The sequence below is a fragment of the Carcharodon carcharias genome, chromosome 21, assembly GCF_017639515.1.
Source record: "Carcharodon carcharias isolate sCarCar2 chromosome 21, sCarCar2.pri, whole genome shotgun sequence".
Classification (NCBI taxonomy): domain Eukaryota; kingdom Metazoa; phylum Chordata; class Chondrichthyes; order Lamniformes; family Lamnidae; genus Carcharodon; species Carcharodon carcharias.
The window spans coordinates 45,565,023-45,666,901 of NC_054487.1; the positions used below are offsets into that span (position 1 = coordinate 45,565,023).

General features: G+C 43.7%; 1 protein-coding gene across 1 annotated transcript; it reads left to right on the forward strand.

Moving 5' to 3' along the window:
- Positions 1-4,008: 4,008 nt before the first annotated feature.
- On the forward strand, positions 4,009-84,406 carry LOC121292975 (protein FAM180A). The gene is made up of 3 exons (XM_041215484.1): positions 4,009-4,250; positions 70,557-70,660; positions 81,927-84,406. The coding sequence occupies exons 1-3, from the start codon at positions 4,175-4,177 to the stop codon at positions 82,245-82,247; spliced, it is 501 nt and encodes a 166-aa protein (XP_041071418.1). The 5' UTR covers positions 4,009-4,174; the 3' UTR covers positions 82,248-84,406.
- The last annotated feature ends 17,473 nt before the right edge of the window (positions 84,407-101,879 follow it).

Sequence of the window (101,879 nt, forward strand, 5' to 3'; positions counted from 1 at the left end):
CAAAGTGCGAGTTGCAGCATGAGCTTCATTGTACCTTCTCTCTGCTGAAGTCTGAGGCTGCACGGGCGCCATCAGTCATGCCCTCTGCGGGTAGCCCTTGTCCCCGAGAGGCCAACCCTGCAGCCTTTCTGGACCCTAGTAGACGTCAGAGATCTGAGACCTGCTAAGAACATAGGAGTCATAGACGATCCCTGGGAATTGTGCGCAGACCTGCAGGATGTGTTTGTGGTGGTCACACACCAACTGAACATTCAGCAAGTGAAAACCCTTGCGGTTAATGTAGTTGTTCACCTCGCCAGGTGCACACCTTTTAAATGCTGTTGTGAAATAAGCCGGCATAATTGCCCAGATCATTCAGTGTTGTGGTATGATTCTGGTAAGCAAGACTTATAATGAGATGCTAAAATATTGAAATTAGATTCCCGATGTAAGACAGCCCACCATTGATGGGCAGAGCGGATAATCGCAAACTGGTTTCGCAACGGCGTAAAGCAGATTTTTGGCCTTTCCACCATATTGTCCCCCACCTACCTGCAATAACACCCAATGCCAACATGACACCCACTGCCAACAGGGACGGAAGATTCCAGCCATGGGCTCCTGGCTCCTCACCTTCAGGACACATGCAGTCCCAGCAGTGGCCACAGCTCCTAGTGATGCTGTTGGAACAAGACAGCTGCTGGACATTTGTTGGTTGGTAGCTCTCGGAGGTGGTACTACCTCTTCAGTCAGGGTGGAAGTCCTGCCTCAAGCCAGTTAACAGCCCCACAGCTGTAAAATGGCCAATGATGTGACTTGTGCATGAATGGTATTAATCTTTAATTTCACTGGCTGATCAAGCATATATTGAACTGTTTAAAAAGGATTTTAAACACACAAGCAAAGACACTGACTTAATATGGCTGCCACAAGTCACCTGATGTCTTTATTACAAGTCGACCAGTTTTTTTGGAAGGTTACAATATGAATTACAATTTGAACATGCCATGACACCCTCATGGAATTTCACACCCACTGATATCAAGAACTCCTTCAAAGGATTTACAGAAAACTGCACTGGGCCTCACATTTGCATATAAGGCAAAAACCACAGTTGGTTCAGGCATCAGCTATGCAAACGCAATCTGAAATCATTATGGGGAGAGAAGTCATGTGACTGAAGAAACCATTTTTGAAATCCCTTTAATCCATCACACAAGCTACTAAAACAATAGTTTAGAAAAACCTCCCAGTGGGCCAGTAATATTCTTCCCCTCCCTTTCTCCCTCAAATCAAGGCCCTTTCTCTATTAAAGTTAAAAAATCCAGCACAGGGCTAGAGAATTTTTCATCAAAATGAACCTCAGGTGCAAAAGTCTTCACTTTTTTGGAAAAGATGGGCTAAGTTTTAAAAAGAAATTGCCTCCGGCAATTGTAGTTTTACATGGACTTCAACTCCACTCCTGGAACTTCAAGATTACTGTGACAAATTTCTACCGCAGCCACAAATACCAGCAAAGGACTCATAAACAGTGAACTCGCAGTAACTTTTACCTTTCAGCATTGAACTTTAATTTAGCTGAGAAAGTAACTACCAACAGTATGACTTGTATATTTTCCACGTTTGTGTGTGTGTGAACGTGGGTAATGAATGTCGAGACACAGGCTTACTTTTAAAAATATTTTTATATCTTTATCTGGATGGGTTTTTAACATGATAAAAATTAACCCCTCTTTGTTTTAAGCTCAAGAAATCCTGCCTGACTCATTTATTTGCAAACAGCACATAAATTGTTAAGAACAAACATTGTGTGAATACCTTCAACCTTCTAAATTCAAAAATAACCTGTTACAGTCAGACTTGGAGGGGTAAACTAGAGAGTAATTTTTACCTTTCCTCATGTGGCTGTAACAGGGTATTTTGTGGAGGGCAGAGACTGCACCCCTTCCCAACACCCCCACCCTCACCCACCAATGTAACATACAGCTCCTGTATCTAAAAATGCTTTGAGTTGAAACCATGTCAATATGGCTGCCCCGGATTTAAGAAACCAAGATTATTTCTCAAAACTTCCTAGAGCCATAGGGCAGAGTCTTCAGGCGGGTGGTGGAGTCTGCACACCAGCGATTAAAATGTCGCGTGAGCGTCCTGAGGTCAGCGCGCGGCATCACGATATTTCGGTCGGTGGGCGCGCTATGCAGCGGGACATGCGCCCGCCATTAACTAAAGGCCTTGTTAAGGCCATTAACTCTCCAATCGACTAGGATTTTGAGGGGCCTGTGCAAACTTCGGGTCCGCGCACGGGCCCAACGGGCTGGCAGGTGAGTGATTTTTTACAAACCTCATCCAGTGGTGGGATGAGTTTGATTGGGTTTAAAAACTTTTAATAAAGTGATTGTGTTCTTCACTAACGTCCTATCTCATGTGACATTTTCACATAAGAGGGACATGTTAATGATTTTTAAATTTTTCTATTTTTAGACTTTCGCAGAGTTTCAGCGCTCTCCCTGAGGCAGCACTTTGCCTCAGGGAGATGTGTGCTCTTTCGTGCGCACGCTCAAAAGAACGCACTCTGGCGTTGGGGAATCCCACCCCCCCACTGCCCACATAGCGCTTCCTGTCAGGCGACACACTGGGCGGGCCTTAATTCGCCCACCCACTTAAAATGACGGTGGGGCCCATTTCGGCGGTGGCGATCAGCTGCCTGCCCACCGCCGAGTTGGTCTGGCCCGCCCGCCCATCACGGGAAAAATTCTGCCCATAGGATTTTTGCCATTTTGTTATGCTCACTCTCCTGATCACAGGGATGAAGTTTACAAATCTTTAAAAAGTCCCAAAAAATTGGAAGCTTTTGTTCCAGAGGCTTGTCATTCAGGTTGCTCCTTGTAACTGTCAGCTTTTGTATGGTTGAATTGTGTGAGAAATTAAGATGTGGTGAGGAACTGTGCTTAATCCAATGGATTTCTGAGACCTACTGCCTGATTTCAAAGTGAGATCTTTTTTGTAAAGTTGCTTGTTCCCAGAATATGCTCAGTAAATTAAATACTTAAATTTTTCCCTTCTTTACTGAAGGCACTAACTCTCAGTGGGATCAGAAGTAGTAATCTGGAATAATTTATTTCTCTGTCCCTATTCTAGGTTAATATTCATGTCAGCTGAGGTAATTTAACTCAGCAAAGTCCAGTTCAAAACTGGATCTCACAGTACTCACTTTTCTGGTGATAAACAAGCACTGAAAGGTCCCAGATAACATGTGGCATACAGTGCTTATTCCATGGCTGGGGAGCGCAATACGCCAAATTGGTTCAACCAACTGAGAGTTATCCATATAACATTCCTGGAAGAGCATTTGTCTATTTCCTATGTAAATCCAGCGACTAATGCCAGTTTCAGGTCAGTTTCCCACCTTTGATCACAGAATTCCTGGACAAGTAGAGATTGTGCACTATGGTCATAGTCAGATAGAACCTGCATCCATGTCTTTAGTTAGGGCTGTTTCAGTGCTGTAGGAAGGATGGAAGCTGAGTGTAAAGATTTCAGGATGGAGTTGCCAGAAAGGTGGAGTGCCACAGAGCCACTGTGGCAATTTGGGCAAAAGGGAAGGGGAGAAGATTAAAAATTCAAGCAACAAATGAGAGCTAGAAAATCCAAGTGAGGTTAAAGAAGTTGGTTTCAAAGGAGGCTTTTCAAGGTGGGAAGAAACACTGCAAGGTTGAAAAGACATTTATAAGAAACTCACACATATGGTTTATCAGAAATTGAAGCATCCATTGCCAGGATCTGGAATGCAAAGTTGCAGATCTATCTACACTCATAGTATGAAATGCTATATTATAAATTGCCTGAAAAAATTAATGTAATAGTCTGCTAAATATCTGCTTGGCTGCATGTTGGATTGTGTATAAAAGTAACTGTGTAGGTGTGACTGCATTGTATGAAAGTGTCTGTGTGTGAGAGAGGAAGTGATGGAGAGCAGCTAGTTGACTGAGTGTCAACATGCATACGTATTGCAGCTTGCTGATGTGTACCAGATGTGTTTGAGGGACTAGGCATGCTAACAGAGATCCACTGCAGTCGATCCACAAGGAGCTTCTAAGATACTTGCAGACTCACCAGAGCTGTATCGTATTCTCATATATTACTACCAAGAAGTTACTTTGATTCAAACTCGTACACTAATTGATCCCTTGGGAAAATGCAGAGAAAAGCTTTGATTCTGCTGATATTTTCCACCAATGTTTGTGCAAGTGCACTTCCCAAGAAGAATAAAGGTAAGAGCAGTGGGGATATATTTAAAAAAAAACTTGATTTGAATGACAAAAGAAAAGGTTTTTAAAAGTCATGTGATTATACTGTGGGAAAACATGTCCAAACGGGATGTATCAGGAGTGGAATTTGTCTTGGGCAATAGACTAAAATGAGAAATAACGAATTATGTTTTACATTCTACCCAATGTTTGTCAACAATTGGCAGACAAATTGTAAACCAGGATGTCAATGGTCTATCTCCTACCATTCAAGATAAATTTCACTCTCAATGTATCTGCTTCGTTTTGTGCGTGAGAACTGGTGCGTGTGTTCTTTATGTCTGTGCACAAAAATCTATATCTACTTGTATGTAATTGTGTTGATTTATGAGTTTGTGTTGGTGTCTTTCTTTTTTGTGCTGGTGTGTCTGTGTTTATGTTTGTGCTGGTGTGTGTATTTGTGTCAGTATGTGTATGCTGCTTGTGTCCATATCTGTTGAGTAGATTTTGACTCTGTGCAATAGTGTAAAACTGATGATAGCGAGTTTTATATCTCTCCCAATTTTTATTTCATTTTGAAGGAAGAGGAAAACATTTTAGGAAAGTCTGATCTATTAAATCTTTAATCAGATTTTAGTGCCAGGTCACTGAATGTGCTGCTTAGCATTAAGAGGTAGTTTGTTCATTGTATTCTGTGAAGAATATCACACGGTTAACAATGGACTGGAATAGTGCTTCAAATGCAGCAAAGAACTGTAATTAAAAATATCTGGAAAAACTCAGCAGGTCTGGCAGCATCTGCGGAGAGGAACACAGTTAATGTTTCGAGTCTGTATGACTCTTCAACAGAAAATATATTTCACCTCTTTTCTATTTTTACTTAGTTCTGTTGAAGAGTCATACGGACTCGAAACATTAACTGTGTTCCTCTCTGCAGATGCTGCCAGACCTGCTGAGTTTTTCCAGGTATTTTTATTTTTGTTTTGGATTTCCAGCATCCGCAGTTTTTTGCTTTTATTAAAGAACTGTAATTACTATTCTGAGGTCCTTCTGCATGTGAAAATAAAGCAGTGACACACCATTTGTGCGTAGTAAATGTTTTCTATCCAACTGTAGGATAAGAATACCACATCAATGAACCATCATTAATTTTTGAAAGGATATAGCAACCTTCTTAAGTTTCCTTTCAAGGCACAACAGTCATTGCTCCTGCTGTGAAGAATTTCATCAGCTTTTTTCTTCTTGGCTCTAAATACAGCAGCAAGATGCCTCTCTGTGAGAGCACCTTATTGCATAGCACATGCATGAGCAGACACAGGGAAGTGTGTAGGCAATATGTGATGGGTATTTGCACACAGATACCCTTTGTTTATTTTTCACCAACTGTGGTTTCAGTGAAAGATGTCAGGCATGTGACAGTGAGTCACTGTTATGAAATGCCTTGGAGTACAGTCTTGGATTGCACTACTGCTGGACTGAATCAGCTGAGTGGAGAAGCTTGTGTAAGTTCTGTTTCTCAGAAGAGGATCACTTGCACGGGTTTGCTTTGTGAGTTTAATGAAAAGGTTTCTTTTGTTTTTAGTTGGATAATACCAAATGTTAGGGCCCACCTTTAATTTTCTTTGTACCCCTTTCATTAAACTTTCATTTAGTCAGGAGTTCCAGTGTTTTGAATCCATTTAACTACTGCCTGTTTGCAAGAGCTCCTTCTGGGAACAGATACTGTTGCATAATCCTGGTCCAAGAATTCTTAAGAAAAACAAGTCATGGTGTAGTATTTGCCAGCTGGGTCTTTATGTCATCATATGGAAAGTCCATTGACATCTCCTCCCATCCAAACAACTTTAAATCCCGTGGGAAGCTGGTAACAGCAGACAGTAATCTCATGCAGGAATGTGAATCAGAGGCCAAAAATTTATCCAATAAGTTGCCACATTTTAAAAAATTATTCTTTTAAACCTTTATAGAATGTGAACATTACAGGCAAGGCAAGCATTTGTTGCCCATCCCTAATTGCACTTCAGAAGGTGGTAATGAACCACCTGCTGTTAGGAAGGGAGTTCCAGGTTTTGGATCCAGTGACATCGAAGGAACAGTGATATAGTTTCAAGTCAGGACGGTGTGTGGCTTGGAGAGGAACTTGCAGGTGGTGGTGTTCCCATGCAACTGCTGCCTTTGTCCTTCTAGGTGGTAGAGGTTGTGGATTTGGAAGGTGCTATCAAAGTAGGCTTGGAGAGTTGCTGCAGTGCATTTTGTAAATGGTGCACACTGCTGCCATTGTGCACTGGTGGTGGAGGGAGTGAATGTTTAAGATGGTAGATGGACTGCTGATCAAGCAGGCTTCTTTCGTCCTGGATGGTGTCATACTTCTTGAGTATCCTTGGAGCTGCACTCATCCAGGCAAGTAGATAGTATTCCATTACATTCCTACCTTGAGACTTGTAGATGGTGGACAGGGTTTGGGGAGTCATGGAATGAGTTACTCACCACAAAATTCCCAGTCTCTGCTCTGCCCTTGTAGTCAGTGTTCATATGGCTGGTGCAAAGGAAAGCCCCAGGATGTTGATGGTGGGGATTCAGTGATAGTAATGCCTTTGAATGTCAAGGGGGACTGATTAGATTCTCTCTTGTTGGAGATGGTCATTGTCTGATACTTGTGTGGCATGAATGTAACTTGCAGTTTATCAGTACAAGACTGAATGTTGTCCAGGTGTTGTTGCATTTGGGCATGGACTGCTTCAGTATCTAAGGAGTCGTGAATGGGGCTGAACATTGTGCAATCATCAGTGAATATCCCCACTTCTGACCTTATGATGGAAGGAAGGTCATTGATGAAGCAGCTGAAGATGGTTGGGCCTAGGACACTACCCTGAGGGACTCCTGCAGTGATGTCCTGGGACTGAGATAATTGACCTCCAACAACCACAGCCATTTTTCATTGTGCTAGGTATTAGTCCAACCTGTGGAGAGTTTACCCCTGACACTCATTGACTTCAATTTTCCTAGGACTCCTTGATGGCACTCTCGGTCAAATGCTGCCTTTATGTCAAGGGCAGTCATTTTCACCTCACCTCTGGAATTTAACTGTTTTGTCCATGTTTGTACTAAGGCTGTGATGAGGTCTGAAGTTGAGTTCTCCTGGCAGAACACATATTGAGCATTGATGACCAGGTTATTGTTGGGTAAATGCCAATTGATAGCACTGTTGATGACACCTTCCTTTACTTTGCTGATGATTGAGAGTAGATGGATGGCATGGTAAATGGCTGGATTGGATTTGTCCTACTTTTTGTGGACAGGACATATATTGGCAATTTTCCACATTGTTGGGTAGATGCCAGTGTTTTACTGGAGAGGGGCAGAAATCTTCAGTATTACAGCTGGGACGTTTGCTGGGACCATAGTCTTTGTTGTATCCAGTGTCTTCAGCCATTTCTTGATATCACGTTGAGTGAATAGAATTGGCTGAAGACTGGTGTCTGTGATGGTGAAAGAATGCTGAGATGGATCATCCGTTGTCATTTTTGGCTGAAGGTAGTTGCAAATACTTCTGCCTTGTCCTTTGCACAGAAATGCAGGTCCCCCCATTCGCTGAGGATGGAGATGCTTGTGGAGCCTCCACCCCCAGTTAGTTGTTTAATTGTCCATCACCATCCACAACTTCAGAGCTTAGATCTGATCTGCTGGTTTTGTGATCACTAAAAGGTTACTGCATAAGACGGTGTTGTGGGTAATATATGAGCATGGGTAGTGGATTGCCTAACTAACAGGAAACAGAGTCAGGATGAATGGGTCATTTTCAGATTGACAAACTGTAAATAGTGGGGTGCCACAGGGTTCAATGCTGGAACCTCAACTATTTGCAATCTATATTAATGATTTGGATGAAAGTACCAAGTGTATTATAACCAAACTTGTTGACAATACAAAGATAAATGTGAAAGTTAGTTATGAGGAGGATACAAAGAGTTTGCAAAGGGATATAGATAGATCAAGTGAGTGCACAAAAGAAAGAGGAATTTATTTTTTGTCTCATTTGACCAAAACAGTGAAAAGTTAAATATAATGGGTCTGAATTTGCTGCCAAAATAGCAATATTATATAAGCATAAATGATACATCAACTTCAGGGTGCCAGTAGATGCATGGCTAAATGTGAATATCTAAAAGGTGCTGTCCAAGATGTGCTGCTCCACCATTTGCTTTGCTGTCTACCTCACCATTCAAATCATTGATGTTTGCATATCTCATGAATGGAAGCTATCTTATCACTGCTACCACATAATAATACTGGCAGCCTGGCAGATATGTGATTTATTGCATTCAATTGGTTCTTTAAGCTATATTTCCAAGGATTGCATACATTGTTTATCATCAGTTTTAGCAACAGCAGTTGGGGCTGGGAGCATTGCAACTGGTTCATGCTTCTGCTCAGAGAAGCAATTAAGAACAAAGGTTATCACATGTTATTCCTTGACCTTGCATGTTTTGGTAGTAGGACATACTTTTTCTGTATGATCAAACAGATGTCCTCTGAAGTTTGAAAATTACTTCCATCATCTTCCTTTTCTGAGTTGCACTTAATTCCTCTTGGGGCCCTAAAAGTCACTGGGATGCTGAAAATGTTGTTTATGTTTGTGTAAAATCTCCTTAAACAAAACCTTGAGCTATAAACATAACTAACACCTTCATAGTCTTAAGAAAGGGTGGTTTTCAAAAACAGAGACCAATCTAAAGTTAATGGTTTGCCACCAGTCAAACCAAGTGATGGTAAGGCTATGAATAATTATTTGTTTTATTAATAGATTTATTAGCTTAATAGATAAACTTTTGAAGATAATTTAGTGACCATTTGAATTTCTAATAAAGTGTAAGTATATTATAAGGGAAGTTGTTTTATTACATTACACTAGATACTAGTGAATCTGAGGGACACAGGAATGGGTCTGATCAGGCCATTCAACTCCTCAGTTAGCCCATTCAACCAGATCATGGATAATTTGCATCTGAGTTCCATTTATTCAGCTTTGATCCATCTCCCTTGATACCCTTACCTGATCTATGAATGCTTTGTCAATGAAGCAAAGAATGGTAACAATGTTACCATGAAATCTGAAGATGGAACTTGGTGCTGCCGAGAAATATCTTAAATTTGCAATCCAATTTGTCATTATCTTTCAAACCCTTGCTTAAAAATGCTCAACACATAATTATTTTTTGGTTGTCTGCGGGATAATCATTCCATATGTTCTAGCTAAACTGAAGAGCTCATTTGGAGCTTTTGGCAGACATAAAATTTATAACATTATCAAGGACATAGCTTGTGGTTTATAGTGAATGGCAGACGTAAACTATTTATTACAGTACAGTAAGGAATAACTAGAAGCATTCTATTACAGTAGATGAATGTTTAACAACCCTTTTCTCTCTCTTATGTTTGATAATTTGTTATTTGTTTGGGAAAACTTGTATTTTGAGAAGTAATTAACAGATCGTTCATCAAATGCTTGGTCCTGAGCAATAAGGTTTGTCATTGTGGTGCATTTGAAATCAAAAAATATGTTCCTCACTTGTAAATTTTTACAAGTATATTCAAAAGTTTTTGCGTCAAATGTCAGAATATATTAACAGTTTTTTATAAGTGGATAAGTAATGCAAAGTTATTCGAGTGATCAAAATCAAAATTAATGAAGCAAACATTTATCCATTGGTGGTGTCATTTATGATTCATTGCTATGCTTTCTGCAGCATGTTCTATTAAAAAAGCAGGAAATCTTGGAATTTTTTGGAGGAATGAGATTGGCATGGAGCATGGTGAATTTCATGGTGCGTGTTGCCAATCTCACCATTACAGGTAATTTTGGGTTAGTGCTTCAGATTATGGATTAACCTTTCCATTCCACTTAGGTTTTAGCATCTTACACTTTTTTATGGTTCTGTCTCATTCACCATCTTTTGTGACTGTAGAGGCACCAGCCTCATTATCACTAAGCTAGTAAGCTGCAAGCAGATGCTAAATGGATTGAGGCCTACCAACATGTTATAGTTTTAGCATAGTTGTCTCAGATACATAGAGGTCATGAATGTGTTTTTAGCTGCACAATACCAGGACTACTGTACATAGGCCATTTTTACAGAGCTAAGAACTGACCTATGATTCGCAGAGATCAACTTGGTTAAATAAATTCTATGCAGCCCTGTCACCGACTGGGCTTGAAGCACTTGAAGTACAGTGGATTCTGGCAGGAGGGCATAATGAAAGGCAACACATCAAATATTAAGGGTCACTGGGAAAAATTAAAGGAACACATGCACTTAAAGGTAAAATGTAAAATGGTTGCAAGGGGAGAATTTTAGATTTTTAATTTTTAAAAAATGTTTTTTTTTCTTTGAACATTTTTTGTATCTTTAAGACTCACTGAGGGGTGGGGGGGACAAAAAGTGACTTGCCAAAGGCAACTGATGTCAAAACTTGAAATAGAATTTGCAGGCAAGTGTTGGGCAGGTCTCAACCCCCTAGTTAATGGTTGGTAAAATGGACCTCCTGCTGCACGAACAGTGAACTCGAAACCACCCACCATACAAGATGACATTGTACCATGCCTGGCAGAAATAGGTAGGCAGGGAGAACACCAAGTATACTATCTAGTGGATCCAGGAACAAATTCAGGAGATGATGGCATTCTATGAAGAATCAAACATTTGTCAGGCTAATGATGATATGCGATTAAGTTTTCTCCAACCCACTTGCACTGTGAGTAATCTGGGGAGGCGGGGGAGGGAGTGGCCCTCCCTAATTCATCCTTGGCCCCTCCACCAGCTTCCTCCTCAGTGCTCCTCCGTAGCTGGCTTTGGGTTCTCCCACGGCCCGCTCCCGGCTTCTTCCACAGCTCCCCTACTTCTTCTGTGGCTTCACCCTGGCATCCTCCATGGCAACCCCACACACCCCCACCATCCCAGCCCCTTCCAGGCTCCTTGCACATCCCTCCTGGCTCCATCAACCCCAACTCTCCCGAGCTGCATTGGCAGCACTCTGCAGAACAGAGAAATCAGCCCCTGCAAACTGTCAGGCTCTGGAGATAGAGAGACAGAAACAGAGTGGGAAAGCAGAGAGAGAGAGAAAGAGAGTGGGAAAGGAGAGAAACAGTGGGAAAGAAGAGAGAGAAAGAGAGAGAGAGAGAGTGGGAAAGGAGAGAGAGAAAGAAACAGTGGGAAAGAAGAGGGAGACAGAGAGAGAGAGAGAGAGAGAATAGGAAAGGCGAAAGAGAGAGAAACAGATTGGGAAAGGAAAGAGAGGGAGAGAAACAGAGTTGGAAAGCAAAGCAAGCAAAAAGGTGAGCTGAGTTTCAGGAGTGCTGTGGGTGAGATACAGAAGCTGTGCTACTCAGGGCTTGTTTGGGTGATTTAGTGTTATCTAATTTCAATGTATATAATATTTCTGTTAGATTCAGTGATTTATTTTATTTTGCAAGGTATTCCGCTTAGGAATGCACAGAGCTGCACTCATATGGTATTGTTTTTTCCAACAAGAAATATTTGTAGGAATCTAACTCCAGTTTTAACATTGATTCCTGGGAATCCATGATTCACATAGGGCAGGATTTTCCCCCTGTCGGGGGCGAAGTTGAAGTGCGGGCGCTGGGAGGCGCTCCTCCGATCGGCGTCCCTGATTGGGGGTGCACCGCCATTTTATGTGGGCAGGTTAATTAAGGCCCACCCAGTGTGACGTCCGCACTATGTGCTCCAAGTGCAGGCGGGGAGAGTCCCTAATCCCGAGAGGACGCTTTTTTGCGCATGTGCACGAGAGAGCGCACTCATCTCCCTGCTGCCTCAGGGAGATCGCCTCTACTGTCAAAAATATTAAAAATAGAAAAAAAAGTTCCCTGACATGAGTTGGGACATGTCCATAATATTTTGAAAAACTTCAATTAAATTTTTAAAAAGCTCCATGAAATCTCATTCCGCCCGTAGATGAGGTTTCATTCTTTTTATAATGCCCGCCAGGGCTCCCAGCCTGCCCGCCAACCTTAAGGCTGGACAGGCAGGTCCATTAAGTACTTTAATGGCTCTGTCAATGGCCTCAATTGGCTATTGACAGGTGGGCGGGCGCACTGCTGATTTCGCTGTGCCGTGCCTACTGGAAAATTTAAATGGGGCGCGGTGACATCGGGAGCTCCCCCCATGTCACCGCGCATCATTTTACATGTTGGCGAGCGGGGAATGGGGCCCGCTCACTGACGGGAAAACCCTGCCCATAAAGTTGTTTCACTTAAAGTCGCAGTTTCCAGGAACGCACCCTCAACTTTGAGTGAGGTCTTACTGTACTTCATTCATTATATCTCATGCTCATCCATACAAGGTATAGCAACAGATTGTTAGGCAAAGAGGAGTGAGGCACAAGAAGCTGGAATCAGGGTGATAGAGTTGGGAAAGTTGTAGTGCTGGACCAAGTAAAAGAGAAAGGAAAGGGTGAACCCAGGAAGGATCCTAATAGAAGGATGATTTTAAACTTGAAAGAATCAAGAGCCAATGTAGGTCAGTGAGAATAGGGGTGATGAGTGAGCTGAAGTTGATGTGTAATAGAATATGGACAACAAAGTTTTGGATGAGTAGAGGTTTATAGAAGGTGTAAGATGGCAGGTTGGACAGCCAGCATTGTAATAGTTGAGTCTGGAGGTGAAAAGGGCATTGATGAGGGTTTCAGCAGTAGAAAGTTAAAGTGTGGTAGTGGTGGACAATGTTATGGAGAGGATATGGAGTTGAAAGCTCAGCTCGATGGGAGAACAAGGCTAAAAACTGTCTGGTTTTGCCTGAGCTAATGGCTGGCGTGATGATTGGAGTTTGTAGCAAGGTTTTGGATTTTTTGGTGGCAGCTAAAAACCAATGGCTTAAGCAATGTCATAGATTGGTAAGTGTTACAAGGTTGGTCCATTTATTCTTTGGCATCCTTTCTCCCTGTATCACTTAAAAACAACGTAGTATATTTGTTTCCCCAAATCTTTTTGAAATAAATGAGGTTTGAAATACCCTAAAATGGAATAAATCTGCAATAACAGTAACATTGCACTAAAACAAATGGCTATGTATTTAATTTCCGCAGTAAGGTTGGAGCACTTTCACCTGTCCTTTATTTGACATGTGTTCACTTTCTAGGGCCAGCACATTCCATAATTTTGGGTAGGTTTTCCAGATATTTCCATCATGCGTGGAGGTGTCTCATTGCCAGACTCTGCTATAGCATTGTGCTGGGGCTGAATGAGGAATTTTTAAAATGCCCATACAGGCCAGTTTCCACACTGCAATTGATCATTCTGCGATGGCATTGTGAGCTAAGACAGTACCCTTGAGCAAGGTACTCAGGTGTTAAAGGTTGCTCACTGTAGAGGGAAGTTTTGCCTGCCACGCTGGTGCTGAGAGAGAGAAAGAGGAAAGGTAGTATCTGGCTTCCAAGCCACCCTACGTAGATAAGAAGGGCTCTGGGAGGACAATTTGGCAGGTTAGGAGTAGTTTCGCCTTGGGAGGTGTTAGGAGTGACTTTCTGCAAACCTGCCAAAAGGAGGCAAATCCGGACTTTGAGCCAATTATCACTACCAAGTCTATCAGCCTCACCTGAACAGTTTAGCATCATTCATTCAATGTGTGTAATGTACAGTAGCAGGCAGTGCAGTACATGGAAGGCTCAATTCAGGCTATCTTCTCTTTAAAGGAATTGATCTTTATTGTAACACTTCCAGAGTTAAATTGGATAAGACCTGACAATGGGCACAGGGGTCACAGTGCACGATTAACCCGGGCCTGTTCATTGTGCTGCAGGCAATGTGAAATTCATGCTACCTGTTGAGTTCCATTATTGCGGCAGGCAGTGCTACCCTTGCTGTTCATTGGCTGCACACATCAGCTGGGGGCCCAATACCATTAGTGTTGTCAACCATGGCATGCAAGAGGACAAACGTGCCTGCTCAGTTTAATCACAATAGAGAAGACAGTGCTAACCATCAAAGGAACAACATCTTTGAGGCATAGCTGCTCTCGGGTTGGAGGGATTGATGATGAAGGTATGTGCATACCCAATCCTCCTGCTCGCCTCTGTTTCCCCCTCACCCATAATCTCTTCTAACTCACAAACTGTGTGTATTGTAAGCACACAATTCTTACTTTCTTCTGTCCCCTCATGACAACCCAATTCTTGTTCATGTTTCATTTCAGATACTCAAAAACCAGAACCTTCCTAGTCAGAGTAAAAATACACCAATCTCTAAAAGTTGTGCCACAGGTTAGCAAGGTTATAAAAAGAGCAAACCAATTGGCACTAGGCTCTATTTCTAGAGGGATAGAATTGAACAGTAGGGAAGTTATGCTAAACTTGTTTTGAACCTTGGTTAAGCCATACTTAGAGTATTGCATGCAGGTCTGGTCGCCACATTATAAAAAGGATATGGAGGCACTGGAGAGGGTGCAGAGAAGATTTAGAAGGATGATACATATAAGGAGAGGATCGGCAGGGTGGGTCTATTTTCTCTCGAAAAAAGAAGGCTGAGGGATGACCTAATAGACATCTTTAAAATTATGGAAGGTTTTGGTGGATACAGGGAGAATTATTCCTCTTGTAGAGAAGAGCATGATCAGTGGCCATCAGTATAAGATAGTCACCAAGAAATCCAATATGGAATTCAAAAGAAACGTCTTCACCCCAAGAGTGGTAAGAATGTGGAACTCGCTACTACAGGAAATAGTTGAAGCAAATTGTACAGATATGTCTAAGGGAAACTATACAAGCATTTGAGGAAGTAGGGAAAAGATGTTTACCATGGTAGATTTAGATGGAAAGACAAGAGGGGGCTCGAGTGGAGCATGGACTGAATGGCCTGTTTTTCTGCTGTATATCTGAGGTCTGTATGAAATCCTATAGAGGAGGAAGAAGTCAGTGAAGATGAAGAGGCACCATCACTTCATCTTACACTCACAGCCACCAACTCAGAGTCTGATCTGTACTTATTTTAGCATTTTATTCAGAGCAGGAATCCGCATGTGATGAAATACCTGGCTCAAGTGTGCAGGATCAAGGGTGGGGGAAATGGATAGTGCAAATACCGGTTTACCGGAGGGTACGGTCACACACCTGTTCCACTGCAGACGAGTTACATGAGGATTTTGATGCACCAGGCTATAGAAGAAGGCTGGTGCATGTACATAACTAAATTCTTGGTGCATTGGGAAGCTGACGGAAAGCCTGTAGTCAAGGAGCATGGAGATGTCCAGCACCAACTTGGCACAGTGCTTTGAGGAGGTCTTATTTCCAACAGGAAATAGGTGGTTACCTCCATCAGCACATCAAGATGGAGCATCAAATGGTCAAAATCTCAGCTTCCATTACTGCACGAACAGCTTCCACCAAAAGTCTGAGTGCTGCAGTGGAAGCTCAGGCTACTACGATTGCAGCTGTGGATTACAATGTGCAAGGGACTTGTAGGGATTCATAATCAGCCATCAACCTGTTGTCTAACAGGTCAGAAGGTTTGTTGAGGCATTGTCCTGGGAGAGTTGCAGTGGCTCAAAGGAACAGGAACCAGCTGTCCTTTCTCAGAATGAAGCCATTCATTCCCCCACCTCAGCCATTCCACCTTGCTGCTGCTTGTCAGTCAGCCAATCCAGTTTAGTGCAGTGCAGGCCCTGATATGAAACCTCTCCATCCACAGTTGTTTGATGTCTTCCACCAAGGCTATCTGCATTCTCCTCAATTGGAGGTAACAGCCTTCCACCTTCCATACAGCAGCCATGGGTGAAGCATCTTATGAGTACCAAGAAAGATACAAAAGATAGATACTAAAGGAATGCATAAGGGTGATTTGTTCCATTTTGTTTACATTATTTAATGACTGAATTTATAAGATTGGATTTGAATTTGCATTTCCTGGTGTATTGTTTTTTGTGTTGTCAGATGAAGGACAACATGATGATCAGTGAAAGAGGAAAGGTAAGGAGTGTGGGACTGTGCTGAATGGGCAAGTGTAATTGAAGTTACTGGTATCACTCCTGAATAATCTAATCACATAGATCTCAGATAGCAAGGGGCTGTTCCCTCTTCCTTTTATACTTGCTTTTCCTCTTCTTCCACTTTCTCTTCCTCCCTCTTCTAGCAGTTTGTCCTGCTCTATGTGGTCTCTTTTCTTTCACTGATACATGTACAATTTCCAGGGGAAACACTTCCAGGCCACCCATGTCTGGAAGCAATTTGTTTCAACAAAGTACTTTATATGACAAAACAAAAAGTCCTGCTGAACCACTCCTGATAGAGTACTCAACCTAAGGAAATCTCTAAAAGCAGGTACAATTTCACCAGCGGCCAGAATAAGTATTCTAGAAGCTAACATGAATCTACTTCATGATCCTTTGAATAGCATTGGTAGGGCAGGGGGATGAAGGTGTTCTCCACTCTGTTCATGTTCAGCTGTCCAAGGTTGAGACAAGAAATTAGCTTGGGAAATGGTGGTGGTGCCCTCAAATTAATGTTGTACACTGATTTGTATTGTGATCTTGCAGCTGATGGTCATTAGGTGCACGTCTACAAACCCCTTAACTAAGGTGGCGTATTTACAATAGGAAGCTTGCACATGCATCTAAGATCCCGTTTCAAGTCTTCATTGGTGCTTAACATCTAAAAACATGGGTAGTAATAATGTTGGGTGAAGATCCTCCTGCAGTTGAAGCCTGATAACAGAATCAGTCCAGAGAAATATTTGTTCCAATTCTTTTATCACAGCCATTTCCACCATTTTTCCAGAATTGTTTCCCTGGGGCTCAAGTCAAGCCAATATACTGAATTTATGCTAACTATAGGACAGTGGTTATTGTAAAGATATAGTCTCCATAGTAAAAAGGAAATAATTTATTCTTTTACTGGCATGGATGTTTGGAATTTTCTATGATGACTTACCCTTGTTTCTTAATGATTTGCGCTAGATGCTTCCTGTTTGTAGTCACTGTGAATTAATCATGCAGTATATTGCCATGTTCATGTTGATTACCTTGAGGGATATTCTACAGTTGAAAATTCATTAAACCAGAGAGAAAGGATATTAGTCAAAGACGCAACTTCTGTCTTTCGTTTTCACAAAATATTCAACCTCTGAGAATTAGACAAAAGAAGGTATACAGACAACACTTCTCTGCATTTTGTGTTTAATAATGATACTGAACCGTGGAAATCATTAAAAACGCTTGGTGACTGAAGTCATGTGATGTGTGTATCTGAGTAAATTATTCTCACTTGTTTTATTTCAGCCCTCTTGCAAGCCTTACATTCCCAGTATTTCATAAGTTATTTTTTTGACTCATGATGGAAGGCAGGACCATAGGTACAGGCAGTCTTTTTCAAGTAGCATTTTTCATGCTTAAGCCCAGATAGTGAGGCCTCACTATTGATCCTGATATTTTTCTTGCCCTATATCCACATGTGCACTATTTTCCAGAATCACTGTATAATATGTGCATGAATACTGGCTAAGATTTCCCTCCCTGAAAACACCAAGGCATTAAACAGAGTTTTAAGTTTTGGAATTACTCACAGCAGGGCAGTTTGGTAGCAGATCGAAAACCTGAAAGTTAGTGCAGCAGGTTTTTCAATGGCTCTTTAACTCGTTCATGGCATTAGCATTGCATTTCTGGGTTTCCTGATGGATTAGAGCTGACTGGCATGATCACGAGCCCCGCTGACTGTGTTTCACATGACTTGGCTCTGTCAGAATCTCAAATGGAAAGTGTGTAGTGACAAAGCCATTTCAAATAAAGAACTTTAAAGCACTGGTGAAGGGAAGGGAGTAGACGCAAAATATAATTGGGGTCAGGAGATCGTTTGAATAGTTTAAAAGCCTAAAACCATGGGTTGAGGTTTTTTCAGCTCCTTCCCTGCTCAGGTCTCCCCTAGCGGCTGAGTAAGCTATTCCATTTGAAAGCTAAGCCATAAAAGCTAGGGTGGGTCCCCATTTCAATGTTTAGTCTGTGTGGAATTTGGCGCATTTTCTTTCTTTTCCCTCTTTTTCCGCTCTTTACTTTTCCTTCTTCAGCAGTGAACAGCTTGCACTTTATCAACATGTGGCTGATCTAGCTTCCTCTCATGAGTCACAACAACACAGCACCTTCCTTATAACATTTTATGACATTAATATAATGTGAGCAAAGAATGGAAGTTAAAATAAGTTCAGCCTGGTCCACATTACAAGGAAATACCCTAATGAAAATACCAGCAAAACTTTATTGATTTTATTTGTCCCACATAAGAATTTGTGTAACTATCACAAGGTCCAGCAGAACTGCTGAGGTTTAATTGCCTCTTTTGTTTGGAATTTACTATGATGACTTATCCTTGTTTCTTAATGATTTGCGCTAGATGCTTCCTGTTTTTAGTCACTGTGGATTAATCATGCAGTATATTGCCATATTCATGTTGATTACCTTGAGGGACCATAGGTACAGGCAGTCTTTTTCAGGTAGCATTTTCCATGCTTGAGCCCAGATAGTGAGGTTTGACAGGCCTCACTATTGATCCTGATCTTTTTTTTGCCCTATATCCACATGTGCACAATTTTCCAGAGTCACTGTATGACATGTGCGTGAATACCGGCTAAGATTTCCCTCCCTGAAAACACCAAGACATTAAACAGAGTTTTAAGTTTTGGAATTGCTCACAGCAGGGCAGTCTTTTCTGAACTTTATTGGAACAATCTTAACATGATACGAAAAGTGTGAAACCACAATATTTTATTAAAATCAATATTGAGCACTTAAATAATTATTAAACATGCATCTTTTAACGCATTACATTTTAATAAATATTATAGGGCAGAAATTTCCTCTCGTTGGGGAGGCTGTGCGGGGGTCAGCGGGAGCAGGCGCCAACCTGATCTGGTGTGCGCTGCCATTTTACGTGGGTGGGCCGATTAAGGCCCATCCAGCATGACGCACACCCGGAAGCACTGAGCACCCCCTATGCGGGTGGGATTCCTTGAGCGGGGCCTGTGCTCTTTAAAAACCTTCATGAAACCTCATGAAATTTGGCTAGGGGAATCAGAGGCCTGGTGGAGATGTGGGAGGAATTGGAGGGTGGGTGGGGACGTCAGGTGATGTGGCTGTCATAGTTGAATAGCTAGCAGCGTGTGCAAGCTGTGAGATGTGGGTGTGAGGTTTGTAGATGAGGTTCTGTGAAAAATGTGAAGGCCGCCTAGGCTCTTCGCCTGCTGCCAACCTTAAGGTTGGATGGGCAGCTCATTTTATTAGTTCAATTAGTTTCTAACAGGCCTTAATAGGCCTTTGACATTTCGGTGGGCATGCAGCCAAACTGAAAATCTACATGATTCGTGGTGACATCAGGATGCCCGCCTGACATCACCACGCATCATTTTACGCATCAGTGAGTGGGCCCTGTCCCCGCTCGCCGACTCAAAAATTCTTCCCCTAAATACATTTTTAAGTGTATAACATGATTAAATTGAAAACAGTTTCAAATTCCTAACTCATTATTTAAAATATAAAGTACACAGTTGAACTCCACTACCATCTTTAGATACATTCTACCAATTATTCTTTGAGCAATCTTCTTTAGATAACTTGTTTAGTAACTAGAGTTTCTAACCATTCACTGCGAACAATTGAATTTTGATGTGTGACATTCTCCTCATTGAGGATTTGCAATTTTTTCCTTTTAAGTTAGCTGAACAAAGTGGAGAAAGACTGCAGAGAGAGGAGAAGAGAGAGAGAGGGAAGAGCTGTCGCTGAAGGCTACAGGTCCAGGCAAGTCTGTGCCGGGGATGGGGAATGCTTAGTGGTGGGGGTGAAAGAAGTCAATCTTGAGGAGGGGGCAATTGAGGGGTTAAGGGGGGGTCGGATGGACTGTTGAAATTTGGCTAGGGGAATCAGAGGCCTGGTGGAGATGTGGGAGGAATTGGAGGGTGGGTGGGGACGTCAGGTGATGTGGCTGTCATAGTTGAATAGCTAGCAGCGTGTGCAAGCTGTGAGATGTGGGTGTGAGGTTTGCAGAAATGCTAAAGGAGGAAGTGAAGCTATGAATGTTAAGAATAAGTTGTGATTGAGAGAAATAGTTGATAGGTAAGTGATGGGGTGTGATGTATTGACCAGTGTGTGAATCTAGTGGTGCAGTTGGTGGAATGTAGCATTTGAAGATACCACTGAGCTTCAAAACTCGAGCGAGCTTGTTGAACTTTTTTTGCAGCACTACATCCAGGTTCTCAGAGTTACGCAGGTGGCATAGACCTCAAAGTTATTTGCTTCCACTGCCTTCATGATTTGTCTGGAGGGTCTGTGGATAGATCACATTGCTCTCCTCTCCACCATCACCCCACCATCCACCCCCCCAACTTCATCATGCCCCCCCCACCCCTCACCCCCTCCATCCCCCATCTGCCACCAAGGATTCCAGTGGAAAAACCTGAGAAAGACAAGCTCTTCCTACTATTGCACCATCATTCACTCATCTTCCCTCTCAGACTCTTTTAATAATACCTGCTCCAGTTCCTACTCCAGCCAGAATACACCTTGCCTTTAGAGGTGGCTTTGAATAGTGCAACCTATAGTGGTAGTAATCTTGCATGAACTTGGGCTCCCAGTCTAGGCGTGCCGCCAATCAACAGCTCATTTAGAGATGACTGCATGCAGCAATCATTGGCAGCCATATGATGTTTCCGTGCTGTCTGCATTGGATGAAATGGGCATGGGTTAATCGCAAATCACAACTCTGCTCATGTTTTTTGGAGCTATTCAGTTTTGCTCCCAAACCCTTGTATTAACAAACCTGTCACCCTAACACACTCCTTTTAGTTTGGCCAAGGTCCCACAGCCTCCCTCCTGCTGCAGGTGTATGGTTTGTGATTGGTGTTCAGTTATGATTCTCAATCAAATGGCTGAAACAACCTGCCCACAAATGAAGAATGGGCTATTCTACCGGAAGAAGCCCATTTTGAAGCTCAGAGAGTGAATCGTTACGACTGGTCCCCGGACGAGTTCCCCCAATTTGTTATTCTCCAGGTAAGGAGGGATGAATTGGCTCCCCTTGTTTATTCAACCCTCTCAGTTGGTCACAATAAAGTTAATTTACAAAGGATCCCTTCCCTTGTGGATACTTTTTTACAGTCCAGATGTATTTATGTTTTAAAAGGAGCCAATTTAACCAGGTTGCCTTGAGTCAAACAAAAAGTGAGTTACTAAATGCAAGAAAAAATAATGAAAATGCAACACACATACACACAGATTAGAAATAAGAAATTGAGTCCAAAAATATAAGTTTAACAGATATATGAATGAGTCCTTTGGCTTGTCCGTGAGGAGTAGATGGTGAAATGTTGCGGCTGTTAAGTTGGGGTGATTATGGCAGCGCTGACTTTGGCAGCTGAGCAGTTGGGTTGGAGATTCTTGGTTCTGTAGGTTAACTAAAATGAGTTGCCCTGTTTTCTTTTTGACTGTGGCTTTGCTGACTTGTGACTTGCTTCCAGCAATCAGAGAGAAAGATTTTTTTTTACAAACGCAGGATGCCTAGTTGGTGTTCTTTAGCTGTGACCTTCACAGCACACACTCACCAGATCAGAACACCAGACTAGCACACTGAACAAGGGGTGCAGTTGGCTTTTTCAAACCCCTTTCCTTATGTATCCCTGGAAGGGAAAAAATCCCAACTATGTCTTTCGTCCAGATCTGTTTTCTTTTCAACTCAAGTCACGTTTACAGTCTGGGATATAACTCAGGAGGTGGTTTCAGCTGAGATGGTAATCATTTTCCGTTGCCTCCATAACTTCAGGAGATTACCGTTCAGTTAGCATTGTATCTTTTCTTTTGAAGTGCACTGTCTGAAGTAGACTATGTCACATCATGTGACATTCTGTTCTCTCTGAACTAGCTGGTCAACTAATCCACATAGGAATTGTCTAGCAATGGCTACCTTGCAGTCTCAGGCAGCTTTTGCTTGTATGTTCTTTTTTAAAAAACACAGGTCTTACTTAAAAGTTCGATATATCCATAAGTAATTCAGGGATAGGATCCGTGGTCATGACAGAATCAAATTATGGAGTATACACCCATCTGTGGTTATTGTTATGGCAGGAAATTTAGGTGTCTCCAGAGTTTGGAGATGAATGTTAGTGAATCTTATTGCAGGTTTATGTTGGTTTCATACTGAAAGTTAGAATGTATGCTACTGAAGCACTGATCTATATTTATCTTGAAACATAAAGGGTAACCTTGACTTTGTACAATAGTGTAAAACAGATTTGCATCTCTCCCAGTGTTTACTTTCCTTGACTTCAATGGAAATAGAAATCAGGAAAGGTGTAATCTGATTTGTTATTTCCTCTTATACACAATCACAAAAAGTCAAAATTATCCCTAATATGTAAAGGATCTACACTGATTGAAGCAATGGAAAATTTGGAGTATATTCTGGATCCAACTGTGTGGGGAGAGAAGCTGTGTGCATATTTAAAATAACATTTTGAAAGACATTAAATGTGTTCACAATTTAATGCAATTAGCCTAGACATTTGCAAAAGGGTGTATGTCATCAAAACTTCCAATAGGTAAAGCCTGGTACATAACACCAAATGGACTGGCTTCCCTGTTAAGTCAATATACATTATGACTAACGAATAATCTAGTATTTAAATAAGTTGACGTTGATCGCTTTATAAAACATTATAGATAGCATAAGATCATTCCACAAACGTTAAACCGTTCAGGTTAGCTGCTACTAATTCAGAATAATTTCATGGCTACGCTCCCAAATGAGGGTGTGCCTGGCAATAAGAGGCTCTGGTACAGAGTCCGGTAGTTATAGAAGTGATACGAATTTCAGTGTGAAGTGTCCTGCTGTAACATTACTGTTCAATGAATCTTTTGTCCAACTTCTATTTCGTTGGATTTATTGCTTGCTGTCACTTTAAGAACATTTGTGTCCAAGTCTTCAAAGCAAATAATTCTGAGGCTGCTTTTAAGCTATAAGTTAAACTATTGTACTTAGCATTACAAGGGACCCAGAGACATTTCCCAAACATACTGGTTGATGACATATTTGCTTGGTCTGACCTGCTGTCTAAAATGATGCAACATCTTAACTTTATATATGTTGTAGAAGGACTAGGAGATATTTGAGCTTTGTTCCAAAAATAGCCCTAAGAATGACTTATAGGGCTCGATTTTACAGGAGGGAGGGGGTGGGGCGCATCCTCACTTCCTGCATTAGAGAAGTTAGTTGCAAATCGACTAACTTTAAAAAAAAGCTGCCCCACAGTGTTATTACACTGTGGGCAGCCTGTCAGAGAGTAGCACCTCTGTCCCTTAGTGGGAGGAAGTCCCACCCTCGAGAACTTCTGGCCATCTGATTGGCCAGCAATGTTAGAACTTGGTAGTGGCTGCTGCTGGAATTAGAAGCAGGTCCACAATGAAGACAGCAAGGGATCCCAAGCCCAGGTCCCGGACTTTTGGGCATGGGAGGGTTCATGCACTCTTGGGAGGGGAGCAAGGAGGCATATGAGGGGTTGGGCCTCAGACACCAGGCACAAAGTGGGGAGTATCAACTTTGGTGGGGGGTGCACCCAATGCGCATAGGGCACCCCTCAAAGAATGTACCACACTTTCCTCCCTGCTTTTTCAACTCATATGGTGAAAAAGTGGACTCCACTCTTGCCCGCCTGCCCGTGCCAATCACATTATGGCAAAATATTTGGGTCAATTGGCTTATTAAAAAGCTCAATTGCCCATTAATTATTTTTTTTAAATGGCTGGCAGGCTGTCAATTTTGGTGCCTACCTGTCTTCCATATTATGGGAAACCAGCATATTGATGTCGGGTTCACGAGCTGATGTCATCACGCCAGATTTTGTGCATGCACGGGATAGCAGCAGTCCTGATTTGCAAACAAAAATTCCCAGTCACAGTGTAAGGCATCGAGTAAGCAGAACATCTGAGCTTCTGCAAGAAGCAAAGAGGATTATGAATCCATTGAACACTCTGTTCTTCTAGGTGCCGGAGCCTTAGAAAGTACATAGTCTATTAAAAGGACTAAAGTAATGTGCAGTCTCTGGAAAGGTTTCTAGTCCATAAGATTCATTATAGAATCACTCATTGATTCTGTTCATGAAGGACTTGCTCAGGAATGTAAACTGGGGATGTTTAAAGGGATATTATTATGCAGCTGTGGCCAGAGGTGACAGAATGCTGCAATAATTGTGACAGTCCTTGGAATCAGCACACTTTCAGCAGGTGCTTGGATGCCTCCTTGAGGACAAGAGCCAAATTCTGTCTATATTGCTCTAACATCACTTTGATATACGCACTATAATTCCATCCTATGTTAAACATCTAAGATTGTTAAAAAAAAACCGTTCTGTTGAATGGTCATGAGGACTCGAAACATCAAATCTTTTCTTCTCCGCTGATGCTGCCAGACCTGCTGAGTTTTTCCAGGTAATTCTGTTTTTGTTTTGGATTTCCAGCATCCGCAGTTTTTTGTTTTTATCTTAAGATTGTTAAATTTCATGCAAAATTGATGCATTGTCTTGGGAATGAGGCCAACATCACTAATCTGTTCCAAGATGTCCTTCCAGGTCTGCTGCAGGGTCCACCTGGTATTGTAAGGTTTTTTCTGAGGGGAACAGGAGCTACACTAAAATATCCAAGGCTATATCTGAGAATCAATATGTTCTTCCTTGGGAAATTACTAATGTTCAGTATGAATTTCCTTTGCTGCAATGCTAAACTGACATTGTTGCTTGAAGAGATGCTGCCCCTCTCTTTATGATATTGGGCCTACCCCCATTACTGGTGCCCTGTCTGCTAACGTCGGAAAACTCACAGGCAGCTTGCCAGTGATTGGAGAATAAAGCCTCAAAGTGAAAATTGGCTTCAGTGTGTGAAGAAACACTTTGATATCCTTTGCATTTTACTAGTTCTAGATTTACTGCTTCACATCCTCTAACCTGTACTGACTGATTTGCCCACATAGTTCAACAGTCTGTTTGCCTTGTTTAATTTCTCATCTTGGACCTGTAATTCCCTACTCACCAGCCAAACTTGATCCATGTTATTTTAATGGAGTTTGATAAACAAAGCAGCTGGGCAGCTTTCCAGAAATGCCAATGCATCTACCCTGTCTTTCCTTGGTGTTTTTGTCTCCTCTTTTGTCCTGTTGTCATTATTCTCAAACCCTATCTGTTTCAAAACATGGATTTAATTTTTATTTTAATGTCAATACCCTTTCATTAAAGTTGAATCAACAATCATTGCATGTGCAAATTGACTGCAATTTTATACAAAAACACTTACCGCCAAGGTTTCTAATGTATTTCCAGTATTGGCTCTGGGTCAGAAAAAGTCAGCTCAATAAGAGAGAAGGAAAACAAAATTTATCCTTTCCATTTCTCTCATTAGATGCAGAACAGACCAGTCCCTGTCTGGAGTCAGAGTCTCTGCACAAGCTTAGAATCTATCTGGTACAACTGAATCCTAGACACAAGACCTAGAAATCGGCTTGCACAGGCAGTCTGGGATGAACTGAACACAGAGAGTGATTCCTCACTGAAATGGTTAGGCCCAATATCAATGGGGTTTGGGCATCATTTAAATGAGATGGAATCAGGGGGGTCATAACAATCAGCGGTGGGAGGGGCAATCTCAAGAGGGGTAAACGATTGATAGAAAATGAGAAAGTGAGCAGGAGAGGGCAGAGCAGGAATCACCAATGGTCTTTGGCACTACACCTCCTGGTTCCACATTCAGGTAAGCATTTTTCTAAAAAAAAAACTTACCTTTTTGGTATTTCCTTCCAGTCCCTTTAAGGGCCTTTGGTGAAGTCACATGAAGACTATGGAAAAGTAGAGTGTTATGTACCTTTAAGAGAATGTAGTTATTTGACCATGTGACTTTATTGACCAATTGCTACACAGCATGGGCTTCTTGGGTAACTATAAGTCTAGAACTGGAGGTAATTGAAGAAGCGCACATGGTGTTAATGCTCCGTTCTTAGTTCCAATAAACCACTAGTGTTTGTTCAGTTAATCGGTCTCTCTGCCGATATTGTTTCAAGCATCAACTAATCTGTTAATATCAAGGGCACAGCTACCATTTGCCAGAAAAAATGAACCTGATAACCTAAACCATAAAACTGGCGACGAGGATAAACTGGATCAATTGACGGCAATCAAGAAAGCTGCGGTAAGCCAGTTACGTTACTTCGCCACTACCTTGAAAGCTGTTTGGAAACGCAGTCTCCTTAGCCATCAAGTATGTCGTGGGTTGGGCAGCTTGAACCATTCAAACCCGTTTCTGATGACTGGTCTCATTACATCGAACACCTAGCATTCTTCTTTACCGCTATTGACATCGCGGGGGAGGACAAGAGGAGGGCGATTCTTCTGTCCACACACAGGAGCAAAACACGTTGGCTGATCTCACATCACCTAACACCCTGATACAAAGACTTTCGACGAGTTAGTAAATATTGTCAAAAACCACTGAAGCCGAAGCCCTCAGTCACTGTGCAGTGTTTTAAATTCAATTCGAGGCATATGCTTCCAGGAGAGACAATCGCTGGCTATGTAGCTCTTTTAAAGGAATTATGGAATATTGTGATTTTGGAACTTCAATTAATGACATGTTGAGAGACTGATGGATATGCAGAATCGGGGACGATGCTATCCAAAAGCGATTGCCCTCTGAAACTAATCTAGACTTCAGTAAGGCATTCGAATTGGCAACCACCATGGAGAGTATTGTTAGAGACTCGGAGGCAATAAAAGATACACACAATGTGCCGTCCATCTTGTAGAGCGAGAAGGGCCGGTAATAAAAGGCACGAAAACGTCGGACTCGGCAGAAAGGTGGGAAACGCCCACTATGTACAGACCATTGGAGAACAACAGCACTACAGTGAAAATCCACGACATTAATGAGAGAAATGCATCTAGGCAGCCTGCAGGTGATCAAATGCTTTTTCTGCCATCGCAATGGTCACATAATGTGGCACTGTAAAGATAGACTGAGACAGCATTTTAAAATCAAAGGTAGAAATCACGAAATCTGTCCCACTGAAGAACCAGAGGAAGCAGAATCTGACATCTATTCATTATACAACATGAAAGTGGGTAGAACTGAGCCAATCCAGGTAGTCATTAAAGTCAATGAACAACCCATCAAGATGGAGGTCGATACTGGGGCATCAATATCTTTCATAGGAGAACATACATTCAGAAACTTAAATAAAGGAGTCCACCCTTTAAGTTTGGAACAATTGGACACTAAGTTAAAAACATATATGGGCAAATAAATAAGAGTGAAAGGGATATGTCAAGTCCTGGTGCAGTATGGGGATCATTTACCCCTTATAGTAGTAGCGTGGCAGGCCCCAGTTTAAGTGGTTGCAACTGGCTCAAAAAGATTAAATTACAATGGGCTGATATTTTTCAAATCAGAACGAGAAACTTACAGGCATTGTTACAAAAGTACACATCCATTTTCAGTGAAGAACTAGGAAGGATTCGTGGGCTACAAGCCAAAATCCATGTAGGTTTAATAGAGCCAGACCAGTCCCTTAAGCTGTATGATACGCCACAACTTTATTGTCACTTACACTACGCTTAAAGTTTGATTGCAGCCAAAGAGTCTTTAGTCCAGTGAAGGCGCTATATTCTGTGACCTTAAGTTATGATCTTCTTTCCATAAAAGGAAAGTGAACATGACACAAACTGCTTGAAGTGGCTTAATCAAACTGAAGTACTTAATGAACGGCATGACACTAGGAAGTTCTGAGGAACAAAGGGACCTTGGCCTGTGTGTCCATAGATCTCTGAAGGCGGAGGGGCATGTTATTGGGGTGGTGAAAAAGGCGTATAGGACACTTGCCTTTATCAATCGAGGCATAGATTACAGAAGTAGGGAGGTCATGTTGGAGTTGTATAGAACCTTGCTGAGGCCACAGCTGGAGTACTGTGTGCAGTTCTGGTCGCCACACTATAGGAAGGATGTGATTGCACTGGAGGGGGTGCAGAGGAGATTCACCAGGATATTGCCTGGGATGAAACATTTAAGTTACGAAGAGAGGTTGGATAGACTTGGGCTGTTTTTGTTGAAGCAGAGAAGACTGAGGGGCGACCTGATCGAGGTGTACAAAATTATGAGGGGCATAGACAGGGTGGATAGGGAGCAGCTGTTCCCCTTAGTTGAAGGGTCAGTCACAAGGGGGCATAAGTTCAAGGTGCTGGGCAGGAGGTTTAGGGTGGATGTGAGGAAAAACTTTTTTACCCAGAGGGTGGTGACAGTCTGGAATGCACTGCCTGGGAAGGTGGTGGAGGCGGGTTGCCTCACATCCTTTAAAAAGTACCTGGATGAGCACTTGGCACGTTATAACATTCAAGGCTATGGGCCAAGTGCTGGTAAATGGGATTAGGTAGGTAGGCCAGGTGTTTCTCACGTGTTGGTGCAGACTTGATGGGCAGAAGGGCCTCTTCTGCACTGTGATTCTGTGATTCTTAGATAAACAGGCTGGAAAAGTTGGGTATCTTACAAATGGTGCAATATTCTGAGTGGGCGGCACCCATAGTACTGAAGCCAGACCAAAGTGTTTGCTTATGCAGTGACTATAAGTTAGGTATAGTTGGAAGAAGGCTCTAGGGAGTTTGTAACCATCAATACACATTGAGGATTTTATCAATATACTCGACCACCCTTTGGGGTCTCATCGGCGTGTGGTATTTTCCAGCGTATCATGGAAAATCTGCTTCAGGGACTGCCCCACCTCGTTGTTCATCTGGATGATGTCGGAGTCACTGGACAAACTGACAAGAACACTTAGCTAATTTGGAGGAGATGCTGAAATGCTTTTCACAAACGGGGTACACTTGAAGCGAGAAAAATGTCTTTTCCAAGCCAAAGAGATAGTTTACTTGGGCCATAAGGTCGATGCGCAGGGCCTGCATTCCGAGGAAGAAAAGGTCAAGGCTATTCGTGAGGCACCTGCACCAAGAAACACTACAGAACTAAAGGCCTTCTTAGGCATGATAAGCTACTATGGACGATTTCTCTCAAATCTATCAACTGTACTAGCTCCATTATACACATTGCTTAAGAAAAGCCATAAATAGATTTGGCAAACTCCACACCAGGATGTGGTTCTGAAGGTAAAGCAATTGTTAAGATCATCGGCCCTACTGGTTCACTTTGACCCAAAGAAAGAATAGATTTTAACTTGCGATGCATCCCCTTATGGAGCAGGGGCTGTACTTTCATATCGGGTGGCGGATGGTTCTGAACAACCCATTGGTTATACATCTCGCATGCTCAGTCCTGCAGAGCGATGATATTCTCAAATTGAGAAGGAGGGCTTGTCTGTTGTGTTTGGTGTTCAGAAATTCCATCAATCCCTCCACGGTCGCCATTTTCACATTATGTCTGACACAGGCCTCTGCTGGGATTATTTGGAGAGGATAAGGTGATACCCCCCCATCACATCTACTCACACCCAGCATCTGATCACCCTGATATTGGTTGCTTACGAATACACTTTTATTCACCGATTGGGAAGCCAGATCGCACATGCTGACGCGCTGAGCCTCGTCCCCCTGCCAGATAACAACATAAAGGTTCCAATTCCCCAGGAACTTGTCTTAGTACTAAATTTTTTGGATTCCTCCCCTGTCCAGGCCAAACAAATCTATGAGTGGACAAGCCGAGATCCACTTTATCTCAAGCCCAGGAGCAGGCCTTGGATGGATGGTCAGACAATCCAAAGTCTGATGACATGAAGCCTTATTTCAATCGCAGATATGAGCTCACCTACCAGGACGACATGTTGCTCTGGGGAGCAAGGATTATCGTGCCGCCGAGAGGGTGAAGGCCATTACTGGCTGAATTATATAATGCTCATCCTGGCATTAGTAGGATGAAGATGCTCGCGAGCAGCTACTTGTGGTGGCCAGGGGTGGTCACGGACATTGAAACCCCTGTCAAAAGTTGCCTTCAATGCCAGCAGGTACAAAAGCTATCCCCCCGCCTTAGCTCCATTGTACCCATGGAAATGGCCGGGGCAGCCATAGGTGCACCTCCACATCAACTACGTGGAGCCTTTCTTGGGCACAATGTACTTTTACTAATAGACACCCACTCCAAGTGCATGGATGTCTACAAAGTTCGGTCACCCATATCTGCTGCCAACATAGAGCCTTTGCGACAGAGTTTTGCAGTGCACAGGTTACCAGAGGTGCTCGTGTCAGACAACAGGACTGCATTTACCAGCGAGGGGTTCCACAGGTTTACAACCCTCAACGGAATAACTCATATTAAAACCTCACCTTACCATCCTGCCTCTAATGGTTTGGCTGAGCGAGCGATCCAAACTTTTAAGTTCGGGATGAAAAAGCTGGATGGGGATTCCATCAGCACCAGATTGACACAGTTCCTGTTCGCATACTGGAAGACTCCACACACGCCCCCGCCAAGTTACTAATGAAGAGACCTCTCTGCACCCGTCTAACACTTATCAGGCTGAATTTAGGGGGAAGAGTGGAGAGGAGCCAAGAGGCCCAGAAGACTAGACATGATGGCCATAATCATGAAAGAAATTTCATGGTGGGAGACACAGTTCTCACGAAGAACTTTGGAGATGGGCCCAATTGGTTGCTAGGCGTGTGAGTGCCATGACAGGCCCTCTCTACCATAATGTGTCAGTAAACGGCCGAATAATTAGACAACACTTGGATCATCTCTGGAGAAGAGAGACAGTCCAACAAAAAGGAATGCCATCATCATTTGCGTTTGAATCTGCACTGCACATGGAAGAAATGTCACATGATTTGGAAGTACCGGTGGGGCCTATTGTACCCGAGAGGGCCACAGACACAAACTTGCCCAATTCCACAGAAGAGCCTGGTGGACAGTTGAACCTTGAGAAGGAAGTCTTGGAAAAACCAGTCAAGGCCATTGAACTAATATGTTCCACACCTCCAATGAAACCTCCTGGGAGACTTGACTTGTAAATAGTTATTCATGTAAATAATTGAGATATTGTGATGCTTGTCAGTTGTACTTTCAAGTTAATGGGGAAGAATGTGGTATAGTGGAATGCTATGTACCTTTAAAAGAATGTAGTTAGTTGACCATGTGACTGTATTGACCAATCGCTACACAGTGCGGGCTTCTTGGGTAACTGGGAAGTCAAGAACTGGAGGTGATTGAAGAAGCGCACATGGTGTTAATGTTCTGTTCTTAATAATCAATAAACTACCAGTGTTTGTTTAGTTAATCAGTCTCTCTGCTTATACTGGTTCAAGAACCAGCTAATGTGTTAATATCAAGGACACAGCTAGGTTCACTGGACAAAGTGAACCTGATGACCGAAAACATAAAAAAGACCACATTTTACAGAATGCTGTTGGTGCAACACTGAATGTACAAAGGGAAATTCAAACAAGCCTGAGGCCTCTTTTTGCATATGCTAAAGGCCTAACAATGTTCCAGTCATGAGCCCTGGTCAATTTTTTTCTTCCTTTACCAATGTACTGGGCATGTGCTGCTGGTGTGTAATGGGTATGTGTGTAATGGGTATGTGTGTAATGGGTATGTGTGCCCTGCTTATCATTTTGGGCAGCTGGGAGCACATTTTGCATCTGAAAAACCAGCAATAAAGCATCATCAAATATCTAGACTCAAGTGCTTGCAGGACAAAAATGGAAAGATCAATGAGGTAGGATTCTTTACACTGCTTGTCTGACCTTTAGTTTATCCCTAGGTGACCTTTGAGACCAATATATATTGTTTTCTGACCAAGATACCTACTGTGATCAGAGAAAACTGCGGGCTACTCTTTCACTTAGCTGTTCTCAATTTGCAGTTTAACTTTATCTTTTGTTATTGTTTAACAACAAACTTGCATTTATTTAGAGCTTCTAGAGTAGTAAATCATTCCAAGACTCTTCACATGAACATAATCAGATTTTAAAAATTTGACAATGAGCCATAGAAGGAGAGATTAGGACAGGTGACTAAAAGCTGGTCAAAGAGCTAGGTCTTAAGGTGTATCTTAAAGGAGGGGAGAGAGAGGTCAAGACGTGGGGAGGTTTAAGGAAGGAATTCCAGAGCCTGGGTTTTAAACAGCTGATGGCACAGTCACCTATAGTAAAACAATTAAAATCAGGATGTGCTAGTAGCCAGAATTGTGGGGACATGGAGGAAGGTTGTAGGGCTGGAGCGGTCACAGAGATAGGGAGAGGTGAGGCGATGGAAGGATTTAATCAAGAGAAGAAGAATTTTAAATTTGGCTGCTAATCATTCAACACTTCAATGTAAGTAACTGAAATTTACAAATAACTATCATGTGCAGCAATATAGAGCCAGTTGTATATTTAATAATTGAAGTTACATTAAACTGCTTAGTTTTCAGCTATTAATTAGTTTACTTTTGAAAATGTTTAGCATTTTCCGGCTTAATCATCCTCAACCTAATCACGTTGCCATGTATACTTTAATCTTGGGTAATATTGCCCTGAGACTTACCTTATAGCGTCTCACACATAACTCCCTCTTTAGAAAGGAAAGTCTCAACTTTAGGATCTTTGTCAGCAACATTTTTGTAAAACTCAGCTTCTCTGTTTATTTTTCTCTTGCAGATTAGAAGGTCCTGTTAGATCAGCACGTGCATCAGACTTCCAATATATGTGCATTCTTTCCCTACCATGTAGGAGGCCATGTCTATCTTTTCTCATTATTTACTTTGTGATTTACAAAACAAAACTCTGACAGTCAGCCTTTCACCAATTGGTCCAAGACTAACACAGGCCCTATGTCCAAAATCTCTGTTTTTGACTGAGACCACGTGGATTTCAGATTTTCCCAGATTTTGGATTACCCACCAGTGGAACAGGCAGCTTTGTGTCAGGAGATTAGGAATGGCAGCAGGGAGGCAGATCTTAAAGTGCTGCAATGGACACAGGTCCTGTGTGTGCATATCTCTCACTGATTCTGTCCTCTGGGATCAGCCCGTGAATGGCCTCTTGATTTTCGTGCTTGCATGTTCTGGGAGTGGTGCCCAAATCTCCCGAGAGGAAAATGTCTACTTTTCAGATAATTCTGGTTTTCAGGCAGCCAGCTTTTGGGTATTGTACCTGTATCAAAATTTTTTCAGTACCTACTTCAACGTGGTCACTGGGCACCTGATCAAAATTTTCTTTCCAGTCATTCAGATTGGCTAACAATATTGAGGAAAAGGTAGTATCACTTGTTTTATTTTCATTCATTTACTTTGATCATTGTTCCAGGACATTTAGGTGGAGTTACTGAGCCCCAAAGTACAAAGCAGTTGAAAAGAATTTACAGTTTCAGGGGTCCTATATCTTGTGGAAGTCACCATTCTTCATATGTTATTCTCACCCAATGAGAGGGATCTCAGACATGTCCAATTCTACCCTCACCCAGTGGGAAATCTGGATGATTTCCTCCTTCCTAAACCAGAGACAATGAGACCAGTTGCAGCTCATCTCAGGTCACCTTGGTTGTGATTAGTGTGGTAATCTGAGGTGCAATACACCTTTAAGAGAATGTGAGCAGACTGGCCATGTGATTGTATTGCCCAATTGCTGTGTAGCAATTGTTAATCAATAGTTTAGAATAGGGTCTGGGTTGAGAAGCACCCATTGTGTTAGTGTTCTGTTACTTATGTTAATAAACAGCATGTGCTTCAGCTTACATTGGTCTCTGTGTCTGCAGTATCTTGTTTACCAACTCACACACCACTAGAGAGGTCTGCAACCATGTTCACTAAGCAAAGCAGCGGCTAGGCAAAACATGACCAGTTGATGACACCAAAGGAAGTCACGGAAATTCAACTAAAAGAAAATCAGCTGTACCTTGCAAGGCGATTGTAAGTACAGCCTTCATCATAGTTGTCAAAGTTATCCCGCTCCAATATGCCACAGTTTGGCAAAATCGAACCGTTTGCTCAGACCACTGATGACTGGTCACATTATCTCTGCATTCTTCTTTTTGGCCAACAACATATAGGGGGAGGAGAAGAGGCAAGTGGTCCTCTTATCGTCATGTGGCAGTAAAGCATACAGCCTAATTCGTAGTCTAACAGCACCCAACGCCCCAGATTCCAAATCTTTGATGAGTTGGTGAATCTTGTGAAAAGCCACTTTCAGTCAAAACCCTCGGTAACAACGCAATGTTTTAAATTCAATTCGAGGTGTTGCGCCCCTGGAGAGACAGTTGCTTGCTATGTAGCAGCCTTAAAACAATTGACAGAGCACTGAGAGTTTGGGACGTAGATTAACAACCAATTAGTATGTGGGATAATGAGGATGCCATTTAAAAAAGGTTGTTGTCAGAAATGAATTTAGACTTCAGCAAAGCGCTGGAGTTGGCGCTCGCAATGGAGAGCAGAGTCAGGGACTCAGAAGCAATCAGGGAGCACAAAGTGGCGCCCTCCTTAGCATTGGGAGTATGCACCATTTAGAAATGGCACAGAAGCACTGGGCTCCGCAGAAAGGCAGGAAAAGCCACCATTAACAGACCAGCAAAAAGCAATGGTTTAACAGAAAAAGCCCATAATAATAATGGCAGAAATGGAACCAGTCAGCCTGCAATCTAACAATTTAAAAGAATCGAGTGTTTCTACTGCCATCGTAATGGGCACATTATGTGATATTGTAATGTCAGATTAAAGCAAAACTTTTAAGCAAAAAGGTAGAAGTCGTGAAATCCACATAAGAGGATCCACACCAGAAGAAACAGAGTCAGATATTTACTCACTACACAACTTAAAAATGGAGGTAAACAGGTCCAATCTATGTGACAATGAAAGCCGACAGGAAACCCGTCTGATTGGAGGTGGATACAGGGGCTTCCACGACAGTTATAGGGGAACATACGTTCAAATATCTGAATGGAAGAGATCACTCATTAAAGCTGGAAAATTCAGATGCTAAATTAAAGACGTATACTGGTGTAGATATATGAGCAAGAGGTATATGCAAGGTTCCAGTACGGTATGAAAATCAGTCTGTTAATCTACCCCTAATAGCAATAGCAGACAGAGGACCGAGTCTCCTTGGAAGAAATTGGTTCAGAGAGATTAACCTTGAGAGACTATGGAGATCTCAGTCAGAAGCAGGAAATGTCACTGTTTGGAAAGAGGAGTATGTAAAGACTCAACAAAAGGAACTTGTAGAGGTGATGCTTCAGGGTAGAGCTCAAGCTGAAGTCAGTAACCTTCAAAAAGAAAAAGAAAACCTGAAGGACTTTTGCATATTACAAGATTCCCTCAGATCTCAATTTGTACCACTAAAAAGGCATGAGGAAGAACAGAAATAATTCAGCATGAGATTAAGAATAAATTAGCCAAGAAATCACAACAATGCTTAATGCTCCAGGAAACAGCTAACAAATATAAAAAAGAAATGGAAGAGATGAAGAATCAGCTACATGAAGACCAAGTAGCCTTAAAAATAGAGACCCCTGAGTTTTCAAAGGAGCTGACAGATGAGGAAATGCTGTAAGACTCAACCACTGAGTTCACTGAAACTGAGTTTATACCTGAGCCCAGCCAGGCCAATAGGGAAATTGAAAAGAAGGCCGAGATTAAAGTCAGTACTGCCAAGAAGAAAACCCATCAAAAGAAGACACGCCCAAAGAAAAAGAGGAATTACTAACAAGGCCCTGAGATTTTTATTTTTATTTTTGCACAAAGGAACTCAGAATACTATATTGAATTGAGCCTTGCCCAACATTCTGATTTTGAGAACCTTCCTGACAGCTGACCTTCATATTGTTGAATTAGATGGGGAGGGACAGCAGGAGTGCATGTGATTGGGCCTGAAAGAGGGTGAAAGCATTCCCGTTGGAGTCCACACTACATGTGGAAGGAACTCCACTTGGTTTGGAAGTGCCTGTAGGATCCATTGAGCCTGAGAGGGACGAAGAAACAAACTTATATGCTTTTATTGGAGACCCTGAGAGGGAGGCTTCAGATAAACCATCCGAATGCGTAGAACTACGACGTTCGGCACATTTGAAGAAGCCTCCAGAGAGACTGAATTTGCAAATAGTTTATTTATGTAAATAGTTGATACATTGTAAAGATTGTAAATGGTACTTTTGAGAAAAGGGGGAGGGATGTGATAATCTGAGGTGCAGTACACCTTTAAGAGAATGTGAGCAGATTGACCACGTGATCGCATTACCCAATTGCTGTGTAGTGCGGGCTTCAATATTAATGAGTAGTTTAGAGTAGGGTCTGGTTGGAGAGGCACACATGTTAGTGGTCTGTGACTTGTGTGAATAAGCAGCATATGCTTCATCTTACATTGGTCTTTGCATCTGCAGTATCTTGTTTACCAACTCACACACCAGTAGATAGATGTACAACCATGTTCACTGAGCAAAGCGACCTGACAGAAGGAACATAATAAGAGAGTGCAGAACAGATCAGGGATTAAATCTGAGATGTACAAGGTCTGTCTCAGCTTGATCCTAACTGCCTTAATCAACTGAGCCATCAAAGATGATTGGAAATTGTAATTTAACCTGACATTTCACACAGTCAGAGTTGCGATTGATGAGAGGTTAAGCTGCAATGTCCGGTCATTAACATAAAAGATACAATGTCACTATTCAAAGAAGAGCAGAGTAGTTACCCAACATCCTGGTCAACATTTGTCCTTATCCCTCAAATTTTATCAAATAAAGATTGACCTTTTATCTCATTGCTAGATTTGAAATTTGCTTTGCAAAGATTGGCTACACTGTTTGTCCACATAGAAAGAAACTGCACTTTGAAATAATTCATTGGTGGAATGCAAGTTGGAACTTCCTGAAGAGATTTTACCATCTATGCTCCAAATACAGTGGCAGGCATGAAAATTGGTGTTTTTCCCACCAGCCACAATGGTGGGTTTTAATGCCATATTATCCACTACCCAGCTCATTAAATTTGCATACATGAAAGAAACGTCAGATTGCCTCTAATTAACCTGTCCCACTGTGAGCTCATCAGTACCTCACTCCTGGCGCCATATTTAAAGAGCAGCCATGCACAGCTATCTCACTGCATGTGGCGCAGGACTGCTCCACTGAAGACATGGCCCCGAGAGCCAAGAAGATGGCAGCCCCTCAAGTTCATTGACACTTACCTGGGCAACTACAGGACACTGTGGAGGTCCAATGCAATGTCCTGTTCCCTGCTCTGGCTGGAGAAGGACCACCAACATCACCAGTCCAGCTTGGGAGATTGTGGCAGCAGTGGTCAGTGCCAATTCTGCACAGAGGAGGTCAGCCATCCAGTTCAGAAAGAGAATGAGTGATCTTATCCTCCCGCCAGGATGAGTCATCAATCTCAACTCACACACTCACAAGCCCATCAGACATTCACTGGCATCTCATACACTGCCAGCTCAAGAGACCTCACCACTCACTCTGCCTGTCACACATGCCTTCGCATCTCATCTGGCTTCAGATCCTCTGGAGATTGCTTCCTCATCCTGTCCATGGCTCCATTCAGCGCCCACACATGGCCGGCATCCTTAACATCCACCCTGGCATGCGTCCTGCCCACACCCTCTCTGTCTGTCTTTATGCAGGACAAGATCACACACAATTGGAGGGAGGGTGTCCCAGACCAGGGGTGGAGTGGCTGAGATCAAGGTTTTCATTCCCTACGAGAATTGAGCCATCACGCTGGCCGGAGAGGACATGGAGCATTCCTGCGGCGATGGTGAGGTCAGTGACAATCACCCAAGTTAGGATCCTATGCCAACTCATCCCAACCATACTGCAAGTGCATTGGCCATTTTTCAAGTCACCTGCTATGCATTAAACATCTCCACTTTCTTTCATAGGCACCTCTGCCAAGCTCCCGAGGCCCTCAACCAGCTAAGCCCTCAGCTTGAGCCCCGACGACACCTCAGATGAGGAACCTGAGGAGAGCGCTGTTAAAGACCCATCACAGCACTCACCCAAACTCTCCACCAGTGCAGAGATACACAACTCAGTGGGATCTAGATTTCAAGCAGCTTTGGGGTCACAGCCTGGTGAGCACAGCACACAATCTTGTGCACTGCAGGCGGAGGCAGGGACGTCTGAGCTCGCTGGTACTCGGAGGAATGCTGGAGGCCAGGAATCTGCTGAGTCTGAGTCAGATGACAAGCCTTCACACTCGTTCCTGAATCGTTGGTGAAGCTGCAGTGACAAACATAGGAACATCAGGAAGGGATGTCAGCTGCAGCCCTCAGATTGCAACACACGATGCAGGAGTCCAGTGTTCAGTCTGAGGTTTTACACACCAATGCACCGATGCCAAAACTGATAGGATGGAAGCCACCATGGAGGCTTGGTCTAAGACATAGTCCTGCACTGCGGCAAGAGCTGCACTTCACTGGTGTAAGCATTGGTGGAATCCATCAGTATCAATGCGAGACGGGTGCCAGGCAGCTTGATATCATTCCAGCTTACCTTGTCCCCAGGGAGTCAGCCAGGGGAACTCAGGTACTCATAGGGATGAAGACCAGCAACTGGGCACTGACAGCCAGAGAGTGAGAGAAGCAGTGGGGCATTTAACAGTGAGGGAGTGAGAGAAGAGTGGCCTTTAACAGTGAGAGAGAGAGAGAGAGAGAGAGGAGTGTAGCCCTTAAGAGTGAGAGGAGAGTGCCCCTTAACATTGAGAGAGTGAGAGGAGTGTAGCCTTTAACAATGGGAGAGTAAGAGGAGAGTGGTCTTTAACAGTGAGAGAGAGAGAAAGGAGCATGGCCCTTAGGAGTGAGAGATTGATAGGAGCGTGGATTTTAACAGTGAGAGGAGAGTGGACTTTAACTGAGAGAGAATGAGACACAAGTGTGGCCTTTAACAATGGGAGAGTGAGAGGAGAGTGGCCTTTAACAGTGAGAGAGTGAGAGGAGAGTGGCCTTTAGCAGTGAGAGTGTGAGAGGAGTGTGGCCTTTTACAGTGAGAGAACGTGAGAGGAGAGTGGCCTTTAAAAGAGAGAGAGTGAGAGGAGTGTGGCCTTTTACAGTGAGAGAGTGAGAGAGGAGAGTGGCCTTTAACAGAGAGAGAGTGAGGAGAGTGGCCTTTAAGAGAGAGAGTGAGAGGAGAGTGGCCTTTAACAGTGTGAGAGTGAGACACAAGTATGGCCTTTAACAATGGGACAGTCAGAGGAGTGTGCCCTTTTACAGTGAGATAGTGAGAGGAGAGTAGCCTTGAATAGTGACAGAGTGAGAGGGGTGTGGCCTTTAACAGAGAGAGAGTGAGAGGAGTGTGGCCGTTAACAGTGACAGAGTGAGAGGAGTGTGGCCTTTAATATTGAGAAAGTGAGAGGAGTATGGTCTTTCACAGAGAGATAGTGAGAGGGGTGTGGCCTTTAACAGTGAGAGAGTGAGGAGAGTGGCCATTAACATTGACAGAGTGAGAGGAGTGTGGCCTTTAATATTGAGAAAGTGAGAGGAGCTTGGCCATTAACAGAGAAAGAGAGAGTGAGAGGAGTGTGGCCGTTAACAATGAGAGAGTGAGAGGAGTATGGTCTTTCACAGAGAGAGAGTGAGAGGAGAGTGTGGCCTTTAACAGATAGAGCATGCAAAAGGAGTGTGGCCTTTAGCAGTGAGAGAGTGAAAGGAGAGTGACTTTTAGCAGTGAGAGGACTGTGGCCTTGATCAGTGAGAAAGTGCAAAATGAGTGTGGCCTTTTAACAATGAGAGAGTGAGAGAAGAGTAACTTTTAACAGTGAGAGAGTGAGAGAGGAGAGTGGCCTTTAACAGAGAAAGAATGGGAGGAGAGTTGCCTTTAATGGTGAGAGGAATGTGACCTTTAAAAATGAGAGAGAGTGAGAGGACTGTGGCCTTTATCAGAGAGAGTGCAAAAGGAGTGTGGCCTTTTGCAGGGAGAGAGCGAGAGGAAAGCGGAGAGTGATCTTTAACAGAGAGAGAATGAGGCCTTTAACAGAGAGAGAGTGAGAGGAGAGTGGCCATTAACGTAGAGGGAATGAGAGAAGAGTGTGGCCTTTATCAGAGAGAGTGTGCAAAAGGAATGTGGCTTTTAACAGTGAGAGGAGAGTGGCCTTTAACAGGAGGGAGTGAGAGAAGAAACAAGAACAAAAATTGCCGGAAAAACTCAGCAGGTCTGACAGCATCTATGGAGAGGAATACAGAGTTAACATTTCAAGTCCATATGACTTTTCATCAGAACTTAGGAGGAATAGATATGTGGTGAAATATAAGCTGTTTAGGGGGGGTGGGACAGGTGGAGCTAGAGGGCCAGTGATAGGTGGAGGCAAAGGAGAGATTGCCAAAGATGTCATAAACAAAAGATCAAAGGGCTGTTGAAGGTGGTGATATTATCTAAGGGATGTGCTAATGGTGACATTAAGGGTAGAAAGCAGGATGAGCAAGGTACAGATAACCCTAATGGGGGGTGGGGTGGGGGGAAGGGATCAAAATAGGCTAAAAGGTGGAGATAAAACAATGGATGAAATAAATTTTTAAAAAAATAATAAAAATAGGCGGGAAAAGAAAAAACTTATATTATTATTAGAAAAAAGGGGATCAAAAGGGGGTGAGGATGGAGGAGAGAGTTCATGATCTGAAGTTGTTGAACTCAATGTTAAGTCCAGAAGGCTGTAAAGTACCTAGTCGGAAGATGAGGTGCTGTTCCTCCAGTTTGCGTTGAGCTTCACAGGAACATTGCAGCAGGCCAAGGACAGACATGTGGGCATGAGGGCAGGGTGGGGTGTTGAAATGGCAAGTGACAGGGAGGTCTGGGTCATGCTGCGGACAGACCGAAAGTGTTCCTCAAAGCGGTCACCAAGTCTGTGCTTGGCCTCTCCAATGTAGAGGAGACCACATTGTGGGCAGGGAATGCAGTAGACTAAATTGAGAGAAGTGCAAGTGAAGTGCTGCTTCACTTGAAAGGACTTCAGATCATGAACTCTTTTCTCCATCCTCATCCCCTTTTTAATCTCCTTTTTTCTAATAATTATTATATGTTTTCTTTTCCCACCTATTTCTATTATTATTTTTAAAATTCATTTCCATCCATTGTTTTATCTCCACCTTTTAGCCTATTTTGATCCCTTCCCCCCCACCCCACCCCACAAGGGCTATCTGTATCTTGCTCATCCTGCTTTCTACCCTTAATGTCACCATTAGCATATCCTTTAGCTAATATCACCACCGTCAACATCCGTTTGCCCTTTTGTCTATGACATGTTTGGCAATCTCTCCTTTGCCTCCACCTATCGCTGGCCCTCTATCCAGCTCCACCAGGCCCACCCCACTTTAACAGCTTATATTTCACCACATTTCTATTCCTCTTGAGTTCTGATGCAGAGTCATACGGACTCGAAACGTTAACTCTGTCTGCCTCTCCACAGATGCTATCAGACCTGCTGAGTCTTTCCAGCAATTTTTGTTTTTGTTTCAGATTTCCAGCATCTGTAGTACTTTGTTTTTAGAAGAATGTGGCCTTTAACAGAGAGACAGTGCAAAAGGAGTGTGGCCTTCAACAGTGCGAGAGTGGGAGGAGTGTGGCCTTTAACAGTGCAAGAGTGGGAGGAGTGTGGCCTTTTACAGTGCGAGAGTGGGAGGAGTGTGGCCTTTTACAGTGTGAGAGTGGGAGGAGTGTGGCCTTTTACAGAGAGAGAGTGGGAGGAGTGTGGCCTTTAACAGTGAGAGAGTGGGAGCAGTGTGGCCTTTAACAGTGCGAGAGTGGGAGGGGTGTGACGTTTAACAGTGCGAGAGTGGGAGGAGTGTGGCCTTTAACAGTGAGAGAGTGGGAGGAGTGTGGCCTTTTACAGAGAGAGAGTGAGAGGAGTGTGGCCTTTAACAGTGTGAGGGTGGGAGGAGTGTGGCCTTTAACAGTGTGAGAGTGGGAGGAGTGTGGCCTTTTACAGTGCGAGAGTGGGAGGATTGTGGCCGTTAACAATGTGAGAGTGGGAGCAGTGGGGCCTCTTACAGTGCGAGAGTGGGAGGAGTGTGGCCTTTTACAGTGCGAGAGTGGGAGGAGTGTGGCCTTTAACAGTGTGAGAGTGGGAGGAGTGTGGCCTTTAACAGTGTGAGAGTGGGAGGAGTGTGGCCTTTAGCAGTGCGAGAGTGGGAGGAGTGTGGCCTTTTACAGTGCGAGAGTGGGAGGATTGTGGCCGTTAACAATGTGAGAGTGGGAGCAGTGTGGCCTTTTACAGAGAGAAAGTGAGAGGAGTATGGCCTTTTACAGTGTGAGAGTGGGAGGAGTGTGGCCTTTAACAGAGAGAGAGTGGGAGGAGTGTGGCCTTTTACAGTGCGAGAGTGGGAGGAGTGTGGCCTTTAACAGTGAGAGAGTGGGAGGAGTGTGGTCTTTAACAGTGCGAGAGTGGGAGGAGTGTGGCCTTTAACAGTGAGAGAGTGGGAGGAGTACGGCCTTTTACAATGCGAGAGTGGGAGGAGTGTGGCCTTTAACAGTGTGAGAGTGCGAGGGGTGTGGCCTTTAACAGTGCGAGAGTGGGAGGGGTGTGACTAACAGTGCGAGAGTGGGAGGAGTGTGGCCTTTAACAGTGTGAGAGTGGGAGGAGTGTGGCCTTTTACAGTGCGAGAGTGGGAGGAGTGTGGCCTTTAACAGTGCGAGAGTGAGAGGAGTGTGGCCTTTAACAGTGCGAGAGTGGGAGGAGTGTGGCCTTTAACAGTGCGAGAGTGGGAGGGGTGTGACCTTTAACAGTGCGAGAGTGGGAGGAGTGTGGCCTTTAACAGTGAGAGCGTGGGAGGAGTGTGGCCTTTTACAGTGCGAGAGTGGGAGGAGTGTGGCCTTTAACAGTGAGAGCGTGGGAGGAGTGTGGCCTTTAACAGTGCAAGAGTGGGAGGAGTGTGGCCTTTAACAGTGATAGCGTGGGAGGAGTGTGGCCTTTAACAGTGCGAGAGTGGGAGCAGTGGGGCCTTTAACAGGAGGGAGTGAGAGAAGAAACAAGAACAAAAATTGCCGGAAAAACTCAGCAGGTCTGACAGCATCTATGGAGAGGAATACAGAGTTAACATTTCAAGTCCATATGACTTTTCATCAGAACTTAGGAGGAATAGATATGTGGTGAAATATAAGCTGTTTAGGGGGGGTGGGACAGGTGGAGCTAGAGGGCCAGTGATAGGTGGAGGCAAAGGAGAGATTGCCAAAGATGTCATAAACAAAAGATCAAAGGGCTGTTGAAGGTGGTGATATTATCTAAGGGATGTGCTAATGGTGACATTAAGGGTAGAAAGCAGGATGAGCAAGGTACAGATAACCCTAATGGGGGGTGGGGTGGGGGGAAGGGATCAAAATAGGCTAAAAGGTGGAGATAAAACAATGGATGAAATAAATTTTAAAAATAATAATAAAAATAGGCGGGAAAAGAAAAAAAAAATATTATTATTAGAAAAAAGGGGATCAAAAGGGGGTGAGGATGGAGGAGAGAGTTCATGATCTGAAATTGTTGAACTCAATGTTAAGTCCAGAAGGCTGTAAAGTACCTAGTCAGAAGATGAGGTGCTGTTCCTCCAGTTTGCGTTGAGCTTCACAGGAACATTGCAGCAGGCCAAGGACAGGCATGTGGGCATGAGGGCAGGGTGGGGTGTTGAAATGGCAAGTGACAGGGAGGTCTGGGTCATGCTTGCGGACAGACCGAAAGTGTTCCTCAAAGCGGTCACCAAGTCTGCGTTTGGCCTCTCCAATGTAGAGGAGACCACATTGTGGGCAGGGAATGCAGTAGACTAAATTGAGAGAAGTGCAAGTGAAGTGCTGCTTCACTTGAAAGGACTTCAGATCATGAACTCTTTTCTCCATCCTCATCCCCTTTTTAATCTCCTTTTTTCTAATAATTATTATATGTTTTCTTTTCCCATCTATTTCTATTATTATTTTTAAAATTCATTTCCATCCATTGTTTTATCTCCACCTTTTAGCCTATTTTGATCCCTTCCCCCCCACCCCACCCCCACAAGGGCTATCTGTACCTTGCTCATCCTGCTTTCTACCTTTAATATCACCATTAGCATATCCTTTAGCTAATATCACCACCGTCAACATCCGTTTGCCCTTTTGTCTATGACATGTTTGGCAATCTCTCCTTTGCCTCCACCTATCGCTGGCCCTCTATCCAGCTCCACCAGGCCCACCCCACTTTAACAGCTTATATTTCACCACATTTCTATTCCTCTTGAGTTCTGATGCAGAGTCATACGGACTCGAAACGTTAACTCTGTCTGCCTCTCCACAGATGCTATCAGACCTGCTGAGTCTTTCCAGCAATTTTTGTTTTTGTTTCAGATTTCCAGCATCTGTAGTACTTTGTTTTTAGAAGAATGTGGCCTTTAACAGAGAGACAGTGCAAAAGGAGTGTGGCCTTCAACAGTGCGAGAGTGGGAGGAGTGTGGCCTTTAACAGTGCAAGAGTGGGAGGAGTGTGGCCTTTTACAGTGTGAGAGTGGGAGGAGTGTGGCCTTTAACAGTGAGAGAGTGGGAGGAGTGTGGCCTTTTACAGAGAGAAAGTGGGAGGAGTGTGGCCTTTAACAGTGTGAGAGTGGGAGCAGTGTGGCCTTTAACAGTGCGAGAGTGGGAGGGGTGTGACGTTTAACAGTGCGAGAGTGGGAGGAGTGTGGCCTTTAACAGTGAGAGAGTGGGAGGAGTGTGGCCTTTTACAGAGAGAGAGTGAGAGGAGTGTGGCCTTTAACAGTGTGAGGGTGGGAGGAGTGTGGCCTTTAACAGTGTGAGAGTGGGAGGAGTGTGGCCTTTTACAGTGCGAGAGTGGGAGGATTGTGGCCGTTAACAATGTGAGAGTGGGAGCAGTGGGGCCTCTTACAGTGCGAGAGTGGGAGGAGTGTGGCCTTTAACAGTGCGAGAGTGGGAGGAGTGTGGCCTTTAACAGTGTGAGAGTGGGAGGAGTGTGGCCTTTAACAGTGTGAGAGTGGGAGGAGTGTGGCCTTTAGCAGTGCGAGAGTGGGAGGAGTGTGGCCTTTTACAGTGCGAGAGTGGGAGGATTGTGGCCGTTAACAATGTGAGAGTGGGAGCAGTGTGGCCTTTTACAGAGAGAAAGTGAGAGGAGTATGGCCTTTTACAGTGTGAGAGTGGGAGGAGTGTGGCCTTTAACAGAGAGAGAGTGGGAGGAGTGTGGCCTTTTACAGTGCGAGAGTGGGAGGAGTGTGGCCTTTAACAGTGAGAGAGTGGGAGGAGTGTGGTCTTTAACAGTGCGAGAGTGGGAGGAGTGTGGCCTTTAACAGTGAGAGAGTGGGAGGAGTACGGCCTTTTACAATGCGAGAGTGGGAGGAGTGTGGCCTTTAACAGTGTGAGAGTGCGAGGGGTGTGGCCTTTAACAGTGCGAGAGTGGGAGGGGTGTGACTAACAGTGCGAGAGTGGGAGGAGTGTGGCCTTTAACAGTGTGAGAGTGGGAGGAGTGTGGCCTTTTACAGTGCGAGAGTGGGAGGAGTGTGGCCTTTAACAGTGCGAGAGTGAGAGGAGTGTGGCCTTTAACAGTGCGAGAGTGGGAGGAGTGTGGCCTTTAACAGTGCGAGAGTGGGAGGGGTGTGACCTTTAACAGTGCGAGAGTGGGAGGAGTGTGGCCTTTAACAGTGAGAGCGTGGGAGGAGTGTGGCCTTTTACAGTGCGAGAGTGGGAGGAGTGTGGCCTTTAACAGTGAGAGCGTGGGAGGAGTGTGGCCTTTAACAGTGCAAGAGTGGGAGGAGTGTGGCCTTTAACAGTGATAGCGTGGGAGGAGTGTGGCCTTTAACAGTGCGAGAGTGGGAGCAGTGGGGCCTTTAACAGGAGGGAGTGAGAGAAGAAACAAGAACAAAAATTGCCGGAAAAACTCAGCAGGTCTGACAGCATCTATGGAGAGGAATACAGAGTTAACATTTCAAGTCCATATGACTTTTCATCAGAACTTAGGAGGAATAGATATGTGGTGAAATATAAGCTGTTTAGGGGGGGTGGGACAGGTGGAGCTAGAGGGCCAGTGATAGGTGGAGGCAAAGGAGAGATTGCCAAAGATGTCATAAACAAAAGATCAAAGGGCTGTTGAAGGTGGTGATATTATCTAAGGGATGTGCTAATGGTGACATTAAGGGTAGAAAGCAGGATGAGCAAGGTACAGATAATGGGGGGTGGGGTGGGGGGAAGGGATCAAAATAGGCTAAAAGGTGGAGATAAAACAATGGATGAAATAAATTTTAAAAATAATAATAAAAATAGGCGGGAAAAGAAAAAAAAAATATTATTATTAGAAAAAAGGGGATCAAAAGGGGGTGAGGATGGAGGAGAGAGTTCATGATCTGAAATTGTTGAACTCAATGTTAAGTCCAGAAGGCTGTAAAGTACCTAGTCGGAAGATGAGGTGCTGTTCCTCCAGTTTGCGTTGAGCTTCACAGGAACATTGCAGCAGGCCAAGGACAGGCATGTGGGCATGAGGGCAGGGTGGGGTGTTGAAATGGCAAGTGACAGGGAGGTCTGGGTCATGCTTGCGGACAGACCGAAAGTGTTCCTCAAAGCGGTCACCAAGTCTGCGTTTGGCCTCTCCAATGTAGAGGAGACCACATTGTGGGCAGGGAATGCAGTAGACTAAATTGAGAGAAGTGCAAGTGAAGTGCTGCTTCACTTGAAAGGACTTCAGATCATGAACTCTTTTCTCCATCCTCATCCCCTTTTTAATCTCCTTTTTTCTAATAATTATTATATGTTTTCTTTTCCCATCTATTTCTATTATTATTTTTAAAATTCATTTCCATCCATTGTTTTATCTCCACCTTTTAGCCTATTTTGATCCCTTCCCCCCCACCCCACCCCCACAAGGGCTATCTGTACCTTGCTCATCCTGCTTTCTACCTTTAATATCACCATTAGCATATCCTTTAGCTAATATCACCACCGTCAACATCCGTTTGCCCTTTTGTCTATGACATGTTTGGCAATCTCTCCTTTGCCTCCACCTATCGCTGGCCCTCTATCCAGCTCCACCAGGCCCACCCCACTTTAACAGCTAATATTTCACCACATTTCTATTCCTCTTGAGTTCTGATGCAGAGTCATACGGACTCGAAACGTTAACTCTGTCTGCCTCTCCACAGATGCTATCAGACCTGCTGAGTCTTTCCAGCAATTTTTGTTTTTGTTTCAGATTTCCAGCATCTGTAGTACTTTGTTTTTAGAAGAATGTGGCCTTTAACAGAGAGACAGTGCAAAAGGAGTGTGGCCTTCAACAGTGCGAGAGTGGGAGGAGTGTGGCCTTTAACAGTGCAAGAGTGGGAGGAGTGTGGCCTTTTACAGTGCGAGAGTGGGAGGAGTGTGGCCTTTAACAGTGCGAGAGTGGGAGGAGTGTGGCCTTTTACAGTGTGAGAGTGGGAGGAGTGTGGCCTTTAACAGTGAGAGAGTGGGAGGAGTGTGGCCTTTTACAGAGAGAAAGTGGGAGGAGTGTGGCCTTTAACAGTGTGAGAGTGGGAGCAGTGTGGCCTTTAACAGTGCGAGAGTGGGAGGGGTGTGACGTTTAACAGTGCGAGAGTGGGAGGAGTGTGGCCTTTAACAGTGAGAGAGTGGGAGGAGTGTGGCCTTTTACAGAGAGAGAGTGAGAGGAGTGTGGCCTTTAACAGTGTGAGGGTGGGAGGAGTGTGGCCTTTAACAGTGTGAGAGTGGGAGGAGTGTGGCCTTTTACAGTGCGAGAGTGGGAGGATTGTGGCCGTTAACAATGTGAGAGTGGGAGCAGTGGGGCCTCTTACAGTGCGAGAGTGGGAGGAGTGTGGCCTTTAACAGTGCGAGAGTGGGAGGAGTGTGGCCTTTAACAGTGTGAGAGTGGGAGGAGTGTGGCCTTTAACAGTGTGAGAGTGGGAGGAGTGTGGCCTTTAACAGTGCGAGAGTGGGAGGAGTGTGGCCTTTTACAGTGCGAGAGTGGGAGGATTGTGGCCGTTAACAATGTGAGAGTGGGAGCAGTGTGGCCTTTTACAGAGAGAAAGTGAGAGGAGTATGGCCTTTTACAGTGTGAGAGTGGGAGGAGTGTGGCCTTTAACAGAGAGAGAGTGGGAGGAGTGTGGCCTTTTACAGTGCGAGAGTGGGAGGAGTGTGGCCTTTAACAGTGAGAGAGTGGGAGGAGTGTGGTCTTTAACAGTGCGAGAGTGGGAGGAGTGTGGCCTTTAACAGTGAGAGAGTGGGAGGAGTACGGCCTTTTACAATGCGAGAGTGGGAGGAGTGTGGCCTTTAACAGTGTGAGAGTGCGAGGGGTGTGGCCTTTAACAGTGCGAGAGTGGGAGGGGTGTGACTAACAGTGCGAGAGTGGGAGGAGTGTGGCCTTTAACAGTGTGAGAGTGGGAGGAGTGTGGCCTTTTACAGTGCGAGAGTGGGAGGAGTGTGGCCTTTAACAGTGCGAGAGTGGGAGGGGTGTGACCTTTAACAGTGCGAGAGTGGGAGGAGTGTGGCCTGTAACAGTGAGAGCGTGGGAGGAGTGTGGCCTTTTACAGTGCGAGAGTGGGAGGAGTGTGGCCTTTAACAGTGAGAGCGTGGGAGGAGTGTGGCCTTTAACAGTGCAAGAGTGGGAGGAGTGTGGCCTTTAACAGTGATAGCGTGGGAGGAGCGTGGCCTTTAACAGTGCAAGAGTGGGAGGAGTGTGGCCTTTAACAGTGATAGCGTGGGAGGAGTGTGGCCTTTAACAGTGCGAGAGTGGGAGCAGTGGGGCCTTTAACAGGAGGGATTGAGAGAAGAAACAAGAACAAAAATTGCCGGAAAAACTCAGCAGGTCTGACAGCATCTATGGAGAGGAATACAGAGTTAACATTTCAAGTCCATATGACTTTTCATCAGAACTTAGGAGGAATAGATATGTGGTGAAATATAAGCTGTTTAGGGGGGGTGGGACAGGTGGAGCTAGAGGGCCAGTGATAGGTGGAGTCAAAGGAGAGATTGCCAAAGATGTCATAAACAAAAGATCAAAGGGCTGTTGAAGGTGGTGATATTATCTAAGGGATGTGCTAATGGTGACATTAAGGGTAGAAAGCAGGATGAGCAAGGTACAGATAACCCTAATGGGGGGTGGGGTGGGGGGAAGGGATCAAAATAGGCTAAAAGGTGGAGATAAAACAATGGATGAAATAAATTTTAAAAATAATAATAAAAATAGGCGGGAAAAGAAAAAAAAAATATTATTATTAGAAAAAAGGGGATCAACAGGGGGTGAGGATGGAGGAGAGAGTTCATGATCTGAAATTGTTGAACTCAATGTTAAGTCCAGAAGGCTGTAAAGTACCTAGTCGGAAGATGAGGTGCTGTTCCTCCAGTTTGCGTTGAGCTTCACAGGAACATTGCAGCAGGCCAAGGACAGGCATGTGGGCATGAGGGCAGGGTGGGGTGTTGAAATGGCAAGTGACAGGGAGGTCTGGGTCATGCTTGCGGACAGACCGAAAGTGTTCCTCAAAGCGGTCACCAAGTCTGCGTTTGGCCTCTCCAATGTAGAGGAGACCACATTGTGGGCAGGGAATGCAGTAGACTAAATTGAGAGAAGTGCAAGTGAAGTGCTGCTTCACTTGAAAGGACTTCAGATCATGAACTCTTTTCTCCATCCTCATCCCCTTTTTAATCTCCTTTTTTCTAATAATTATTATATGTTTTCTTTTCCCATCTATTTCTATTATTATTTTTAAAATTCATTTCCATCCATTGTTTTATCTCCACCTTTTAGCCTATTTTGATCCCTTCCCCCCCACCCCACCCCCACAAGGGCTATCTGTACCTTGCTCATCCTGCTTTCTACCTTTAATATCACCATTAGCATATCCTTTAGCTAATATCACCACCGTCAACATCCGTTTGCCCTTTTGTCTATGACATGTTTGGCAATCTCTCCTTTGCCTCCACCTATCGCTGGCCCTCTATCCAGCTCCACCAGGCCCACCCCACTTTAACAGCTTATATTTCACCACATTTCTATTCCTCTTGAGTTCTGATGCAGAGTCATACGGACTCGAAACGTTAACTCTGTCTGCCTCTCCGCAGATGCTATCAGACCTGCTGAGTCTTTCCAGCAATTTTTGTTTTTGTTTCAGATTTCCAGCATCTGTAGTACTTTGTTTTTAGAAGAATGTGGCCTTTAACAGAGAGACAGTGCAAAAGGAGTGTGGCCTTCAACAGTGCGAGAGTGGGAGGAGTGTGGCCTTTAACAGTGCAAGAGTGGGAGGAGTGTGGCCTTTTACAGTGTGAGAGTGGGAGGAGTGTGGCCTTTAACAGTGAGAGAGTGGGAGGAGTGTGGCCTTTTACAGAGAGAAAGTGGGAGGAGTGTGGCCTTTAACAGTGTGAGAGTGGGAGCAGTGTGGCCTTTAACAGTGCGAGAGTGGGAGGGGTGTGACGTTTAACAGTGCGAGAGTGGGAGGAGTGTGGCCTTTAACAGTGAGAGAGTGGGAGGAGTGTGGCCTTTTACAGAGAGAGAGTGAGAGGAGTGTGGCCTTTAACAGTGTGAGGGTGGGAGGACTGTGGCCTTTAACAGTGTGAGAGTGGGAGGAGTGTGGCCTTTTACAGTGCGAGAGTGGGAGGATTGTGGCCGTTAACAATGTGAGAGTGGGAGCAGTGGGGCCTCTTACAGTGCGAGAGTGGGAGGAGTGTGGCCTTTAACAGTGCGAGAGTGGGAGGAGTGTGGCCTTTAACAGTGTGAGAGTGGGAGGAGTGTGGCCTTTAACAGTGTGAGAGTGGGAGGAGTGTGGCCTTTAACTGTGCAAGAGTGGGAGGAGTGTGGCCTTTTACAGTGCGAGAGTGGGAGGATTGTGGCCGTTAACAATGTGAGAGTGGGAGCAGTGTGGCCTTTTACAGAGAGAAAGTGAGAGGAGTATGGCCTTTTACAGTGTGAGAGTGGGAGGAGTGTGGCCTTTAACAGAGAGAGAGTGGGAGGAGTGTGGCCTTTTACAGTGCGAGAGTGGGAGGAGTGTGGCCTTTAACAGTGAGAGAGTGGGAGGAGTGTGGTCTTTAACAGTGCGAGAGTGGGAGGAGTGTGGCCTTTAACAGTGAGAGAGTGGGAGGAGTACGGCCTTTTACAATGCGAGAGTGGGAGGAGTGTGGCCTTTAACAGTGTGAGAGTGCGAGGGGTGTGGCCTTTAACAGTGCGAGAGTGGGAGGGGTGTGACTAACAGTGCGAGAGTGGGAGGAGTGTGGCCTTTAACAGTGTGAGAGTGGGAGGAGTGTGGCCTTTTACAGTGCGAGAGTGGGAGGAGTGTGGCCTTTAACAGTGCGAGAGTGAGAGGAGTGTGGCCTTTAACAGTGCGAGAGTGGGAGGAGTGTGGCCTTTAACAGTGCGAGAGTGGGAGGGGTGTGACCTTTAACAGTGCGAGAGTGGGAGGAGTGTGGCCTTTAACGGTGAGAGCGTGGGAGGAGTGTGGCCTTTTACAGTGCGAGAGTGGGAGGAGTGTGGCCTTTAACAGTGAGAGCGTGGGAGGAGTGTGGCCTTTAACAGTGCAAGAGTGGGAGGAGTGTGGCCTTTAACAGTGATAGCGTGGGAGGAGTGTGGCCTTTAACAGTGCGAGAGTGGGAGCAGTGGGGCCTTTAACAGGAGGGAGTGAGAGAAGAAACAAGAACAAAAATTGCCGGAAAAACTCAGCAGGTCTGACAGCATCTATGGAGAGGAATACAGAGTTAACATTTCAAGTCCATATGACTTTTCATCAGAACTTAGGAGGAATAGATATGTGGTGAAATATAAGCTGTTTAGGGGGGGTGGGACAGGTGGAGCTAGAGGGCCAGTGATAGGTGGAGGCAAAGGAGAGATTGCCAAAGATGTCATAAACAAAAGATCAAAGGGCTGTTGAAGGTGGTGATATTATCTAAGGGATGTGCTAATGGTGACATTAAGGGTAGAAAGCAGGATGAGCAAGGTACAGATAACCCTAATGGGGGGTGGGGTGGGGGGAAGGGATCAAAATAGGCTAAAAGGTGGAGATAAAACAATGGATGAAATAAATTTTAAAAATAATAATAAAAATAGGCGGGAAAAGAAAAAAAAAATATTATTATTAGAAAAAAGGGGATCAAAAGGGGGTGAGGATGGAGGAGAGAGTTCATGATCTGAAATTGTTGAACTCAATGTTAAGTCCAGAAGGCTGTAAAGTACCTAGTCGGAAGATGAGGTGCTGTTCCTCCAGTTTGCGTTGAGCTTCACAGGAACATTGCAGCAGGCCAAGGACAGGCATGTGGGCATGAGGGCAGGGTGGGGTGTTGAAATGGCAAGTGACAGGGAGGTCTGGGTCATGCTTGCGGACAGACCGAAAGTGTTCCTCAAAGCGGTCACCAAGTCTGCGTTTGGCCTCTCCAATGTAGAGGAGACCACATTGTGGGCAGGGAATGCAGTAGACTAAATTGAGAGAAGTGCAAGTGAAGTGCTGCTTCACTTGAAAGGACTTCAGATCATGAACTCTTTTCTCCATCCTCATCCCCTTTTTAATCTCCTTTTTTCTAATAATTATTATATGTTTTCTTTTCCCATCTATTTCTATTATTATTTTTAAAATTCATTTCCATCCATTGTTTTATCTCCACCTTTTAGCCTATTTTGATCCCTTCCCCCCCACCCCACCCCCACAAGGGCTATCTGTACCTTGCTCATCCTGCTTTCTACCTTTAATATCACCAATAGCATATCCTTTAGCTAATATCACCACCGTCAACATCCGTTTGCCCTTTTGTCTATGACATGTTTGGCAATCTCTCCTTTGCCTCCACCTATCGCTGGCCCTCTATCCAGCTCCACCAGGCCCACCCCACTTTAACAGCTTATATTTCACCACATTTCTATTCCTCTTGAGTTCTGATGCAGAGTCATACGGACTCGAAACGTTAACTCTGTCTGCCTCTCCACAGATGCTATCAGACCTGCTGAGTCTTTCCAGCAATTTTTGTTTTTGTTTCAGATTTCCAGCATCTGTAGTACTTTGTTTTTAGAAGAATGTGGCCTTTAACAGAGAGACAGTGCAAAAGGAGTGTGGCCTTCAACAGTGCGAGAGTGGGAGGAGTGTGGCCTTTAACAGTGCAAGAGTGGGAGGAGTGTGGCCTTTAACAGTGCGAGAGTGGGAGGAGTGTGGCCTTTTACAGTGCGAGAGTGGGAGGAGTGTGGCCTTTAACAATGCGAGAGTGGGAGGAGTGTGGCCTTTAACAGTGCGAGAGTGGGAGGAGTGTGGCCTTTTACAGTGCGAGAGTGGGAGCAGTGGGGCCTCTTACAGTGCGAGAGTGGGAGGAGTGTGGCCTTTTACAGTGCGAGAGTGGGAGGATTGTGGCCGTTAACAATGTGAGAGTGGGAGCAGTGGGGCCTCTTACAGTGCGAGAGTGGGAGGAGTGTGGCCTTTAACAGTGCGAGAGTGGGAGGAGTGTGGCCTTTTACAGTGCGAGAGTGGGAGCAGTGGGGCCTCTTACAGTGCGAGAGTGGGAGGAGTGTGGCGTTTAACAGTGCGAGAGTGGGAGGAGTGTGGCCTTTAACAGTGAGAGAGTGGGAGGAGTGTGGCCTTTAACAGTGCGAGAGTGGGAGGAGTGTGGCCTTTAACAGTGTGAGAGTGGGAGGAGTGTGGCCTTTAACAATGCGAGAGTGGGAGGAGTGTGGCCTTTAACAGTGCGAGAGTGGGAGGAGTGTGGCCTTTTACAGTGCGAGAGTGGGAGCAGTGGGGCCTCTTACAGTGCGAGAGTGGGAGGAGTGTGGCCTTTTACAGTGCGAGAGTGGGAGGATTGTGGCCATTAACAATGTGAGAGTGGGAGCAGTGGGGCCTCTTACAGTGCGAGAGTGGGAGGAGTGTGGCCTTTAACAGTGCGAGAGTGGGAGGAGTGTGGCCTTTTACAGTGCGAGAGTGGGAGCAGTGGGGCCTCTTACAGTGCGAGAGTGGGAGGAGTGTGGCCTTTAACAGTGCGAGAGTGGGAGGAGTGTGGCCTTTTACAGTGCGAGAGTGGGAGGAGTGTGGCCTTTTACAGTGCGAGAGTGGGAGGAGTGTGGCCTTTAACAGTGAGAGAGTGGGAGGAGTGTGGCCTTTTACAGTGTGAGAGTGGGAGGAGTGTGGCCTTTTACAGTGTGAGAGTGGGAGGAGTGTGGCCTTTTACAGAGAGAGAGTGGGAGGAGTGTGGCCTTTAACAGAGAGAGAGTGGGAGGAGTGTGGCCTTTTACAGAGAGAGAGTGGGAGGAGTGTTGTCTTTAACAGTGAGAGAGTGGGAGGAGCGTGGTCTTTAACAGTGCGAGAGTGGGAGGAGTGTGGCCTTTAACAGTGAGAGAGTGGGAGGAGTACGGCCTTTTACAGTGCGAGAGTGGGAGGAGTGTGGCCTTTAACAGTGTGAGAGTGCGAGGGGTGTGGCCTTTAACAGTGCGAGAGTGGGAGGTGTGTGAGTAACAGTGCGAGAGTGGGAGGAGTGTGGCCTTTAACAGTGCGAGAGTGGGAGGAGTGTGGCCTTTTACAGTGCGAGAGTGGGAGGAGTGTGGCCTTTAACAGTGCGAGAGTGAGAGGAGTGTGGCCTTTAACAGTGCGAGAGTGGGAGGAGTGTGGCCTTTAACAGTGCAAGAGTGGGAGGGGTGTGACCTTTAACAGTGCGAGAGTGGGAGGAGTGTGGCCTTTAACAGTGAGAGCGTGGGAGGAGTGTGGCCTTTTACAGTGCGAGAGTGGGAGGAGTGTGGCCTTTAACAGTGAGAGCGTGGGAGGAGTGTGGCCTTTTACAGTGCGAGAGTGGGAGGAGTGTGGCCTTTAACAGTGCAAGAGTGGGAGGAGTGTGGCCTTTAACAGCGCGAGAGTGGGAGGAGTGTGGCCCTTTACAGAGAGAGAATGAGAGGAGTGTGACCTTTTACAGAGAGAGAATGAGAGGAGTGTGACCTTTTACAGTGATAGATTGTGAGGGGTGCTTGGCCTTGAAGCATGCTTGGACTACTGTCCTTGTGAACCGAATGAGGGCTGTGGAGAGGGCTTTCAACTAAAGGGTTATGGAAAGGGGATACTTAGGCTTACAAAGCAAACAGATATGGCAGCATTGCAGGGCAGCTATTTAGGTAAATGGTACCCAGAGCATGACAGCAAGGGACGGAATGTACAAACATAAAAAAAAGCAGCAAATAGGGTCAAAGGGGGAAAAAGATGGTAGGACGGCAAAATTAATGGCTCATTACTTAAATGCCCGTAGCATTCGGTGCAGGATTGTGTCTCTGTCACTCTCTCTGCAGATGCTTCAGCCTTATCTTTTGCACTGATGTACTGGGCTCCCTCATCATTGTGTATGGGAATATTTCTGCATCTCCCCGCCAAATCCCCCCATCTCATCTTTCTGAGTCGAACCTCTGACCGCTATTGCCCCTTTCCAGGTGGAGGCCTTGCCCTGCAGCCCCTTCCACAAAAGCCCTGCCTTACCGCTGGTCTGGCAGGTACAGCCTTGCTTGTGATAACCCCTTTTGGGTGGGATGATGTTCCAACAGTAAATTTTTTAAAAATTTAGACTTAATTTTTATTATGTTTCTACTAAGTGAGTTCTGAGTTCTATGTCAGGACATGTTTTTAAGATTTAAAAAATCTTTCCTTTTGACTGTACAATTCTTCAGCTCCCAGCCTCTAGGGAGCTTTCAGTGCACACTCTTCCGTGCACCTGCAGACTTTCGCACTCCTCCTGCCCCCACTCAGCACACTGTGCTCAACAGCACGCCTTTCACGCTGGCTAGCCATTATTTGGATACCTAAATTCATACACCTAAGGATATTAGTGAACAATGGTTTCATGGTTGTCAACAGACCTTTTTTAGTTGGATTCAAATTTTACCATCTGCCATGGTGGGACTTAAACCCGGGTCCCTAGAGCATTACTCTAGGTCTCTGGAATACTACTCAGTGACAATACTACTGCGCCACTGCCTCCCCTTGGTCTGAGAGCTGCCACTAGGAGTTTCAAGAACAAAAAATTTATTTGCTCAGCTACTGGAATCTCACATCTCATTGTACAGACTCCTCGTAATCACAAAAGGCCAGGAGGCTTGCATATTAGAACTCATTACACCTATGGAGCTGCTGACTGGGACTGACCAGGCCCAGTTGAAAAGCTGTTATTTGCATCTGATAAGCTCACCTTGTTAGTGGAATCAGTGAGTCTGCCTAGACAATGGCTTTCCAAACACCAGATCCCCAACTCTTTCAACCATTAATAACTAGGACATTATTAGCATTGAAATCAAAGCAATTCCCGACACCGGATAAACATCGCTACTGAAGTCATTGTGGAGAAAGATGGTCACATGACTCAAGTGGCAATTTTGAAATCCCTGTATGTCTCTGAGAACTGAGAATGATGCATTCTGCTGTTTTAACATCCAACTGGTGAGCCACCAAGACGCAGGCCCCTCCAGGCAGGTCAACAGCCTATACCTTGAAGCCTGTTTCTGGTAGAAGATTTCGTACCATCATCTACAGAACCGACCCTGTCATACCTGCGTACCTATTTCATCTTGCAGTCAGCACCAACAGAAAGGCAAATACTACAGCTCCAGTCTTCAACTAGCTGAGCTCAAAATGCCTATGTGAAAAAAATCCTCATTGGACTCTGACTTTGGAGTCTGGGAATCACGTGGACTAATATCCATTTCTTATTTTCTCTATTTCTCTCCACCCCTCCCCACTTTACTCTGTGTGTGTGTGTGTGTGTGTGTGTGTGTGTGTGTGTGTGTGTGTTTGGAATGGGACATTGTGAACACACCTTCCCCAGGTTTTGAATGTGGAAAATAAACTGACCTTCCAGTTAATTGTACCGCGAGTTTGTAGTGGATTATTAGTAAATTGGATCACATAAACCGAGGGATTGGGAGAACACACCACTGCCTATTTAAAAAAATTAATCCAAAATACCTTCTGATAACGGACAGGTGGTAAGAGGAAATCAGTGCAGTTTGTCTCTCTCCTGTACATAGCACACTGCTCTGAGCTGAGGTGGAGGTGGTCTCTAAAGACCCTTGATGCCCAGAGCTGTCCTCCTCCTCCTTCCTCTGTGCACAGCTTCTCCTCTCTACTGCCTGTGCCCCATTTTCAAGTCATGCTGCAGCCCAAGAGGTTTTTCAATTATAGCCCCCATTACTAAAGCAGACTTTCTTCAGACAGACCTTCTAAAACCTCTGCCCTCTAAGTCAAAATCCAGCACCACTCCCTTGTAAATACAAAACGTTTGCAATACTTCTTCAAAGCACAGTACACATGACTTCCATCAACGAAAGAAAACCAAAGCACCTCGCCTGGTTAGCGCTTTAAATCGTACGTCTCTTATGTAACTGTCCAGCCAGGAGTGATTAAGAGAGGGTGTTAACTGGACATTTGCAGTGTAAAATGACAGACCATATGACATATCAGTGTTAGGAGCTGTTTGCCCAGAAATATGTCAGTTGCAACTGGCCCACTTTTCAATGGAAATTGGATCTGGTTCCAGTTGGCCTATTGAGCTGGTCCCAGTTATTCAGCTGAACTGTTTCCAGTCAAGCTGTTGAGTTGGTTCCAGTTGTGACCAGTTAACCTGGTTAAATTGACTGACCCAATTGGTTCCAACTGAGACCAGCCTATGCAGGGTGGTCATGAACAAAAAAAGAAGGAAACTTTTGACTGACAGGGTAGGGGTATGTTTTGTACAACAATCAATGATAGTTGCATGGTCACCATTACTGAGACTAGCTTTCAATTCCAGATTTATTAATTGAATATAAATTCCAGCAGCTGCCATAGTTGATTTAAACCTGTACCCCCAGTGCATTAGCCTGCACCTAAGTGTTACCTGCCCAGTAATGTTACCGCTACTCCACCACCATCCATTCCCACTTGAATCATTCGAACTCAGCTTGGAGACTCTCAGGCTCAGTCTCCCACATGCTGTCCTACAAAATATGAGACAATAAAGTGTCCTTTATGGGACAAACTGTCGTAGGACAATCCCTTAAATATAGAGTTCAGCCTGCAGCTAAGTATTCAAAACTTGCAAAAGGGAAAATCTAGAAAATTACTTCATACACCAATTCACATCAATACCGCAAATGGATGAAACAAAAAACCAATGTGTGTGCTGTATACCAGTAAAATATAACTTGACTGGACCGCACTGTAAATTTCAAATTTTATTGTGATGTATAAAAACTCAAAACACATGAAGCAAAAAACAAATAAACTGTGCAGGAACCAAAAAACATAGATAAAGTGTAGAAATGGATCTTTCTACAGCAAGTGCAAGGGTTCTATTTAATGTCATTTAATACCATCCAGGAACACGATTGACAAATACTTATAAAAAGCAGCCATAAAAATTGTCTCATTGGTGACCAAAATGGGATAAACATCAGCCTCATCGACTGGCAACTCTGGCAAACAATTGCTGCTCCAGTTTTTGGCAGCTGGTGAAAGGAAATGCTTTCGAGTTTACTAACTGGGTTTGTTAGCCGAGGGATAAAGGCTCCAGTAAGTGTTTCCAGGCCTGGTGTGCCCAACTTCATTGTTTTAGCAAAGCACGATTATAAGGAAGTGCAACAGTGGAAAAGACTATGTGGTGGGAAGGGGCGGGTGGGGTTGGTGTTGGGGTGAATCTCATAGGGGTTCTCTTGCACTCCTGCTCTAACTTTGGTGGATCAGCTGCTGAATTCTGGGGAAAAACAATGCAATTATTATTCATACCCTTTCACCTTCAAAATCTGTTCAGTTCCAGCCCAAACATAATGAGGTAACTTTTTCCTGAGTTGACTTCCCATAGGAGCAGGGAGCATTTGAGGGAGCATATGACAGTGTCAGAGCTCCATATAAATCCTTCTCTATTTTAGGAACAGATGGAGATTTTATTCCATGAGTATGTCACTGGTGTGTGTTCCTAATTATCTGATCCTTTATGTCAATACCAAATATGCATGGAGTTGGCATGGTTCTTTAATCATGTGAAAATCCACCATTCCAGCCCTGTATCAATTTGGTTAATCTGCAATAAAAATAAAATATTATGGATGCTGGAAACCTGAAATCACTTGGTAAGCAGAACTATTCAATGCACGCCTAGCTGAAAACTCCAATGAGGCTTCTATAGTTCTGGTTACCCATCATCCCTGTGCTTGCTGACTTACACTGCAGTCCAGCAACATCTTGATTTTAAAATTATCATCCTTGTTTTCAAAACTCGCCATGGCTTTGTACCTCACTATCTCTGTAGAAGCTTCCAGTCACACAACCCTTAGAGATAACTGCATTTCTTCAATTCTGGCCTTTAACACATCCCAGGTTTTAATTTCTCCACCATTGACAGCTGTGCCTTCAGCTGCTTAGGCCCTAAGCTCTGGAATTCGTTTTTTATACCTCTTCACCTCTCAATCTCTTTCTCCTCATGGCTCCACAGCATGCATCTTTTCTCTTTGGCAGATTCTCAACCCAGAGGTTAACCTGATTGACAGCCTTGGCTTGGGTGGGGAGGAGCCCGGAGTAGGCTGCAGAAAGAGGTAGATCCAGTCCCTGACATCAGCGTGTGTGGTAAGGTTGGGAGATCCAATTCTGGGAATCCCACAAATCACAAAAAGCATGGTAGAACAGAATATAAGCATTCTAAAGTCTTGTTTTTGGTGCAACCGTGGGTCCCCATAGTTGACCAGCATCATTTTAGTACATCATATGCTTCACCGCATTGCCATGAAGAGACACCTGTGCTTGCAGAACCTGACAGTGATGATGACAAGGAAGAGGAAGCGGCCTCACAGCTTGTGGAGAATGCTGAGCAAAGTGAAGAACGAGAACAGTCGAGCCTGCAGGCAGCTATCTGAACAAAGCGAACACAACTAGGCGTTTTCAAAATAATGGTTGATCCACCAAAAATAAAGTCACTTTACAACTGTCTGTTCTCCCCCAACACCATCACAAGATCCCTCACTTCCAAGACTTCTGCCAAGTTCCTTCAAAATATAGAAATCCTACAAAAAGAGGAAGCATACACAGAAATGAATACAGAACTGTATGTTCACAAGTTACGTTTACAGACCAACATGTTTTCCAAGAAGTACCAGAAATTCCACTCAACCTATCAGCAACGACTTCTTAACATCATGTCGATCCTCTTTCCTGGCGAACTTACTTGCTTGTGCTTTTAACCCATTACTTCTATAATCCTTGAGTGAGATGGAGTTCAGTGATGGGTAGCTGGGAGAGTCACCAGCTGGCACTTTATAGGGTGAGGTGACTTTCAGATCAGCTTGTGCATGTGAAAGATATGAAGGGGCCTTAAGGAAACAAACTGACTGCCACGCTCTGGAGAGACAGTGACACCTCTAGCCGGTTCTTGCAGTCCACTGGTGTGCTTGCAAGCACTGGCTAGTTTCACGTAAGCATGGTACATGCAGATATGGTTACCTTTATTATCAATGCAGTGTGTGGATTTCCTGTGAATCTATTTCCTTCACTTGAGGATTATGTAGGAGTGTGTGGAGAGGCCCTGGATATTCGTCGTGCCCCAAAATTCTTTGTTCAGCTCTACTCATCTCCACTTCTCTTTCTTACCTATATGTCCCGTTTGGCTCTGCAACTGTGACTGAGTAAGAGGCAGCAGGATAAGGATGACAGGCAAATGGTAAGTTAGAGGCAATCAAATTAGAACTCAGGCTGAGACACCAATGGGAAACCATACCGTCCTTTGTTCTTCTGTCCTACGATTGGTGCTCTATTTAATTGCTGGAGTCCTTGACCAGGGCAGTGTAAAGGGACCTTCATTCTGTATATAACTTGTATAAGCCCAAAATGAGAGTGGTCAAAAGGGCAATATAACCTATGCTATTCTTCAGTGCAGTCTATTTGGTTTCAGTATATTTCCTTCCAGACAAAGCAGTAAGTCCTATTTTATTGAACTTGATTTGGGAAAGTGTCAGATTTCCCTTCTGCTGCTGCAGAATTTCTTCATTTCAGACAGCACATTAATGAGAATGGTACAATTGGTTAAGGTAGGAAATAATTACTGCTTCATTGCTAATCAATGACGCCTACTGGAACACTGCATGTCTGTATACAGGGGTGTGAGATGAGGACAATATTGGCCTTCACTTCATTCATACTGAATATGAATATTGGTGGTGAGAAATCTTTCAAAACAATAATTTGTGACCAAGTTAACTGTCACTTGAACAGACATAGATTAATTAAGGAAAGCCAGACCAGATTTGTAAAGGGAAAATCATGTTTAATTAACTTGATCCCATTTTTTTAATGAAGTGAGAGGGTTGATGAGGATAATGTGGTTGATGTTGTCTACATAGACTTCCGAAAGGCATTTGACAGAGCGTCACATAGTAGGTTTGCCAGCAAAGTTAAAGCCCAGGGATGAAAGGGACAGTGGTGGCATGGATATGAACTTGACTGAGTGACAGGAAACAGTTGTCTTTCAGAAGCTGTAGAGTTTTGCAGGAGTCAGTACTAGAACCTCTGTTTTTTTTGATACATATTAATGACCTAAATTTCATGCACAGGGCACAATTTCAAAAAATGCAAGTAACACAAGACTTTCAAGTATAGTGAACTGTGCAAAGGTTAGTGGTAAACTTCAAGAGGACATAAACAGACTGGTGGAATAGGAAATCATATGGCAGATGAAAATTAATACAGAGAAGTGTGAAGTGATTTGTTTTGGTAGGAAGAACAAGGTGAGGCAATATAAAATGTAGGGTACAATTTTAAAGAGGGTGTAGGAGCAGAGGGACATTTGTGCACATACCACTGGAGGTGGTAGGGTAGGTTGAGAAAGCGGTTAATAAAGCATATGGGATCCCGGACTTTATAAACATGGGTATAGAATACAAAAGCATGGAAGTTGTGGTGAACCTTTATAAAACTCTGGCTCGCCCTCAAGTGGAGTATTGTGTCCAATTCGGGACTGCTTACTTTAGGAAGAATGTAAAGGCATTAGAGAGGGTGCAAAAATAACTTCCAAGAATGGGTCCAGGGATGAGGAGCTTCAGTTAAATGGATAGATTGGAAAAGCTGGGACTGTTCTCCTTAGAGAAGAGATTAAGAAGATAATTTTGTAGAGGCATTCAAAATCATGAAGGGTCTGGACAAAGTAGATAGAGAGAAACCATTCCCATTGGTGGATGGGTCGAAACCAGAGGACACCAATTTAAGGTGAGTGGCAAAAAAACCCAGCAATGACATTAGGAAACACATTTTCTGCAGCGAGTGGTTTAGATCTGCAAGGCACTGCCTTAGAGTCTGGCAGAGCCAGATGCAATCAAGGCTTTCAAAAAGGTCTTGGATAAATATGTGAAGATAGAAGATTTGCAGAGCTATAGGGAAAAGGCGTGACAGTGGAATTAGGTGACTTGTTCTTGTAGAAAGTCCGCACAGACATAATGGGTTGAATTGTCTCTTTCTCAGCTGTAACCATGGCTGGGATTTTCCACTTTGAGCCTAAGTCCCATGAGGATGGGGGTGGGGGAGACTGGAAGCAAAAGTGATTTCTGCTGTGAAGCCCAGCAGGAAATTCCATCAAATCGCATGATGCTGGGCTCATTAATTATGCAGCCAGGGGTTTCCTGACGTTTTACCAGGCGGATCGGGCAGGATGTTGCACGCCTCGCTGTCGTATCCGGGCGCCTTATTTAAAAGGCAGCAAGACAGCTGCTGCTTGAGGATCCATGTCCTGGAACCACCTCCAGCTTGAGGCTCTATGTGGTAGATGCTGCAAACGATCAATGGTCACTGGAGGCCTCCATCTCTTCCATTCTCTGCATGTTGCCCCAGGCCTTCGTCTAGGTAAGTCTTGACATGCACATGATGTCGGTTGGACATGTTCTGGATCGTCGTATCATCGCATCAGCGGGGAGGGGGACGATTGGATGGTGGGGGAAAATTCCATTTGGGGGTTTATTTGCATCCCAACAATGGGATGAGAAAGTGGTTAATAAAGCATATGGGATCCTGGGCAGTGGGGGCTGCTAGTTCCCACTGTCAATTCTCGTTGTCGGGAAACCAATTTCCCATGGGATTGTCTACCCTGCCCACCAGACTCCCACCAGTGGCGGGGGTGGGAACAATTCTGTCCTATCTTTCTGTTCAACGATTCTCTGTAAATTAGAGGCCTAATGCCTGTTAAAAAAGCCTTTGAGAAATGAATCACTATGAGTGGGCCAAGTGTCAGGCCTGCTGGTCTCAGGCTCCTGAGGTTGCAAACTGAAGATAAGCATTAGTGCATTTCATATAAAATATGACTGATCCACCGATCTTTCTTCTGAGCTATGCAGCTGTACAGAAAACCAGAAGTTCTACTGCTGGCCAAGAACAAATTGTTCCCATCAAGTTACCACTCATGCAGCCGTGCAAAAAAGCGTAAAATGAATAGGCTGCGCACAACAACCAAAAAGTTGGAAGGTATATTGATGCTTAATCTAAAAATGCCTGATCCAGCTCACCTGACATCACTGTTAACAGAATGTAATTCTGTTCTATCATGGGGCCAGTCTCCATGAATATTTAGATGAGGCTCGAGATCCAATTTTGGGCTGGTTTTGTGTCTCTTTATTTTGCCGTGCTCTGAGTCTGGACCCACAAACAGGCCCAGACTAATTTCCATCTTAACATTCTTTCTAGTGTTTGGTGGACAGCAACATCCAAAGCATCAATTATAAAATACCTGTTTCCACTATGATGCTGGATTCACTGATTAATAAGACGTACATTAGGTTGTTTTACTTTTACTCAAGGAGCAACTCAAAATTTTTTTTCCTTGTTTTCCACTTCTTCTCCCACCACTTTTTCCAATTTCCTCCTTTCTTGAAGGCATTGACTTTTTAAATGAATTTTTCATGGGATGTGGGCATTGCTGGTTAGGCTAGCATTATTGTCCATCCCTAATTGCTCTTGAGAAGATGGTGGTCAGCCACCTTCTTGGTCCGCTGGAGTCCATGTGGTGTAGGACACACACAGTGCTGTAGGAAGGGAGTTCCAGGATTTGGACTCAACTAAAGTGAAGGAATGGTAATATAGTTCTAAGTCAGGATGGTGAGTGGCTTGGATGGGAACATACAAGATGCATCTGCTGCCCTTGTCCTTCTAGGTGTTGGAATTAACTGGTTTGGAAAATATTCTTGACAGTGCCTGGTGGGTTGCTGCAATGCATCTTGTAGAATATACCTCAGCCAGGTGCGCCAATAATGGAGCGAGTGAATGTTTAAGGTGGTGCATGGAATGCTGATCAATTGTGCTGCTTTGTTCTGGATGGTGTTGATCTTCTGGAATGTTGTTGGAGCCGTACTCATCTAGGAAAGTCAAGAGTACTCCATTAAACTCCTGACTTGTGCCTTGTAGATGGTGGACAGGCTTTGAGGAGTCAGGAGGTGAGTTACTTGCTGCAGGATTCCTAACCTCTGACCTGCTCTTGTAGCCACAATATTTATATGGCTAGTCCACTTCAGTTTCTGGTCAGTGGTAGCCCCCAGAATGTTGATAGTGGGGGATTCAGTGATGGTAATGCCATTGAATGTCAAGGGAAGATTCTCTCTTGTGGAGATGATCATTGCTTTGTGAAGTTTGAATGTTACTTGCCATTTATCAGCCCAAGCCTGAATGTTGACCTTGCTGCATTTGGGCACAGACTGCTTCTGTATCTGAGGAGTTGTGAATTGTGCTGAACATTGTACAATCATCAGCGAATATCCCTACTTCAGGCCTAATGATAGAAGGAAGATCATTGATGAAGCAGCTGAAGATGGTTGGGTCGAGGACACTACCCTGAGGAACTCCTGCAGTGATGTTCTGCAACTGAGATTATTGGCTCTGACAACCATAACCATCTTCTTTGTGCTCGGTATGACTCCAACCAGTGGAAAGTTTTCCTGCTGACTCCCATTGACTTCATTTTTGCCAGGACTCTTTGATGCCACACTTTGTCAAATGCGGCCTTGATTTTGAGGTCAGCCAGTCCCACCCCAGCCCTGGAATTCAGTTCTCCTGTCTATTTTTGGGCCAAGGCAATGTGGTGAGGAGTTGAGCGCTCCTGGCAGAACCCACGCTGAACATAAAGGGATGCAGGTTGTCTTGTGTTGTAGCAACCTGATTTTAAATTACAGGAATTTGTTTTTAAAAAAATATAAAACTCTTTTCCAGTCGCATTGGTTACATATCCGGTTTCTCAGTAGATTAAAACAAAAATCATATTTAAAAGATTTTATACATGTCTATTAGTGTCCTTGCGTCCAAAATAACCAGCTTGGTTTTGAAAGTTTCTGTGAAGGACTGCAAATACAACTAATGGAAGGTGATTAAACTCAGCCTGGGCACCAGTTTTGTGAGGAAGGTGTACTGGTCAGTAAGTGAGACTTGATAGCAGTCTCAATGACACATTTCATCACTTTACTGGTGATTGAGAATAGACTGGTGAGACAGAAATTGGCTGAATTGGATCTGTCCTGCTTCTTGTGACCAGGACATACAATTTTTCACATTGCTCCTAGATCAATTGCAGGTTGGCTTCACAGGTGCCAATTCTCACATGTGCCTCATGCAAATAAACTGGTTGTTATGTATAAACCGAGGCAATGGGCATTGAGATGTGTTTTTGGCTACATACAGGCAAGCCCAACCCTATCTATGCCTGACTCCCAGTTATTCACATTTCTAGCATGCAGCAATGGATTAAAATCAAGGGCAGGAACCCTTTCCCTTTCCTAATCCAGGATGCTCAGTCTGATAATAGCATCCCAAATATCAAGATCAACTGCTCAACACAGACCAGAGAGCAATCATGAGGCCTTCTAGGTCTGTGCAGCTTGGTTACTATCTGTTTTAATGAGCTAACTAGTTGAGGCGTATGTAGTAAATGTGGAGAATCCATGCACATATGTATAGTGATAAGTATCTGAAAAACATAATCAGGACAGGAAGAAGCTTGCAATAAGGATACCTTTTGGTCAGATTTTAAACCTTTAAGCATTAATATAAATTTTTAAAATTGCATTGTTGGCACATTAATAAGTGAAAACAGATGCTGGAATGTAAGGTATGAGGATATTTCCTTTGGTTATTAGTTCCAATTTCTACAGCTCACAGATGCCAAAATAACCATAAATCAGCACAGCTTCTGCTATTGAAGTAAAGAACAAGTTAATTATTGGATTAATTTGTCACTGATGTGGGGATGAAAATTATTAATTCCACTTAGATGGGTCTGTTTACTTCTTGCTCTCTCAAATGTTGACTACATCAGGTCACTTTGACCATATCTTCCATGTGGAGATGTAACTGTATGGGACATAAGTATTGAAGCCATCTCTAGTGTTCAATACAAATGGATGAGTTAGCCAATATATACCAATTAAGTATGCAATAATTGTGCATTTTCAATCAGTGGTTATGAGATGAATATTTGTACAGAAGCTGCATCTATACGTAAAAACAATGGCTTGGGGTTTTCACTTGATTGTGCTGGTTTCTTCAGCGGAATTCTAAGCACAATCAGCATAATCCAAGTTTCTGCCATCGTTTGTGCAAGTTTCAGAAAATAGGCCTGAATTTTTTGGTCGGCATGCAGGGGTGAGCCCGACATGCCGGCACGAGAAATGACATGTGATGATGTTGGGCATACGTCCCAACATCATCGCGCTGATTTGTGATGTTTCATTTGGTGGGCATGAAGCTGCGAAGCCAACCTTAAGGCTGGCGGGCAGGCAAAAAGGCCAAGCGGCCTTCATGTTTTTTAGGAAACCTCATCCACAAGCGGGATGATGTTTCCTACAGCTTTTACCACTTAAATTAAAAGGTTTTCTGAAATATAAAAACATTTCCCATCTCATATGATATAGTCACATGAGGGGACATGTTTAATTAAATTTTCAAGCCATTTATTTATTTATTTAAAAAGCACTTCGTGCCTCAGGGAGATTGAAGCACTCTTTCGTGTACATGCTCCCGCTGACTGAGAAATTCAGGCCATAATGCTGAAGGCAGGCCATGCTTACAAAACTGGCCCCCAGGGTCAAGTAATCACTAATTCCATGAATTGTATTTGCAGATCTCATAGAAACTTTTAAAATTAAGTGGTATTTGGGACGTAAGGATACTAATAGATTTGTTTAAAAGCTTTTAAGTGTGATTTTTGTTTTAATTTTCAGAATCAGAATATGTATCCTAGTGTGACTGGAAAAGAGTTTTATATATTTTTTAAAAGCGAATTTCTGTAATTTAAAATGGGGTTGCTACAACACAAGACAACATGTGCGCTAAATAGTGAAAACAGCATATTATAAATAGAGCCAAGTGATCCCAAAACCAACAGATCAGATCAAAGTCTGGCCAGCTGCATGAATGGGTGGTGGATAATTAAACAACTAACTGACGAGGAGGCTCCAAAAACATCTCCATCATCAATAATGGTACGTCAGTACAAAAAAGGCTGATACATTTACGGCCATCCTCAGCCAGAAGTGCTGAGTTGATGATCTATTTCAACCTTTTCCAGGGGTCCCCATCATCACAGATGCCTGTCTTCAGCCAATATGATTCACTCCGTTTGATATCAAGAAACACCTGAAAGCACTGGATCAGTCTAAGGCTGTTCCAGTACAGCTACAATTCTTGTACCTATCTGACAATCTGGAAGTTGCCCAGCTGCGACCTTTCCAGACAAAAAAGGACAAATCCAATCCAGCCATTTACCGCTCCATCAGACGACTCTCCATCATCTGCAAACTGATGGATGGTGTCATTGACAGTGCTATCATGGTACTTACTCAACAACAACCTGTTCACAAATACTCTTGGGTTTAGCCAGGGTTACTTGGCTCCAGACCTCATTACAGCCTCGATACAAACAAAGACAACAGAGCTGAAGGGGAAAGGTCTGCCCATGACACCAAGGCAGCATTTGTGCAAGTTTTGTACCAAGGAGGCCTAGCAAAATTGAAGCCTGTGGGAATCAAGGGGAAAACAGGGCTGGAGGCATTTCCTGCACAAAGAAAGATGGTTGTGGTTGTTGGAAGGCAATCACCTTTGTTATGACACAGCTGTTGGTAAAGGCTGAGTTGTTTAAATCCCAGAGGGAAACTTGAACAACTGTCATAACCTATATGTTCAATTGGTATGTTTGAGATGCAGCTCTGAATTCAGAAATAAAACCACCAAGCCTCATGAGGTTTTTTATATAAAACTAAATTAAACATTTATTAATTAATTAACTAATGAAACAAATACAGATGTCTACAAATTACTACCATAATAATTTTTAAACAAATCCCCAAATAAATCACTCCCAGGTAAATCTTCACCAAGGCAACAATAACTCATAAACTTTAAACAGGCACCAGGCAAAGCACATTTGACCATGCAAATTCAAAATGATGTTCCTTTGCAGACACAATGAAGGCTTACAGGCTGGTTAGATCTTAAATGCCTTTGACTCACACACAAACTCCCTCTGTTTATACCTAGCTTCCCCCTTGAATGTAAATTTTCCATTTTATTACTAGTTTTTAAAAAAAATTACCTCTCCTAACAATAAGCCCTTTCATTCAACCAATTTTATTAATAAACTGAAAAAAAAACACATTGCTTGGCGTCTTCTAGCTGGGTTCAAGATTTCACCCATTCTTTTGAATGGTTTATTCAACAAATGCAAATGTACTCTCCCTTCTATCTTTATTTACTGTTTACCCTATTAACATCACAAACTACTATACATCAACGCACCCAGACTAGCTGGTTTTAATCCAATTAAACCACACACAAACACACACATAGACACTCACATAGACACAGACACAGGTCCTACTACAATTCCAATTTAATGATAATTTTCAATAACATTATAGACATTAATATGCCTTCATGACACCTCAGTCCCAGAGCAATGCTGCAGGAGTTCCTCAGGGTGGAATCCAGTCCAACCACCTTCAGTTGCTTCATCAAAGACCTGCCCTCCAACATAAAGTCAGAAGTGGGAATGTTCACTGATGATTGCACAATGTTCAGTATCATTTGCAATTCCTCAAACAATAAAGTAGTCAGTGCCTGCATATAGCAAAACCTGGACAACATTCAGACATTCAGGTTTGGGTTGACTAATGGCAAGTAACATTTGTGCCACACAAGCATCAGGCAATGACCATCTCCAACAAGAGAGAATCTAATCAACTCTCCCATCTCTTTGACATAGAATAGCATTACCATTACTGAATACTTCATTATCAACATCCAGTCAGTTCCAATAACCAGAAACTAAACTGGACCATCCATATAAACACTGTGGCTACAAGAGCAAGTCAGAGGCTGGGAATTCTGTGGTGAATAACTCCCCATCTTATTCCCCAAAACCTATCCACCTTGTTGACAAGGCACTTCAGGAGTTTGATGGAATACTCTCTACTTGTCTGGATCTGTACAGCATAGACAACATTCAAGAAGCTAGACACCATCCAAGACAAAGCAGCTCACTTAATTGGCATTGTATTCACCACCTCAACTATCCACTCCTTCTACCATTGACACATAGTAGCAGCAGTGTACCATGTACAAAATGCACTACAGCAACTTAACAAGGCTCCTTTGATAGCACCTTCTAAACTTGCAACCTCTACCACCTAAATGGACAAGGATAGCAGACACATGGGAACACTGCCATCTGCAAGTTCTCCTCCAAGCCACACACCACCCTGACTTGGGAACTATATCACTATTCTTTCACTGTTGTTGGGCCAAAATCCTTTTCTAACAGTACTGTGTGTACTTACAACACATGGGCAGAAATAATTCAAGAAGGCAGTTCACCACCACCTTTAAAGAGCAATTAGGCAATAAATACTGACCTTGCGAGGGACACCCACATCACAAGAACAAGCAAAGAGAGCTAACTCAGAGGCGCTAGATTGACATTAGTTAAAATGCTTATTTTTTTTGTTAGAAGCCTGTTTTCAGTTGTTTTAAGCAAACTTCAGCAAGATACTACTTCCAAATAAATTAAGGAAATCATCTTAAAGCAATTTTTTCGCGGAGAACATGTTTTAAAATTGCTGCCCAATTGTACTGAGTCATGGTGATTTTACGTTCAGCGATATGCAAATTGGGCAAAAATGCAGGGGGAAAATCTTTTCAAAACAGGCACAATTACGTATAAATGGCCAATAGCACCCAAAATAGAAACCATACCCCAGAGCCCGTGACATGATAAAGACTGTATGAGAATGTGTGGTGGGTCTCCCAGGGTAGTGTTTGCACCACATAAAATGTAAGTGAATTTTATGTTTTATGTTATGTGTAGGATACAGTATTAATATTAGTTGTTTATTGATTTTATGCCCACTATTATTCTTGATGTTAATATTGTTGTTAATGGTTTATTTGAAGTGCTTGATTTTGTGACTGTTTTCATTTCCTTTCCTTTTCCTCTTCTAGTTCTCTTCCCATCTGCACAGAGATTGAAGAGAAACCTAGATTTCGACATTCCTATTAACCCTGTGTTCCAGAAGTCGCAAAAGGATGTGGAGCTGCTGTATGAGGTTTCTCTCTTTCACTCTCTCGCTCCTTTACACTTCTGTTTCATTGTTATTGAATACTTAACCTGATCAGCTGTTAGGCAATTATATATTAATTAACTAGCCCTCAAAACTGCTCAATGCAAACAGACACTTATCACTTCCCTCTTAAAGATAAGGGTATTTTTTTGATTTTCTGGGTGAAGGATAGTTATACTATTAACTGTTCTTGGTTACAAGATTTAGAGAGTAACTCAGTGTAATGGAACTTGATTTGTAACTTGATTGATATATTCTATTGTTCAATGAGCACCCAGGATAACGGAACAAATACAGTTTATCTTTCTTTGGATAAAGGTGCCCTGTAAAATGTAGCATTTTGTTCTCAATCAACATGGTACTTTACAATGCCTTAAACAATCTGTTCCAAATCAACATGGCACTATGCAGCATAGCATTCTTCACAGGCTTACTGTTGTGCTGTACCATGCTGTGCGCCAAATAATTTTGAACAGCAGCCTGCAACCTCCCCCAAAACATCCAAAAACAAAAGAAAACTGTACAGTCAAATGCCCCTGTTTAGAGGAAATATGCACCAAAATGTTCCAAAGCCATCAAATTAGGAAAGTCTTCATTTAGTCATTTGGTAGAACAGAAGTTGAGTATTGCTGAAAAAAGAGACGTGTCTAAGCTTTTCATCTGGCACTTATCAGGACACTCGCAAGAATACCAATATAAGTGGAAAACAACAATTTATACTACATGTGAAGAGAGTTCTGATTGGATGGCAAGCAGCGTCGCCATGGAGAATGCACCAATGATGGTGACTGACAGGTAACTGCTGAGCATTGTTTGAATTTTAAATCAGGCAGTTTGACTCTGGTTGGTCAAGGCATTGTCTTGAGGAATGAGTCAGCGAATGGCTGTCATTTATTTTGTTCTTTCTGTCTGCAAACAACAGGTCCCTGTGTATTAATATATGTAGCTTCCAGTACAGGCAAATGCGCCACACTGCGAGCTCAACTGACAATCTTAAATTGGTTGTCAGCATAATTCTTAGCACATTGAGGATTATTTAGCAAATGTTGTCCAATTGCAGAATCACATCTAATGTTAGATGCTGTGTTTTGAGTTTTGCAAGAACGGGCTGCTTGGGTACGGTCTGTACCCTGCCCGTTGCAAACAGCAGCTGGGAAATGCTGTTTGATACGATCTGCCAGTCTTTGGGAAGTACTGCCTACATACCTGGCATCACATTGGCACTGAAATTCATATACTACATTATTAATTTGGGCGACGGGCAGAGTGTCTTTTTGGCTTGACGGCAGCATCCAGTTAGTGGCAAACAACATGAGTTTGTTTCACCTGTTGCTCAGATTTTTGAGATGCCTTGCCCTTGCAGGGTATCCTGGGGTAGACTGGGCACTTTTCAGGACCAAAAGTGATGGCCTTAGGCCAGTTCATGAGTTTGCGTGATATACAGCGTGAAATGATCTGATCGGTGTAGCCATTATCCCGCAGGATGCCTTTGACGCGCCCTGTTTCAGCATCAAGCTTGAATGGTGAGCAAATGGCTTAGTCCCTATTTACAAGGTTGCCACTAAGACCAATCTTATAGTGTGTGGACCTGAATGAATCCCAACACAGATATTGAAGATAGGCTTATGGTAGAACCGTGGTAGAGAATCCCCTGGCAGATTTCTCAACTTGTATGTCAAGGAAGGGGAGTTCATTTCAAAGCTGAATTTAAGCACATGATGAAGCCCATTAAGACATTTAAGTAAATTGTTACATACAGCTGCAGGTTTGACTATAGCAAACATATCATCCACATAGTGGAAATATGCGAGGGTTAGGAGGTTAGGTGTTATTCCATGGAAGACACGTTTCTCATGGAGCCCAACAAAGATGTTTGCGAGAGTTGGGCTTAGAGGGGATCCCATGGCAGCCCCATCTATTTGGGCATACGGTGTCATTAAAACTGAACTAACTGCATGAATTGCGAGTTCATAAGTTCAATGAATGCGGATTCACACCATGGTGGCGGGTCTAGATTGCCATGATAAAGTGCTGCAGCGAAATATCTATGGCTTACTTAGATGGAACATTGGTGAATAGGCGAGCAATATCAAATGAGCACATGGACACAGCATTGTTACTGATATGTGAGTCCAGTGTGGCCTTTGCAAATGTGAAGAAATCCTTCATCGTGTATATGGAAAACTTGGTCAAAGCTGATTGTAACTATTCACCCAACCATTTGACCAATTCATGTTGTGCAGAACATCTGCTCACCATGCAAGCTTGATGCTGAAATAGGCCACATCAAAGGCATCCTGCAGGATAATGGCTGCCCTGATCAGATCATTTCACGCTGTATATCACGCAAACTCATGAACAGGCCTAAGGCTGTCACTTTCAGTCCTGAAAAGTGCCCAGTCTACCTCAGATTACTCTGGAAGGGCAAGCTATCTTATAAATTTGAGCAACAGGTGAAGCCAGCTGTTTCATGCTGCTACAATGCAGTGGCAACACGAGTGGTATTCACCTCTAACAGAATGCTGCCGTCAAGCCAAAAAAAAGTTCTGCCTATCACAAACTGAGTAATGTGGTAAATGAATTTCAGTGCCAGTTTGATGCTAGGTATGTAGGCTGTACGTCCCAAAGACTGGTGGATCGTATCAAACAGCATGTCCCAGCTGTTGTTTGCAATGAGCAAGGTACAGACCAAACTCAGCCAGCCCGCGCTTGCAAAACTCAAAACACAATGTCCAACATTAGATGTGATTCTGCTATTAGGCAACATTTGCTAAATAATCCTCAATGTGCTAAGAATTACGCTGACAACCAATTTAAGATTGTCAGTTGGGCTTGCAGTGTGGTGCATTTGTGTATACTGGAAGCTACACATATTAATGCACAGGGCCCTGTTCTTTGCAGACAGAAAGAACGTGTACATACATTGCACCTGTTTCAGCTAAACAAAAAAAATGACAGCCATTCGCTGACTCATTCCTCAAGACAATGCCTTGACCAATCAGAGTCAAACTGCCTGGTTTAAATTTCAAACAATGCCTGACAGTTAACTGCCAGTCACCATCATTGGTGCATTCTCCATGGCAACGCCACTTGTCAACTAATCAGTACTCTCTTCATATACAGTATAAATTGTTGTTTTTCCCCTTATATTGGTATTCTTGTGAGTGTCCAGATGATTGCAAGACCAAAAGCTTAGAAACGTCCTCATTAATGTCAGTGTTGCGAGGAATATAACTACAGATTGATAACAATTTATATTTATAAATTAAATAGTGTCTTTAACATCAGAGAAGGTTTACATAGGTAGACAGGAATTTACAAGAGCATAATCAATAGAGGCGATAAATGAATAAACCAGAATAAGAATGAAAGCTGCATTAACCTTTTATATACAACTTCCCCAATACATAAAAAATATCCAGAAGCACCTCTCCTGCTAGCTATAATTTCAGCATGAACTCTAAGGTCAAATTGTAAAGTAACCATTTAACCAATAAGCAAAAGATTATAAAATCATTCTGAGCCCTCAATATCTGTGGAGACCCAAAGGGATTATTAAATATTCGGCATGGGAAAATGAAGTGGAGTGAAGTTTGAGATCCTCATGAGCTGAACTAAACACAAAAGTTGAATGGCTTATGTGGCTCATAAAGAACAGAACCTTGCATCAAATGTACAGTCAGCTACTTAAATAGAAAGAATTGATCTTGCAGCACCCTCTAGTGAGGCAGTATGAAAGAATTTGGACCTCACAGCATCCTCTGGTGAATTAGTAATGAAGTACTCAGGCTTCCTGATATCTCTGTGAACTTCCCTATTTCTAACTGAACATGCAGGAAATAAGCAGCAGGTCAGTCAGCATCTGTAACTTACGTCATATTTTCCTCTCCTTGATTGAAGTATCTATTGTTTCTCCCTGAGCTTCCCCTATTTCTTCACAAGCCCACCAAAGTGCTTTCAGGTATCTTGCAATTTTCAGTTCTGAGAAACTTGCTTTTTCTCATTACAGATTCTGAATGACTTGTACTTTTCTCTATTTTCTGCCACTGTTTTAGATTTCCAACATGTGCAGTTTTTCTTCAATGTAATATCATCCAGTGACTGGGTACTTCAGACTATTGCCAATAGCTGAATGCCATTAAGGAGGGGCTATTGATACTGGATTAAATGTAACTTATTTAGAATGGATGGCAGAAGAAACTTCTTCGCACCAAGATATGTGAGGCCATGGAATCCATTTCCAGGGTTATTGGTTGAGGCAGAAAATATAAGGCTGAATTTTCTGAGCCCACCAGGGGTGGGAACGGAGGCGATTGGGAATGAAGGTATTAGCACTTGTCGGCATACCAGTTTCTCTAATTAATTCCCACTGCCATGACCCTGTATAATATGAGCTTTCAGCCAATACTTTTTAAACTGATACAAACAGATGATTTAAATGGCTGCTACAAATCATGTGACCATTGGCATTTTGAGCTTCAGACAGTTTTGAGTCTCAAGTGAATACCTAATTAAATATGGATGTTCAGAACCATCCATGGAATTCACACAGCCCTTTGTTTATGGATGGATCATAAACAAAAGGACTATAGAACTCCAGATGGCCTGTCTCTCAGTTTCACCCTGGACAAAAGGGAATGTTGAAACTCAATGGTAAGAATTTTGTGGCCCTATCACAGTGGGGATGGGGCCGTAAAAGGTGGCGGGTCATTCAAAACTCCATTGACTTTGGCAGGACAATAAAATGCCGCCGGCGGGATGGGCAGTAAAATTCTTCCCAATGTGTGTAAGATGGATATGAATAGATCTTATCAACTTTCCATTCCATTGTGATGGTTTCCCTGATAAAGTAGACTAGGTGAATCTCAATATGTCAACGGGTAAACAGGTTAATTGGAATCAAGATACACTCCACCTTTGTTTGGAAAAAAAGATTTAGGACTTGTGGAAGTCACATGATGAGGGAACCATTTTTTGTTGTCTGCTTTTAAAACCAGCAAGAAGCTGCTTGGAGACAGAGAGTTACAATGAAAGCTATTGAACCAGTTGGAAATCGACCAAGCAGCCAAGGTAATAAACAGCAATACCTTGAAAGTGAAAGATTCTGACAGAGAGATGGACTCCCCAACCTGTTCCAATTTCAAGTTCACTGAGGTCCAAACTCCTGGAAATTCAACTACAAGAAACCTTAAGAACTTACTGAGAATCCGTTTCTTTACCAGGCCTTCACTTCAGCGAAAGCATCAACATCATCTCCTGCCACAAATATTGAAAGCTGTAAAGGTATAATACCTGCATCTGTATCTAATCTTTGTGTGTGAGAGATTAGTGAGTGAAACAGTGTGTCAAATTTGGTGTATGTGTGTGATAATAAATAACTTTTTTTTCCATTTTTAAACTCAGAAAATGCTTTCTGCTGATTTTTTAAAATTAGGACACTCACTCTGCGGGTAAGAGAACATGCATACTCTTACATACAAACATACTGATCATAAGCAGTGAAAAGAAACACCTAAATTCTGTCTGTGGCAAGGTGCTGGCCAGTTTCACCAGGTCAATGGAAAGGCAGCCCCTAGATCCCATCCAATCCTTCATGAAGGCCAATTAATATTGTTAGAGAGCTCATTGAGAACATGTTAAGGGGCATGTTGGGATTTTCACAGTGGTACAGTGGCTGCATTCGCTGTCTGGGGCAGAGCAGCTGAATGGAGATGGACAGATAGTAGGGAGACAATCATCCACTGAGGGGTTTCCACTCCCTCAGTGTCTAACTCATCTACGACCACAACAAGAGCTTCCTGCATGTGTTCACTAGCTTTCCTGGCAGCTGCTATGATTCTTTCTTCCACTGGCAGTCCAGGCTGCCTCAGCTCTTCATTCCAGCCTGAAACTCTGTGGATCCCAGGTTACAAAGGAGATGGAATAGACCCCCAGCCAGAGGTACAGAGGCAATATAACGGGCTGTCTGCTTACTCGGATCACCATCAGGCAGGGTATTGGCCTTCTGAAAATGTGGTTCTGCTGCCTGGACCAGTACATTCCTGCAAGGTCTCGCTCATTATCCTGGTCCGCTGCATTCCAGAGAATTGTGTGCACCTTGAGGACAGTGAGATCCTGGGATGGTACAGCTCAACAGAGGAAGAGGAGAATCAGGACACGGAAGAAAAGTTAGAGGAAGAAGTTGCAGAACACAGAAATACTCCAGCTGCCCAGGGAAGTGGCCGAGTCAAGGGCGGAGCTCAATAGTCACATCACATCACTGAATGTCAGCGATCATCTGATTCAGGCACATTTAACTTGAATCCCTCTGACCCAGGAAGAAAGGCATTACATGGAACTCACTCTTAGCTGCCTATGCTAACGCATCCATTGAAGACGCACTGTGGAACATGTAAATCCTTCTGCCAATGAAGGATGCACATCTGCCCAGAGATTTCACCACCACCATTGCCTAATTCTTCCCTTCCTTCTTCATTTCATACCTTCCTTCTTGTCCTGCCATTAATAAAAGGAGGCTCATACACCTGGCTTCAAGAGGAAAACTATGCACAGTTACAGGAAGAAGACAACCCAGTGACCCACTCAGTGCTCTGCGTGATGTCTTGTTCTCCACCCTTGACCACTTCTTTGTGGTGCTCCCTTTGTGATCTTGGAGGATGTGGAGGCAGCCTGCTCTCTTCTCTTGGCTTGTGGCTGATATGCACAAGGTGACTTTCCTCATCATGGAGGTACCTGTGCGGGATCTCCAGAGAGTGCTGGAGCTGCACTATTGTGCAGAGGCAAGCCTATATGTCCCTGGATCCTGATACACAGATGCTCCCTCTGTCCAAGAGAAATCACCTACAACTGCATTTGGCACCTCCTGCTGTTCACAAGTCCTGCGCTCCTCACACTATATAGGACCCACCGAGGTGTCTGTATTGACACTGGTAGAAGGTGTGACTGTAAAATATGGTGATGCCTCTTCAGAGCTTTGTTTCTTGACTCTGAGCCTGGTGATGGTGAGATAGATGATTTCCTTGGCTCAACGTTTTCACCTGTGGGAGACAAAAGAAGGGAACACTAGAGCTAGCCTTGGAGAGCAGAGGCCTCTGCAATGCTGAGGTTTCTCAAAGCAGAATAGTGTTCAACATGCTGTTGGGCAGAGTGGAGTGCAAGGCTTCCTCTTAATGAGTGTATTGCCTTCTCTAATCACCATCTCCACCGCAAGAGCCCATCTTGCCATGGTGGCTTCCTCAATGTTCGCGATCTTGGTTAATTCTATGGCTGCCTCCTCCATGCTTGTGATCACTTGAAGGTAGGGGACTCTTCAATCCATCTATTATGAGTACACTTCTCCTGCAAGGCCAAAAGAGATTGTGAAGAGGCACCACTGTCCTCTATGACCAATGTCAACTGCTCCAATTCATTAGAAGCTGCACACATCTGTGGTGACAGATCCCCAGCAGCATTACAGCACTGACCCTTTTCTGAGGTGTCAGTAAGTGCCTTAAGCCCACATTCCTCCCATATTCAAGAGCAGCATGTGGCTTCAGTCTCCTCAACTGGTGAGTCTGCTGGAGATTGAATACCCAGCAAACTGGAGTCCTGAGGTTTGGGGCTAGAATTTAATTTGCCAAAGCAGATTTGATCATTGAACCTCTTCTGATACTGGATTCAACTTCTGCAGACCACAATCCTTCGGCGGACTATGTCAGGTATATCCATCCAGGCACGCAATCTGGGTGAGTAGCCTCCTCACGTCACCCACGGAAAAGAAGACTTGCCTTCTCTTCCTCATGGCTTCCTGGAGGACGTCCAGGCCTGCATCTGAGAATTGAGGGGCTGCCCTACCTTGGGTTCTGGGCCTTTGGCCTGAATTTTTTGGATGGCAGGTTCTCACTTCCCTCCATCCAAAGAGCCAGTGGGGAACAAATCTCCGCCGATTCCAAGTGCCCCACAGACATTTCAAGGTCAAATGAGTGTTAAGTGGCTGCAGGCAGGACTTCCGCACCCTCATTCAGGAGTAAGTCCCATCTTAGAGAGCTTCCAACAGCACTGCAGTGGACAGAAGAAGAAATACAGCAGGATGTCAGAGCCTAATTCCAGGCACTGGTAGCCCAGGTAAGTTCAAGGGGTCCCAGGTAGGGGAGGGGAGGGGAGGCCTGGGAGGGTGCGAAGAGGTGGATCTGGGGGAGTGTGGTGGGGAGGAGACCGGGGGGAGGGGGGGAAGGTGGTTCGGAGGACTGCCCCTTAAAGTAGGGGGCATCTGGCTTCAGAACCCCAACTACCCTTTCCCACCTGAGATGTAACTCTTTTTTTTGGGCTACCCCCAGGGAAGTTCAATCCTCCCACCAGCCTAAAAATTGAGGCTGTGTGGAAAACGGCCCTTAAGTGGCCAATAATTGGTAACTTAAGGGCCTCAAATGGGGCAAGGATGGGCTGGCTTCCTGTCCGAGGCCTTACCTGCTCCAGCATAAAATCACTGTGAGGTTCGGGGGGCGGGGACTCAGAGGGAACCTGTCCCTTCAACTTCACATTCCCCCCCACCCACCCCCACTACGCCTAAAAACCCACTGGTGGGGGTGTGTAAAATTTAGCTCCTGGCTTTTCTGAGACATTCCAGTCTCCTCACAATGCAGTTTTTTCCAAGCTGAACTTAGAGCTGGTTGGGCCAAATGGCCTATTTCTGCATTGTAAGTTCAGTGTCTTATTAAACGCCGCCCCTTAACACTGACATAAACACTCATATAATTTCTACTCAGGAGCTTGGTCCCAAAGTATAATTTACTTGATAACTGGGTTCCTCACTAGACTCCTCGTGAATGCCTAAACCCCATAATAACCATTTCCAGTGATCAGATCTCTCGCAGTAAACACTCTTCAATGACTACATTCTTTGCACTATCATCACATTAGTAGTCAGTGTCACACAGTCACTATCCCCACTGATAAGGGGCATTCAAACTCTCCTCTATAAATGGAATTCTCATATTGCCTTTTCTGAGTGACCTTTCCCACAGTTACTGTTCCCAGTGAATTAATCCCCACACTACAAACATTCTGAATGGTTTTCCCCCTTGCAACCTCAATGATTTTATACACTAATGGTAACAGGGAGTGATGACCAAAATCTTCATTGTGAACCTTCTCGGTGGCATCTGCTTTTACATCATAATGTTTCACTGTTTCTACCATGCTAGCCTCACCCCACCCCCATCCCCCACCCCAACAACACCACCACAAAAAATAACCCCCTTCCCCATTACTTGGTCACTCATTTATCCTCTTGACTATCTTAATTTGTTACAGTATGCTTCCTTATTGCCTGAGCTTCTCATAACTTTGCTGCTCAATGATTATTTGTCCAACAGAATTGAATTAAATGAAATGGTCCAAGGTAAGTAGATAGCAGCACAATCCTACCCCAACTACCCATGTACACAGAAATCCAAGTTTCAATCCTTTAGATTTATGATTGGTTTTAATAAAAAATTCTTTGAAGTTCAAATAACATCATCCATGATTCTCCTCCCTGTTAATCGGTATTTGATAGCTTTACATTATATGCCCAGGTTTTATGAACAATTTTAGATTTATGTTTTTTTTGCATAACCATTTTTGATCCATTTTCCTGGTTTGCCTAGTTAGAGAGAGGGGAGATAGTTGTTTGCCTTTGGTGATAGAGAATTTGTTATGTATCCGATCCCTGCCAATTTAGTCATGGTATCGGGTGTAGGTCAGCTTGCTTGCAGAGTATTTAGTAATACATAGAATACTTCTGCAATATGGACTGATCTCAGCTTTTGCAATTCAGTGGATTTCAATGCTGGATCAACCAAATCAAAACCCAGAGTATAAAATTAATCCAAACACCTACCTCTATTCTCCAGTCCAAAGCATTAATTCTAAGGGTTGAATTTTTTGTGGGGGCATACTGCTCGCCCCACCTCCTGGAAGAAAAGTCAGCCACAAACCGACCAATCCCGCAGTGAAGGATGCCCTGCCCTTGAGAGCTGCCAGTGAGAGTAGTGAGTGCTGCTGGGACTGCAAGGAGACACACGAACGGATGTCATGGACACCGTACAAGGTGAGTCCGGGGTTTCTTGTGCAGGGAAGGATCAGGTACCCTAGAGAGGGGGTTGGGGGGTGTGGGTTTTGGAGGCTGGGCAGGGAGGCATGAAGGGGGATATGATCTTTCACTCTTTCACCAACTTTGGTGAGAAAACAGCCTTCTCACTCTCATCCGCCTTCCACTGCCCAGCATATTATGGCAATGGAGATAAATTAGGCTCTTAATTGTCAATTAATTTGGCAGTTAAGGACCTCAATAGATTTAATGGGGGGTGGCCTAATGGGCACCTTACCCACCACACTCCCAACTCCCACGTATTATGAGCACTGGGTCGGGGGTGGGTGGGAAGGCAGTGAGCAAAGACCTGCCCCCACCTGCTGAAAACACGCCTGCCGTGGTGGGGAGCGAGGGGGAGGGGTGGCCTGTAAAATTCCCCCCAAGTGTATTTCACTCTTCACAGATAGAGATTCAAACTGCTATTAATTTCTCCATTGTTTTTCCCAATCACTATTCCAGTTTCCCTCCTCCTTTGTTCATGCTGGAGTAAAGCTTCATGGATTCTGGATACTCTGTTGGACTTCATCAAGTGGACCATCCTTCATGTGTGAGCTTAGGCCATCAAATTACACGGACTATTCAAATGTGGAGGACAGTCACAGCTGAGCTCAAAGATAAAAACAAAAAACTGCGGATGCTGGAAATCCAAAACAAAAACAGAATTACCTGGACAAACTCAGCAGGTCTGGCAGCACCAGCGGCTGTTGAAGGGTCATGAGGACTCGAAACGTCTTCTCCGCCGATGTTGCCAGACCTGCTGAGTTTGTCCAGGTAATTCTGTTTTTGTTACAGCTGAGCTCAATCCTGTCTTCATTCAATGTTCAAAGCTTTTCATTTCCAGAGTTCACTGAATATTTATTAGGAGTGAGAGTCCTGACCTTATCTAGCCTAAGGATACTTAGATTGATTGTAGCTCCTAATTGATCCTCTCACTGAGATGTAGACACAGAGCAAGGATCAAATCTCTTGCCTCATTGATTTCATAGTTCACTTTCATACTGTTTGAGAGTGTGGAAAAGGGGATCTGTGTAAATTGTTTTCATTCTTTTACAAATCCTAAACAATTGACTTATTTAAGTGTTTTTTTTCCTGGTTTTGTCATTTTTGTTACATTTTTATATCTGTTTTCTGCATTTCTAGTTTCTTCTGGGTGGGTTGAACATGGATGCCAACTTTAAATGCACCCTGAAGGATGAAGAGCTTGCATCATTGAGAGCAGCAAAGAAGTTTAACGTTATTGTCAATTACATCATCCCCAAGAGTATCGGTGATATCCAAAGGCTTACTTACAGACTATCCAAATACACTGGGCAGCTCAGGTCTGAGGACTTTGAAAGGACACTGTTGACCCTTGTGTTCCTAGCATATCAGGCAACACAATCTCAGGGACATCAACAGGACACCTGGGCAGAGTCGCTTGTGAACATCTTTCAGGCTTTAATACGTGATTTAAGATCTTAATAATTCTGATTTTGAGGGTACTGGAGGAAAGTAAGCTTATAAGAATTTAACTCTTGAGTATTTAACTCTCCTACTTCTAATGATTTTTTGATGGTTCCTGAACATACAGCAAGCTTTCCAAAGTAATGTTTTGCAAAAGCTGCACTGAAATGCAATCATTTTCTACCCTTTTCACAAAAAAATGGCACAGACTATGTGTAACATAAACCTCCCTCTCCAACCCAAAAATAAAAGTGATGATGAAATGCTAATATCTTGAATATTGGGCCCTTATAGTATAACAAATATCAGGAGATTCAACAACAAATGCTTCTTATTCAAATAAAATTGGTCCAAAATTATTCATGGACATGACACCCTGAGAGGGCATAGCACTTTTCAAGCATTTATCTTGAGCCCTTTCCTCCCTACTAAATTGGCACATCAAAGCTTGAAATAGGTCCATTGAAATTATAGCAATAAATTAAAGGGTTCATTTCGAATGAATTGTTGACTCTTTAGTTTAGTTTGGGGGTTGAAGTATGTCAATTAAATACATTGCTCACTGCACCACAACAAGCCTCAAAACCAACACATGGGAAACTAAGTGTATTTCAGCACTTTTTTTTCCCCTCACTGGCTCCTTTGTTCAGGTATAAGTCTGATTAATGGAGTCCTTTTTATGCTGGCTGCTAGAATCCCAGGTGTGGGTCTCTGTCATAAAAATTTCAATAATCTGGCACTAAATTCTCACTGATAGTGGTTGTGGAAAGTGAAAGTGTTACATTGGTACAATGGGTGAGTGTTCTTCTGAGAGTTGCATGAAGAGGTGGGAACTTTATTCTAAAACTGGCTGTGCTGTACCTGAACTGGGATGCTTACCAGTGATACAGAATGCCTTAAGGGATTTCAACTTCTTAGTGCTGCCACCTCTCATCTTAATGGGCACACAAATAAAAATGAACTTGTAATACAAGCTGATGACCAAATAAGATTAGTCAGCTACTACTGAGATGGTAGCAGGCATTCTGTTAACCAATGGATCCCATTGCAATTCCTGCATATGCTATTAAGTGCGCATAATCAACCAGAATGGCATTCTTTTGTTGCAGATTTAGAATTATAAACAGCTGTTTTATTTAAAATACAACATAAAAATATGATGGAATTGGATGCTTTTTGATAACTAAGCTGAATTCTTTGTTTCAATGATGCCAGGTAGAGGGTCAATTTTTTGGGCTTGAGAAATGCTGATGTGCAGAAAATGTAGCCTTACCTCCAGCATCTCAGGCAAGCATATTGGGTGCTCGTTTCCATCTGCTGGTGTGGATTTGAAACGGTGGAAACAGTTTTTTGCTACTAGCACAAAAATAGCAATTAAGAACATTATTGGGTGGGGGAATTAAATTATATATCTTGTACATTTTGAGATCTAGGTCACATTCTTATAAGAACTGAAGAGGCCATATATTATGGCAAACCCAGAAAAGGATAGTAACATGAAATTTGCTTCCATTACGATGACTCTAACCTTTGGGAGGAGGACCAAGAAGAACAGGAGGTTATGGAAAATCTGACTGTTTGCATTTCAGCTAATAGGAATCTTCTGTTCCAATCTGAGAAATATCATTACCCGAGCCTCGCTGATACCTGAGTCACACTTACGGACCCATCATATACCCACTGGATACATTAAACATACCTGATTGTAATTGCAGGATCAAATAAATCAGCTGCCACAGGACAGGTTGTCTGGATTCTCTTGTTACATCAACATCTATTATCATTATCTGAAAATGTTCTTTCTGTGCCTCTGGTCAAAAATATGTACCATACAGGGGAAAAAGGTAAAACTGCTAATTTAAAAATTACATCTATGTCTTCATTAGAAGAGTACTAAATGTATCTAGTATGTAATCTTCATTCATGAAACCCAAGTATTGCTTCTCACTCTGTGCCTGTTTGCCTTTTGAGGTCCCCTCCATTCTCCATTCTCATTGCGATTTCACTGGAGGAAAGGGGAGGGCTTGTCCAATTGAGAACTCTGAATTTTTCATGGAGAAGAGCGGTGGAATCTGTGGCGCTCTTTGATAGTAAAATATTATTGTTACGTACGCCTTAAATAGTTGAAATGCAGAGCTTACCATGTAAGAGTGAAGCATCCAAAGATATTTGGCTAAGCCTCCTATATTGGACTGCTGACTACAGTTCTAATATTCAATTGCTGAAGTTCCCATTCACTGGTTAGCATCTGCTCCTGGCTGCCAGTGATCTATTTCAGAGATCAATCTAGATCAGTCAGGAAAGAAACCTTCCCTTATGTTTGACTGCAACTTTTCTTCAAGAATGTTCTGTCCGATCACTGAATTCCTTGAATATTGTTTGATTTCTTGATATTATTGAATATTCTTTGGACATCCTAATTTGGTGAATTTGGCATTCACATGCTTTACTATCTTCTCTCAGATCTATCTCTTGGCCTACGAATTGAAATGGGGCACGGCATTCCCATCGTCAATGTTGCTGCACTTGCAAACAGTCCCTCCTTAGCTATTTAGGTCACTTTTCAGTCAGGGAAACATAACTTTTGTGTTTTCTGCATTCTTTTACAATTTTCTAAATTTAACTTTAGCTTTCAAAGGTGTCTGCTAGAGGCTGAAGACTCATTTTCTACGTATTCATGTCATAATTGAACTTGGATTTGGCGATTTAATTTCCCACCAAACAGAAGACACAGTGCTACTAATTGAAAAATGCCATGGTCCCATCTGGCCAGCAGTACATTGCATGAAAAAAAAATGCATAAAGAGTTCTAATGACTACTTATGCTTTTAAAGTTCCTTTTTATTAAATGATAAAATGTTATTTAATTACTTTAAGGATTTATTCAATAAATGTTCAATTAAGGCAAATGTGATTTAAATAGGTCCTTTCTAGTCCCTTATGTTAATAAACATTAGTAGTTAAGAAATGGTAATTAGCTCAATTAGAGACATTCTCATCTCTGGCCCAGAAGAGATGAGGCCTTAGGGACTGGTTACAATCCTGGGTTGTGTTCCTGGGTAATGCAGCTCTCTCAAAACAATCTGAGCACTTTGGTTTGTACTTTCCCTTCCCTGACTCCAGTTTGCCCAGACCCCCAAACTAAAGAAGACTTGGATCCAGCATCGGGATATCCTTCATGAAAGATGTTTCAAATAAAATTTTTTAAAGTTGTTACATTACAAAATGGCTTAATCTGTTCTCCCCAGAGCCTGTGGTATCAATACAGTTACGTGGCGGTTTAATCGTGTAACGTACCGACAGTTTTCAATCATTATTGTGTTTACCTTATACATGTTTGGACCTGTGGTTGAGTAGTATTGCTCCCCATGTGCTTGTAAAATACATTTTTGCTCACTGGCAGGGTTTTGGAGAATCAGAGACTGAATGTTCCCACGAGTGGTTGCCTACCACCCCTGGGAGGTGTGCTCTCTGATATTCCACCAGCTGAAAGTTGAGCTCTCTAATTCTCCACAGCCTTTGATAAATTGAAGGTGGTCAACTCTTCATAATCTCAAACAAAAGCCAAAAATCAATGCTCAACAAGTCAGGTAATATATGAACAGAGGAACAGGAGTTGTCTATTGAGCCCATCGAGCCTGTTCCACCATTCGATGAGATCATGGCTGATCTGTGACATAACTCCACATAACGCCTTTGTTTCCCTCAATATCTATGGTTAACAGAAGTCTATCATTCTCAGATTTAAAATTAACAGCTCACCTAGCATCAATTCCCATTTGCGGAAGAGAGCTCCAAACTTCTACCTTTGAAAGGCCTGGCTCTAAATTTTTGGCTCTATCCCCTAGCCCTAGATTGGCCAGCCAACAGAAATTATTTCTCTCTCCACTATCAGCTCCCCTCAATATCTTGAAAATTTCCATCAAGTTACCTTTTAATCTTCTAAATTCATCTATAATCCAGAAGAACTGGCAACTCTTTCACACCACAGACACTGGGAGTTGAAGGGTAGAAATTTAAATGCCATTTCATGCTTCCTATAGAAAAGAAATGACTAAAAAAAAGATTTATAGTGGTTTTCAATGACTAATAATGACCTCACATTTAGGTTACTGACTTAGGGAAAGGCGAGAGGAGACAAATAGAAAAGGTAACTGTTTGGAGTAACAAAGTGATAAAAATTACTGACCTAAGATTGATATTGCTGCAGCCAAAATACAACCAACTCATGGTGCTCTCAAAGTAGTCTAATCTACGAATGGAATTCACCTTGTTGCATGCGAATTGGCCTCCGTCCTCATGTGTCAAAGCTCTATCTCTTCCCGTTGTTGCATTGGTGCGGCTCATCAACTCTATTTTCTATCTTCTCCAAGGTTGCTCACAGTAGTGCCCAGGTAATCTACTTGCAAATCCAGAACACTTACAGACAATCTGGAAGGGTTGGTAACTTTTAAGGTCAACAAGTAATTTAGATATTCCTTATTATACGTGTAACTCAGCATTATAGCATTTTAATCCTATCAGATAGATTTAAGATTTCTTATAAACTAAAAGCAATTCTTAAGTTCTTTATTTTCATTAGGAGTTCTGTGGTACCCATTGATTAAATGTATGTATCTATGGTGAAAAATTTCCTCAATGCCCTTTATTGTAACAAAATTGTAAACCTATCGTTGGCACATAAAAAGATATAGCCTATAATTAAATACAATTCCTGATTTTATTGTTAGAACTTAATAGATTAATGTCCTTATTTGTGCTCAGTGTTTAGGTGACATTTGTGATTTTGGAAAGTTTGTTTATTTGTTTCCAGTCACTAGCTGCATTATATTTATTGTCCATCTCTAAGTTCTCATCAGGAAGAGTTGGTGAGCCACCTTCTTAAGCTGCTACAGTTCATGTGATGCATGTATACTGACAGTGCTGCTAGGAAAGGAGGTCCAGGAGTTCCAGAATAGACAGAGCTAAGCGATCCCACAACCAATGGATCTGACCGAAGCTCTGCAGTCCTGCCACATCCAGTCGTGAATGGTGGTGGACAATTGAACAACTCACTGGAGAAGGTAGCTTCAAAAATATCCCCATTCTCAATGATGGGGAAGCCTAGCACATCAGTGCAAAAGACAAGGCTGAAGCATTGGCAACCACTTCCAGACAGAAATGCCAAGTGAAATGATGAATCTTGGCCTCCTCCTGAGATCCCCAGCTTCACAGATGCCAGCCTTCAGCCAATTCAATTCGCTCCACGTGATATCAAAAAATGGCTGAAGGCACTGGATACTGCAAAGGCTATGGGCCTTGAAAACATTCCAGCAATAGTACTGAAGCCTTGTGCTCCAGAACTTGTCACGCCACTAACTGAGCTGTTCTAGTACAGCTACAACACTGACATCTACCCGACAATGTAGAAAACTGCCCAGGTATGTCCTGTACACAAAAATCAGGACAAATCCAACCAAACCAATTACCACCCCATCAATCTGCTCTCGGTCATCAGCAAAGTGATGGAAGGGGTCGATGACAGTGCTATCTAGCGGCACTTACTCAGAAATAGCTGGCCCACTGACACTCAGTTTGGGTCCCGCCAGGGCCACTCAGCTCCTGACTTCATTCCAGCCTTGAGAGTGAGGTGAGAGTGACTGCCTTTGACATCAATGCAACATTTGACCGAGCACGGCATCAAGAAGCCCTAGCAAAACTAGAGTCAATGGGAATCAGTGGGAAAATTCCCTGCTGGTTGGAGTTATATCTAGCACAAAGGAAGATGGTTGTGATTGTTGGAAGTCAATCATCTCAGCTCCAGGACATCACTGCAGGAGTTCCTCAAGGTAGTGTCCTAGGCCCCAACCATCTTCAGCTACTTCATCAATAACATTCCCCCCATGAGGTCAGAAATGGGGATGTTCACAGATGATTGCACAATGTTCATCACCATTTGCAACTCCTTAGATGCTGAATCAGTCCATGTCCAAATGCAGCAGGACCTGGACAACACTTAAGCTGATAAGTGGCAAGCTATATTTGCATAACACAACAAGAGAGAATCTACCATTGCCCCTTAACATTCCATGATATTACCATTGCAGAATCCCCCACTATCAACATCCTGAGGGTTACTATAGACCCAAAAGTGAACTGGACCAGCCCTATAAATTCGTGGCTTCAAGAGCAGATCAGGGACTAGGAATTCTGCAGAGAGTAACTCACCTCCTGACTCTCCAAAGTCTCTCCACTATCTACAGGGCACAAGTCAGGAGTGTGATAGAATACTTTCCACTTGCCTGGATCTAACAACACTCAGGAAGCTCGACGCCATTCAAGACAAAGCAGCTCGCTTGATTGGCATCCCATCCTCCAACATTCACTCCCTCCTCCACCGACACACAGTATCATAAATTCACCAAGCTTCCTTTGACAGCACCTTCCAAACCTGCAACCTCAACCACCAAGAAGGATAAGAGCAGCAGACACATTGAAACACCACCAACACCTGCAAGTTCCCCTCTAAGCCACACACCATCCTGACTTGGAACTATATCATTGTTCCTTCACCGTCGCTGGGTCAAAATCCTGGAACTGCCTCCCTAACAGCACTGTGGATGTACCTACACCACATAGACTTTAGCAGTTCTACCAGCTTCTCAAGGGCAGCTAGCAATGGGCAATAAATGCTGGCCCAGCCAGCGAAGCCCACATTCTGTGAATGAATAAAAAAAAATTGACCCAGTAACGATGATGTATTTCCAACGGATGATGGCGCATGATTTGAAGGGAAATTTGCAAGTGGTGATGTTTCCACGCACCACTGGCCTTGCCGTTCTAGCTGGTAGAGATTGCAGGCTTGGAAGGTGCTGTCAAAGAAACTATGGTGTGTTGCTGTAGCACACCTTGTGGATGGTGCACACTACAGCCACAGAATGCCAGTGGTGGAGGGAATGAGTGCTTGAGGATCTGAGTAGAGTGCCAATCATGTGAGCTGCTGAATTTTTTTGAGTCCCATTGGAACTGCAGTCATCTGGCCAATTGAGAGTATTCCATTACACTTCCGACTTGTGCCTTGTTGGTGGTAAAAAAGGTGAAGGAGTCAGGAGGTGAGTTAGGTGCAGGGTACCTAGCCTCTGCCCTGCTCTTGTAGCCACAGTATTTATTGTATCCAGTTTGTCCAGATAAGTTTCTGGTCAATGATAACTCCAGGTTATTGATGGTGGGATTCAGCAATGGTAATGCCATTGAAAATCAAGGGGAGTTGGTTAAACATTGTCTTGTTGAAGATGGACATTAGCTGGTATCAAAGCTATTTGTCACTTATAAGCCCAAGCATGAATGTTGTCCAGATCTTGCTCATGTGGGCAAGGACTGCTTCAGTTTCTGCAGAGATGTGAATGGTGCTAAGCATTGTGTAATCATCCGGAAACATCCCCACTTCTGACCTTATGATAGAGGAAAGGCCATTGATGAAGCAGCAGAAGATGATTGGGCCTAAGACACTATGCTGAGGAACTCTTGCTGAAAGGTCCTGTGGCTAAGATGGCTGACCTCTAGCGACCAAAACCATCTTTCTTTGTGCTAGGTATGACTCCAGCCAGTGAAGAGTTTTCCTCCTGATTCCCATTTACTTCAATTTTGGTGGGGCTCCCTGATGTCAGACTCAGTCAAATGCTGCCTAGTTCTCAACATTGACTCCGGACCCCATGACATCTCTTGGCATCAGGTCAAACAAGGGCAAGGAAACATCTTGCTAATTACCAAGTACCGCCCTCCCTCAGCTGATGAATCAGTGCTCCTCCATGTTGAACATCACTTGGAAGAAGCACTGAGGGTGGCTAAGGGGCAGAATGTACTCTGGGTGGGGGACTTCAACGTCCATCACCAAGAGTGGGTCAGTAGCACCATTACTGACCGAGCTGGCTGAGTCCTAAATGACATAGCAGCCAGACTGGGTTTGCGGCAGGTGGTGAGGGAACCAACAAGAGGAAAAAACATACTTAACCTCATCCTCACCAACCTGCCTGCCACAGATGCATCTGCCCATGACAGTATCGGTAGGAGTGACCACCGCACAGTCATTGTGAATGCGAAGTCCCGCCTTCATATTGAGGATACCCTCCATTGTGTTGTGTGGCACTGTCACCGTGTTAAATGGGATAGATTTCGAACAGATCTAGCAACTCACGACTGGGTATCCATGAGGCACAGTGGGTCATCAGCAGCAGCAGCAGAATTGCACTTGAACATAATCTGTAACCTCATGGCCTGGCATATCCCCCACTCTACAATTACCATCAAGCCAAAGGATCAACCCTGGTTCAATGAAGAGTGCAGGAGGGCAGGCTAGGAGCCACACCAGACATCCCTAAAAATGAGGTGCCAACCTGGTGAAGCTATAACACAAGACTACTTGCGTGCTAAACAGCATAAGCAGCAAGTGATAGACAGAGCTAAACGATCCCACAACCAACGGATCAGATCTAAGCTCTGTAGCCCTGCCACATCCAGTCGTGAATAGTGGTGGACAATTAAGCAACTCACTGGTGGAGGAGGCTCGACAAATGTCCCCATCATCAATGATGGAGGAGCCCAACATATCAGTGCAAAAATTAAGACTGAAGCATTCGCAACAATCATCAGCCAGAAATGCTGAGTGGATGATCTTTCTGAGCCTCCTCCAGAGCTCCCCAGCATCACAAATGCCAGTCTTCAGCCAATTTGATTCACTCCATGTGTTATCAAGAAATGGCTGAAGGCACTGGATACTGCAAAGGCTATGGGGCTTGACAATATTCCAGCAATAGTACTGAAGGCTTGTGCTCCAGAACTTGTTGCGCCCCTAGCCAAGCTGTTCCAGTAGAGCTACAAGACTGGCATCTATCCGGCTATGTGGAAAATTGCCCAGGTATGTCCTATACACAAAAACCAGGACAAATCCAAACCGGCCAATTACTGCCCCATCAGTCTGCTCTCGATCATCAGTAAAGTAATGGAAGGGGTCATCAACAGTGCTATCAAGCAGCACTTGCTTAGCAATAACCTACTCACTGATGCCCAGTTTGGGTTCTGCCAGGGTCATTCAGCTCCTGACCTCACTACAGCCTTGGTTCAAACATGGACAAAAGAGTTGAACCCCCGAGGTGAGGTGAGAGTGACTGCCCTTGACATCAAGGCAACATTTGACAGACTGTGGCATCAGGGAGCCCTGCAAAACTAGAGTCAGTGGGAATCAGGGGGGAAACTCTCTGCTGGTTGGAGTCATACCTAGCACAGAGGAAGATGGTTGTGGTTGTTGGAGGTCAGTCATCTCAGCTCCAGGTCATCACCGCAGGAGTTCCTCAGCGTGGTGTCCTAGGCCCAACCATCTTCAGCTGCTTCATCAATGACCTTCTTTCCATCATAAGGTCAGAAGTGGGGATGTTTGCTGATGATTGCACATTGTTCAGCACCATTCGCAACTCCTCAGATACTGAAGCAGTCCATGTATAAATGCAGCAAGACCTGAACAATATCCAGGCTTGGGCTGACAAGTGGCAAGTAAAATTCATGCCACACAAGTGTCATGCAATGACCATCTCCAACAAGAGAGCATCCAACCATTGCCACTTGATGTTCAAAGGCATTACCATCACTATTAACATCCTGGGGAGTAGCATTGACCAGAAACTGAATTGGACTAGCCATATACTGTGGCTACAATAGCAGGTCAGAGGCTAGGAATTGTGCGACAAGTAGCTCAACTCCTGACTCCCCAAAGCCTGTCCACCATCTACGAGGCACAAGTCAGGAGTGTGATGGAATACTCCCCACTTGCCTGGATGAGTGCAGCTTCCACAACACTCAAGAAGCTGGACACCATCCAGGAAAAAGCAGTCCGCTTGATTGGTATCACATCCACAAACATTCACTCCCTCCAGTACCGACGCACAGTAGTAGCAGCAGTGTGTACCATCTACAAGGAGCACTGCAGGAATTAACCAAGGCTCCTTCGACAGCACGTTCCAAACCCACAACCACTATTACCTAGAAGGACAAGAGCAGCAGATAGATGGGAACATCACCACCTGCAAGTTCACCTCCAAGTCACTCACCATCCTGACTTGGAAATATATCGCCATTCCTTTACTGTCGCTGGGCCAAAATCCTGGATACCCCTCCCTAACAGCACTGTGGATGTACCTACACCACATGGACTGAAGCAATTCAAGAAGGCAGCTCACCACCACTTTCTCAAGGGCAACTAGGGATGGGCAATAAATGCTGGACCAGCCAGCGAAGCCCACATCCCGTGAATGAATAAAAAATATGATGTCAAGGGCCATCACTCTTGCCTCACTTCTGGAGTTTAGCTCCTTACCATGTTTGGACCAAGGCTATAATGAGGTTAGGAGTTAAGTCATCCTCACAAAATCCAAACTGAGCGTCAGTGAGCAGGTTATTGCTGTGTAAGTACCACTTGATAGCACTATCAGCCTTCCTTCACTTCACTGACAATTGAGAGTAGACTAATGGGTGGTAATAGCTGGTTTGAATTTTGTGGACAGGGTATACATGGGTGATTTTTGTGGACAGGATATACATGGGTGATTTTCCACATTGTCAGGTAGTTGCCAGTATTGTAGCTGCACTGGAACAGCCTAGCTAGGGGGCGCAGCTAGTTCTGGGGCACAAGTCTTCAGCATTACAGCTGTGATGTTGTCAAGGCCCAAATTCTTTGCTGCATCCAGTGCAGTCAGCAGTTTCATGATATCACATGGAATAAATGGAATTTGCTGAAGAATGGAATTTCTAATAGTGGAGATCTCAGGTGGAGGCTGAGATGGATCATCAACTTGTTACTTCTGGCTGAAGGTGAGTGCAACTGCTTCAGCCTTGAATTTTGCACTGACAGGCTGAATCTACCGTCCTTCAGGATAGGGCTATTTTTGGACCCTCCTCCTTCTTTTAGCGGTTTAACTGTTCATTCATGATTGGATGTGACAAGCTGGCAGAAATCTTACTTGATTGTTTGGTTGTAGAATCATTTAGCTTTGTCTGTAGCATGCAGCTTCCTGCTGTTTGGTATGAGCCCCATGTTATAGGGCAGAATCGTCCCAGAATTGCATTAAGTGAAGAATGACATTTTACCCGCTGGCTGCATTGGCAGGTTTTTGCGCCATATCATCCACTTCCGACGTCATTAATTATGCAGCCACAGGAAACACACTGTCTCGCTGGCAGTGGCTGCTAAATCACCCACCATGTTGTTACCTCACTGTTTCCTCACTCTGGGTGTCATATCTAAACTGCAGCCGTGCATGCAATTATTAATGCTTGCAGCCCAGGACTGCTCCAGTGAAGAAATGGCCCAAGAAGTGTTCAGTGACCTGACACTGGAATGCCTTTTGGAGGCCCGCTGTGATGTCCTCCACCCTAGCTCTGGCTGCAGGAGGTCCAGCAATCTCGGGAGGCAGTGACAGTGGTGGTCATTGCCAATGCTGCACAGAAGAGATTGGCCATCCTGTGCAGAAAGAGGATGAATGATCTCATCCATGTCACCAGGGTAAGGCAACCATCTCATCACTCTAAACTCACACACTCACAAGGCCATCACACATTCACTGGCATCTCACTCACTGCCAGTTCAAGGGACATCACCACCCATTTTCTCACACAAACCCTCACATTTCCATCTGGCCTCATCTCCTCTGGAGACTGAGTCCTCAGCCCTCACCATCTTGAGACCACTTGCACAGATCAACTTATGCCCCACAAACATTCTGGGATATCCCCCTTACCCAATACAATTCTCGCCCTGCAGCCTCTTCTCTTGCCTGAAGCCATTTCTCCCCCTTCCCCAAGCAAGCCATATCCTTGCAGCCATTGAAAAGCCAGCCTCGCCTTACAGCTGGTCTGGTAGGTAGAGACCTTAATGGTAGCTACCTAAAAGTGATGTGGTGCTGCCTGTGAAGCCTGGCACTGATGACAAGCTAGGCAAACAAATCTCGAAGTCCTGAAAGAAATGCAGCTCACCAGGTGCACATCGCTTATGTACAGTTGTGAAACATATTGGCTTGCAATCACACTGACGTGTCTGGATAATCCGGTGGGGGGAGGAGGGTGGGTGGGGGGGGGGGGCGGTGATTCTGGCGAGCAGGGCTTAAAATGAAATGCTAAAGTATTGAAATAAAGTTCCCGATGTGCAGTGGCGGGAAACACGCCCCACCATTGATGGGTGGAGCAGACAATCGCAAACTGCTTTCACAACGCCAAAAAACTGATTTTTGGCCTTCTTACCATATTGTCCACTCAAGCCGCCAAACCGAAGCAGAAAATTCCAGACATAGCTTCACAAGCTTGGCACCTCATTTTAGGCACACCTGCTACTGCTGCTTCTGGCATGTTCATCATCATCAATCCCCTGATCCCCTGGCTTGATCTTAGTGGTAGACTGAGGGACATAACAAGCCATGAGGTTACCGATTGTGGTGCAGTGCTGCTGATAGTCCACAGTGCCTCACTGGTGCCCAGTTTTGAATTGCTAGGCCTGTTCTAAAGGATTCACCCAGTTCTGCTGAAGGGTCATGAGGACTCGAAACATCAACTCTTTTCTTCTCCACCGATGCTGCCAGACCTGCTGAGTTTTTCCAGGTAATTCTGCTTTTGTTTCTGTTCTAAACCTACCCTTTTAATGTAATGGAGGATATCCTCAGTGTGGAAGCAGAACTTCTCACAAATATTGAAATCTCTCCTAGTTACTGAAAACAATGGTATTCTGTAAAGTGAAAGATTTTTTAAAAGTGAGTGTTTCATTCTGTTTGAAAAGGTTTTAGTTGGTTTAATTCGAAGAAGACTAGCTTACTTAATTAGGTTAGACTGCTGAGCATTGATGTGTTTTCAGGTGTTAATGGGATACAACTTGACTCAATTCAGAATCATAAATGATTTATATTTAATTTTCTAATTGTATAGTCAGACTATGATGTAGTTTAGTTGCGATTGCTTGTTGGAACTGGCGATACATGAAAAAGAGAGAGAATGGAAGCGCCTATGGATGACTGTTGTAATGGCGTTATTATGCAGTGTCTTTGCAAGGGAATATGAGTTTTCAAAGAGTATTGCTGAAAAAAGACACATGCTGTCAAAGTTTTTATCTTGCACTCATCAGGACAATTCACAAGAATACAAAATTGCATTCTCCATGGCAACACCTCAACCAATCAGAGTCCACTTGCCAACCAATCAGCACTCTCGTCTCATGCTGTATACATTGCTGTTCCCTTTACAATTTGGTATTCGTGCGAATTGTCCTGATGAGTGTAAAATGAAACACTTCAACAGCATGTGCCTTTTTTTTTAGCAATACACAATTTCTGCTCTGCCTAGCAACTAATTTTCAAAGAGGTGAAGTGGATAACACCAACGCTTCTCTGCAGATTTTTAGTCTTTGTTGCATTTTGAAGCTTTTCGGACAAAGGATGTGGTTTACTGTATTTCATGTAAAACTCTATTCCTGGGTGATGTTGCTTGTGACAGCATTCTGTTACAATGTTGTGCATGAAAACTGCATTATGAATATTGATGATGTTGGACTGAAAATGTAGTGAGAATGCTACACCCATTGAAAGATTTGTGAGAGAAACAGCTGCCGATATGTGGAGCAATAGGGAAAGTGTCCACAGAACTCTAACATACTAAATTAATCAGTCTAAATCAATCCCAGAGTCTAATTTATTATATTCTATTTTCATGTTGCAAAACAAATTTGATAAATTGTTTTAGCCTCTCAAACTGCTGTTGTAATATTTTCACTTAGCCTGAAAAGGTATTGGGAATCACATATAATTTGTTAATCCATGGGTACAAGATCTCCACAGAAACAGAAATCAAAAGCACAGAGATCTCAGGCTGCAAAAGTTAGGGTTTACTTACGGAAAATGCCATCAGGCCATTGAATGAGAAAATGGTGAGAATCAGCCAAAAAACTGTAACAATTAGATGCAATGGGGATACATTTTCAAGTTTGCCACCTTGTCAGTGCTATGATGGAGTGCCTCGTCTGCCCTTTATGACAATTTTCATCCAAGTGGTTTCAATGGAGTGAAAATCGAGTGGCAAAAGCAAAAAACTGCAGATGCTGGAAATCCAAAGCAAAAACAGAAACAGAATACCTAGAAAAACTCAGCAGGTCTGGCAGCATCAGCGGAGGGGAGCACAGTTGACGTTTCGAGTCCTCATGAAAATCAGGTGGGCTGTGCAGCAGGTGAGCGATCTACCCTGTCTATTAGCTCTTGATTTGGTGAAAAAGTAAATATCACACAGCTTAAGCTTACTCTCAAAGAATACTTAATTGATAATTTGTGGTCTAACACCTCTTGCAGCAGTCAGTGAGAAGTTTTTAGAGTGGTGGCCATTCTGATGGTCTCCACGTTGTTCTGCCTTCAAAGCAGCTAGGGGCACTTCCCAGGAATGACCAGATTGAAGCCTGTTTTTGGATGACAAAGCTGTGCAAGGCACAGAAAGCAACAAAAGTGCAGGACAAGCGATCTGGGGTGTAATGGAGGACTCTGCCTGACCTATTAAAGCAACAAAATGACCCAATGAGCACTGTCTGCATAGCATAGGAATTGCTATATGCATCAGGTAATCCTCTTCTAAACACAGCCCTCTAATATGCTCCTTCGTAGATTCCAGTCTCAACTTGTAGTCTGGAAAAATATAGCTTCCATGTAACCCCAGTTAGATCAAAAACAGCTAGTATATTATTCTAGAAATAATTAAAGTTATAAAGGAATAAAACCAAAAACGATCACAGCTCCATTTTTGCAGCTTCCATCACACTCTATTTGGCAATTAAGAAATTGAACCAAAACTAGAGACTTCTCTATAAAAGCTTCAATGACTGAATACACCTTCATCCATAACAGAACATCAAGAAAGGGACACAACTTTTAAGCCAACAAGAATTGATCATTTTCCTTCTCAATCACAAATCATTGGATAATTTCCCGTATGCAACCACTGAGGATAGACATTTTTCCAGTCAAGTATTGGGAATTGAATATTATGCCAGTGAGTCAGAAAATATTAGCTATCATCCCACAAAGAGCAAAAGAGTCAGATGCCTCCACTGGAGTTTGTGAAATAAAGGTGTATGGAGATCATTAGATGATGCAAACTCTGTCACTAGTTAATACATTCTCTCCTCTCGTCTACTGCCTTAGGTAGCAATGTAAATTTGCAAAGAAATACTGAACAATTAAAAAAGCCTTTGTGGGTGTAGCTTTAGCTACAAATACCTCTTAGAAGGACAAAATATTCATGTGGTACTAGTCTTGCACAACATTTGAAGTTTTGTTCTGACTTATCTGCCTATAAAGAAAGAACTTGTATTTATATAGCCCCTTTAATTTGTCAGATAGTCCTAGGTGCTATACAGACAATTAAACACATTTGAAGTGTAGTCACTGTTATAATGGCACGAAACACAGCAGAAAATTTGTATGTAATGATGCCCCACAAACAGCTGTGAGACAAATGACTAGATAATCTGTTTTTATTTTGAGTTGCTTTAGCTGAGGGATAAAAATTGACCAGGATAACACTGCTGTCTACCTTTAAATGCTACCAAGGAATCTTTATATCCACGTGAGAAGCCAGCTTAACATTTCAGCTAAAAGATGGAATCCCTGACAGTGCAGTGCTCCCTCAGTATTATACAGAAATGTTCAAAATGTTATATGTTCAAATTTTTGGAGAAGGGCTTGACCTACCAACTGTGTGCCATTGAGTTAAAGGACACCTCCTTAAAAAGACAGAAACATCTGAATCTAAAGTGGATCACTGCAATCATGCAATTTGAATACTTAATGAAGTTTGCCACTTTTGTCTGATGGCCTCTATCTCTATTACCATACTCCCTTTTGAAAGCTTCTTACTGCTGTTGTCAGCAACTATCTTTCCTCCTCCAGCCATAATGTTAGATGATTTAGCTCAGAATAAGCCAACATCTTTAGCGATTCAATAACAGGAACTGAAACCGGGCTCTAGATAGCTGCAAGGAAACAAAGTGTAAAATATCTGTGCACCCAGAAAGCAGAGTGTCATGATAATAAGTTTTATTTCAGCTCAATACTTGGTTCTTGTCTGGAGGTTTGTGGAAGTCAACACCTAGCACCAATGTTCCAATAAGAAAACAAAATACTCTGGAAATGCTGGAAATATTCTGGATGCTGGAAATCTGAAAAAAATGCTGGAAATATTCAGGAGGTCAGGCAGAGAAAGAAACAGAGTTAACATTTCAGATTGATGACCTTCTGTCAAACTGGAAAATGGAGTATTTCCAGCATTTTCTGTCTTTATCAAGATATCCATGCTGCGATCTTTCATCTTTAAGTATCATATCATTCTGAAAATGAGGATGGAGATAGCTTACTAATGGTATTTGTCCTGAGGAGATCTGTTTGTGAATAAAAAAGCACATATCGACTGAGAAATTTGGCTCCATAACACGGCTGAAAGATGGATGCCCTCCGAGTGGGGCACAGCAATGCTCTTGATGGTTTTGGACATGGCCAGAGAGGCACCCCCCTGTTGGGAAGAGCCTTGCTGAAGCGTGCCTTGTGCATGCCAGAAGTTTCCTAACTGGCCAGATTATGACATCAAACAGACTAACTGGACACACAAATTCCAAGCTTGGATTATGCAGGTCCATTCAACGCATTCTCTTGTCATTCACTAGAGAATGTGTATTCAATGCAAGAGGGATGCCCCACCTGCTTAATTTAAAGAGGCAACAATCCAATTTACAGATTGGGTGATTTAGACTGACTTCTGTTGTTGCAATGTTTCTGGAAATACTCGAGTATTTCTAGACGTGTTGTGGCGAGTTCCTGGAATTGGCAGGGAATGTTGCTGCATTCTCACAGGAAGACAAAGGATTTGAGGACCTGTCCACACAAAGACTGCAATATGTATGCGAGCTGCAGTGGCAGTGCCTCTCAGTCCGCAACATGATGGGGAGATGGAACAGAGGCTGCGGAGGAAAAACTCTACACTCCACCAGGGGTTGGATCCGGAGTCCCCGATGCTCTTGTCAGTGTCAGGAGGTTGTCTGGCAGACCTGCCAATGCACCCAACATCTCAGGGTGCATTTTCATCAGTGTTCTCCTGTGTGTTGCCCAATTGAAGTCCTCATCTGTGTCTCCTGTAGCAGAGCCCATCTGTCACCTCACCCTTCAGAGCATTGGCACATGAGTTATCCTTTCTCCATGACTTGGCTGCAGCCCACTCACGTCTGGTGACTCACCAAGGTTGCTCAGTACCAGTATCTGAGCTTGTGTCAGCAAGTGTCACATCAATTGACGGGGCTTCTTCATCAGTGGTGTGGTGTTGCTCTCTCTCTTTCTCCTGGGTGCAACATGACTGGAAAGGTGGCCATTAAAAGGTATCTCAATGTGGACAATCAGGAAGGGGAAGGTTGAGGTTAGGGAAGGTAGGCTGGAAGGCAAGAGGTCCATGATCAGATCATCAGCAACTTGCACTTCATGCCAGATAGCAAGATAAGGGTGAGCTAGGGTTGTGAAGGGCCATAAGGCAGGAACCCCCATGATTTTGGTGATGCAGATGCCATAGGTTATGTTGCAGCCATCCCCATGTTGTGGAGCACCATCTCCTTTGTATGCTCAGGAGATGCCGAGGTCCTTGACCCCAAGGAACCTCCTCTGCTCCCAATGCTTATGGGCCACCTTGTCCTGCAAAGAATGTCATTGATTATGTCACATTTTACTTGGATGATATGCCTGTCACAGCTGAACAGCTAGAGGTATGTGGAAGGAGCAGGAGCTGTGTGAGAGTCTGGCAACGTTGAAATATGTGTGAAGGTGAGATCCAGTATCTGGATGTTATGGCTGAGTTCCTCAATGCTATGGTCTGCTGATGGTAGTGATAAGGGAGTTGTATATTGGGCAGTGTGAGAGATTGGTGGTGCAGATGGTAGGAGAAGTCCTTTGAAGATGTGTTCACTGACCTTGACCACACCCATGGCATCATTGAATTTCTTCCGGCATTGCTTCTCAGAGCTAGATTCTGGGAATTGACCACCTGAGCACCTGCTCATCCCCTTCTGAAGGTTCTCCTTGAGGGCCTTCTGCACCCCACCTTCCCGCCCATGGAATCATGAGTTTTCTGCTGCTATTATAGTCCATCACTCAGATCTCCAGCATTGTATCACTGAACCTGGGAGCCCTTTCTCCTCCCTGGTGCACCATTCATGCAGCTCCTACATTCAGCCAGTGTCAGTACAGGCAGCCAGTAACAACTCTCTTCCATTGAGTACAGCTTCCCTTTAAGAGAACCCGGCTGGTTGCATCATGTGAGATCAGTGCACACTGCTCGGCCGATCACTCAAGCAGCCACAAGTTGGGAGCCCTGCTTAGATCAAAGCTCCAATCATTTAAACGATGAGGCAACAAATGTGTGTTGGCTATTTCAATGGCAACAAGTACAAGCCAATCATAAATTGCAAACCCTGTGCCCAAAAACTGGCCGTAACAAATTTTTAGTCCATTGCCTTCAATCCACTTTTCATGTAAGGAGCTGAAAAATAACCAATTAGACAAAATGATCAGATTTAAACTAAGTTCTGATTCATTCTTTATGTGTTATGGTGAATAGCTCAATTGGTAAAATGAATATATACAGGCCACTGGTTTATGCTTAATAAATCAGTCCTATTTTGTTTATACCACTTGCACTTGAGAATTGTTTGGGCATCAGCACATAATTTTGTCTGAAATCTGTGAACACCAGGCGCCAATTTCTTTGGTCGTCATACTGTCAGAATTCTACAGTTTATGATTGACATCATTTCACATGCTGATGGAGTTGATATTTCTAGGGCTGCCACTTGTCTGATTTTGGATGAAATCCCTCCCCCCACCCCAGTTAATAAGATTACAAAGAATCTACATTGCAGAAACAGGCCATTCGGCCATATCAGTCCATGCTAGTGGTTAGCTTCCACTCCAGCCTCTCCCATTTTTCTTCATATAAATCTACCATCATAACTATCTATTCCCTTCTCTCTTATATGCTTGTCTAGTTTTCCCTTAAATGCATCTACACTGTTCGCTTCAACCAATCCCTATGGTCGTGATTTCCGCCTTCTCTACTCATTGCTAAGGAAGTTTCCTCTGAATTCCTTATTGGATTTCTGGGTGATATCTTGTGTTGATGGCCACTGATTATGCTCTTTGCCACAAGAGAAAACATTCTCTCTGTATCCATTCTATCAAAACCTTTTATAATTACCTCCATTAGGTCACCCCCTCAGCCTTCCCTTTTCAAGGGAAGAGAGACCCGTCCTATCAATCTTCTCCTGATAGGAATACCAATTTCAGTTAGTTTTCAGCAGCCGGCCCTCCATTGGTTTAAATTTACCAGAGATCTCAGGCAGGTAAGTTGCTCACTCTGTTTAATGTGAGGGGAGGCCCGAGGGTTAGAGAGCAGGATTATTAAACTCAGCCCCCATGTCTTTGGGTGCAAATCGCTGGCGATCGCAGGAGGAGCTTGTCAACATAACACGCGCCTATTTTTCAATGGGCGGATCCCTGCAATCAAGCACTACAATCTGATTGGCAGGAAGAGGTGTTTATCATGCACTGATTGGCGGGGGTTCCCCGC

Bases quoted from the DNA above. Each gene is read 5' to 3' on its own strand.
- LOC121292975 (XM_041215484.1), top strand. From the start codon at position 4,175: ATGCAGAGAAAAGCTTTGATTCTGCTGATATTTTCCACCAATGTTTGT. The intron at 4,251-70,556 runs GTAAGAGCAGTG...TTCCTCTTCTAG, and splicing joins ACTTCCCAAGAAGAATAAAG to TTCTCTTCCCATCTGCACAG. The intron at 70,661-81,926 runs GTTTCTCTCTTT...CTGCATTTCTAG, and splicing joins ATGTGGAGCTGCTGTATGAG to TTTCTTCTGGGTGGGTTGAA.